General features: G+C 36.8%; 2 protein-coding genes and 3 non-coding genes across 7 annotated transcripts; 2 read left to right on the top strand and 3 right to left on the bottom strand.

Moving 5' to 3' along the window:
* Positions 1–2,557: 2,557 nt before the first annotated feature.
* Positions 2,558–6,878, bottom strand: Rpl21 (ribosomal protein L21). The gene is made up of 6 exons (XM_047553062.1): positions 6,821–6,878; positions 4,818–4,896; positions 4,495–4,556; positions 3,657–3,769; positions 2,852–3,002; positions 2,558–2,711 (listed from the first exon to the last, which is right to left on the bottom strand). The coding sequence occupies exons 2-6, from the start codon at positions 4,882–4,884 to the stop codon at positions 2,622–2,624; spliced, it is 483 nt and encodes a 160-aa protein (XP_047409018.1). The 5' UTR covers positions 4,885–4,896; positions 6,821–6,878; the 3' UTR covers positions 2,558–2,621.
* LOC124986040 (small nucleolar RNA SNORA27) lies at positions 3,488–3,614 on the bottom strand. Its single transcript, XR_007108950.1, has one exon. It is a non-coding gene; the product is annotated as a small nucleolar RNA SNORA27 (small nucleolar RNA).
* LOC124986024 (small nucleolar RNA SNORD102) lies at positions 3,884–3,954 on the bottom strand. The gene has a single exon (XR_007108935.1). It is a non-coding gene; the product is annotated as a small nucleolar RNA SNORD102 (small nucleolar RNA).
* A 53,424-nt stretch (positions 6,879–60,302) lies between the features above and the next one.
* Positions 60,303–141,818, top strand: Usp12 (ubiquitin specific peptidase 12). Of its 3 annotated transcripts, XM_047553624.1 has the most exons (9): positions 60,303–60,705; positions 100,946–101,026; positions 115,160–115,373; positions 125,120–125,349; positions 130,143–130,219; positions 130,343–130,426; positions 136,354–136,551; positions 137,434–137,512; positions 138,633–141,818. In XM_047553624.1, the coding sequence occupies exons 1-9, from the start codon at positions 60,658–60,660 to the stop codon at positions 138,732–138,734; spliced, it is 1,113 nt and encodes a 370-aa protein (XP_047409580.1). In that variant the 5' UTR covers positions 60,303–60,657; the 3' UTR covers positions 138,735–141,818. The 3 variants fall into 3 exon arrangements, with proteins under 3 accessions (XP_047409580.1, XP_047409582.1, XP_047409581.1); XM_047553626.1 differs by lacking the exon at positions 115,160–115,373 and having other exon boundaries at positions 60,674–60,705; XM_047553625.1 differs by lacking the exons at positions 60,303–60,705; positions 100,946–101,026 and adding an exon at positions 119,676–119,758 and having other exon boundaries at positions 115,237–115,373.
* LOC124985987 (U6 spliceosomal RNA) lies at positions 109,695–109,796 on the top strand. Its single transcript, XR_007108917.1, has one exon. It is a non-coding gene; the product is annotated as a U6 spliceosomal RNA (small nuclear RNA).
* Positions 141,819–144,179: the final 2,361 nt, after the last annotated feature.

Genomic DNA, 144,179 nt, shown 5'->3' with positions numbered 1-144,179 from the left:
TAATCAATGCTGGTGAGAGTGCTTGAGGCAAGCATTTTCATGCATTAAAGACTGAACGCAAACTGTACAACTCTTTATGAAATCAATTTAACAAAATGAATCAAGAATCTAGAAGGCACACATTCTTTAACCTTGTATTGTGTAAGAAACCTTTTAAGATTAATTCAAAATACCAAAAATTAACAAATAGATAGTATTTCCACTGAGGTTTTAGAAAATCGCTGTGCTATACATAAAAGCAGAGTTCTCATTTTCTGAACATGGGCCCAAAGGATAATAGCTCCAAAAGCCAAGTCACCCTTCTTTTCCTCCATTTCCAACTTCACCAGCCCTCTTGAACTGAGGTATCACACACCATTTCCTTTTTGTTGCTGTGGTAGTAGTACTGGGGATTAAACCCAAGGTCCAGGCATTGTCACCGAGCTGCATCCCCAGCCATTTCCTTCCTGACAAGTCACAATTATACTTCTTTTCACAAGGTTGTGGTAAAAAAGAACCATAAACCTTAAATGCACAAGAAACCCCTAGATGAGTAATATGACTTACTAGGCACTGAACAAAGGAATGTCTCCTGATCTTTCCAGATCACACAGGTGACTTAACAATCTCGATTAATCATGAGCAGTATATTGACCTGAACCTCAAAATTCAGGAAAACACTAATTTTTTAAAGTCCTTATCATACAGAAATTAGAATGCAAATCATCTATTCATTCAAAGTTTTTACCGAATACACAATGCGCCAGGAACCAAGAATGAAAGGTGAATTAAGACAGTATCTAACCACAGATGAAGGGAAGATAGGTTAAAAAAAAAATAACACTGCAAAGAAGGAAACATCTCTCATCATGGGAATAATACTGTGGGAAATTTTAAGAGCTAGTCTTTCTTCTCTGAACCCAAAGTACTTTCTTCACCCCTCTTTTGTCAGGGAAGGTAACACCTGTAACACAAGCTGTGTTGAACAGCAGGAATTCATCAACTGAAGCAAGGAAAAGACGAGCACAGGAACTTGAAAAAAGTTTTTCTTAAAAACTTAAGAGCTAAGGCATAAAGTGAGAAAACTAACAGGAACAAGAGAAAATTTAGGTAGGAACCAGATTACAAAGGGTCAGGTGTATGGTAGGTAGTGTCAGGACTTCTGCAAGTCTGAACTTGTTGAATGTGTCCATTAAAATATTTAGAATTTTTAAATTCTTGGTAGTTAGGGACAGTGTTGGGATTACTAGTAAGTCGTTTCTGGCAGAGTAACTATTGCTAAGTTATATTCTCCCGAGTCATTTTTCTTACACATTAAACATGGTAGTCCCCTCTTCAAAGTTGTCATTAAGAAAGCTGTCATGAGCCTTTTAGGTGTCCCAGTGCATATAAAAACTAGGAAGGCCCGGGGATGTGGTTCAGTGGTAGAGCACCCCAGTATTGCTAAAAAAGCAAAACAGAAAAAAAAAAAAAAAAAAAAAAAAAGGGAAGATTCCAACTTTGTATAGTACTTAATCCTATAGTTAGTGAATAATATACCATGGGCTGGGATTGTGGCTGTGTGTTAAGGGCACTTGCCTAGCACAAATGACACTGGGTTTGATTCTCAGGATCACAAAAAAAAAATTTTAGTAAAATTGCTGTCCTTTGGTGTGTGTATATACACACACATATATGATCATGTGCTTCCTTAAAAACTAAATTAGAAGTTATACATTAGTGAAGTAATGTTAGATTTCCCAAATACTTCTCCACAAAGTTGTAGAGAAAAATATGAAGTTCTCAATTAGCGGACAAAAGCTGGCAGTTACTGAATGTGACAGCATGTTAAGTGCATTATAAAATTATTCCCATCTCATCTTTTTATTATTCCCTTTTCAAAAAATAAAACTGAAGTCACACAGGTTAAGTAATTTGCAGTAAAGTTAAATACTGAACCTGAAAGTTACTTTAATGACCCGAGGAACAGGGACAGAAATAGATATGAAGGATATTCAGAAAAGAAACAATTAAAAAAGCCTTGTCCTCTCTGATGAATATCAATAAGAAACCATCTTCAAAGTATTGACCAGAAAAAAATAAAAACAAGCACACACCATGCCCTCAGATACCAACACTGGACAAAATAGTGAAAAATATTCTATTGTTTACAAAATTTGTTGTCTGTTGTATTTTTTTAATATAGGACAAAGACAATGCTTTGTACATTGTTTTCTGAGCATTATTCCATGAATGGCCGAAGCAACTCAGGACTAGTAACTCCCAAAAGGGTACTATTTTTTAAAGTAGGCTTCAAAGGTAAATTCATAATCCTTAAAATCAAGAGATTCATAATTATGAGCAATCAACTTTTCCTGAGCTGTAATTCAATACATTTCCTTTCACTTATTTTTGTATGTATTTTCCCAAGGTGATTTAAAGACCACCTTCAAACAACTATATTTCATAAAAAATATCTGGTCATTTCTTAACCAACCGAGTGTATCTGATGCACATTAAGTCACTTCACATCATTCTGCAATAAAAATACTAAATTTGAACAGTGAAGAAACAACACAAACCAACTGGGACACAAATACACACTTCAGCTCAATTAAGGAAACCACTTTTAAAGTTCACAGGCTTTTATTTTTTTACATTTATTATGCCATGAATTCATAGGGAATAGGTTCCAGCAGCTCAGGCTCCTTTCCATTTGTTCTCACAAAATGTGCTTCTCTGGGTGGAGCAGGCTATTGAAGGGGAAAAAAGGAAATGAACTTTAAAAATAATATACACTCAATTCTTAAACTTCTATAAAAAATATCTAAGCAACAGTTCTAACAGTTTCCCAAGATTAACATCAATACATCCTGCCAAGTCAAGCTCTCACCTGGCGTTTCAGCTGAACCCAGGTACCTTTCTCTTTGGCTTCCTTCTTTTTCTGATCATTTTCCTTCACACGTTTCAGGAAGCTGTCTCGGCTCTTAGAGTGCTTAATATGCTCAATACGCACATTAATCCTCTTGGCAAGAATCTTGCCCCTGTTGAGAGCAGAAGTTCTCATAAGCGTTTGATCAAAAACACAACAGCAATGTAGAAAATGGTTTTGACAGTTCCATTTATTAGGAAAACTATTAATATTTTACTCAGAATAAATCAATAAGGCTTGATCAGTTTTGCAAGATTAATCTAATTGGAAAAGGCCTTGAAGTAAACAATCTTTTGTTGCTATTTTCTATTTTTAGTGCAAATATACAGAATTTGATTTACTCCAGTCAGTCCCCAGTGCCCTGCCCATTTTCCACCCCACTTCCCTCACCTTATTCTCCTTTCTCTACTGGTTGTCTTTTCACTCTAAACATCCCTACTTGCTGTTCTTCCGATGAAGTGACAGCCTCTGAAACACTAGTCGTTGAACCAAAATCAAATCACTAGTATAATTTAAAACTTTATAAACTTTTTATGCTACAAAACTAGAACTGCTCTAATATCAAATTGTGTAAGACCTTCCAGTAAATCTATTTTAATTTGTTTCCTCTGACAGGTGACATGACAAACACTCAATTTGCCTGAGTTTTAAGAGGATATTTCCTTTGCCCCACTTGAATGACCAATAAAGACATAAGTCCAATTGGCAAAGTGAAAGGGGGGTATAAAAAAAAATACTAGTCATGAAAAACTGTATCATCACTTACTTAACTTGCTTATTCACAACAATGCCAACAGCATGCTGGGTAACATTGTAGACTCTCCCAGTTTTGCCATGATAACATTTATGGGGCATTCCTTTTTGAACAGTACCCATTCCCTGGATAAGAAAGGAGACAAAAGTTTTATTCCAGTCAATTCCTCCCTCCTCTTAAACCCTCATTTTTATTGAAGTAACTAAGATGTCATAAAATTTCCTTTAAACGGCAACTCGAGCTTTCAGAGCCGGTGAAATGTGTTTTTCACATTGCTTCAAGCAATCAAAGAGGTAATCATCATTAAGCTCCAGAGCCAGGACATATTTAAATACTGAACACAAAAGAACACAGTTCTCACTGGAGTTTTCATAAAAACGGTAATCTCCATCTTAACAAATTTTACACTAAGGTACTCCTTTTCCCTTCAACTCTCATCATCCACCCTGCCAATTTTCTATTGGCTATTAACTTCAAGAAAGTAATGAGTCAGGTGTGGTGGTACACACCTGTAATCCCAGGCAACATGGGAGGCCGAGTCAGTAGGATTCTAAGTTCAAAGTCAGATTCAACAACTTAGCCAGGCCCTAAACAACTTAGTGAGACCCTGTTTCATAATAGAAAATAATAATTAAAAAAAAAGGTAATCAATAAAACTTAGGCTCAATAAGAATAGTACTTAAAAACACCCATTCTTTACTCTTATGAACTCTTACTAAAATAGGTATCTCCCATAAAATTCAGAAAAGAATCTAATACATGTAATTTACACTGCAATCTGAAACCCAACATCATATTAATTCCAACTTTTGTATCATCCACAGTGTTATTCTTCAATTTTATAACTTACCTTAATGTCTACAATATCACCTTTCTTATAAATTCGCATGTATGTGGCCAAAGGAACAACTCCTGCCAAAAAGAAGTTTTAGTTGTCAGACTCAAGACAAGTCTACAATAAAAATAGCATACTATTTTTGAAAATTTGACAGTAAAATCTGTCTTCTACACACCTCTTCAAAGTTTTAATCCTGCATATAGTTATGAAACTACATAAAATTCATACTTATCTATTAGAAAATGTCGAGTTATTTAAATGTCATTTATGAACCACAACACATACTAGTAAAAATCCAAATGTGTGCTATGCTTAGCCTCAAGTAAATTACTTACCATGTTTTCTAAAAGGCCTAGAGAACATATATCGGGTTCCTCTCCTCTTTCCCTTTGTGTTCGTCATTTTGGCGAATTACTAAAACCAGAAAGTACAAAAAAAAGTACAGTCAGATAAAACTGAAAAATTGGCATTTCCCCTTTACCAACAACAAAAATCCTGTAATTTCACATGTATGCAATTTCAGATTAGGAACAGTCTTTTAAAAAATCAGATAATCATTACTTCTCTCAAAGAATTTTTTTAAAAAAATTACCAAGTAAACTCCTAAGCAGCAGAACTGGATATTAAACCCCAAACCAGTATTTCCCTATGAGAACAGAAAAACATCGACAGGACTTCTACCTCACTGTATCTGTACAACCCATACTAGAATGCCAAGGGAACTAGAAATTAGAACCTAAAGGATCATTTACTGTTGGAGAATCCCATACAACTCAACCTTGCCTTTTTATACAGCAGAAAAAAACCCTTTTTTTTTCCCTTCTTTTTAAAAACACTTTTATAACTCACTGAACAGCTACAGAGGACTCAGCAATTCTTAGCACAATTACAGTATAAAAGAACTGACAGCTAACAGCTAATTTATCATTATCTAAAAATTCACTACTATTTAGATTTAAACCCTTCCTTGGTTTCCCCAAAGGTCAAAACAATTGTTTTGATCACTGGGCCATTCAAGCGCAATTAACCCTATCACAAGGCAAATTATAAAGTAAGGTTTAACTTGCTGACAGCAGTCTAACAATTTATCAGTCTCTCAATATACAATTACTCCTTAATCCTAAACAATAACTCTGAAAAAGCACCTTTTTCTTAAAAATTGTGCTGCGTAGACACAAAAATGTCTCACCTAACTCACCAAAGTACTATTCAATGGATGCATCCTTCAATTTTCAGAAAAAAGCAACTACGCAATTGTTATAGTCCTCAAAAATCTCTACACCTGCAAACTCATAAACTTATTAGGGTCATAAACTAGGAATGACCTCTCCAGACACAAGTGACTTTGGAGCCACCAGGGTCAGAATCAGGAAATCATTTTTGCTCCTCTAAACTCATTTTCCTGTCCTCTATTTTTATGTCTAGACCTAACACACAAAACTGAACCACTTTTCCAAAATGATACCTAACCATGCAAACAAACGATGCAACGTTATCAAAATTTGCCAAATAGGATCACTTTGTGGGGGGAAACCAGCAGTTTGCTCCACACTGGCACTTCGACGTTAATATCCACAAACTAGACAAAAAGATGAGAAGCTACGGAGATTAAATAACTTCCCCCCCCAATAAACTTCTAATCGGACATATTGCTGTTCTGGAGTCCCTTCCCTTAACACATGCTATCTTACACTCAATATAAACATTGGTGTGGCAGTCTTAGAATGTTTTCCCTTCATTCACTAGCCATCCCGAGACAAAGCTAAAAACAAAAGTAAACCAATTCAGGCCCTATGCAAGAGAGGTCTGGGTTCTGGGATTCGTTAACCTGATTGACTGTGCAGGCACCCACGAAGCCAGAAATTCAGAAATCTGGGCTCACAGGAGATCAAAGTCAAGATTTGTTTTAAACTCGTTTTTAAAACCCGGAAGTGCCTACCCGACAATTAGATGGAAAGGAGTTCGAAAAGCATCAGACCACGCGGCCCCATACAGCCTAAGAGGGCCCAGGATGCGCTACTAAAGCCACAGAAATATAGAGACTGAACCCTTGCCAGATTAACTCAAATCGCTTCGTCCCCAGTAAGTCGGCTTCGTCTTCCTAACCACACCAGCGCAGGGCCACGGCACCGCAGTCAGGTCCTCAGCCCACCGCCCAGGCCCCACACAGCGCACGCTGCTCCCGGTCTGGCAAGACGTGGACCCAACCGTCCAGAACAGTGGACCCCAGACTAGGTAAACAGCCTCCCTAGTATCACAATGCATGGCAACTGAAGCCGCAGGGTCGCAAATAGAGCCAAACGAACGCAGGGCCCTGGGAGCCACGCGTAGTTCCTACCTGGAAGATGGCGGTTCCGGCCGAAAGGAAGGAGGCGGAGTTGTTGCGCGCGCAACACAAGGGCCCTGCGGGATGCCCGCGGCGCTGCCTGAAAAAGGAGCCAAACGAAAGAGGCTCTTCTAGAGAAGCGGATTAGCCCTGAGAGCAAGAAGACTATGTGGGGACATTTTCTTCTCATGCAAACAAGAAGCATTCATCTAATAAGCTGACACTTGTATCGCGTTAGACAGCCCGCAAAGGGGCCTTCGAAGGCGTCAAACAAGTCGCGACGTCCCGAGCGTGCCGACGTCCATCGTCGCGTCACGCTCACGTCGGAAGCGAGGCGTGTTAGTATCTCCCTGGGGTAGCCTCTGCCGGCATCAGCGGCGTCAGACCCTTTTAAAGTGCTAGTAACTGATGTTGGTTTGTTGCGGAAATGATTACGTGGGCACAAAACTCAAATTATAATGAATCAAAAATATTACCTGACTGAATGCGGCGGCGCGCGGCTAAAACCCCAGCGCCTGGGGAGGCAGGAGGATCTCGAGTTCGAGGCCAACCTCAGCAGCTTAGCGAGACCCTTTATCAAAATAAGAAATAAGAAGGACTGGGGACGTGACTTAGTAGTAAAGCGGTTCTGGATTCAATCCTAGTTCTAAAAAAAAAAAAAAAAAAAATGGTTTGTATGTGCTTCTGGAGTTGTTACCCCTTTCTACACGTCTGAACGCACCTGCTGGTAGGTTAAAACCACTTTGAAAGCAATTACGCAAAATTTGATAAAACTGAAGATTTTAAAATGCTAAACCCTAGCATTTTATTCCTACCTGTATGTCTTATAGAAGTTTTGATTTGACAAAAGCGTACTAACTAGTGTGGGTAGAAGCAAGAAATGAGGAACATCTTTAAGAATAAGTACACTGTGGATTGCTAACAAGATGGAATATTATATGCTGGTAAAACAAGACTGCACTCTGAAACGTGATGAGGCAAAGGAGGAAGCTATAGAAATAAATAATATGACCCCTTAGTTTTAAAAATACGTAGAACAGTACTGTATATTGCTTAGGGTTATATGCGTATTTAATGAAGATAATAAAAAATACAAGTAAATGAAAATCAAGTTAAGAAAAGCAGTCATGTCTATAGTGAGGAAACTACAAAGGGAAGCTTTAATAATTTTGATCATTAAGCTGGGTTTTGAGTAAATGGGTCGTTACTGTTTTCTTAATTAAACCTCATTAAAATATGTATTACCATATTCATATGGTTATTTTAGATATGTAAAAAAAAATTGAATAAATAATACAGAGAATTCCCATGTGCCCAGTATCAGTTTTCCCCTATTAGTAACATCTTGCATTATTATAGTACATTTGTTGCAATTAATAAATCAGTACTGAAGACTGTTATTAACTAAAGTTCAAAGTTTACATTTTCTTAGGTTTTTACCTAATATTCTTTTTCTGTTTCTGTATAGTTGTGTCTCCTTATGCACCTTTGGCTGTGGAAGTTTCTCAGACTTCCCTTATTTTTAATGACTGTCCGTTTTGAGAACTGGTCTAATATTTTTATGGAATGCCCAATATTGGAATTTGCTGTTTTTCCCATGATTTTATGCATGACATTTAGGATGCATTTGTTAAAAAATGGGCCAAGTAACATAAAAACCTTATCTGAATATAAATAACATCCCATTGGTCTTGAAATTTGCATTTCTTTGACTCATTCTCCTGAAGCTTCTGAATTAGTTTTTTCTAAAAAACTGCATCAGCTCCAAACTTTTTTCCATCAAACTTTTTTTTTTTTTTTTTGAGAAAAAGAATCATGAAATTATTGGTTTTGTACACCAAAAACTGTCCAGGGGCTGGGGATGTAGCTCAGTGATAGAGCACATATGAGGCCCTGGGTCCAATCCCTGGTACTGCCAAAAGAAAAAAAAAAAAAAAGACTAATTTCAACAGTGTCATGACTAAGCCTAAAAATGAACATTATCATTTCTTCCTCATCTCCTATTCTGTTTTCTGTTTAATTTGACTTTTTCCCCAGTCACTGCCAAAACCACTCTTATCAAAGCAACAACTGCTTCCATATTGCCAAGACCAAAAGACATTCCTGTTCTTGTCTATCTTGATTGCTCAGAAGTATTGGACTCTACTGAGCACTTCTTGCTTCTTGAAACTTTACTCTTTCTGGCCTCTCTTGTCTATTTTGTTGTTTCTCCTTCTCTCTTTCTTCTGAAAAGTTGGGTTCTTTGTGTGTTGCAACTAAATCCCCTGCTCTTCTCTTTCTGCATGGTCTTCCTAGATAATTCAGTTTTCTCCCATAATTTTAAATTTCTTCTCTGTGCTGCTTACAGCCAGATTTATTTCTTCAATCTGGGCATCACCTCAACACTTAAGTTCTGTAACATCTATTCTTAAATACTTCTTTTCATCTAAAAGTTAACATATCCAAAATAAAACTTCCCATTCTGACCCTCAAGTCTGTTTTTGCTCCAGTATTTCCCATGTCAGTAAGTGGTATAAACCAGAAACCTTGTTTTCATCTTTAAGTTATCCCTTATCACCTCCAAATCAAATCTATCAGCAAATTTTGTTCCAGTTCCACATGTAAAATACCTGCAGTTGGCCTACCCCTTTGCGTTTCTGTCCCTACCACCACTGGTATCTCACTCTCTTTCATGCCTTCATGGTCACGCTTTTCTCTCTTGTCTTAGTTTTAGCCATTTTCTATATAGTAGTCATGATCATATTTTAAAAATGTAAACCCGATTATGTCAAGCCCTTGTTTAAAACCCTCCACAAAGACTTTTCTGTTACCCTCACAGTGAAATATAAACTCCTTTCCTAGGTTTACACAATCCTACATAAATTGATTCTTGCCTCTCTTCAGGTTCATATGGTGTCTCCCACTTTTTCTCCCTTGTGTCATTGAAATACTGCTGTCTTCTTCAATTCTATAAACATTTCAAGCTCTTTCTAGCCTTGGGATCTTTATGCATGCTCTTCCCTTTGCCCTTCAAATAGATATATTTCATTGTCTTGCTTCCTAAAAGAAGTGATGCTTAATTAACACTTTTTTTGTCTTTGTCAATAGCAAAATTTTCATTCCCAGGCTTTATTTTTTTCATTTTACCATTTATCTCACTGTTGATGTGAGCTGTGTGTGACCAAAATGATATTACTATTATCCTAAGAAAAGTACAATTAAGGACTGGGCATGGTGGTGCATGCCTGTAATCCTAGTGGCTCAGAAGGCTGAGAAGGATCGCGAGTTCAAAGCCAGCCTCAGCAACTTAGCAAGCAACTCAGTGAGATCCTATCTATAAATAAAATATTAAAAAATGGCTGGGGGTGTGGCTCAGTGGTAAAGCGCTCCTGGTTCATTCCCTGGTACTTGATAGTATGCCAAAATGAATTACAAAATTAAATGTGTTGTTGCCAAGGTCCACTGTTTTAGACTTTGCACATTGCTCTTATAGTCTTAGTGTAAATAATTGTGTGTATATTCATGTGCATCTGTGTGTACATATGCATATGTATATTCATACGTGTGTATACATATATATTTAGAGAGAAAAAATTTTGAAATAAAATGCACATATCCTTAAGTGTACGATTGGATGATTTTTGACTAATGTATGTAGCCTTGTAACCAGTGCCCCTAGTCAAGGTATGTTATCATCCCCCTGGAAAGTTTGTTGGTATTCCTTTCCAGTCAATCTCTTCTCCCACCAGAAACATAGAATATTCTAGTTTCTTTTCTATTTATTTATTTTATTTTTTCTAGTGCTGGGGATCTAACCTAGGACCTTGTGTTTGTTAGGCGAGTGCTCTGTCCCTGAGGTATACTAGCCCCTCATATTCTGATGTCTATAGCCATAAGTTAGTTTTGTCTATTCTTGAATTTCATTTAAATGGTAACATATAATACGCCCTCTTTTCTCTGTTTTTGTTTAACTTAATGGTTTTTAAATTTTTATTTATTTATTTTATTTATTTATAGTACTGGGACTTGAACCCAGGGCACCACACATGCTGTGCTAAGCTACATCCCCAATTTTCTTTTTTTCTTTTCTTTCTTTGTGTGTGTATGTATGTGTTACTGGGAATTGAACCCAGGGGCACTCTACATGTCCAGACATTTAAAAACATTCTTTAAAAATTTTTGAGATGGTCTTGCTAAGTTGCCAAAACTGGCCTCAAACTTGGAATCCTTCTGCCACAGCCTCCTGAGTCAATGGATTATGGGTGCATACCACCATTTCCAGCCCCAGTCCTTTGTTTTATTATTATTATTTTATTTTGAGACAGAATCACTGAGTTAACCATACTGACCTTGAATTTGTGATCCTCTGACCTCAGCCTCCTGAGTTACTGAAATTACAGGTGTACAGTATTGCATCCAGCTCCCATTTTGTTTAGCATTTTTCTCTAAGGGAGGTAAGGAATTTATTTTTTTATTTTTGTGTATTGAGACAAGGTCTCTGTTTTGCTCAGGTTGACCTTGAACTCCTGGACTCAAGTGATCATCCTGGCTCAGTCTCCCCGGTAGCTGGGACTGTAGCACACACCACTGTGTCCAGATAGGCATTTATTTTTACCACCTGCTTTTGTTTTTCTTTTCTTTTATTCACAGTGCTGACAATCAAACCCAGGGCCTCATGCTTGCAAGCGCTCTATCACTGAACTACATCTTTGTGCTATACAGTCTTTTAGAATGGCTGTGTCACTAGCTCCATTATACACATTTTAAAACCAAAGTGGTTTCCTGCATTTCTAATGGTCAATTTGTCTCTAGTTTGAGATCATTGATATACAGAGGATGAGAAAAGTACTGAAACTTTAAAAGAAATATGAAATAAATGTAGAAAGTAGTAGAACTCAAAACTCATTCACTATTTATGAGCATCTAGATTAAATCAGGTACTGTACTAAATGATGAGATGATAAACATGAATAAAACACACTCCTTGCCCTCAAGGAAGCCACAGGGAATCAGGTGAGGGAGAAGGGAGAGTCCATTACAGTACCCTAAATGGCATAATAGAAGATGCTCAAGTATGAATGGTGTGGGGTTCTGTGGTGGAAACCCTTGCCTCTGGAACTGTGAGAAGAAAGGACAAGCCTGGGCAAAAGAGGAAGCATCAGAGAAGAGACTGAACTTTTGAAAGAGCACTGTGACCAGAAAAAGGAATTGGGAGAGTATTTTAGGCAGAGGGAATAGTTTACATAAAGACAGAGAGATGGATAACAAAGAACTCAGAGAAATTTAAGTCCTCCAATAATTTTTAGAAAATAAGGTCAACAAATAAGAATGTACCTATTAAAATGGAGGAAATTTATCATTTTGCACTAGACTTGAATAAAATACTAAATAAAACAACTTTTGGTCATGAGTCTAAATTTACATCTCTGTTACAGTATTTTTGTTTGTGTTTTCTCCTGTGAAAGAATTTTAACAAAGTACATATGTTGTCTCTTTCTGGTTTTCAGAACACATTGGCAGTTTAACTTCAAGGGTACAAATTTCCAAGCTGGAAGGAAACATGTTTCTGTCCTCTGTGTGAGGCTCTAGTTAGGTGCCTCTTTAAGCATCTCACCACTCATATGTAGTTTACCTCTTGTCTGGTAGATTGGCAGGAGAACAGTTTCAAACAGGAACTAATGAGGAGTTTCTAGTAAAGAAAGCATATAATGAGAATTCTTGTCCCCAGAAAAATGTCACTGTAATGACAGCTAAAGTAATGAGGGGCAGAAATACTATGAATAATTGAAAAACATATCACAAAGAATAATTGCATAAAATAATTAATCTTTTTTTCCCCCAAAATTTTTCATTTGCGATCCCAAGAAGCAGCAAAATGAACCAGATGAGATATAGTTTGGCAAAGACTATACTCTTCTAAAAATCTGATTGTCTATAAAAACATGTAGGCACAACTAGGCCTGTAGCTTATAATTGGGTATTCAAGCTGAAGCTCAATCTCCTAACCCAGTACCTCATTATCTGCATCTGGATTTTTCTTTTCCTGAATCCTACCTTTTGATGCAATTTCTAAAACATCTTAGCTGCCATAAACTGTAAAGCAGGGACTAAATGAGGTAGTACCTAAGCAAAAATTATCAAACGTTAAGATAGGAAATGTATAGAAGTGATATGAAGAATTGGAGAAGCCAATTTGCTTTGGTTTACAGTTCCTGGTTCTGCTTAGATAGTAAAACACTATTTTGAAATGTGGAGAAGAATATGTTAGAGATTTGTCTCTGGTGGGAAGCACTTAGTAGACTTGTAATAACTTCAAGACTAGCTGATCAGTAGCAGCCGCCAAGGCTCACTTCTCATGATGGTGTTGGGTTTCCTAGGTTATACCAGCTCCTGGAGCTATGTACCCATCTTCCTGGAAAAGTTACTTTTTGTATTTTTGTGGAAGGAAGGAAGAGGGTTACCCTCTGATTCCACACACATTTACTTCATGTTAACTGAAATGAGGACTGACAAATTTCACTTGTTATCCCTGATCGATGGATTGATTATGACTACCTGAACCTAACTTGAGAAGTTTCTGAGGCTAATTATAGGCTTAAATAATTAAAGACTAAATACCTGATGTGAGCTGACAGCAAGAAAAGCACCTTCCCAGGCACCTCTGACTTAAACAATTGGTAGTAGAAATAATGTCATTCAAAGAGTTCAGGGCCTGCACAGAAATTAAAACAAGATTGGAGATAGCAGAAAAACATTTATGGGGTACTACAGAAGAGAGGGGTTTCTCTATCCAAGCTAGTAACTTCCACTGTGGGAAATAAAAAGTAGGGAATTTTGGAGTCAGAGAAGGTCCCGAATCTCTTCTGTCACTTCCTATAAGCTTATGTTTTTAGTTTTTTAAAACAAAGGCACTCACACATGTTTAAGAAGATCTTGTGTTTATAATACCAGTGAAATAATGAATGTAAGACATCTTCCATTTTGTACAGTATCTGGAACCTGGTAGGCACAAAGCATATCAGGACACTGTTCCTTGCTCTCCTTCACAGGTTTTCTTTTCCTAGGTCAGCTGTAGAACCCTGGATGTCTTTAAGACCCTTATAAGGGATCTTTGAGTTCCAAATCTTTTTCATGGGACTAGGGGTGCAAGTCAGTGGTAGAGCAAATGCTTACCATGTAGGAAACCCCAGTTCTGTCCCTAGCACCACATGACACACAAGTTTCATAACGTTAAAACCTCATTTGCCTTTATTTTTGTTACCAGGGATTGAACCCAGTGGTGCTTAAACACTAAGCCACATCCCTAGCCTTTAATATTTTATTTAGAGACACTCACTGAGTTGCTTAGGGCCTCACCAAGTTTCTGAGGCTGGCTTTGAACTTTCAATCCTCCTGTCTCAACCTCCCAAACCACGGGGATTATAGGCATAGCACCATGGCGCCTGGCCCTCATTTGCCTTTAATCTTCATCCTTGAGTACATATTGCTTTTATGTAGTGTGTGACAAAATGGGAAATACACATAAAACATTAGTGTTACCTAACCAGAATGACAATTCCTGGAAAGTGCACTTTACTTTTGAGTTAAAAGCTTAACTAATCCCCACATTATTCTGAACATTTTTTCCTTTGAAAGAGCAAACTTTTGGTTATTCAGACTTGGGTACAGGATTCAGCAGGTATTTCTGAATAGGAAAAAAAAAAGAAAAAAGCCCTAACCAGACTGCTCTTTCCATGAAAACAACTTATAGTGTTTTCTGCCAATGAAAATTGGAGCTTTTATTTGAAAATTAAAATTTTGGAAAACTTGTATTCATCACTTGATAACTCCCCAAAACTTCTAATGAGATCAGTGATGATATTAACAAATGTGGTTTTATTTATTTATTTATTTATTTATTTATTTATTTAAAGAGTTTGGTGACATCTCATCCTGGCTTTATTTTCCTATCTCTGGTGTTAAGCTTCTCTTTTACATACATTTTGGTCATCTTAGTTCCTCTGCTGAGAAATGACAGTCTAGGGGGCTTATGGAATTTCAGGACTGAACAATGAAAAAAATAAGACTGGGAGGTAGAAGTAGCCCACACAGGCTTTCCTCTGGCCAGCATTGACAGGTTGGTATGCAGGGAAATTCTTCACAACAAATGAAGATCTAGAGACTAGATCTTTATATTGAATAAGAAATGTGTCAGCATTTGGAAGATTTATATAACTAAACCACATTTTCCAAGTGACCAACATATAATATTATAAAATAATGGGGAAACACTCATTTGAAGTGTAAGATCAGTAGAGTTTAATATTACAGAGTGTGAAAACTTCATTGCTAGACCTTCAGATTTCCCATTGCAACTCACCTTTTAAAAATCTGTCAGTGGAGTCTTGGGGCAGTGTTAAATAACCACATTATCTGAAAATGTTTTAAAGTATGTCTCCCTTTTATAGCATGTCTGTGAGGTTGAATTTTCTTCATAGATCTCCTTCAACCCAACAGCATATGGCAGTAGATCTGGTAGAGAAGCAGACATGAGTATCCAGCTGTCTAGTGAGCTAGACATAAAGGACTTCGTGAAAATGAAGAACAATATCACACTTCCTACAATTTTTTGGAAGATAAGTCATTTGTCATAAAATATGTTAATGTGAGGGCTTTATTAATTTTATAAAAATGCATGAGTATTTTTTTTTTTGGCACCAGGGATTGAACCCAGGGGTGCTTAACCACTGAGCCACATCCCCAGCCCTTTTTTATATTTTATGTAGAGACAGGGTCTTGCTGAGTTGCTAAGTGCCTTACTAAGTTGCTGAGGCTGGCTTTGAACTTGGATCCTCCTGCCTCAGCTTCCCAAATCTCTGGGATTACAGGAGTGTGCCACCGTGCTGGCACATGAGCCCTTCACTTTAATTTCAAATACAATAAATACTAATAGAAGTATTTAAACAAAAGTTCTTACTGATTATCAATAATTTTTAAGATCAATAATTTTTAAGCATCCCAAGACTAAAAAGCTGAAAACCATTGCACTGTCCACACTTTGTACCACTAGTATTTTACTTGATTCTCCTAGAGCAAAGCCAGGGATGCCATTGGTTTTTCCTGAAGTAATCTCTTTTTTTTTTAGGAAACTTTGACTAATTTACTATTTGGATGAGTCTCTGACCAAAATATGCATGTTCCCATAATGATCTTGGTTTCTGCAACTTTTTCTATGAACATGAACTCAGGATTATTTCCATTTTCCTTTGTGAATTCTGGATAAGTCACACTGTAACTTTGCTGGATTACCTCAAGTTGAAGGTTTTGAATTTTCTACTTTGATTTGTCCTGTTGTTATTGCTGACTTTCCTTCACTGTTGTTTTGTCATGTTCTGAGATTTCTAGTAAAACTGCTTATAAACCAGTTCAAATTTTATGAGGAATCAGATAAGGAACTAACATTTATCTATGCTTGTTAAAATTTATCTCAGGAACATATTTTTTTAATAAAGATCCACAAAAAGTTTCCTCAAAATAGTCAAATGAAATAGGTGAGCAATTAGGCTTCTGAGTACATTACAAAACTTCTGCTGACTGGTCCTGTATCTTGTCTCTATCTCTAAACTATCATGTAAGTATTTGGCTATACATTAATAGAATAAGAAGAATCTGCAGTTGAAATATTTTGACTAATACTTGCTGACAAAAGACTAAAATCTTTTTAGCCATTAGGAAAATTACTCTGACTGAAGTTTCATATAGCCAGAAATTTTTTAAATAGACTAAATAAACGGACAATATCTTTAACCATTACAATGAACCACAATGACATCAAAATATTTCTGCAAAATATTTGATATGAAGTGCTTTTAAAAGTTTTAGCACTGGGATTTGTAGCTGACACTTAAATGTAATGTGAAGAGTATGTGTCAGACATTAATGCTGCTAATTTGTACTATGCTTCCAAATTCTATAGATGCAACTCTACTGCCAACTATTCAAACTAGTTTTAAAATATTTTTGATGCTTCAAATTTGGTTTCTTTACTGTCTGAAACTGAATAATGTGCATGAGGGCTGGGGAGATAGCTCAGTCGGTAGAGTGCTTGCCTTGCAAGCACAAAGCCCTGGGTTCGATCCCCAGCACCAAAAATAAATAAATAAATAAATAAATAAATAAATAAATAAATAAATAAATAAATAATGTGCATGAGATTGTCATGGTTCAATTAAAATTGCTAGAATTTTATGTTAGTTGATCTTGAAGATGCTTGTAACTGGGAAGGAAATGATGGGGAACTTCTGGGGCTGTTGTCAGATTACTTTGGCAGAGTGAATTTCAAAAAATTATATAGCAAGTTTCACAAGGGAAGGAATTCTGTCATAGGCTTAGCACTTATTGATGATCTAGTATATGCAGTCAGTGATCTAATGCTGGAGATACATGGGAAAAATCACTGTATTCTTGAAGTTTACATTCTAGTGAGAAAAGAGATAATAAATACAGTAATATGCCAGGTGTGGTGACTGAGACAAGAGGATTGCGAGTTCAAGGCCAGTTTTGGCAACTTGATGAAACCCTGTCTCAAAATAAAATATAAAAAAGGCCTGGGGCTGTAACTCAGTGGTAGAGTACCCTTGTATTCAATCCCTGGTACCACATCAAAAAAATTAAATGGGCAAAAGACTTAAATTGATATGTATAAAAAGATATACAAATGGCCAGTGAATACATGAAAAAATACCTAACTTTATGAATAACTAAGGAAACCTGTCAAAATCACAATAAGATACCACTTTCCACTTGCAACAGTGACATTATGTCAAAAAGACAACAATAAATGTTGACAAGGGTGTAGAGAAAATGGAGCCCTCATATGCTGCTGGTGAGAATTTAAAATGGTACAGTCACTTTGGAAAATGCTTTTGCAATTTGTGAAAAGGTTAAATTAGCCAATATGTGACATAGCAATCTCACTCCTAGGTAAGTTTTTTTGTTTTTTGACTAGGGATTGAACCCAAGTCACTCTGTCTCTGAACTACATCCCAATGCCTTTTTATTTTTTGACAGGGTCTCAGTTGCTGAGGCTGGCCTCGAACTTGAAATCCTCATGCCTAAGTCTCCACAGTCACTAGGATTACAGGCACCCAGTTTACACAAGATTTTTATGTGAACATGCAGAACAGAACATTCACAAAAACCCAAACTGGAAGCTACTTAAACGTCAATCAATTGGTGAATGAACAAACAAAATGTAGTATATCCATAGAGTGGAATATTATTTGAAAGGCAAATGAATGAAGGACTGAGATGAACTATAACATGAATGAACCTCAGAAACATGCCCAGTGAAAGAAGCTAGACATAAAACCATACTGTATCATTTTTCTATGAAAAAGTGGAATAGATAAACCCACAGACAAGAAAGTAGATTAGTAGTTGTCTAAAACTAGGGTGAAACAGAAATAAGGATTGACCCCATTCTCCCCAGGAACCAGAAACATGACCATTAAAAAACAAACAAACAAAAAAACCTCACAAGATTTTTTTCTTCACAAAAAGCTCTATGTGTAACATTTATTCATTAACCTCTTATTAAGCAATTCATTGCCTGTCTCCTTGATACCAGGACCCATCCCTGAGATGGGAACAAAGTCCACACCTGTAAGGAAATAACATCATCTCTAGGGAGACCGATCCTAACCTAGTAATTAGAAGATTATTTAACAATACTTTTCATGTGTGCCATGAAGGTCCAGATGTGGCTCTGAGAACATCAGTAACATGATCTTTAATTAAGGAGGTCAGGAAAGACTTCCCAGAGGGGGAGGCATCAAACTAAAGGAGAGAAAGTGAAGAGCTGAGGGCACATGGAGCCAACGCATTTTGAATTGTTACCTATAAATGACTACATCCATACCCATGAGCAGTATTCATTTATCAGAGGATACAAAATTGTCAAGTTATTCTTATTGATCAATGATATGTGGTCTAGGAAAAAGACACATTTCTACAAAGCATAGGCAGATATTTAAAAATAATTTTTATATAAATAATAAAAGTTTTAGTAGTAATAAATTTCTAGTTTGTCGATTTTCTTTTCTTTTTTTTTTTTTTTCAGCAACATCAGAAATTTCATTAACCCAATAGAGACACAGTTCATCTTGGAGTTCAGTGGTACATCAAGGACTCACTTAACTATAATTGTAGATAACTACCATAATGTCTTTGCAGTGCCAAATTGCTTGTTATTCACTAGTGAGACCAATTCAACTGCAGATTTCACAGCTTCTGGTGAAGGCACTTGGCAAGTTCTTTTCACAAATAACACCCATCAGGATTGTTTCTTCCTATTTTACACAGCAATTGTCTCAAAACCTGGAACCTAAATATTTATAAAGCAAGCAGATACCAGATGGACCAAGAGGCTCTCCTGAGACCAGTGGTGGGGAAATTCAGGTAAGGAAGAAAGTGGCCTGTTCATAAGCTGACAAAATCGAACCTCTTAAATGCAAAATTCCAGCTATCAGAAACGAAAACCAGGTATCAAGCAAAAGCTGTGTACTTCCTCTCTGAATGCAGAATCATTCCACTCAACTGAAGATAAAGGGTGAATTGCTATCGTATCTGTGGTTCACTATCCCCAAGTGCGCTTAGGAGTTAGGGACAGTGCTGAAGAAAGAAGGGCAGGCATCACCAAAGACCACAAGCCAAACCAGTGGTCCCCTCCATGGGGGTGTGGTCCCAAAATGATGCCAGAAAAGACTAAAACCACAACTGGGACCTTGCCACACTGGGATCCTGTGATTTTTCTGGTGTGGTCAATTATCTTTTGTTCTTGCTTGTAGGTATAACACATTTTTAATGTATACATATCCTATTTTGTGTGTATGTTCATGTACTTGACAATGTTTAGACTAAAATATAGAGCGACAGATTAAGGAAAATACATCTTCCTGTTCAACATGAAGCACACTATACGTCTTTACACACTTTTAACAGGAAGTAGGTTCTAAGTTGGACTGGGATTGTAGCTCAGTGATAGCACACTTGTCTAGCATGTTTGAGGCCCTAGGTTTGATGCCCAGAACCACAAAATGATGATGATGATGATGATTATGATGATTTTGATGATGATAAATACATGATTCAGAATAGTACAAACTAGAGTTTTGTTTATTGGTTGGATAAATGTGTAGCCTACAAAAGCACTGCTGTGGTTTGAATATTTGCCCCACAGGATTCCTGTGTTGGAAACTTAATCCCCAAAGCCATATGTTAATGGTGTTTGAAAGTGGGGTTGGGAGGGAGGGCTCTGTCATCATGAATGAATTAATCCACTCAGGGGCTAATGGATTAATGGATCAACAAGGAGTGGCTTTGTTATAAAAGCATGTTCTCTTGGCAAGCTTGCTCTCTCTCACCATGTGATGCCCTGCATAATCTGTTCTGGACTCTGCAGAGTTCCAACCAGCAAGAAGGTCTTCATCAGGTGAGAATCCTTGACCTTGGATTTCCCAATCTCTAGAACTATAAGGAATGTATTCTTTACTTTGGGGGGTGGAGTGGATTACAGGAATTGAACTCGAGGGGTGGCATTCCCAACCCTTTTTATTATTTTATTTTGAGACAGAATCTCACTAAGTTGCTTAGGACCTTGCTAAATTGCTGAGATTGACTTTGAACTTGCAATTCTCCTGCTTCAGCCTCCAGAGTTGCTGGGATTATAGGCATGCACCATAGTGCCAGGCTTAGATACTAAATTCTTCTATATGGCCTGCAAATATTTTCTCCCATTCCATGAGTTGTCTTTTCACTTTCTTGAAAGTGTACTTGGATGTACAAAACTTTAATTTTGATGAAGTTCAGTTCATCTACTTTTTTCTTTTGTTGTTTATACTTTTTTATTCTTTTTAGATATGCAGGACAGTAGAGTGTATTTTGACATTATACGTACATAGAGGATAACTTATCCTAATTAGGTTTCAATTCTTGTGGTTGTATTTGATATGGCGTTTTTGCTTGTGCTTTTTGTCATATCTAAGAAGCCATTTCTAAATCTAAGGTCAGAGTCAAGATAATTTATCTATTTTCTTCTAAGAGTTGTGTAGTTTTAGCTCTTACACTTAGAATTTTGATGCATTTGGGTTAATTTGTGTATGTAGCATGAGGAAAGGGTCCAATTTCATTCTTTTGCATGATGATATCCAGTCTCCCAGCATCATCTGTTGAAAAGGCCCTTCCTGCACGGGTTTTTTTGTTTGTTTGTTTGTTTTTTTTGACACTCAATTATATCCCGTTGATCTATGTGTTTATCCTGTACTAATACCATGCTGTTCTGATTAGTGTAGTTTTGTAGTAAGTTTTGAAATAGGGAAATGTGAGTCTTCCAACTTTGTTCTTTTTCAAGATTTTTTTTTTGACTATATACAGTCTACTGAAATTCTTTATGAATTTTGGCTTATCCATTTCTGCAAAAAACTGCAGTTGGAATTGTGATAGAGATTGCACTAAATCTGCAGGTCACTGTGGGAATTATTGCTGTGTATTTTTTATTCTTTTTAGATATACATGACAGTAGAGTGTATTTTGACATATTATACATACAGATAGGTTAACTTATTCTAATTAGGTTCCAATTCTTGTTAAGTCTTCTAATCCATGAACATGAGATATCTTTACACTTATTTAGGACTTCTTTGATTTCCTTTAACAATGTTTTCTGATTTTGTAGTATACAGTTCTCACATTTTTGGCTAGTGTATAGAAGTATATAAAAATACAACTCATTTTTGTCTGTTGATATTATATCCTGCAATTTTAATGAAGTTGTTTATTACCCCTAAACATTGTGTGTAGATACATAGAGATTCTATGTATAAATCATACCATCTATGAGTGGCTTTACTTCAGTTTTCCTTATTTTACTAATTTGAACCTTTTTCTTTCTTTGTTGTCAAGCTAAAGTTTTGTCAAGAGGAAAGGATACCTTTTGTTTGCTTTTCATACCTCTTGCACTAAGACCTCCAGTACAATGTTGAGCAGAAATAGCAAGAGTGGGCATCCTTGTCTTGTCCCCAATCATACAAGGGACATTTTCAGACATACACCATTGAGTATGACATTGGCTGTGAGTTTTTCAAAATGTCCTTTGTCATATTGAGTATGATATCTATTTCTAGTTTGTTAAGTGTTTTTGTCATGAAAGGGTGTTGAAGTTTTTCATTTTTTCAAATATTTATTCTTCATCACTTGAGATGATCATTTTCCCCCTTTGTGCTATTAATGTGCTGTATCAAATGAAATTATTTTGATTGTTGCTGCATCACTTGCAATCTTTGGATGAAATTCGGATTCTATTTGCAAGTAATTCAGTTTGTTTTCTTATCTATATTAATAGGAAGTATTAGTCTGCAGTTTTTTTTTTAATGGTATCTTCTCTCACTTTGGTATTAGGGTAATATTGGCCTTATAAGATAAATTAGGATGTATTCCATTCTGTTCTATTTTTTGGAAGTGTTTGAAAATGATTGGTGTTAATTCTTTTTTAAACTTTTGATAGAATTCACCAGTGCATCTGTCTGTTCCTCATCTTTTTGGGGAGCTTCAAACAGTAATTGAATTTATTGTTAGATTTATTAAAATTTTCTATTTCTTCTTGAACCAGTTTTGGTGCTTTGCATATTTCAAAGAATTTGCATGTTTTGTCTAGGTTCTCTTATCATCTTCTTTATTTCTATAGTATAATAATGTCCCCACTTTAATGTCTGATTTTATTAATTTGAGCCTTCTTTCTTTCTACCTTGATTATTTACCTGAAAAAATTCATTCATTTTTAAAGTATTTTTCTTAGTTGTAGATGGACACAATACCTCTGTTTTATTTAGTTATTTTTTATGTGGTGCTGAGGATCAAATGCCTCACTCATGCTAGGCAGTACTCAGCCACTGAGCTACAAGTTTATTCATTAAAAAAAAAAATCTTTTCCAAGAACCACTTAGTTTCCTTGATTCTCTCTTGTTTTTCTATTTTCCATTTTGTTTATCTCTAATCTGTCCTTCTGCTTATGTTTAGTTTGCTTTCACTTACCTAGTTTCTTAAAGTTTATAGTTAGGTTATTGATTTGAGATCTTTCCTTTTTTTAGATTTTTAAAATTATAATTATTGAGATCTTCTTTTTTAATATAGGCATTTACAGTTATAAATTTTCCTCTGAGGATTATTTAGCTGCATCCCATAAATTTAGATTGTTGTGTTTTCCTTTCCATTTACTTCAAAGTATTTTCTAATTTCCCTTGTGATTTTTTTCATTGACCCATTCATTGCTTGAGAGTATATTGTCTAATTTTTTCATGTTGATTTCCAGACTTTATTCTGTCATTGATTTCTAGTTTTAGTCCATTGTAGTCAGTGAAGTTACTTGTTTGATTTCAAAATTTTTCTATTTTGCAATTGTTTTGTGGCCTAACCTATGGTCTGTCTTGAAGAATGTTTCATATACACTTGAGACCCATGTATTTTCTGTTTGGGATGGAGTATTCTATAGATGTCAGGGAGGTCTAGTTACAGTAGTGTGGTGTTTAAGTTTTCTGTTTACTGGGAGATCTTTGGTCTAATCATTATGTAATTTCTTCAGTTCAAAAGAGGAGTTTTTGTTTTTGTTTTTTTCTCCTCATCTGAGGCACAAGTGCTCTCCAAAACAAACTATTTCTTTGGCTCTAGTCATTATGTTATTGAGAGTGGTGTATTGAAATCTCCAACTATTACTGAAGCTTACTTTTTTCATTCATTATTCAAAAATAATGGAGGCAAGAAAACAGTGAGATAGCACATTCAAGGTGTTCACAAAAGAAAATACTGCCCATCAAGAGTCTTATGTCCAGCAAAACTACCTTTCAAAAATGAAGGCCAAATAAAGACATTCCCAAGGTAAACAAAAACTGAGAGAATCTGTTGTCAGCAGATCCACCTTGTAAGAATACTGAAGAAAGTTCTTTAGACTGAAAGCAAGTGACCCTAGCCTAATTAAAATTCATACACATATACATAAATGTATTATGTAATTATAAAACAGTGCAAATGCATATTTCTTCTCCTTGATTAATTTAAAAGAATATTATACAATTGTATTGAAAGGGCTACATACAGAAGTGCATATTGGTTAATAACAACATAAAGGAGATATGCAGGGGCAAAGATGTATTGGACTAAAGAAATGACATCAGAAAGAAACTGAAGTTCACGTGAACAAATGAGGAAAACTGGAAGTGGTAAAAAAAGAGGGAGACTATAACAAATACTGTAAAATATATGATGTGTATTTGTATTTCTTTTCCTCTCTAAGCCTTTTTAAAAGATAATGTTATGTAAGGTAATAATTACAATGATGTCTTACTGGATTTGTAACATATGGAAGTATAATACGTGAAACAATGCTATCACAAAATTGCAAGGAGAATTGATTAATTAAGATACATATAAAAAAAGATACATATATATATTTATATATGTATATATATTTTAGTTGTAAATGGACACAATACCTTTGTTTTATTTATTTATTTATTATGTGGTGCTGAGGATCAAACCCAGTGCCTGACATGTGTTAGGAAATGCTCTACCACTGAGCCACAACTCTAGCCCCTTTTTTTTTTTTGCTAGGAATTTAAACCAGGGCCTCACACATGCCAGGCAAGCACTCTACCACCGAACCATATCCCCAACCCTGGGAAATAGAATTCTTATACACACTGCAACACAAGTGAACCTTGAAAATATTATGCTAAGTGAATGAAATAAGCCACAGGGATGAACATTGTATGAGTCTACCCATATGAAATATCTAGACCAGGCAAATTCATAGAGATAAAAAGTAGTTTGGAGGTTACCAGGTAGTGGAGGAGGGAAAGAAGGGGGAGTTATTGCTTAATGGATGCAAAGTTTCTATTTTTAGTGATGAAAAAGAAAAGCAGCATGATGGTCGAGTAGCATTGTGAACATAATAATGCCATTTAGTTGTACACTTACAATGTCTCAAATGGAAAACGTTACATCTCCACAACTTTTTTTTTAAAGTCTCTATGATAAAAAGCAACTACTAAAAACAAACCTCACAATATATAGTGAAAAAGTGATTAAAGAACTTTAAAATATTACACTAGAAAATATTCACTTAATGCAAAAAGAAGGAATAGAGGAACAAAAACAATGACTGAGGGCTGGGGTTGTGGCTCTGTGGCAGAGCACTGGTCTGGCTCGCGTGAGGCCCTGGGCTTGATCCTAGCACCGTGTAAAAATAAATAAAGGTATTGTGTCCATCTACAACTAAAAATATAAAAGAAAACAACAACAACAAACAAAGCATATAGTGATCAACATTAATTAAAGACATGACAAGAAAGTAAAACTACAGACAGGTATGGTGCCACATACCTGCAAACCCAGCTACTTAGGAGGCTGAGACAGGAGGTCTGCAAGTTCAAGGACAGGCTGGGCAACTCAGTGAAACTGTCTCAAAAATAAAAAGGGTTGGGGATGTAGCTTAGTAGTTGAATGCTTGCCTAGCATGTATGAAGTTTTGAGTTCAGTCCCCAGCACCTCAACACACACACACACAGAGGAACAAAAAGTAAGATATATAGAAAGCAAGAACTGACAACACTGAATATTATTGTTTTTAAGTGACTTCTTTTTCTGAACCTTTTTTTTTTTTTTTTTTAATCTGAGGTGGGGCCTTGCTGGGTTGCCCAGCTGGCCTCAAACTCCTGGGCTCAAGAGATCCTCCTACTTAACCTCCTGAGTGTTTGAGATTACAGACACATGCCGTGATACCCAGCAGTAAACTAATTTTTAAAGTATATTCTTTGCTACATGTGGCCACTGAAGTCTCTATTCCATTAGCTTAGAGATCAGCTAGTGATTCGGTAAGGATTTCCTTAAATATTTGTAGCGGAACAAAACAAAAAATCCAAAAGACAAATGCATCCTCTTTTCAAACTGGTCCTGTGTTGGGACACACCAGTATGTAGCCAGGTCATCTACTTGCTGCTAGTAGGGCCTGAAGGTCAGCCAGCGGTGAGAGCTCAGGGTCTTCTTGGGTCTTTCCTGAGCATGTGTCTAGCTCAAGACATGCATGTGACTTCTAGATTCCCTGGAATACAAGGGAGCTTTTCAAAACACTTCTTCCCTGAAGTATGTTCTTCTCCAGACTTTTTCTTCTGTGGACTTTTAGTGTGTTTATTCCTTGTCCAACTGTTTTTCTTTACCACAGGAAGCAGTAGCTAATATATTTGCCTTTAAATGTTTTTGACAAATGTCACCCTGGAAGTGACCTCAACCCTGGGAAAGAACCAAGAAAAATGAAAGCCCTTGAGCACATCCTTCAGGGAGTTGTCCAGTTCAAAACACAGAACCATAATACCTTGAGAATAAGATCTGTGTTGGTCCCTGAACCAGAAAAGTGGGCTTCTGTCTTCAAGTCTGCCGCTGAGTTGGTCAACTGAGAATAGTAACTAGGTAAATTAAAATGCCATACAGCTCTCATAGAAATTTAGCCTTTTCTCTTCATTAAGCTTTCCTTTGGTTTTTGTAAGTTTTGACTCGATTCTAGAGTTCTGAAAAAGTTTATTGTGACCATTTTTACAGGCTTATTCATTGCTTTTGTGGAGATATAAGGTTTTGGATGTCTCTACTCTGCTGTTTTTGCAGACATCTGTACAAAGGAGAGAGTGGAATAGTTGTAATATCACCCACTAAAGGGATAACAGCATCTGGTACGATCCCATCAGATTTGATGGGGAGTCTTGTGTAGTAGAGCACTCTTACAGCTGATAGCCCAACAAGTCCACTAGCATGTACCCTACAACTTTTGCATATATGGGTAAGGAGACATCCACGAGGACATTCATAACAAGAGTGAAATTTTGGTTTTCTACCTTTTCTAAAAGTATTGGATACAAAGGTCCGCATCTCTGGCCCTTTGCTGAGGTCACCTAGAAGTTTAGTTACAAGCACAATTCCCTTGTGAAGTACTTGAGAAAGAATAGAGTTTTATAAAGCTACTCATTCTTTTTTTATTCTGGATAATTTTAACATATCATCTGACTGGCAAGTCACCTCTAATAATATATAAACTGAAAATAGATTTTTTTCTCCCTTGTCTAGACTATTTAATTTTGTTCTCCTTCGCTATTGTCTAGCTCCAAAAGGAGTAACATAATGTGAAACTTGTGGAAAAGATGCTATTCAGAGTTTTCATTTTATTATATAGTATCCCAGTGAAAATCCAGCAGAAAGAAAGTAGAAATTTCTAGAAGACGCTAAACACTTTGAAAAATGGAGAATTCATAGACATGATTGCTCTAAAATAGAACATTCAATCGTTAGGGTTAAAAATTGAACAAATGAATGAATGAATGAATGATTCAATGCAACATTAATGAATTGGAAATAATTGACTATATCACTTGGTCCTAAAAATATTCCTCCAAAGAATCATTAGCACTATTTGGAAGATTTATGAAAAATGATACCCAAGCCCCAGTTAAACTGAATTCAGAATCTCTGAAAGAGGGGCTTAGCCATTAGAACTTTTTTAAGCCTTCAGATAATAGATTCTAAAGTATAAGAAGTTTGTGAACCATAGTTCTATATATTCAAAGAGGGACTAGAGGAGAGCATTACCTGGAGGTTGTTAGAATTCAGAATCTTGCCACCACCTGGACCTGCTGAATCAGAACCTGCAGTTAGCAAAGTCCCCAGGAGGTGTGTATGCATGATTAAAGTCTGAGAAGCACTGGGTAGTCAGAGTTGTGTGCCTGTGTGGCACTTCACTCCTAGGTTTATACCCAAAGGACTTAAAATCAGCATACTACAGTGACACAGTCACATCAATGTTTTTAGCAGCTGAATTCACAATAGTCAAACTATGGAACCAACCTAGATGCCCTTCAACAGATGAATGGATAAAGAAAATGTGATATATATACACAATGGAATATTACTCAGAGGTACTTTGGATTAGGCAGAGGGGAGTGAAGAAAGGGGAGGGGTATGGGAGTAGGAAGGACAAGAGAATGAATCAAACATTATTACCCTATGTACGTACATGATTACAGGATTGGTGTGATCGTACATCCTACATCATGTACAAGGAGAAGAATGAGAAGTTATACTCCATTTATGTATGATGTGTCAAAATGCATTCCACTATCATATATAACTAATTAGGACAAATAAAAATTATATTAAATAAATCTGTTTATCTTTCTGTTGTTAATCTGTCTTTCATTTTAAGGGCCTCAGCTATGAATCTTGTGATGGGTGAGGGAGAGATACTCCTTTTTCTCCCTAGAATATCATTCACATGAATGATGCCAAGCATGTCCTGGTCGTGATGGGTAGTTTGTATCACGCAGTCATTTGTGGTCGAGGGTCAGATATTCAGACTCTGTCAAGGCCCTCTAACAACCCGGAGCTGCTTTTCAAGTAGACAACAGTTGACTAGAGAAGGGATCATACCTTTGCTTGATTACATTGGGTCTTGCCAGGGTTCCTATAAAGCACCTCTGTTTCCCGGACTCTTCTATTCTATAGGCTCTTTTGGTCAACTTGCATGTAATGCAGCCTGGACTTGTTTCAGTGCCCTTTTGTACTCTATGTCACTCAAAAATGCTCCTGTAAATTACCCCAGAATTAAGTTAGAGCAGTAACCAAAATATGGTTTAAGTTGCCTCTAAAATCCAAAGAAATCCACTCAATGTTGTGCCTCCTACAGGATAGGTGGGGTAAGGTGCTCCACTTTTAGAGAGATACCCACAGACCATGGGTCTCAAGGAATTTCCTCAAGGTAGGACTTGTGAGGGGGTGACTGCCCACCTTTTGGGCATGTGTGTGCTTTACCAATGGACCTAAAGTACCTGCTCCTTTCTGCTCACTAGATCCAATCACCATAATGCCATCAGCATCATGGATGAGTGTGATCCTAAACTGTCAAGATAAACAAATTGTATTATGACAGAGGGAGTTGATTTAGCCCCAAGGCATGATGGTTAAGACATATTGTCCTTGACACATGAAGGCAAACTTCCTTTAGTTATTCTTGCTGATAGAGAAGAGGGGTAATAAAAGCATTTTCTATGTCATTAGCTGCACATGAGGTGCCAGAAAGGGTTGCCTTTACAGCAACAAACCCTCAGCATCCCAACTGAGAGAAATTCAGCATAATAAACACATAGCCACTCTTGTTTACCACCCTCGAGTTTCCAGCTGGCACCTCCAACTAGCCAAACCCAGCTGAAAGTCAATTCTTCAGGTCAGCCTCTGGGACACAGAGCAGATGCAGAAGGTGGAGACTGAGTCAGGACATACAAATGGAAACCACCTCCATGCTGGTATTGGCATAGTACATATTTGATTGATAAATAAATAAATAAATAAATAAATAAATAAATAAATAAATATCTCTGTGTTAGTTCTCCAATGCTGTGACCAAAATACACAAGAAGAATAATTTAAAATAGAAAAAAATTTATTCTGGGCTTACAGGTTCAGTCCTTAGTCAACCAGCTCCATTGTTCTCGGCCTGACTGAGGCAGAACATCATGGCAGAAGGGCATGGTGGAGGAATTGCTCAGCTCATGGCATCCAGGAAACAGGAAGTGAAGAGTCAGAGATAAAATATAATCCCCAAGGGCATGCCTCCAGTGACCCACTTCCTTTAGCCATGCCCCGCCTGCCTACGGTTACCACTCAGGAATTCATTCAAATTATTAATTCATTACGTGGACTAATTCACTGATAAGGTTGCAGCTCTCATAATAATATCACTTCATCTCTGAACATTCCTGCTTTGCCATGTGAGCTCTCAGAGGACATCTCTCATCCAAACCATAACAATAATAAAATGGAAAAAAGTGCCAGGCTCTGTGGTGCTCACCTGAGATCTCAGCAGTTCAGGAGGCTGAGGCAGGAGGATTGCAAATTCAGAGCCAGCTTTAGCATCCTAGTGAGTCTCTAAGTGACTCAACGAGACCCTATCTCTAAAAATAAATATAAAGAGGGCTGGGGAAGTGACTCAGTGGTTAAGTGTCCCTGGGTTCAATCCCCATTATAATAAAAAATTAAAAATAAAAAAATAAAATGGAAAATAGAGAGAGAGAGAGAGAGATACTGTTACCAAACCTAAGTCTGCTTAGCTCTTAAAAGCAAATACTTGACAGACAAGAGTTAGTGGAAAAGAAATCAGTTTTATTCAAGGAGCAGCACCCTGAGAAAATGGGAGGATATTGTGCCAATCATAGGAAACTCGGGTACACCAAGGGGCTTTTATGGAGAAGAAAAGATGGTGACAGGAAGAGGGTACAAGGAAGACTGTGTGCTGAGTCCCACATCCAGGCTGGAAAGCCATCTCATCTTCATCACTCTGGATGTTTTCCTTTCTTTTGCTGGAACATCCTTGTGATAACAACCACCTTTGCTTCCTAGGCCAGTCCCTGTAATTCTTTGGACAAACACACTTTCCTGCAAGTTAAATATTATTCCATTTTTAATTAAAGAACAGGATTAGCAAGTCCTTGGCCCACATTTTGATGTTATCTGAAGATCATCAGATGTTCCCAGTTCCGAAAAATTAAAGGAAGATTACTGATTAGAAGGTCTAGGGACCAGTGTTTCTCTCATTTCTTTTCCCACAATAGATGACTCCAGCAGTTAGTATCTCAGTCATTGCAAGGTCATTTTCTTTAGAATTGCAAAGTTGGGCAAGGAACAAAAACAAGGATTAACTTTATATGGGCTAATTTGCAAAGGAAAGCTAATCCAGAACTGAGTGGCACAGGACAAAATGGCACATCTGTTACAGTATGGGTGCTTCCTGTAGGTGGGCAAGCAGACTCTGGACATGCCCAGATTAAAAATCCACATTACCACTCATGAGTTGTATGGCCTTGCCTTACCCTCTCTCAGCTCAAGTTTCCTTTGATTGAACCCAGGGCCTTGTACTTGTGAGGAAAGCACTCTACCAACTGAGCTATATCCCGAGCCCTCCTTCCTTCCTAACTGATAATGACAATGCCTATCGCTGTGGAATTGTGGGAGAATTAAGGGAGGTATTCTACATAGACATTCCCAGCAGAAGCCCTTTCACATACTCACTCCCACATCCTTGGAAACAAAATAACATTGGAGGGCAAGTCTTTAGTGAACAGGGTGGTTAACTGTCAGAGGCAACTTGTTTGGGCCTTTCACTTCTCCCTTGTCCAACCTCCTCCATTAGTCATGAGGAATTTACAGGTACCACTCTCATCCGCCCAGGAACAACACAATTTCATGTGTTTCTCCCTGAAGCCAGAGTGCTTTTCCTCCCTCCTTCCTGTTCTATACACACACCTCCTCTTGCCCCAATGTAATACCTGTCCATTCTTCAGATCTTAGCTTAGATACTCTTTGTGTGTGTGTGTGTGTGTGTGTGTGTGTGTGTGTGTGAGAGAGAGAGAGAGAGAGAGAGATAATATGATAAGAAATGTTTTTGGTCTTTGTCTCTCTCTCTTCCTGTCATGGAGTTTCTGAAACCCTTGGAGTTTTCTGGATGAGAGGAGGGTTAAAGGAGGGTAAAGTGTTATTCTTTTTTCTTTTCTTTATTTTCTTTTGGTACTGGAGATTGAACCCAGGGTTGCTTTACCACTGAGCCACATTCCCAACCCTTTTTATTTTTTATTTTGAGACAGGGCCACACTAAGTTGCTTAGGGCCTCACTAGATTGCTGGGACTGGCCTTGAACTTGCGATCTTCCTGCCTTAGCCTCCTGGGCCACTGGGATTATAGATATTTGCCACCACACCCAGCTAAAATGTTATTCTTAATAAACACCTTTGACAATACCTGAGTTTACGCTAAAAAGGTGACTTAGGGTGGGGCCTCTAGATAACTTCAGCGTAGGGCCAGTCATTAGAAAGATCGAGTGATTGAGGATTAGAGGGTTGTAACTTTCAGCTCTACCCATCAACCTCCAGGAAAGGGTGTGGGGAGCCTGGAGACCAATTATATAAAAACTCTTGGACAACAACAAGATTTGATGAGGGTTGGGGTTGTAGTTCAGTGATAGAGTGCTTGCCTAGCACGTGTGAGGCACTGGGTTCGAGGCTCAGCACCACATAATCAATCAATAAATAAAATAAAGGTATTGGGTTAATCTACCAAAAAAAAAAAAAAAAAACATCAAAGAGCTTCCAGGTTACAGAATGCATGAGGGTCCTGGAGGGGGGCATGGAAGCTCCAAGTCCCTCCTCACAGCCCTTCCTCTATGCGCTCTTCACCAACCTGCTCACCTGCATCCTTCATCATATCCTTCATTATAAACCAATAAACGTGCTTCTCTGCATTCTGTGAGCTTTCCTAGGGTTTGTGGGAATCCCAATTTACAGCTAGTTGGTCAGAGGATAGTTGACTCCTACTAGCCACGGGTGTCTGAAGCTGGGGCGGACCTGTGGGACTGAACCTTTCAACCTGTGGGATCTGACTCTGACCCCAGCTAGATGGTGTCAGTACTGAATTAGTCTTGGACATCCGCCTCGTGTCTGCGGGAGACCTGCTTGGTGTGTGGGAGAGACCTCTACACTCCAGGTGTCAGAAGCATTGTGACAAGAGAGTATTGTCACGGGAGGAGCTACAGATAAGTCTCTCTCTCTCTCTCTCTCTCTCACACACACACACACACACACACACACACACACACACACAGAGGGAACCAGAAACTCTGGGGAAAACAAATGCCCTATAAGAAAGCCAGAATCTGAAGCTAAATAAAACCACATTATGTTGAGCTATATATAGAATTTAGAAAAAAAATCTTCTATTTAATCATGACACAGACTTAATAACATAGAATGCTTTCCCTTTTCTATGGTTTCAGTTGCATCACTTTCTGCAATGAACTCATGGACAAAGCACAACAGACTTAATTATAGTTAAAAGACAGAATGAGGATGTAAGAGCAGTGGCAGAAATGAATGGAAATAGAGAAAGGAGAAGGGAGGTGAAAGCCCTGCAGAAGCCACCGTGTCCTCCTCTTACAGAGGCCGTCAGGAGAACCAAGCAGGGGTAGTGGTTATCCCCGAGAAGTGGGGTTTGAATAAAAGGAGTTTTATGACCCAACCCCTGGCCGGGCGTGGTGGTGCACACCTGTAATCCCAGCAGTCTGGGAGTCTGAGGCAGGAGGATTGCAAGTTCAAGGCCAGTCTCAGCAATTTAGCAAGGCCCTAAGCAATTTAGTGAGACGTTATCTCAAAATAAAAAATGAAAAGGGTTGGGGATGTTGCTCAGTGGTTAAGTCCCTCTGAGTTCAACCTCTGTTACCAAAAACAAAAAGCAAAACAAATAACCCAGTCTCTGGCTTCTCCAGTGAGTCTGGCTCTTGTCTTTAGCCACTATTAACCCTAAAGAAGCCAGACTCTCAGCTAGCATTGCCTGTTTTGAGACCTACAGCCATACATCCCAGTTTCTGCCCTACTCAGTTCTTTCTTTCTGTTTTGTTTTAGATCCTCATAAGTAATTATCTTGTTTGAGTCAAGACATCTTTTCTGTTTTCTCTTTGTGTCTTAGTCTATTTTGTGTTACTATAACAAATTATCTAAGGCTGAGTACTTTACCTAGAAAGGAGGTTACTTAGCTCACAGTTTTGGAGGTCAATAGTCCAAGCCCCATCTAGTCAGCCTCTGGTGAGGCACTTTTGGCTGCATCATAACATGGCAGATGGCATTACACTGTGGGAACATGTGCAAAAGAGATCATATGGAAAGAGGAGAGAGGAAATGAGAAAGCCAAACGCACTTGATAACAACTGGATTCGAAGGTAACAAATCTTGTCCCAGGAGACCTAACTTACTCCCCAAAGATGGAAATTATTCCTTTCCAAGGCAGCGCCCCAGGACCTCATTATCTCCCTGGAAGTCCCACTACCTCTTACCATTACATTGGGGAATGAAGCCTCAGCGTGAGTTTTGGCAGGAACGAACTACATTCAAATCAAAGCGCTTTGTTTATTTTGTTTGGCATGGCTTAATGTTCGCAGCGGATGAAATGTCATCTTGACTGGAAGGCCACTATATTACTTTTATAATTTAAAAAAATCATAAGATAGAAAATGCATTCATCTCTACTCATAGAATCTCTTCTTCAGCATGTAGACATTGTTTGGTTATTATTTTCTGTACACATGCAAAACCAAAACTTATCTTTCAAACAATATAGTATCTCTTTTGTAAACTTCAAAGCCTCGTTATTCTGTGCCAATGAACATCTCTGAATGTGCTCCTCCCCGGGAGGGTCTTAGGGAATCGTAGGGGCAGGGCGCAGGTAGAGGAAGAACAACTTGGATATCTATGCTTTTCCTTCCTGGCCTCAGTGTCCCTCATGGCTAGCTGTGTTATGCAGTATTTTAACAGCCGACCCCACCAGCACATTTGTCCTTCCATGTTACCTAAGTCACTTTTTCTTTTTCTTTTTTTTTTCAATGTTGGGGAGGGATCCCAGGGCCTCCTGCAGGCAAGGCAAGTGCACTACCACTGATTCACGCCCTCAGCCCATCTTAAGTCACTCTGCCTCCCTTTTCCTTCTCTTAGTTCCTCCTGGGGATAACAGTTGTTGGGCCTTCTGCTTCTCCTCCTCCACCTCCCTCTGTGACAAAGTCCTTTATGTAGCAGGAGATCATTAGTTAGTCACCTTCCATCCATCTCTTTCCCTGGCTGACGCATGCCTGTTCCTGAATGGTGATTGTTTTGAGCTATTAGTCATCCTGGTGGCTTTTCTTTGAAATCCTCCTCGAGTCCCTTACATTAACTTTAAGCCACAGGGATCAGAATAGGAAACAGAATCTGCTGGGCATTTCAAAAGAGCTGGGGACATAATCCTTTTTATGAATCTCAAAAACAGAGTTGGTGAGTATGCCTTAACATATGAACAAACAGATAGGTAGATCCCAGGGTTGCCCTCAAGTCTTTGCATCATGTTCTCAAACTCAGAGCCAGTTTGTAATCCACTAGGTGGTGTTGGGGAATGCTGTTTTCCTCCCTAATACCTATGACTCTCCTTTGTTCTAGACACCCAATTATTAGCTGGTCATATGACCACCCAGATTAAAGACTAGTTCCTACCCTCCCCATAGCTATGAGACCAGTGGAATGTTAATGGAAGTGTTGGATGTAACCACTGACGAGTTATTTGAAAAGGTGCATTTTGGCACAATCCTCTTTATTCATTTATTTATTTATTTTTGGTACCAGGGATAGAACCCAGGGGCACTTAACCACTGAGCCACATCCACAGCCCTTTTTATTTTTTATTTTGAGACTGTGTCTGACTGAGTTCCTTAGGACCTTGCTAAGTTGCTGAGGCTGGCCTTGAATTTGCAATGATCCTCCTGCCTCAGTCTCCTGAGCTGCTGGGATTACAGGCATGCCTTACTGCACCAGGCGGCAATCCTCCTTTTTACCACCTGGAAAAGGGCAGGATCGTAGGAGTCAAGCAACCTTCCAGGACTAAGAGGCAGATGCAGAAGGGGCAATGCATAGCACAATGAAAGGAGCCGGAGAACAGATCATTACCCATGGGAGTAACCCTGGACTGCCTACTGTGGCTTCCCTTATGTGCAAGAGGAATTTCTAAACTGCTTGAGGGTGGAGGGTCTGGTGTGTGTGTGTGTGTGTGTGTGTGTGTGTGTGTGTGTGTGGTGGGTAGGTATTTGTTTATTTTATACTGCTAAACCCAATCCTACCTGATTCAATGAAATTTTGTTTTACATGCTAGGATGATAAAGATATGAATACCTAGCTGGTTATGCTTCTCCTTCCTCTGTGTATGAATAACTCAAGTAGACCAAATACTACCAGGTACTTTTTCTGCCTTGTGTCACTAATCCTTGACATAAACCTATGACACCATTTTTATTTCCATCTTTTTTTTTCCCCAGGGATTTAACCCAGGGGCCCTTTACCACCAAACCACATCCCTAATCCTTTTTATTTTTTATTTTGAGACAGGGCCTTTCTAAATTGCTTAGGACCTCACTTATTTGTTGAGGTTGGCCTTGAACTTGAAATCCTCCTGCTTCAGCCTCCCTCATAGCTGGGATTACAGGTGTGGGCCCCTGCATTATGTTTTGTTTCCATCTTAAATGCTGGGTAAGCTGCTCTAGGAGGTCAAGTAACATGTTCAAGTTCACACCATTAGTCAATAGCAGATTCGGAATGTGCATCAGGCGTAGCATGACCTCAAGTGCTCACCCTCTAGAGTCCACACTAACTTTTCTTCAGGGTGGGAGGGTACTGGGTTTGAACTCAGGTGTGCTGTACCACTTAGCTCTATCCCCAGATCTTTTTATTTTGATACAGTGTCTTGTTAAATTACTAAGGCTGGCCTTGAATTTTCAATCCTCCTGTCTCAGCCTCTTGAGTAGCTGGGATTACAGTTGTGCACTACCTGGTCACAGTGTAACTCTTTTTGGACACTGATTGTGTAACCCAAAGACCTACTGAAAAGGCATTAAGCATAGCAATACCGAGTCCCTGCTATGTGCAGGTACTGAAAAGGTACAGAAAGAAAATTCCAGTCAGGTTGGCTGAATGGAGCAGAGAGAGAGACGTACACTTGAAGTAGTAAGGATTATTACATGCTCCCAGCACCTGTCAGAGATGCTGGTCAATCCAATTTCCTTCTCTTTTCCCTGATGTATTTTGAAATTGTGATTGATATTTGAATTCTTTTTTTGAAGTTCAGTAATCCAGGACTCTTTTTTTTTTTTTTTTTTTTGTACTTTTGTCTAAATTATTCTCTTAAATTGCTTCATCTGAACTTTCCCTTTGTTTTATGTTGACAGTTTTTGGTACCATAACAATCTCATTCGTCACAGGCTTATACTAATTCTGGAAAGTAGTTATACTGAGGTACATCTTGTCTTATTGATTCATATCCAAACTCATTATGAGACAAAGGGATATGCAGTATAATAAAAATACAGTAATTTATCAGCTTCAGGATAACATCTGAAGATTTTATGGCTATAAATAAAGTCCAATGATTAAAAGATTTTTTAAAACATCACTTTTCTAAATAATAAACTAACATTAAAAAATCACCCCTTTAGAAAATTTAATACTCAATAAAAACTGCTGATGGCCTATAGAAATAATTCTTTGTCCTTGTTACTTTTTAGTTATTTTAAAACAGGAGATAACACTTTTTTTTACTTCCATTTCAAACGATGGCATGGTGAACATTGTGTCCAAATTAGACTATCTTTCCCTATGAATTTCCATCATAAATTTTTGTTTCTTTATGATTCTCAAATATCAACCTCATCATCCTTTTAATTTTGTCTTATGGATGAAAATATGACTCAGAACCTAGTGTAAATCGTACATTTTAGAACTCTGAACCAATATTGCAAATTATATTCTGAGTCATTTTTTCTTTTTGATACATTGTGAGAACACCAATAGCACCAGTTTCAAGGTATAAGAACTATTTTTATAGGAAAATTAGTTGCACAAATAATAGGTTATGAACAACTCAACTGGTTCTTGAATATAGAATCTAGATAGATAGTTTTTGTAGTACTGTAAAATATTTTAAGAAAAAAATGTTTTCTACTTAGGAGGCTGAAGACTGCAAGCTTGAGGCCAACCTGGACAAATTTATTAAGAACGCTGTCTCAAAATAAAAATCAAAAACAAAAAGATCCGAATCTGGAGTTGTGGCTCAGTGATAGAGCACTTGCCCAGCACGTGTGAGGCACTGGGTTCAATCCTCAGCACCACATAAAAATAAATTGATAAATAAATAAATAAAATAAAATAAAGGTATTGTGTCCATCTATAACTAAAGAAAAAATTTTAAAAAGTGTCAGGACAGTGGTTGAACATTTGCTTAGCATGTGCAGAACCCTGGGTTCAATCCCCAAAACCACACACAAGCACACACACACACACACTCACACACACACACACACAGAGGCAGGGATGTAGCTCAGTGGTGGAGCACTTGCCTACCAAGCCCTGGGTTCAATCCCCAGTATGGAGGGTGGGGTGGGAGAAACAGTTAAGAATAAAAGCAATTTTAAGAGAGAAAAAATAGTTTTGTTTACAAAAGATAAAAATAAACCTCTATGTCAAAATCATGACATACCAAAAAGAAAAGGCAAACTATAAATTTGCAGAAATATTTAAGACGAAAATAACTCACAGAAATAAAAAAAAAAAAACAGGCCAACAGAAGCCTGAGTAAAGATTACAGATATGCAACTCTCATAAGAGGAAGTGCATATTGCTAATGAACATAAAAGTTACCCTCACAAGCAAACGAAGAAATGCAAATTGAAAATGCAGAGTGGTTTTAAATATATTAGCAAATATTTAAAAATAACACATGTTTGCTGATGAGATGTGATGTGAGTGGACACCTGTCTGTGTCCCTGATCACAGGGAAAGCATGCAGTTTGTCACTGTTACAGGACAGAGGTCTGCCACAAACCTGAGGAAACATGAAGGACCCCTTCACCCCAATTCTTGCAATCATGCCAGAAAGATTTCAGACACATAGCTCAGAGAAACAGGCATGAGTTTATTAGAAGATATGGGAAGGGGGAAATCGGACACTCTCAAGGGAGAGAGTGGGTCCTCTCAAGAGGAGCAGACTGCGTACCCCTTCTGCTTTCCACTTTTATTGGGAGTCCCAGTGAAGTTACCAGATAGTACTGCCCAGGTCCACAGCTTGATTTTTGACTGACGGCAGAAGGACATTAGACTTTCAAGTCCCCGTGACAACTCACGGTCATTTTGGCCCATGCTGACTGGTTCTAATTGAAACTTGCTCTTATGTTATGGTTAAGGGTAGTTATTCTTAATCTTGAATTCTGGATTCTGTTCTGTGCAGGGGTCACAAAGGTGCCCCTGCTTCAGGATAACTTGTGTTCTTTTTATCAGCATTTCAGCCTTCATTTCTCCTGCAGATAACAGGTTATTTGCTGAGGAATGTAACACATCCTGTCAACTTAAGCCAGGCAGGGCTGCAGGTAAATTGCTTTTTAAAAGAGGAAGCATGTGGGTGTCAGCATAGAGGGCCCAGTTTATAGAATCATTCCCTTAACCCTATGTTCTCACTGCTCATGTCTGTCTGTTCCCTATCATCACATTATCATGTTCCAGTAGGGCAACTATAGTTGACAACAATTAATGAAATATTTCCAAGTAGCTAGTAGGGATGGTTTTGAATGTTCTCAACACACACATACGAATGGTACATACTTGAGGTAAGACATATCCAATTACCCAGATGTAATCATTACAAACTGTATACATGTACTGAAATGTCACACTGTAGCCCATAAGTATATAGGATTATTATGAGTCAATTAAAAATTAAAATATGTATTAAAAATGTACCATACGGCCAGGCATGGTGGCACATGCCTGTAAATTCAGCAACTCAGGAGGCTGAGATAGGAAGATTGCAAGTTCAAGGGCAGCCTCAACAACTTAGTGAGATCCTGTCTCAAAAATTAACAATAAATAAATAAATGGAGATATGGCTCTTTGATACAGTGCTTGCCTAGTATGAGTGAGGACCTAGGTTCAATCCCTAGTACCTCAAAACAAAAGACAACAACAAACTCCACATCTGGTTGAAGAACTTGGCTTCAGAATCAAAGAGGCAAGGTAAATGGGTTTAAGGTGATGGACCTTGGGAATTATGATCAGAGACATGATGTTGGGACCAGAGATGGAAGTGAAAACTCAACTTGGGATCATAGGACCAGAAATCTGGGTTCCAGGAGAAAAGGGCTAGAACAAAATAAGAAGAAAGAAAGTGAGGGTCATCGATGAGGAAAGGCAAAGAGAGAGGAAGCAAAGACCACACCACCTTAATATGGAAAACAAAATATTATAGTACATTGGTCAATGTACACTCGGATCCACCGTGAAACCCAGCTCTCTGGAGCAGATCTTTTTCTTTCTTTTTCTTGTGGGACAAGACATTGAACCTGGGACCTCACACATGCTAGGCAAATGCTTTACCACTGAGTTACATCTCCAACACTTTTTACTTTTTATATTGAGACAGAGTCTTGCTAAATTGCCAAGGCTGGTGTGGAATTTGCAATTCTCCTGCCCGAGACTCCCGAGTAGCCGTGATTACAGGCAGGCACCACCGTGCTGGACTAGCAGTGCTTTTCTATGCAGAGAAAAAAGATGGGAAGGAAATGCATCAAAACATTCAGTGATTGTGTCTGAGTGGTGGGTTATCGGTGATTTGAACTTTCTTCTGCATGTCTTTTTATGTTTTTATATTTTTATAATGGCACAGAAATATTTTTAAGAAATTCTGATTTCAGAAAATCAGCTTTTTATTTATTCAGTAGCATACCATAAAGAAACAAGATAACTAAAAGAAAGAAAAGATTTCAAGGTCTTTTAATCTACAGATGAATTTCTAATTGCTTCATAAATGGGCTTTCCCTCCAAGTCTCTTCAGGGCACCACAATCACTTATATTGATATGAGATTTTTTTTTTTTTAACCTTTAGGTCAGGTTTGGAAGTCAGTGGGTAATTTTTTTCTTTGATGATTGCTCTTAAATTATTCATTCCTCTGAGATCTGGTATTGTATAGCATAGAAGGGTGATTATAGTTAACAATAATTTATTGCATACTTCAAAATAGCTAGAAGGAAGGATTTGAATGTTCCTAACACAAAGAAATGATGAAATGTTTGAGGTGATGGATATGCCATTGCCTTGATTTTATCATTACATATCGTGTGCATGTATCAAAATATCACAATATTCCTTATAAATATGTACAAGTATGGTGTGGTCATTAAAAATAATAAATAATAAAAAATTTTAAAATTCATTCATCCATTCATTCACTGTTTCCATTAGATGTTGAGGACTTGGAGAGATAAGTTATTCTCTCTACGTGTCCTATGTTTAAATCCCTGTGTGGTACATACTATGGGAACATTTGCAAGTGAGGCAAAGCAGAAGTCTTGGAGGAACAAGAGAATATTTCTTCATGCAGAGGTCGGGGTGTACTCAGCACAATTGATATTTGAATTTCACCTTAAGTAAATGGAATTCCAACTGGCAGAGAAGGGAACATGCCAAAATCTCCCTGAGTACCTGCTACTGGTACCTAACAGGTGTTCCACAGATATTTATTTAAAGAACATTTGTGGGCAGGGTAGAGGGAAGAGACAATAAAACCAAGTTCTCAGAGGCAGAGAAACAAGGTTATTCATACAAAAGTTACTCAATTCTTACTGGTGGGGAAGCGCCCGAAGAAGAATATTAGAAACTTTAACAGGAAAGTTATCGTGAGTCAAGGTTATGCTAGACTAAGAAGTACTCAGTTAACAGATAATCAAAATAGTGGTTTGGAAATAGTGACCTGGAGTGTTTTTTAAAATCAATAAGAGATAAGAGTTGAAGAAACATATTACAAATCTATTAAAAGAATTAAAAGCTTTTGGATATTTGACAATGTGGAGGAATTATTGTTTATTTGAGTGTGATAATAATATTTTAGTTATCTTTTAGAGAAACATAAGGGAATATCTATAGAAAGACTAACCTGATGTCTGAATTTGCTTTGAAATCATCTTGGGAGTGGGGTCCGGGGGTAGGGACGGAGATGAAAGAAAGATTGCTATATTTGGATACCGCTAAGTCTGGGGGATGGCAAAGGAATGCTCAGAAATGATGAAATTGTTCTATATGTTGTCTGGGAGTGGAAGTAAAAATCTATATACAATTATTTAAAAATCTGTGAGTTTTATGTAGAAAAACTGCATGATTGATAGATTGCATTTATTTTACTATTTTCCAATGTTTTTATACACTTCGAAATTTCCATACTAAAATGTAAAAGAAAAAAAAAAAGAAAGAATGAAAGAAAGGAGAGAAGAAATATACTTCAGTCTTGAAAACTGGAAAATTATTTAAATTATAGTGGTGGCCCAGAATAAAAGGAGACAGATTAAGAGTGACACCTTTCAGGCTAAAACAGCAAGGTACTGCCTCCTCAGAACACTGAAGCCAGTATCACAGAAAAGGGCCTGGGTTGAGTTGATCCAGGCAGTAAAAGAAGAAAGCACAAAAGAATTCATTCCACTTTCCCCAGTCCAGTTCCCATGTTCTCTAACCAACTTCATTGTCAGCATCAGTAAGAGGCCGATTTGATATTTTTATTCATTGACTTGCTATTCCATCGTCTGTCTCTTGAGGGAAAAAAGCGACAATGAGCAAGTTTCTTTGATGCACTTTTGGTAATAAGGTTGAGACTTTCTGGGACTTCTTAATAATACACCCAGAAGGAAAGGTATTTAGAACTTTCCAGGACAGGACGTACTCCTAAAGAGATCTAGCAAGGAGATTAGTGTTCCAGAGGAGAGGTTCTCCAAAGAATGATGATGTTTATTTGGGAATAACATCACAGCAGGAATATCAGAGCATTGGTCATGGAAACACATGTAGCATTTTAAAGTATGAGTGCTTTCAAAGGGATTGGGACAAAGGGAAGTTTTTGAAGACAAAAAATGAAAATGATAATATCAGATAATTTGTGTGTCTATGAATGTGTGTGTGTGTGTATACATTACTGAAGACTGAACCAAAGGTCTTCCACATGCTAAGTGAATGTTACCACTGAGCTACATCACCAACCCATTTTAGTTTTTTAATTCTGATTTAGGGTCTCACTAAGTTGCTCAAGTTGCCCTTGAAGTTGAGATCCTCCTCAGCCTCTCAAGTGACTGGGATTATAGGCATGGATCATGATGCCCAGCTCACCAGATAATTCAAAACAATAATTCTGGACCTTGATTAATAGCAAGAATGGCATTAATCCCAGTCTTAATGGGCAAATGTCCTTGTAGAAGTGCTTTTTGTATAAGGTCATGGTGGCTTGTGTGTGAGCTTGTGATCCGGCAGTCTTTTGTGATAGTTACTACAAGGGAATCATGAGTTAGAACCCTCCCTCCATACCTTCCTAACTTTATTTACCATTTTTTTGTTGTTTGTTAAGGTTGACACAAGTGACTGTTTTTACTCAGTTTTCACATGTCTTTCACATCGCAAAGATACTCTGACAAGTTGAAATAACACAATGCCAGAGGCAGCTCTGACCTGAATGTATAACTTTCCCATCCTACTAATGGACATTGTTTACCCAGCATTCATTTCCTGACTCTTCCTTACAAAAGAAAGTTCAATGGGCTGGGTGGTCCTCATCCCCCAAACAGCCTCCTGCCTCAAAGGAGCTGAACCTAGTTGAAGGCAACCCCCTCCTGAACGTTTAACAGCGATCTGTTCAGAAATGAACTTCTGATTCCCTCACTTAAATGTAAACTCCATGAGAATTTGTTCATCCATTTGCCAAGAATTTTACAATAGTACCTATTCTTACTTAATGAAGTATATATGGATTCATCTTGTTTTTCATTCATTTTCAGCAAATGTTCAGTAAGTGAGTGCCTACTACATGTCAGGGACTCTTTGGAGTACTGGAGATACAAACATGTATATAATGCTCAACAAGTCTAGCAGGAGTTGGGCGTGATGGTGCATGCCTGTGATCCCAGTGACTCAGGAGACTGAGGCAGGAGGATCACAAGTTCAAGGCCAGTCTGAATAATTTAGTGAGACCCTGTCTCAATTAAAAAATAAAAAGACCTGAAGGGTATAGCTCAGTGATGGAGCACCCCGGGCTCAATCCCCAGTACCAAAAAAAAAAAAAAAAAAAAAAAAAAAAAAAAATCTTGCAGGGTAGACAAGTAAACAACTAACAGTACACTCACACGAAGTTACACATAAAGGACTGAGAACCTGTGTAACTTTACATCATGTACAACCAGATGAATGAGAAGTTTTACTCCATTTATGTTTGATGTGTCAAAATGCATTCTATTGTCATGTATAACTAACTAGAACAAATAAAAAATATATATATTTTTAAAAAGGCTGAGTGAATTCAGAAGGCACAAATTGTTTTCCCTGAAAGGCATGCCAAAGATTCCCAGAACTTCTAATATTAGAGCATATGGTGGAAGTTGAGCAGAGATATGCTAAGTGAAGAACCGGGCAAATACAGTTTGACTACATAACCTTTTGTCCAAATCAGAACACTCTGGAGAGAGAAAGGGAGCTATTAATAATTATACTGGACATCAGGTGTAAACATACTGGTTGTGCAAACCAAGCCACGTGTCATTCTTGGAAGAACAACGTGGGGAGAGGTGAAGAAATTGGGAGCACCTCAGGAAGACAAGACCTCAGTGTGCTGGATTGAGGGGCATGGTGCATAGGAAGCGGAGTGAGGCTGGAGTGGGGAGTGGGGAGCTGTTCTGGTTGGCATTGGTTCCCAGGCAATGGGGACCTGTGGAGAATTTTTGAAGGAAGGAGGCACTATGACCATATTTGCACTTGGGACAATAGCTCTGCAGGAATAGGGCAGACTAGAGAGGAGCAGCCAGGGAGGAGACTTGTGCCGTGAGTCACAGTGTTGGTGTGTGGACCATGAGCCCCTGATCTCAAGCACTTCGAAGTGAGAATTGACAGGAAATGCATACATCAGGTCCTCCTGAGGTGCAATCAACTAGACTGCAAGGGGAGAGGGGGAAGCTGGGAGGGAAGAAAAGAAATGAATGATGCTAAAGTTTCCAGTGTGGGTGACTGGTGGCTTCTGCTCCTCTTCCTTTAAGCTGGTGACAAGTAAAGGGTAACCTGAGCTGTTTGGCTGACTCTGAGAGTTGACAGGGATCAGATGTAGGAAGTTGAATCTTGCGGGAAGTAAGGGGTCGATTCAAAAGCTGAGCCACTAAATCCAAGGGTTCAGTCCTGATGGAAAAGAAAGAGTCAAGGCATGTCTGTCAGAGAGCAGGGAAGTCCAGGAACAAGAAATATGGGAGCAGATGGGCAGGAAAGCAGGTATCTGAAGACTGGTTTATGTTGATTTACAAACACAGCTTATGTATTTACATCTTCTGCACCTACAGAGTCATGATTCAGAATGAAGCAAGGGTTAGGGACTTACATGGAAGGAGCAGTAAGACATGGCTTCTAGGATGGAGAAGTAGACTGAGTTGGCAGAAGAGGTGGGTCTATTAGCAAGTCCAAGTACTGGAAGTGACTGGTGTTCTGGGCACCAGAGAAGGAATAAAACACAGTATAAATTAATAAATTGGCATTCTGTTTTGTTTACAAGTTCCTTGTAAGGTTTTAAATTTTTTGTTATTTTTTATTGTGATAGAATTTCATAATATTTATCATTTTAAGCATTTGTTAATGTACAATTCAGTGGTTTAAAATACATCCCAGTGTTGTGCAACATAACCACTGTCTACACCCAGAAGTTTATATCATCCCCAACAGAAATTTTGTACCCATTAAACACAAAACACAAATTTCCCATTATATCCTCCCCCCAGTTTTCGGTAACATGCCTTCTACTTTCCATCTTTATAAATCTGACTATTTAACTCTTTTTGCAAGTGAAATCAAACAATATTAACCCTTCTGTGTTTGGTTTATTTTACTTAGTATAATGTTCTCCAGGTTTATCTATCATAGCATGTGCCAGAATTTCTTTCCTTTTAAATACTGAATGGATATTTACTTACCTATTTATGGGTAGAACACATTTTGTTTATCCAGTTATCCTTCCATGGACACTTGGGTTGCTTCTATCTTTTGGCTATTGTGAATAATGCTGCTTCGACTATGGTTATACAAATATCTTTTTCATTTCCTGCATTTAATTATTTTTGGATATATACTCAAAGAGGAATTGTTGGATCATTTGGGTAATTTAATATTTAATATTTTTGGGGTCACCATACTGTTTTCCGTAGTGCATCATTTTACATTCTCAACAGCAATGTACAAGGGTTTCCATTTCTTGTACCCTCACCACCACTGTTATTTTGTTTTTATTATTGCTGTTGTTATTACTATAGCCATCATAATAGATCTTTGTGAATTTTCTTTAGAGTTAAGTCTGTCTTCCTTGCAACAAATGTGCTCTTTGATGGAAGAACTGAGTTTCAGGTCTGATGACTAAGAACCTGATGCTGGACCCCATGACCTGCTCTGTGGAGTCCACTCTGAGTTGACCTCTCTCTATGCCATGGGTACACAACAGCAGCAAAATTATTTAAGAGGGAGTTTTCACTGATGAGTCCTATAACACTTTTTGCATATTCTATGTTGGAAAATCTTTAAGTAGGGCACTGTAATGATAAATGGGAGAGCCAAGAATACACCTCAAGGAGACTTAATTTAGACCATGTTTCACTGTTTTACAAAGTGGTTTATGGAAACATCATGAATGGACCTTTGGGAGGTGTCACATGATTTCCAGAAGTCTGGTTATACCTGCAACACAGTGTATAGCTTGAGGAACAAAGACAGAGTCCTACAATGCTTCCATGCCATACCATCCTGTCCTAATCAAATCAGTAACAACTCTATTGAGGTAAAAAGAATAAAAAGCTACCAGGGCTATGCTATGGTTGGTATCTGGAATGTTCCCCAAAGCCCATGTGTGGAAGGTTTGGTTGCCCACTTGTGGCACTATTGGGAGATGGCATAATCTTTAGGAAGTGGGGCATGTGGAAGGATATTAGATCATTGAAGGCAATGTCCTTGTAGAGGGTATTGGGACTCCAGCTCCTTCCTGTTTCTCTTTGCTTCCTGACTACCATGAGGTGAACAGATCTCCAGCTGTGCTGCCACAGACCTAAAGCAACAGGGCCAAGTGATCTGAAACCTCTGAATCTGTGAGCTGAAGTAAATCTTTCCTCCTTATAAGTTGATTATCTCAGGAATTTTGTTGTGGTGATGGAAAGCTAATATAGACTTTAACTTAAAAACACTTTGTTTTTATTATAAAAGTAATACATTTTTATTATGAAATGTTGAACAGATGAAATGAACAAAAAAGAAAGGGAAAGTCTCTACAATTCTATGCTTCAGAGATAATCATCATTAACAGTAAGCTTATAGCCTAAAATTTAGGTGTAAAATTATACCTATTATCTTACATGTTATCTTGAATATTGCAGAAGAGAGAAGGGGCTCTGTGTACCTGTGTCCTAGTCTGCAGCAGGTGAATTGGAGAAGCAACCCTAGAATTAAGCTGTGAAGACTGTACCTGGAAGTCCTATTAAAAGCAAACCAACCAACCAACCAACCAACCCCTGGTATAATCTATCATTTGTGTTTCCACAAAGTTTGTGCCAGAAAGTAGATATAACTGCTCCAGCGGATAACTGAAGTTTTTAAAAAAAAAAAAAAAAGTAAATTTCAGTGCACACCATGCCTATCAGAATTGACCAGAGAGAATTGGGAAAGATTGAAACAAATTCCCCTAAAAACAAAACATAATCAAGAAAAGGTTAAGATGAGACATGCTTAGAGGACAAATGCTTTTCCTCTGTTGAGAAAAAGGCATCGCAGGGCTGCTCTGTGTACAGGTGGTGGGCATGTGAGCATATGCTCATCTGATGGACTGGTGATCATTGAATCTCTCTTCTGATTGGGTCTTGAGGATGAATCACTAAAAGCATGAGAACAGAGAGAAATTTCGGGGTGCCCTTCTTTTCTTTCCACCTTTCACTTCCCCCATGTCTTCTTCCTTTTGGCAACATAAGAAAAAATAACCCATGACTAACCCTTTTAAAGGATGCAAATAAATGCTTGCTCTTTATTCATGTGTAAAGAGACGGCAGTCAGTCTTTCTTTAGTAGGAGAGTCAGAGCCAATGGGGGCAGAAGATAAGAGTGCTTGAACTCCTAAGGCAGTAATACTCCAGTCCAAGAGCACGTTCAACGTAGGCAGAGGGGAATCAGATGTAAACTAGGTTCATGTGGATAAGATATATTTTAAAAAATTATAACTCGTGCTCTAGTAATTTAAAAATATTGTCATATAAATGTCTTTTTAAGTTTTAAAAATATTTCATTTACCTAATCTTTAAAATGGTTATACAGTCATATGTATGGTTCAACACTCAAAAAGTATAAAAATGAATCCAGTCAAAACTCTTCTTTGCATCTTTTCTCCTAGTTTACCCATTCCCACATTCTCAAATCCAGGAAATCAGCATTTGGAATGCCTCATGTATCTGAAAGGGTTTTCTGTATCCTAACTATATTTTGGAGGTTTTGTTTTTGTTTGGTGTTGCTATACTTTTCTATTTAACAGAGTATTTTTGAAAGAAAAAAAAAGTGGAAGTCATGACTATTCTCACAGCTGAGGCTGTAGCTTGAACATTTAAGGAAACCCCAAAGTGATGCATGCTCCTCATGAGGTACCCTCGGTAGGCTGATGAAGGTCAAGTGACCAGGAGGCCTTGTGGGTACTGACGTGCAAATCTCAATGTGAAATGACAGTAAAATCTACAACATGAATGCCAAACATATGGTTCAACTCTGCTGAAGCATATAGAAAAAACACACTTGAAGATGAGAGAAGTAGGTGGTTGGGAGAGCATAGGATGAAGGATAATGCTGGCACCATAGGAAAAGCCCTGCAGTCAAAATGAAGATCAGGTTTACCATTGGTGAAGTTAAGAGATTGGTGCTTGAGCCTTTCTGGAGTTCAGAAGATGGACGTTGAATTTTCTTGAGCAGGTTCCTGGCCCCCTCTCCCACCCCCAATGAACTTTCTCATTAGAGTTGAGCAACTGCTGAGGAGAAAATGAAAAACTCTTCAACCTGGAGAATCAAGAGAAACAGGTAGAATATCCTCAGTGTCTGAGGAGCCTTTGCATTTATCGTGCTGGTTAACACGTTCTGTATGTATCAGAATTATTTTATTTTTATTTGCTCTGGAGTTGGACATACTTACAGCATAGGTGTTTATTAATTTTGACTTCATTCAGGAACAAGTGTTTTTTGAGTATTTAGTATTCTTTCCCAGACTTCGGGGGATAGAGCTATGCAAACAAAAAGACAAGCTCCCAGTTCTCATGAGATTACACCTAGGAAGAGGACCAGGCAACAGGCCAGGTTGAACACCTACCAGGTTAGAGGGAGAGTGTTCCCGGGAGAAGAACAGCTAGTATAAAGGCCCGGAGGTGCCTTCGAGCTTGTTGGTATTTGAAGAATAGTAGATGAGAGGAGAGGGGTATATGACGGAGGTGGAAGGAGAGAGAGGAGGGGGAGGGCTGGGGAAGTGGCTCAGCAGTAGAGCACTTACCTGGTATGTGTGAGACCCTGGGTTCCATCCCCAGCACCAGTAAAAAAGAAAAAGGAGGAGGAGGAGGAGGTGCTAATGGTGGGTAAGACTCTCTAGTATGTGCAGTGTTTTTGATGACCTAAAATTTTAGTTTTGTGGTTTTTTTTCTTTTTTGCAGTACTGGGGATTTGAACCCAGGGCCTTGTGCTTGTGAGGCAAGCACTCAACCAACTGAGCTATATCCCCAGCTGATGACCTAAAATTTTAGAAAACAAAAAAATCACTATCTTCTCTGAACACTTTCATAAGGCATCACAGTATTAGGACTGTAAATCACACAATTGACTCTTGTCTAACTGAATTTCTCTCAAATGAGGAAATAGCTCGAATCTTTCAGGAAACCCCCAAAGTGTCACAGGGCCCTTCCAAGTTGCGTACTCGTCATCTGTATTAGACTAACCGGCAAATTTTTGAAGGCAGGACTCTTGCTCTTTAAGTGTCTGCTACAGAGCCTTCACTTATCAGAGATACTCAGCAGCTATTTCACTAAACAAATGGAATTCTGTTATATGTCGCTGAATAATTGAGGCCCCCAGGAATTGAGTTTGTGATCAAGTTTGTCAACCTGTTCTGTGTTTTATGGCTTTCCTCTCTCTTTTCCCCTCTTTTAACAGTGCTTAATTTTTTCAGAGTGGCTAATGAAAGCATTTGAAGAGTTATCACTTCTTAATCTAAGCTCAGCCACTTGTGTGGTACTGGGTCTTGAACCACTGAGCTACATCACCAGCCCTTTTTAATTTGAGATCACTTGTCTTGAACTTATGATCCTCCTGCCTCATCCTTTTAATCTTCTTGCTAGGATTGCAGATGTGCACCACTGCATTTGGCAAATTCAGCCAGTTTTGAACTTGTTCTAGATAGTTAAAATGACTGAATTATCCTCATCAGCATCTCTTTGTTTTCCTTTAGGCAGACCTTGTTTAATGAAGACGTAAATAACAGAGAGAGTATTCTGGTTTATGTCTATGCTCACGAGATGGCCAGATTTTCTTCCCCAGTGATAGAACTACTGTTTTGACATCTCTTTGAAATTCTCTGCAATGTTTAATTTCAGCAAACTGCAAGACTGGGATTCCAGACTGAGATATATATATATATATATATATATATATATATATATATATGGAAAAAGTTTGAAGGTAGGCAAACTCCTCCACTTATTACTGGTGGATATGATGGTGGAGATCCCAGAAACCTTGTTTGTGTTGCTGTGGGTCAGACTGTCCCCTTGATATTCCACACTTATGTCCACACACTCCACACAAGACACCCAGTGACACTGCCATAGACATCCCACATTCCTTCCAATCTGAGTTCTGGGGGGCACCTTTCCTTCTTCTGGAGATCACAAGTTCCGCCTCTTCACTGTTCATCCTGTTCTTTCAGATTGTTAAGATGCCTCAGCCAGTTGGTCTTGTGGGTGGAGCTAGTCTTGCCCTATTTCAGAGCTGATAGTACTTGGTTCTTCATTCTCTCCAATCATTTTCTTTCTCTTTTTTGTGTCACTGGGAATTGAATGCAAGGACGCGCTACCAGTGAGCTATATCTCCAGCTCTTATTTTTTATTTTGAGATGGAGTCTCACCAAGTTGCTTAGGGCCTTGCTAAATTGCTAAGGCTGGTCTTGGACTTGAGATCCTCCTATCTCAGCCTCTCGAGTTGCTGGGATATTATAAAAATAAAGGGAAAGGTTTGAAGGTAGATAAAATGGCTCTTAGTTTACTGATCATAAAATAATTTGTATGTCCCAGTGGATGGTGTCCTTGCTGAGGGTACAGATTTCTCTTATTTATCAGTAGATGACCAATAGATATTTTTTAAATCAATGAACTCACATTTTGGTTTTAAGTACAATATAAAAGAGGGTCTTTGACTTTCTTTTAGGTAAATTATGAGAATTTATGTGTGTGTGTGTGTGTGTGTGTGTGTGTGTGCCCGTGCACGTGCGTGTTGTGGGGGGGTTGGATTCTGAACTTTGAGCATGCTGAACATGTGCTTTAACACCTCAGTGCCCACTCCTGCCCTTTTCTTCTCTTTCTTTTTTCACATTTTCTTTCTTTTCCTTCTTTCCTCCCTTTCTCCCCCCCTCCTCCCCCTCTTTCTTTCATATGGGGGGTTGAATCCAGGGGTGCTATACCACTGAGTTACTTCCTGTCTTTTTTGTTATTTTTTGTTTAGATACAGGGTCTCACTAAGTTGCCCAGGCTGTCCTCAAATGTGTGATCCTGCTGCCTCAACTTCCAAGTTGTTGGGTTTACAGGCTTGTCCTACTATGTCTGGTCCAGTTCTGTTTTTTTAAACCTGTATTTAAATGATGACAAAATTTTAGTTTTATTGGCTGTATGCCATGCAGTCCAGCCTGTGTAGGCATATATCCAGTATGCAGATGACTTGACTTTACTAGTCTGAACTAGAGCCAGTCTTGAAAAGTCAGTCACTAGTCAGGCATGGTGGTGCACACCAGTTATCCTAGTGACTCAGGAGGTTGAGGCAGGAAAACTTCCAAGTTTCAGGCTAGCCTCAGCACTTTAGTGAGACCCTTAGCAACTTTGTGAGAATATGTCTCAAAATAAAAAATAAGAAGAACTGGGAATGTAGCTCATTGGTAGAGTTCTGGTGAGTTCAATCCCTATCACACCCCCCCAACCCGCATAAGTCACTGAACTAATTCAAACCAATTCAAAAAAGTATTGCTGTTTTGATTGACATCTGCTGGACAGCTAGATAATATTAATGCAACCAAGACGATTCATTCATTCAATTCTCAAGAGGCAGGGTAGAGAAGGGGAGAGACTATGGTTTTTGGAGTTGGAGCATCCAGGTATGGATTCTGGCCCTGTATTTTCTGGGCAGTGCAATGATGAATGTCACACTTCTTTGTATATATAACATGAGCGTGAAATGATGGATTTCTAAGGTCATTGTATGGGTTACATTTAGAAAATGTAACTAAAAGACTGATTAGGTACCTGGCACATGGCAGGACTCTGAAGGAGCAAACTGGCAACCTGAAGACTGTATTTGTCCAACCTGACTTTTAAAACATGGACTTTGCCCATTCAAAGCTTTGCACTTTGCATTACGTGCCAGGTACTATTCTAAACATATCTCCATGATTTATCCTCATGACATAATTGTTACCCTTATTTTCCAGATGAGGAAAGGGAGATAAAGAAATATCTGAGTATATTTTCTAGCTAAAACCTGCATGTAAATCCTAAAGGGGTCAGCACAGGGCATGGAGACACTGAGACAAAGTCCTGGCAAGTTGTAGAAATCTTAGATGTAGAAGACCTTGTCCAGAGATCCAAGATGGTGGACTAGAGGGAGGCTGCATTCCTTGTCACTCCATAACTAGGGTTTGAAGCAGAGGATATCTGTTTCTTGGTGAGGCAGTTTTTGCAGCTTATTGATCCCCTGCTGTTTACCCCATTTGTCTACTGTGATCACCTGCAGTCTGCCAGCATATCGACTACTTTTTGAGTGCAGATTGCTCACTCTGGCACCTACCATCCACCACTTGCCTGCCACTTGCCTGTCCATCGCCTGCCTTTCACCTACCCATCACCCACCACCTGAGGTTCACCTGCTGATCGTCTGACGGCAGTCAGCAGACTGACCACAGACCACCAGTGGAGCACCAGCTGCCTGTTGTTGCCTGGAAGCTCACTGTCACAGTACCTGCAGGTTTGGTTACACATGGCTGCTGCCATTTTGAGACAATAGCCAGAACTTGTAGGACTCCTGGCCGGACTGACTGAGCCCTGTCTCCAGGATAGCCTCAGCCTGACCGTTCACTCCCTGCCTCTGGGGCCCTCACATCGACTGACTGTGCCCTGCCACCAGGAACCCCAGACTGACTGATTGCACCCTACCTCCAGGATCCTGCAATCAGACTGACCACACCCCACCTCCAGGACCCCTGCCCGACCATGCCCACACCCCAAGCTGCAGCTCCCCATTTGCCAACACATTTGGAAGCCAGAGCAGCCATCTTGGATAATCCTGGAAGCTGTATCTCCCATCTTTAGGTGGGGCAAATCCCATCCTGAGCTGCCTGCTGGAGTCTGGAAGCTCATTATCAGGTACTTCTCATACATCAGGCTACTGAAGACTGGGAGGTTTAAATACTATATGACTGTTAGAGTGTAGATATTCTTTTTTCTCCTTATTGAAAAATTTTAAGTTTTTATTTCTTTATTTTTCTCGCTCCCTTTTCCTTTTGTTTACCTGTTCCTTCAGAGTCTCTTTCTCCCTTTCCCCATGCTAACAACCAACTTCTTTTGATTATACTCTCACTCTTTCTATGATCTAGAACTTCTATATATTCTTTTCTTATCCCATTAACAGCTACATCCTATACCCCTCTGCAGCCTCTTTGTCCTCCATTAGAAACTGCAGACCTTATTGCAAATCTATTTGTTATAGTAAAGATAATTGAACTCATTCTGTTTATTATGACAATATTATTAACGTCGTCATCAGTCCTATTTGGTTTTGGGTTGCATACTGTCTGAACTGGACACTGCTAATATTGATCTCCCCCTTAAAGAAAAGGTTTTGAAAACCTATAGGGTCACTATAAGTCTTTGGGGGGGAAACTGCAATACCCCAGATCTGTACTGCTAGAGGGGAAGTTACATGAACACCATGAAAAAACAAGGGAAGAAAATGATCCAAACAAACCTAGATTCTATATTAATAGAATCCAGTGACAGTATGATAGAAGAAATGTCAGAAAAGGGTTTCAGATTATACATGATTAAAATGATTCCTGAAGCAAAGGATGAGATAAGAGAGCAAACGCAGGCAATGAATGATCACTCCAATAAGGTTGAAAGAGCAACCACAGGAAGCAAAAGATCATTTCAACAAAGAGATAGAGATTGTCAAAAAAAAAAAAAGAAAAAAAAAAGAGGAAATCCTTGAAATGAAAGAAACAATAAACCAAATAAAAAACTCAATGGAAAACATGACCAACAGACTAGACCACTTGGAAGACAGAACCTCAGACAATGAAGACAAAATATTTAATCTTGAAAATAAAGTTGCCCAAACAGAGAAGATGGTAAGAAATCATGAACAGAATCTCCAAGAACTATGGGACATCATGAAAAGACCAAATTTAAGAATTATCGGGATTGAGGTAGGCACAGAGATACAAACCAAAGGAATGATTAACCTATTCAATGAAATTATATCAGAACATTTCCCAAACCTGAAGAATAAAATGGAAAATCAAATATAAGAGGCTTACAGAACACAAAATTCACAAAAGTACAACAGATCCACACCAAGACACATTATAATGAAAATGCCTAAAATGAAATATAAAGAAAAAACTTTAAAGGCTATGAGAGAAAAGTGTCAGATTACATATAGGGGGAAACCAATATGAATATCAGCAGATTTCTTAGCCCAGACACTAAAAGCTAGAAGGGCCTGGAACAACATATTTCAAGCTCTGAAAGAACATGGATGCCAACCAAGAATCCTATACCCAGCAAAACTAACCTTCATATTTGATGACAAAATAAAATACTTCCATGATAAACAAGAGTTAAAAGAATTTACAAATAGAAAGCCTGCACTACAGAATATTCTCAACAAAATATTCCATGAGGCGGAAATGAAAAACAACAATGTAGGTCAGCAAAGGGAGGATCTACCTTAAAGAGAAATCCATTCAAAGGAGAAAGCAAGTCAAATTAAAAACCAAAAATAAGCCCAAATGACTGGGAATACAAATCATATCTCAATAATAACCTTGAACGTCAATAGCCTAAACTCATCAATCAAAAGACATAGACTGGCAGAATGATTAAAAAGAAAGCTGCCTTCAAGAGACTCATCTCATAGAAAAAGACATCCACAGACTAAAGGTGAAAGGATGGGGAAAAAAATCAATCACACACACGGACTCAGTAAAAAAGTGGGGGTTTCTATCCTTATTTCAGAAAAAGTGGACTTCAAGCCAAAGTTAGTCAGAAAGGCTAAAGAAGGACATTTCATACTGCTTAAGGGAAACATAAATTAGGAATACATAACGATTGTAAATATTTATGCCCTAAACAATGGTGCATCCATGTACATCAAACAAATCCTTCTCAATTCCAGGAATCAAATAGACCACAACACAATAATTCTGGGTGACTTTAACACACCACTGTCACCACTGGATAGATCTTCCAAACAAAAACTAAACAAAGAAACCATAGAACTCAATAACACAATCAATAACCTAGATTTAACAGATATATATAGAATATTCCATCCATCAACGAGCGAATTCACTTTCTTCTCAGCAGCACATGGAACCTTCTCAAAAATAGACCATATTATGCCACAAAGCAGTTCTTAGTAAATGCAAAAAATATAGAGATACTGCCTTGTGTTATATCAGATCATAATGGAATGAAATTAAAAATCAATGACAAAATAAAAAACAGAAATTACTCCAACACCCGGAGGCTAAATAATATGCTATTGAATGAGTATGGAAACATAAAACATCAGGGAGGAGATTAAAAAATTCTTAGAGGTAAATGAGAATGACCATACAACATATCAAATTTTTTGGGACACTGTGAAAGCAGTACTAAGAGGAAAATTCATTGCATGGAGCACATTCAAGAAAAGAACAAAAAGTCAACAACTAAATGACCTAACATTACAGCTCAAAGCCCTAGAAAAAGAAGAACAGAACAACACCAAAAGTAGTAGAAGACAGGAAATAATTAAAATCAGAGCTGAAATCAATGAAATTGAAACATAAGAAACAATTCAAAAAATTGACAAAACTAAAAGTTGGTTCTTTGAAAAAGTAAACAAAATAGACAAACCCTTAGCCACTTTAACAAAGAGAAGGAGAGAGAAAACTCAAATCACTAAAATTCGTGATGAAAAAGGAAATATCACAACAGATACCACTGAAATACATAACATAATGAGAAGCTACTTTGAAAATCTACACTCTAACAAAATAGAAAATACCAAAGATATCGACAAATTTCTAGAGACATATGATCCTCCCAAACTGAACCAGGAGGACATACACAATTTAAACAGATCAATATCAAGTAATGAAGTAGAAGAAGCCATCAAAAGCCTACCAACCAAGAAAAGCCCAGGACCAGACGGATTCTCAGCTGAGGTCTACAAGATCTTCAAAGAAGAACTCATTCCAATACTTCTCAAAGTATTCCAGGAAATAGAAAAGGAGGGAACCCTACCAAACTCATTCTAGGAAGCTAATATCATCCTCATACCCAAACCAGGCAAGACACATAAAGGAAAGAAAATTTTAGACCAATATCCTTGATGAATATAGATGCAAAGATCCTTAACAAAATACTGGCAAACTGTATCCAAAAACATATTAAGAAAATTGTGCACCATGATCAAGTGGAGTTCATATTTGAATGCAAGGATGGTTTAACATCCATAAATCAATAAACGTAATCCATCATGTCAATAGACTTAACGATAAGAATCATGATTATTTCAATTGACGCAGAAAAAGCATTTGACAAAATACAACACCCCTTCATCCTCAAAACACTAGAAAAAATAGGGATAGTAGGAACATACCTGAACATTGTAAAGGCTATTTATGCTAAGCCCATGGCCAACATCATTCTTAATGGAGAAAAACTGAAAGCATTCCCTTTAAAAACGGGAACAAGACAGGGATGCCCTCTTTCACCACTTCTATTCAACATCATACTGAAATACTAGCCAGAGCAATTAGACAGAGTAAAGAAATTAAAGGGATATGAATAGAAAAAGAGGAATTCAAGCTGTCACTATTTGCTGATGACATGATTCTCTATTTAGAGGATCCAAAAAACTCCTCCAGGAAACTTCTACACCTCATAAAGAAATTCAGCAAAATAGCAGGATATAAAATCAACACACATAAATCTAAAGCATTTTTATACATAAGTGATGAAACATCTGAAAGGGAAATAAGGAAAACAACTCTGTTCACAATAGCCTCAAAAAAAAAAAATACTTGGGAATTGATCTAACCAAAGAGGTGAAAGATCTCTACAATGAAAGCTACAAAACATTGAAGAAAGAAATTGAGGAAGACTTAGAAGATGTAAAGATCTCCCATGTTCTTGGATAGGCAGAATTAATATCAAAATGGCCATACTTCCAAAGGCACTATACAGATTTAATGCAATTCCAATTAAAATCCCTATGACATTTCTTATAGAAACAGAAAAAGCAATCATGAAATTCATCTGGAAGAACAAAAGACCCAGAATAGCCAAAGCAATCCTGGGCAGGAAGAGTGATGCAGGAGGTATCACTATACCAAATCTTAAACTCTACTATACAGCAACAGTAACAAAAACGGCATGGTACCGGCACCAAAATAGACAGGTAGATCAATGGTGCAGGATAGAAGACATGGAGACATACCCACATAAGTACAGTAACCTCATACTAGACAAAGGTGCCAAAAACATACAATGGAGAAAAGATAGCCTGTTCAACAAATGGTGCTGGGAAAACTGGAAATCCATATGCAGTAAAATAAAATTAAACCCCTATCTCTCACCCTGAACAAAACTCAACTTAAAATGGATCAAGGATCTAGGAATTAGATCTGAGATCCTTCACCAATTAGAAGGAAAAGTAGGCTCGAATCTCCATCACGTTGGCTTAGGACCAGATTTCCTTAACAAGACCCCCATAGTGCAAGAAATAAAAGCAAGGATCAATAAATGGGATAGATTCAAACTAAAAAGTTTTTTCTCATCACAGGAAACAATTAATAATATGAAAAGAGAGCCTACAGAGTGGGAGAAAATCTTTTTCACACAACCTTCAGACAGAGCACTCATCTTCAAAGTTTATAAAGAACTTAAAAAACTTTACACCCAAAATACAAAGAACCCAATCAATAAATGGGCTAAGGAAATGAACAGACACTTCACAGAAGATATACACGTGATCAACAAATATATGAAAAAGTGCTCATCATCCCTAGTAATTAGAGAAATGCAAATTAAAACCACCCTAAGATTTCATCTAACTCTAATTAGAATGGCTATTATCAAGAACACAAACAACAATAGGTATTGGTGAGGATGTGGGGAAAAAGGTACATTCATACATTGCTGGTGGAGTTACTAATTGGTGCAGCCACTCTGGAAAGCAGTATGGAGATTCCTCAGAAAGCTTGGAATGGACCCACCATTTGACCCAGCTATTCCACTCCTTGGTTTATATCCAGAAGACTTAAAATCAGCATACTACAGTGATGCAGCCACATCAATGTTCATAGCAGCTCAATTCACAATAACTAGATTGTGGAACCAACCTAGATGCCCTTCAATTGATGAATGGATAAAGAAACAGTGGTATGTATACACAATGGAATATTACTCAGCCATAAAGAAGAATGAAATTATGGCATTTGCTGGTAAATGGATGAAGTTGGAAAATATCATGCTAAGTGAAATAGGCCAAGCCCAAAACACCAAAGGCCGAATGTTTTCTCTGATAAGTGCAATATAAGACGAGGGGGGGTGATGGGGGAAGAGAAAAATAAAGGAATTTTGGATGGTGTAGAGGAAAAGGGGGTGGGAGTGGGTGGGGATGGAAAAGCAGTAGAATGAAACAGGCAGTATTACCCTATGTATATGTATGATTACATGACTGGTGTGAATCTACATTGTGTACAACCATAGAAATGAAAAGTTGTACCCCATTTGTGTTTGTAAAAATAAATGTGTTTGTAAAAATAAAAAATATTTTGACTAAAAAAAAAAAGTTGTTCTTGGCCAAACAGGAGGAAGCCAAGAATGAGAAAGAATTCAGGTTGGTAATGCTTGTGGATCTAGGGAAGAAAACAAGGGAACAAGCACTCCACAGACCTGAAAGTGTAGTGGTGAGACCTAGAGTCCTAGTTACTGGCTTGGTTTCAGTGGTAAAGAGGGAGGGCCCCAGGCTTCCATTGAGGGAGGAACCTGGAGGATCAGGCAGCACCATGTGACTTCACTATATTTAATCTGTACTTTCTCCCCAGCCAAGGATAAAATGGAATCACTATGGAAACAGCGTTCGTGTAAAGAAATCTATTTTTCACCCAAATTTTGTTTGAATTTTTTTTTTTCTTTTGAATGCGTTGAACCTATGAGGTGAGGCATACCTGGTTTTAGAGCTTTGTCTGAATTAGACCCTCAGATCCACAGAAATGGAGGAACCCAGGGCTGGGGCTATAGCTCAGTAGTAGAGTGCTTGCCTAGCATGTGTGAGGCACTGGGGTCAATTCTCAGCACCATAAATAAATAAAATAAAGGTCCATCAACAACTAAAAATAAAAAGGGGGGAGAACCCAGAAAAGTACTCCACCAACAGTTCACTAATCAAAAACATGTTTGTAACATAGTGGTTTATGAAGTTATTTCACTCACTTGAACTACTTTTGCAAATAGAAAAAGAGGAGTTGCTAGACATGAAGAACAAGGTGCAATGATGAATTTTGTAAAAGTAGAAAACAAACTATGCATCCAGTAGCTAACATTGCTTAGGTATTTCTCACAGTACATTTTTCTCACTTGGGGAGCGTCTCATCTCCAGTAACATCGTTAACATTGCTGTTAAGATTTTTTCTTATTTTGTAGCTATTTTAAATTTATGGCCAGCAAGCCAGGCAGGATTCATAACCTGCCTTCCCATCCCTCCGATCCTATTACTTTTCTTTTTTACTTCGAAGATGTAAACATATATATTCTGTGGCTCTTCTTTTTCATTCGATTACTTTTTTTAAGTTTGGGGGTCTAACTAAGGTGGTTCACCCAAATTATGTAAAAAGAAAGAAACCAAGAGTTTGGGACATTTCCCCTCACCCCACCCAGAATTTTCCAGGTCACGGTCACTGTTCTTTGTTTCTGCAGCGGGGGCTAGCTGTCTCCGAGCTAGTGGCAGGTGCTGCGGGTCAGTCCTTTCCAGGATTTCCCTGATCGGCACCACCCGCCACCGCGCCTCCCTCAAGAACCCCTCCAGCAGCTAGAGCTCTGCGGGAGCGGAGACTCTAGGACCGCGCCGCGGGCGGGCGAGAAGCGGTGCCCACTCTCGGCCCCGCCCCCGACCACGCAAGGGGTGGGGCCGGCCGCAGTTCCGCCGCTCGCAGGGCCAGGGCACCGAGGAGTGGGCGGGGCCTGGCTGGGCTGGGCGGGGCTGGAGTTTTGTGGCTGCCGCTACAGAAGCGCGGAGGCGGGCGGGCGGGGCGTGCTGCCGGGCAGCGCAGCTGCAGGGCTTTAGGGCCTCCGCGGAGCCCGCTCCCCGGCGCGCTGGGCGGGGTGTGCGGCGAGCGGCTTCGCGGGCAGGCGCGGGCCCGGAGGCAGCGGCTGCGCCCTGCGCCGGGGCGGAGCCGGGGGCGGGCGGCCGGCAGGCGGGGGCTGGGGCCGTGGCCTGGAGTGCCTGTGCGCCGGCGGCGACGACGGCAGCGGCGGCCCAGCAGGCTCTGTGCGTGGGTCCGCGGCGGCTCGGGGTCCGCCCGCGGGTTGCGGTGCGAGCGGGGGGCCCGGCTGCCCTCCTCCCCCGCCCGCCGCCGCCGCTGTGATTGGGTGGAAGATGGCGCTGGGCGGATGGAAATCCTAATGACAGTCTCCAAATTCGCTTCCATCTGTACCATGGTAGGTGCGGCGGGGGGGGGCGACGGGGGTGGCGCTGAGCCCTCGGACCCGCGGCGGACATCCCGGGCTCTGGCCGCTCCGGGCGCCGCCAGCCGGGCCTAGCGCGGGGGCGGTTGGACTGCGCGAGGCGGGCGGCGCTGGGATGAGCGGCCCGCGCGGCGGGGGAGGGGAGGGGAGGCGAGGCGAGGCGGCCGGGGCGGCTCGCGCGCGGCGGAGGGGCGACAGTGCTGGACGTGGCGGGGGCCGGCTCGGCCTTTGGGAGCTCGGGGCCGCAGCGCTCGAGCCTTCCCGCGGCGCACCAGCCTTCGGGGCGCGGGGTGGGTGCGCTCCCGCCGGGGCGGGCCGCGGGCCGGGGTCGCTGGAGAAGGGATGCGGACCAGCGCGTCTCCATTTCCGTCTGGCCGAGCGCCCAGCGGGGAGCTGTCCCCGGGCGGGGGTGGGGGTCTGCGGGCAGGAAGGAAAGGTCTCAGTCTTACCGGGGAGGGGACGGAAGTCAAGTGCAGATTTCCTCCATGCGCCTCTGGCTAGGCGGAGCCCCCGACCCCTTGCTGGGGGGAAGCGGGTGTGTGAGAAGGTGGAAACTTTAAGTGCTGTTGAAATTTTCTCTATTTTCTACTCTCCCGTTTCCAACATGTGTCCAGGTGGCAGTCTTGTCATTGGAAACCCACGTTAATCTTGAAAAGCAGCATTTGCTTTCCTGTCATTTGTTTACTTGAATACATCAGACTCGTATGTGTGAGGAACTGACTGTACGGAAGATTGTATTGTTTTATTTAGGACTTTTTAAAAGAGATTTTAGGGGAGAAGTACTAAAGCTCCTTAAAAGTTCCAAATTAAGCAAAATGTGGGTGGATTTAAAACTTGTTTTTGTGCTTGGCCAGACGATCACGGTTTTCCACATGTGACAGATTCCTTTCATGAGATCTTTTATGATCTTTTAAGTAGGGATCGTAATTTGGGTCATCACCAAAAAAAGTTATTCTTTGCAACGTGGGCCTGGTGTTATGTTATTAAAGACTTCCGAAATCTTTTTCATCTCTCTTTACCCTGTTTCATATAGGATATCCCCAAGCAGTTTTCCATCTGAGGGTGGTACATTTTATATATTTAAGGAGTGCTGAATCAGATCGCAAAAGTGTGCTAAAAGCTGTCTACTGCATGCTTTGGAACAATATTAAAAATGGCTGAAATCAGATGGGCTTAAAATCTACGGTATTAAAGAGGAATGAATCATTGAGAATCCATTTCCCCATGTGGATGATTGTTCTCACAATTTACATTTTAGGAAAGCATTGGTATTAAAGGGACTATACTAAAATGATTTCTGAGGATTGGGTGGATTATTTTTAGGTATGCTTAGTTATTATTGATTTCAAAACAAATGTGATGATTAAATCTTTTAACGGTGATAATTTTACCAGATTGCTGAGCTACACAAACCTTGTGGGGTCATAGTTCATTGTCAAAGTCTAGGGCTTTAGGAGTGGTGATATTCTTTACTGCTCATTCACTTACACAAGTACATGAAGTATTCCCACTGAGTGGCACAGATTGCTGAATGCTGGGGATGCAGAGGTGATTGAGACAGTTCCTGTTCTCAGTGTTTACATTGTAGTTGAGAGAGACAAACAATATTTAAATATGTTAATAAATATACTGTTATCAGATTAGAACAGTGAAGCACAGAGAGATTTGCCAGGGTCCCACACTGTGTAAGTGGGGTTCTGATCTCCAGAAATGTCTGTGCCTGGTCAAATGAGATTGTTCCAAAGTTACTATTAAAATTGGTTGTATCCCTTCATATCTGAGTAAATTCTAATGTACTTCCAGAATATGGCTAAATATCTCAAAGTAGTTTACAGTATTCTGTAAAGAAAATTGCTATCCATCTTTTGAGAATTACAAAATTGAAAATCAAGAAAAGTAAAGATAATTACTCCGATCCTTTGTAGGTGTTGTTTGCTAGACTTGGAACACTTCCCATCCTTAGCTGGCCAGTTTGTACCTGTCTTTTTGAACAGGTAGTCTTACCTGAATAATCATATCTCTGTTCATCTGCCTCCGTAGTTTCACAGCATTTTTGTAATTTCAGATTTACTCTTGTAAATTTTTCACTTGCTTCTCTCTATTATTATTTTTTGAGATGGGTCTCCCTGTGTTGCCCAACCTGACTTGACCTTGTGAGCGCAAATGATCTTACCTCAGTCTGTCCCAGTCTGTAACTGGGACTATAGGTGGATGCCACGATGCCTGGCTTCTTATCTCTTAGATTGTTAGGGTTTTAAAGTAAAGGACTGTCATTTCTTTCTGCAAGTCCTTCATTTCACTTTTTGACATCCAGAAGTGAATGATTAGTAGGGGTAAGATTGGGTAAGCATGTGGAATAGAGAAGAGAGGTTGAACTTAAAGAAATGATACTTTTCAGAGAATCAGCAGCTGTGAAAACATTTAGGGTGAGTTGAAATTTTATTCTATAAATATCGAAGTTTACATAATTTATTCATTTGTCAAAATAAGGTACAGGGCATGTCTACAATAAATACTTTAATTGGGTAAGGTAACTGTTAAATGTCTATCTGGGTGTGGTGGTGCACCCTTAATCCCAGCAATTTGGGAAGAGGCACAGGAGGATTGCAAATTGGAGATCATCAGTTTCTCTGGGCAACTTTTGGAGACCCTGTCTCAAAATAAAAAGCTCCATGATAAGAGTGCCCCTGGGTTCAATCTCCACTCCCACCGCCCCCCCACCCCCCAAATGCTTTTGAGATGTGTCTTATTTTAGATCACTAATGTTCTGCTTACATGTGAAATTAGTAAAATTTGTTTTTCTTAACTTAGTATTTTAGTCTGACCCAAACAAATGACTATGTTTAGATCATAATGAATAATTTGTGAAGGTACCTCTAGAAATGCCTTCTATATGTCTATATGTCTATGAACTAATACAGTTTCAGTTTCATGTAGTGTTTGTTTTACCTTTTGTGTTTCAGACTTCAGGGAGTAGCTACCATATATTTAATATTATACTTAATTGTGAAATAATGGGAAAAGTGGCAGAATACATGAAGAGGGCATCTGGTTTGAAATTGAGGAGGAGTAGAGTAGACTTTGGTGGCTGATCTGGGTCATCCATCGTTGCTATTATATGGAGACAGATACTGCTTAATATTAGCTCCATAGATGTTATCTCTGACTCTGGTTGTGATTGTCTCTTCCAGTTTGAGTTATTGGAGTCCTGGTTGGGAAGGACTCTAGGAAGGGAGCTGAATATGAGAATTCCTTGCGGGAGGTTGGTGGAGGTGGAACATCAGATTGGCACCAGCCTGGCTGCTGGCCCACCCCTTGTCACAAGGCAGTGAGATAGACCTTAGGAACTGTGGTGTTAATGAGGCCAGGCCACAAGATTAGGTGAGTTTGACAGGTTGTATTTCTGAAAAAAACCTGTGTCTAGCATAGCACATGAGATATAACTTAAAACTGCATATTGCCGAAACCCAGATTAAGCTGGCTGTTTGCCTTTTTCTTAATGCCCAAGTCTCAACCAGGTAAGAGGTTTTGTGGTCAATGCAGTTCTAGCTTCATTCCAGAAGAAAAGGAGGAAGCAAAGCTCATGTTTAGTTGGAGGAGAGAATGGAGATGAGGGGGGCTCATGGTCCCTTGTTCAGAATATTGTATTAAATAATAAAATTTCTTCTCAAATTTATTGAATGTAACATTAATAAAATATTCTCTATTAAAATATTTAATTAGCTTTTATTAGTATTTTATTAGTAAAACAGCACTTCTGTAATAGGGACATTCAAGTGTGAATTGCCAGTGTTTTATCTGTTTTTTGCTACTTTTTCTGTAAATGTTAATTTAAGAAGGAAAAACCTCAAAAAATAGGGAGTCTTCTGTCGTTTGTTTGGCTAAAGAAACGGTTGAGCATGCTGAGGCTTAGTGGAAGGAGAACATTTAGAAAGAGTAATGTAAATGTTTTATTTAAGCCTTCTGATGTTTTGGCATGGCTAAAATTTAAAATTTTTCATGCAGAGCTGGGTGTGGTGGCGCATGCCTATAATCCCAGTGGCTTGAGAGGCTGAGGCAGGAAGATTGTAAATTCAAAGCCAACCTCAGCAACTTGGTGAAGGCGAGGCCCGAAGCAACTCAGAGAGATTCTGTCTCTAAATAAAACATAAAAAAGGGCTGGGGATGCAACTCAGGGGTTAAGCCCCCCTGGGTTCAATCCCTGGTACCCAAAAAAAAAAAAAAAAAAAAAAAATCTCATTACAGAAAATCAAGCAAATGTAGTATAAGCAGTGAGAAAACTTGTTACCTTCAGTGTACTTTGACTATTAAAAAAACTTATTCCCTAGGAACAATTTTACTTGTTTTCTCCATAAGTGATTGTCATGTTCATTTTAAAATTTGTTCAATTTTAAGATAAGCCTGGAAAGTTTGATAATATAAATGATGATATGGTAAGATTATTAAGCCAATGAGGCACAGAGATAGGGTGCTAGGTCATTGACAGATCATATGTGTTTATGATTATTAGAGGGTAAAGTTATATAGTTAGTAGAAATGAAACGTTATATTAGATACTGGGCTTATTATTTTAGGCATTTAGTTATCACAAATAAAGGTGAGACTATTGGAATCTAAAACTTAATTGCTGAACAACAACAGTATTCAGTGCCATACTCAGTTTTGTGAAGTACATAAACATTACAGTCTATATCATCTGACTTTGTTTACTTTCTTTTTTCTTCTACCTTTGACTAAACTTTTCATAACAGACACAAAGAAAGTTAATTAGCTACTCTATCAGTAATCCATGTTGTCCACTTTTAACCAGATTTTATCACAACATATCTTGTTGACTTGTTTGATTCTAGGCTGTTAACCAAGTCCCTAAAGATCCAGTCTACTTTCTTTTTGTCACTGACCATATTTCTTTTTTTCTTGTCTGTAAAATCATATTTATTCTAGCTGTCTTGAAACTTGTACTGTCTCAGGATGGATTATTTAAACGCATATGTTTGTGTAATTCCTTTCCAAAAATTTTAATTTTTCAGATTTAAATAATTTCATTTTGTTTTGGTTTTTCTTTTAGTAGTAGCCCTATTCCAGAATCTTAATATAGTATTTTTTTTGGCATGAGGGATTGAACCCAGGGGTGATTAGCCACTGAGCCACATCCCTAGTCCTTTTTTGTATTTTATTTAGAGACAGGGTCTTGTTGAGTTTCTTAGGGCCTCGCTAAGTTGCTGAGGCTGGCTTTGAACTTACGATCCTCCTGCCTTAGCCTCCCCAGCTGCTGGGATTACATGCATGCATCACCTTGCCTGGCTTAATATAGTATTTTATTGTGTATCCTGCATTATGGTATAATAAAAAGAGCAGTTGGATCAGAAAGTAAATTCTAGTCCAGATTTTGTCTTTAGACTTGTATGGGAAAACTTTTTAAGATTCAGTTGGTTTCTCCTTATTTGTGAAACACAGGGATTGAACTAGACCATCTTTAATCACTGTTCCTTTATCACAGATATGACATTCAGTACTCTTGGTTCTTTGAGTAGACTCTGTGGATGATGGTTGGTATGTTCTCATTTTGGGAGCGCGTATGTTTTAGATGATATAAAGTGAGCATGGAATTAGACATGGTGAATGTGTATGAAGCCTATTTCCCAATTTCTCTTTAAAGTCATTGAATTTTTGGAAGATTACAGTCCAGAGCGAATATATATATTTTCCTTTAAAAACATTTAGTGAAGTTTGATGATATCATTTTAGTCACTAAGACCAACCACGTAGCTGTTTACACGTTTATGTTTTGACACCCGAGTTACAGTTGCCTTATCTGTAAAATGGGGTAAAATAACATGTAGTTAATAGGGTTGTAGACTAAGTAGTTGACCCATGGATCTTATCATTACCCTTCTGAATTGATTTGTTTCCTTCTGTGGATTTGTTTCCTTCTGTTGGCAATAATTAATTTGCTGGCTCAACAAATACTAACCAAAATTAAAATATGTTTAATTTCTAAGATAGTTATGTCATTCATTTACATCATAAGAAGCATTAATTTATTACTATGTATCTCTGAGAAAGCGCTAATTTATTTTGAAATTAAATGTATTAAAACATTAAAGCTAAGAGTGTAATTGATTATCTTTTTATGTTTTGGATAGTTTATAGAAAGAGAGCTGCTTTCTTTTGTCTGGTCTAATTTATGACATTCCCAAACATGTTTTAAAAGTTAGACAATTTGGAGCCAAGCATGGTGCTATGTCCCTGTTATCCTAGATACTTGGGAGGCTGAGGCAGAAGATCCCAAGTTTGAGGCCAGCCTTGGCAAGTTGAAAACTAGCCTGGGTAACTTAGCAAGACCCTGTCTGAAGATAAGATATAACAAGGGGCTGGGGTTGTAGCTTAGTGGTAAAACACCTCTGGGGTTAAGCTCCAGTACCTGAAAAAGAAAGTTTAAGGTTTGGGGATTTAGCTCAGTGGCAGAGTGCTTGCCTAGCATGTGCAGGAAGACCCTTAGTTGGGTCCTCCACTCTGAAAAAAAAAAAAAGATTAGACAATTTGGTATTACTGCTTTTAGAAGAAAAATCTTATTTGATGATTGATTCCCCCCCCCCCCCGCCGCCCCGCCCCATTCTGGGGATTAAACCCAGAGTTTTGTGGATGTTTAGCTTGTGCTCTGCCACTGAGCTACTATTCGGTCCTTCATTTTTTTATACTATGAAAGCATGCCAGTTTTCTGTCATTATTAGAACAAGGTGTGTATGTTTAAGTCAACTTCGTACTTTATTCCCTTTCAGATTTTCCCAGTATTATTGAGGACTTATTAGTACACTTAATTTCTTTTTGTTCCCATACCCACTATCCTTTACTGGAATAATGTCTTGGTTTACAAGCACTTAGTCTGCTCTTAGATATCTTGTCTAAAAACTGCTTTCTCCCTGTCTTTTGGGTTGGAAGAGGGTTATTTAAATACTGTACACATTATTTTAAGTTGGAACAAAAATGTGTTAGATGTTATAAAGAGTTAAGGGGTGCTAAATGGAAAACTCCCGAAGACATATAGTCTTGTGGAAAAACTTAAAATGTAACATTTGTTCACTTAATATCTCATGTATAGAATTTGTATTAGAAGGAGGTACAAGTGACAGTTTATGTAAATAATTTGTTTTGAAGGAAAAACTATGAAATCTTTGATTTCACAAAAGAAGACTTGATAGTATGGAGGGTAAGATATTTAATATTGACCATGATTTTGTTAGGTGCTATAACTCCTTTTAATCCTCTGTTCATTGGATTATGCTTTTCTGTTGTTTTTGTACAAGAAAAATCATTGCTTTTTCTAAAGTATGTTTTGTCTAAAGAAGTGATACATAAGCTTGCTTAGATTTTCCACCTGTAGTGATGCACATGTCTACCACTGAACATTTATTTCCAACATAAAACAAGAAGTGGATATTTGTTTCTGTGAAAATGGACAGATGTTGTTATTGAAATGCTTCATAGGTACAGGGACCATTCATGCATTTTCTATTGTAAATAGCAGTTTCAGTTATAGCAACTTCCAGTGGAGTGTTGTTGTCTTTGGTTTTATTTTAATGCTTTTTTTTTTTTTCCAGTGACTAATAAGCCTCTTTTTAATAGCAGTTGACTGTTATTTTTCATGGGGGGGGATTTTTTAGCCAATAGTTTTTGTTTTGTTCTTTCTTTTTTGGAAGTGAGTGCCTTTTCTTTAGTAAGGAATTTAAGGAAGTACTAGTGGAGACCTACTTCGTATTGGTGCAGATAGGTTCTGAGAATACAAAGATGACTGTGATGAGCTCTGTTTTTAAGGAGCTTCCCATTTAGTGTGTCCTGAGTACTGAGAAAGTAATCCTCTTGGCCCCTGGGCAGCCAGGTGGTGTCTGGGTGGATCAGAGATCCTTTCTACCAGTCCCATTCAGGTGACTTATATTATATTCTTGCGGGCTCTACAAATATTATTTTCTTTGTGTGCCCTGATGAGAAAAAAAGGTTAGGAATAAGCTCTACTTGCCATTTATGGAGGAGACTAGATATTAAAAAAAAAAAAAATGAGTGTAGTGAGATGATTTTCTTATTGTTGTAATGGTAAGAATGCAAGGAAAAAGTGATCGTTTCTCAGGAAGAGAGAAGAGGGCTTCAGGAAACACCTCATAAAAGAGATTTGAACTTTGCAAAATGAACATTTATTGTTTGGACTGCAAAGGATAGGGATACCAAATGTGAGCACAGATCTAGTCAAGGGATAATATGTATAATGTGTTACTTTTAGAATGTGTCTGTGGTTCTTGAGAATATTGAGGCTGGAGAGAAGGAAGGAGATATATCTATTTGTACCAAGGGAGTTTACCAACTATTGACTCTCATGACTTTAACCATTAAATTATGTCTGAGGAAATATAATAGAGCAAAGTTGTGTGATATAAGAAACAATTGAATTGATAGGAATATGTTGGTACATTTAATTACAGTGATTGTTAAAAATTTGCTTGTAAAAAGGATGAAGTGTCAATAGCAATATGGGTGTTTAGAAGGATTATTTAGTGGGTAGTGTAAACTAGTTAAGGGTCTTATTTGGGAGGCAACAGAATAACTACTACTGGAAAATTCATGTTAAAAAATTAAGGATAAATATACTCCTACACAATTAATGCATTTATCAAACCAGCAGTTTAACTTTGTCATTCAGAATAACCCTGAGGTCAGGAAAAAAAGAAAAAAAAAAAAGATACACACAAAATAAAACAAAAAAACAAAAAACTAAAATAAAGTGGAAGCATTAAACTCCAGTTCATTAATCATGATGAATCTAAATGGATCAATCTTTTCTGTATTAAAAGAAAAAAGACTTTGTTCAAATAGAATTAAAAAATTGCTTAACAAGAAGCCTACCTAAAATAAAAGGACAGCCTATGTAACATAATACAGTTACCATACCTAGGAAAATGAACAATATGTATATTTCTTTTTGAGTTATTTCAAAATCAGTACTTTCCTTTTTTTAGTCTTGTTCCTTTATTTATCTGTCATCTTGAAAATCCATTCAGAGTTGGATAAAATTAGGTAATATTAGCCTCACTTTCACAATATGAAATGACAAGGTTAATGCTATCCCTTCATGAACTAGTGATAAGGTCCAATATTTCTTGACTCCCAAATTGTGATACCAGCTGGCCAAAATGTCCAGCTTTGATGGTTGAGACAATTGTTTCTTTTTAAATGAGAATTTGGGAATTTTTGTCCCTAACTTAGCTGTGTGTATGTTCCTTTGAGTCCCATTTCCCTTATCAATTATTCTTTGGTAGGTCATTTAACTATGAAATGGAATAATGGAATAATATACATTATTATAATAATATGTAAAATACATAGCATATAATATATTTCATAATTATATATGTAATATATACTATGTACATCATAAAAATATAATAATACATTATAGTATAATTACATAGTTCAATGTTGGAATAATAATTTCCCCATTATCAGATGAGATAATATATGTAAAAGTCTTTTGTGCTGTTTACTTATTTGACCATTATTGGTAGAACTGCTTGTCCTTTTAAGGAAGAATAGGAGGCATGCTAAGATACCATGGATGGTAGGAGCTAAAATAACTCACAAGTTACCTTTGACAAAGTGTAGTCAGCTCAGAGGTTGAAATATAAGTATTTTAATCATTCTGGTTTTAGGATGCTCAGGCAATTGATAAGGCAAAATTTTAGATCATCCTTTAAAGAAATCCCTCCTCTCCGAGTACTGGAGACTAAACCTGCATCTAGGGGCTCTGTGTTACTTTCTTACATCTCCAGCCTGTTTTATATTTTATATTGAGATAGGGTCTCACTAAGTTGCTGAGGCTGGCCTTGAACTTGAAGTCCTTCTGCCTCAGCCTCCTGAGTCACTGGGATTACAGGCATGTGCCACCACATCTGACTAAGAAGAATCTTTTTGCCATGTTAGAAATTTGTGGTTCAAAGAGATGCTGCCTTTTAAAAAATTTTTTTAAAACTCCCTTTTAACTAAGGTATCTGTGGGTTTGGTTCTCATTCTAATATGCAGTTCTTTGCCAAATTGATTATGCTATGAGGAACCAGTTAACTTCTGATGTCAGCAAACTCCCTGTACTCCTCTTCTAGTAACATTTTTTTAAAAGGTCTAAAATTATAAGTAATTGTGCTAATACCTGAAGTAATGATCTGTATGGGGTTTTCAGGGGTACTTGAAAAGAGAACTTTCATAATTCTTCCAAATTAGAAGCTGTCTAGGCATAAGTAAGTCCTAAGGAGAAAATAAAAGCTTTCTGTTCTTTGGGATGGAAATAACATTTGTAGTTTGAGATTTTGTAGATGATAGTATGTTTTATGTGATTATCTTCATTTAAAAATTTAGCCATTATAACTTTTTAGAAGTCATTTTTTTTCTTAGAATATTTTCCCATGATTTTTGTTTGCTGAGGTTGCAAGAATTTTTTTTTTTTTTTTTTTTGGTGTTTCCTTTGCTTTGTGTAGATACTCATTTGCAGTATTATTAAGGATGGTACCTTGCAGGGAGCAGCTGGCACTTTGAAGTTTGCATGAGGAATTATATCTTGGGAAGGCGTTCTCTTTCTGTGAAACAGTGTAATGTTTAGAAGGTTTCAGATTTAATAGCCATGAAGGAAGAAGCCTTGGTTCTTCTAGGAACTAGTGAGGAATTAGAATCAGATGTTTTCACCATTCAGCATTTGATGGACTTAAGGGTGTGACACTGATAATTTGACTGATGTCATCAGGGTTATTTAAGGAAATGTGAAAAAATTTGAATCACTTTGGAAAACATCAGTCTCAAAACTGGACGTAAGTAACCCAAGCCAAAAATATTGTGTTTTGATTATGCTAGGCAAAGTTTTTAGATTTTCATATTTCTTCAAAAAGAGTTCACTTTTTAAAAAATTTACTAATCTCATTTTTTTTCCCTGCATTTTTAAATTGGAGGAGGCTTCTGTCTCTCCCACAGGGAACCCAGCTGAACAAGAACCTTCCCTCTTCTGTGACTGATTACAGCAGGGCCTTGACTTAAATCAACTGTGCCAATGGCTGAAAGGAAGCAATTTTCAACTTCTGGGTTTTTTTTTTTTTTTCCTCAATAAAAACCAAGCCTCACCCTGATAACTATAGTTTGCATATTTGCATCATTGTCTTATTTGAAGATATCATAGGCTGCTCTTTAGTTAAAACGATGTTAAGTGCAAGCTGTAACTTTTTTGTTCTGTTTTTTTATTTTCTTATTGTTTCTTATGTTTATTATTTTCTTGTTGAGGTATAATTGTCAAATAAAATTGTCAGTAACTAAGGAATTATTTTTTTAAGGACTAGCTCAGGTTAATTACCTCCTTCTAAGCATTCTGTAAAGAGTTGTTAACTGTCTTATATCCTTAAAGCCTCTTGTATTTACTACACTTTTTTTCACTCTAAATGTTAGTTGCCTTACCAGCTACTTTCTTTTTTGTACTTCTGGGACCAGGTTGTGTTATTAAAGCACAAAACTAATAGTCTGGCTCTATTGTGTTGTTCTTAATATTTTTTGCTAATTACTCATGTTATCATTAACTGACTTTGTGAAGTTGAATGTGACTTCTCTAATTTTTAGTTTTCCCAAGATACTTAGGGATCTAACATTGTGGCTACTCGGTAGTGCCATTACTAGGTACTTCACGGTCCAAAATAAAGGCATAGAAGAGCTTGGGCTTAGGTAAATTTATAGATGAAAAAATCCAGAATGGATTATTAAAGAGATTAGGATATTTGAGTGCTTTTTTGGGGGATGGGGTACTGGGGATTGAACTTAGGGGTACTCACTGAGCCACATCCGTAGTCCTTTTTGTATTTTATTTAGAGACAGGGTCTCACTGAGTTGCTTAGTGCCTCACTATTGTTGAGGCTGGCTTTGAATTCATGATCCTCCTAACTCAGCCTCCCAAGCTGTTGGGGTTACAGGCGTGCACCACTGTGCCTGGCTATTTGGGTGCATTTTTGATAACAAAGTTAACAAGGTCCTCTATACATGTTACTGAATATTTGTAGAGAAGACTGAACTTCAACTAGGTGTGGACTAGTTGAGAAATGAAGTTAAATGATAAAACATTTGTAAAACCCTAGAATTACATGCCTGGTCCATGTGGGTGGTGTTTGTTAAATGTTTTATCTTATTTCCTTACTGCCATTTTGGGGAACAGTCCATGTTTAATAACAACTCTGGAGCAGGATGACAAGGTCAGTTTCAGAAATGGAGTGGGGAGTGTATGCCCTTGTGATTTAGTAATTAACGAATCATGAACTCCCAAAAAGAGGAATTAAAAAATGAATAAAATTACCCATTGTAATGTCGAAGAAAAATGAGACATCTGATTACCTTGGAAATGTACTTATTTTTAATCCTATCCTTTTTTTCTGGTATGAAGAATTGAACCCAGGGCGCTGTTAACTGAGCCACATCCCCAGCCCCTTTTTTTTTTTTTTTTTTTATTTAGAGATAGGGTCTCGCTGAGTTATGTAGGGCCACGCTAAGTTGCTGAGGCTGTATTTGAACTTGGCGATCCTCCTGCCTCAGTCTCCGTAACTGCTGGGATTATAGGCCTGTGCCATCATGCCCAGCTTTAATCCTGCATTTTAAAGAGTTTATTTACTTGAAACATGGTCTCACTCTTGCCTACACTGATCAACTCTTGGACTCAAGTGATCTTCCCGTCTCAGGCTCCCAAGTAGCTGGTAGTATATACAGGTGTGTGTCACTGTGTCCTTGTGCTCCACTTTAGAAAGTACAGAATTGTGTGAAATAAAAAAAAATCCATCTGCAGAGGTGAGGAGCAGTTCTTTCCAAGAGGTAATTTATAGTAAGAATTGGGGTATGTGTGGGTTGCCAGACAGTACCTGTGCATACATAAACATCATTTTATGTTTGTGTGTAACCCCCCCTCCAATAAATCAGTTCTGCAGGCTTATTTTCAACTTGCCTTTTAGACTTAATGTATATAGACTCTCCGTGTCCAAATTTTCTGTTTTTATAAAAAACATCAGTCAGATTGGATTAGGGCCCACCCTATGTATTTAATTTTAACTTGATTACCTCTGTAAAGACCCTTTATTTGTTTCCAAATAAAGTAACATTTTAAGGTATTGAGGGTTAGGTCTTCAAATTATCTTTATTAGGGGATACAATTCCCTAATGTGACTGGAGCAATCAGGTCCATTATTATAGTTGGTATAATTGAATGTTCAGTAAGTAGGGTTGTGTTCTAGACACTAGAGATGCGTAGCTATTTAAATTTCAGTTCACAGGGCTTGAAGTGTAGCTGGAGAGACTAGACTCACACATACTAAGGTTAACAGTGATTCACACTTGGTATGCTAAGGATTCTGATGGTTTTGGAATGAAGCCTAGATCAACGGGAGAAAACTTGTTGAGATTTCAAAGACAGTTTGAAGGAAAAGGAGGAAGGGAAAAGCCTTGGAGAGAAGATGAGAATGTGGATTAAAACAACAGCACGAAAAAAAATTAAAATTACTTAAGTAGTTTGATGTTCGGTAATTTTTGTCCTTAAACTTGTTAAATACACAGGCAAGGATCTATAGAGGTCTGACAGTTTGAAAAGAGGAATGTATTCTTAAAATTCACATTGATAGCCTACAGAACTTATTTTGCTAAAATGGGTTAATGAAAAGTACTTTTGAAATAGTGGGTAAAGGAAGGTGGGAGAGATCATACATAGAACACTGACTTTTCTTTCTAAAGTAATCACAGTTAAAAAGGTCTATAAAGTCTTAGGACTATGTCAACAATGGCACTTACCATTTTGATAGCTTAATATTAAAATCTATCAAAAGGGAAGTAGTTTTCAAGAAATTTTATTTAAAAAGTCAGAACATCATTATTGTGGGTCATTCATTTGTAAAAATAACAACGCAAATTATATTTTTGTAGTATGCTTGCTGTGAAGATATCAATATAATTTATGTTTCAAACTGCTTTTTTCATTTTTCCCCCCAGATGACACATGCAAAATCTGTAAAATAGGCCCATTTTCTAGAAGAGGATATAGACACATGGAAAAATTTGAGTTTTGGGTTTGGCCTGAAATCTATGTTCAGTGCAGTGCTTTTGCCCCTGGACCATCCTGCTGCTAACAAGGTGTAAACATTTCTAAACCACACTGTTGTTCGCTTATTCACTCCTCATTTTAGCCCCTCCCGCCCTCTTTCTTTTGCTCCTCACCTCTTCTTTTTTCTCTTACACATACACACAATTTCTTAATACCCTTGGGTTTTTCATCATTGTTGAAATTACTTGATTGGACCACTAGATTGCAATTGGTTGGTATCTCTCTTAAATATGAGTCCTTCCTTTTTTCTTTCCTTTTTTATTTATTTTTTGTAGTACTGGGGATCAAATCCAGGACCCTGCATATGCTTAGGCAAGTGCTCTTCCACATTCGCAGTCCCAGAGCCTCTCCTTTTTATTACAAAAAAATCAGATTGTCCCATAGCTTTTTCCATTTTCTGCACTTTGCTGATTTCATCCCCTTAGTGAGTTGAACATCTTCCATCCTAGTTGCTGTAAACTGGTGGATATAGAGACTTAATCCACATTCCTTGATTTCTGTTTGTTTTGGGTGGAGGAGGAACGGTGTTGGTGAAAACGTAGGTGTGTCCTCCGTGTTGCATCATGTTATGGCGTTATGTCTTCTCTTTAGAATGTTAAGGTCATGCATTGTCAGCGTGTCTCTTCTATATGTAGTTCCCTGGCAGGTTTTCACCTAGTGGTTTTTTGCAGCTATTGATGATAATTGCCTAGTTCCAGTATTTCATTAGGGATTCAAGATAGAGATTTAACTGCTTTTATAGTTTTTAAAATTTCGTTCTATTAAATTTTTTTAAAATAGTTGTAGATGGACACAATGCTTGTGTTTTATTAACTTTTATGTGGTACTGAGGATCGAATCCAGTGCCTCACCCATGCTAGGAAAGTGCTCTACCACTGAGCCACAACTCCAGCCCAGGTTTTTATTAAAAAAAAAACAACAAAAAACAAAAAACAAAGAAAAACAAACAATGTAGGTTTATTGTTTTATTTAGCATTTACAGAATATTTTCATAGTTGTATCACTGAAATAGGCTAATCCTTCCGACAGTGACTCTTTTGCCTCCCTCTTAAACTTACAAGGACTCTTGTGCTTACATTGGACCCACCTGGATAATCCAGGATAATCTCCCCAAATCAAGGCCATTTGATTTTAGCAGCCTTAATTCCTTCTGTAACCTTAATTCCCATTTGCCTTGTAACGTAAATTCATTCGTTCCAGGGATTAGTGTGGACATTTGGGGGTGGATATTTTTCTACTATCACAATGTGTTTACATTTTTAAACTTTAATAAAGCAACGGGTATCATATTGGATGTGGAGAATTGATTTCTGATCTGCCTGTAATGAATTTGGGGCTGTAGTAGGGGTACTGGGAGAAAGTTGAGTAGATTTGTGAACACTAAGTGAATGTTGAGGTGGTTGTCTGTCCTAGTTATAAGAGTAATAAAATGGGAGCTTTTACTTCAAGTACTATTAGCAAACCACCACCAGTCATAACAAGAAAGAAGTAGGGATGCAGTGTAGCAGAGTTTTCAGGAAAATTAGCTACTAGTTCTTCAGTAACTTTTATAAATAAGTAAATTCAGACTTTGTAGCATTAAGTTATGAAAATGGATAAAATGGGTTACACCTGTATTGTATGACTTTGTTCAACTAGAATATGTAGAATACATTTAAGATTGGATCAAAACCTTTCATATTTTAATAATCCTAATGATGATGGTTTGGTTTCATTAGAACATAATCCATGAGGTCTAGAGAGAAGATTCTAAATGATGCCTCCTAAGGAAAGGGTGCCTGACCATGCAAAACAGAAGATGCAGCGCTTGCCGTGGGACATGAGGTAGATCTTAATGATCGAAGACAGTAGCAGGAGAAACTCTTAATTTGAGGAATCTTAAAAGATATTTTGTTTGTAAGTTGTTAAAGAACTGCCATAATTAGATACAAAATCTCACTAAACTTAGGAGAAATAGAAAGACAAAAAACCAGACATTTAGGGACTTTAATTTTTTTCATTTTGCTTGTGAGTCTGGAAGAAAATCAACAGAGGAGAGGCTAAGAAAGAAAAGACATGTTAGAGGAAAAGAATAACCAGTGAATATTTGTCTGGACTGTGCTAGGTAAATGAGAATGGTTCTTGTTCCTAAGGCAGACTGGGTCATGTTGGGAAAATGAAATTTAAATTCACATTCAGCAGAGAGCAGTGCCCAAAAAGTGTGGGTATGAGCTCCATGAGGGTGGTCTGTGTGTGGAAAGGGAAAGGTTGAACATTTAATTCTCAAACATTAGCAAGATCTGTAATCTAATATTTTAATTAGTGGATGGTAGCACAACTTTTTACTGGTAAAGGAAGTGAAGGATCCAATCTTGTCTTTCTTATTTTTTTTATTGGTGCATTATAGTTGTACATAGTAGTGAGATTTATTGTTACATATTTGTACATGCACACAATATGATATAATTGGACCAGTATCATTCCCCAGTACTTCCCCTTGTCCTTCCCATTTTTGGAGTAGTTTATCATTGCTAGATTTATGGAACTTATTATTTGAGACTAGAAAATATTTTATTGTTACTTTGTATTTAATTGTGTGTGTGTGCAATATCCATTTTGTGTTAAACGATTTTAAATTTATATCAAAGATTTCAAAGTGAATTTTAGCTTTGAACACTATATAGTTAAATGTTGAACATTAAAAATTTATCAAAACAGACTCAGGTCATGCATGGTGGTGCAGGCCTGTAATTCTAGCAACTCCAGAGGCTGAGGCAGGAGAATCACAGGTTCTAGGCTGGCCTCAGCAACTTAGTGTGGGCCTGTCTTAAGATGATGAAGCTTAGTGGTAAAGTACCCCTGTGTTCAACTCACAATACCAAACGAAAACAAAAATAAAAACAAAAAAACCGAAACCTAAAGTTGACATACATATTTTTTCTTAAAATTTCTTTCTTGAGATATAATTAATATATCATACAGTTCACCCATTTAAGGTACACTTTAATGGTTTTTAGTATATTGATAGAGTTGTGCAGTTCACCATAGTCAATTTTAGAACATTTTCATCATATCAAAAGATACTCGATAACATTTGGTTATCATCCCTTCTTCATTCCTTTCTTTTTCCCTTTACTCTCCCATGTGCCTCCTGCTCTGGGCAACCACTGATAGACTTCATGTCCAGATATTTCCCTGTATTTATTTTGTGACCAGTTGCTTTCACTTAGCATGTTGCTTCCAAGGTTCATTATGTTGTAATGTGTACCAGTACTTCATCATTGTTAATGGACCAATATTTTGTGGTCTATATTTTATTTATTTGTCCATTAATGAACATTTGGGTTATTTCTACCTTTTAGCTCTTACGAATAATGCTGGCATGAACCTTGGGGTGCAAAATTTTTTTGTGGATGGTTTTCTTTCTTTTGGGTATATACTTAGAATTGCTGGGTCATATGGTAATTCTGTATTTAATATTTTGAGGATCTGCCAGATTGTTTTCAAAAGAAGCTACATCATTCCTGTCAACAGTGTATGCATATTCTGTTTTCTCAACATCTGTGTAAGTGCTTATTGTTATCTGACTTTTGATTCTAGCCATCCTCTTTGTATGAAATAATGGTTTGTGGTTTTAATTGCATTTCCCTAATAATTAATGATGTTGAGCATACCTTCATATATTAATTGGCTATTTGCATTACCTTCCATGGAAAAATAATCTACGTGTATCTTTTGCCCCTTTTTAAATTGAGTTGTCTTTTGATTGTCTCAGTACTGGAGATTAAATCAGGTGCTTTACCACTCAACCATATTTCCAGTTCTTTTTCTTTTTAATTTTGAGACAGTGTCTCCCAAAGTTGCGCAGGTTGGCCTCAAACTTGAGATCCTCCTGCATCAGCTTCCTGATTCGCTGGGATTACAGGCATGCACCATCATACTATCATGCCTGGCCTCTGTTCATTCGTTCTCTTTCTTTCTTTTCTTTTCTTTTCTCTCTTTCTTTTATTATTATTATTATTATTATTATTATTATTATTATTATTAGGTACTGGGGAGTGAACCGAGAGAACTTAATCACTGAGTCACATCCCCAGCCTTTTTATTTTGAGACAGGATCTCACCAAGTTGTTTAGGGCCTGGCTAAGTTGCTGGAGCTGGCTTTGAACTTGGAGTCCTGCTGTTTCAGCCTCCTGAGCCACTGGGATTCCTTTTTTTTTTTCAGGTGGTCTTTTAGTGCTTACTCTGAGTTTACTATATACATTTTAACTTATCTAAAACAGCTTCATTCAGATACTAGTTTAATTCTAGTGATATAAAAGAACGTTATAGGTTTGTGCTTTTGACCTCTTTTTAATGGTATTATTCTTAAACATAGAACATCTGCTGTTATAAATTTAGTTATACATTGTGATTAGTACTTCATCATTTTTATTTCTTTAGCTTAGGTACCACCTCTTTTGTGCTGTTTTTGGTAGACATCTTACAGATTAAGTGTTCTTTATCTGAAATGCTTGGGACCATAACAGTTCTGAATTTTTTTGAATTTTGGAATATTACCATATATACAATGAGGTATCTTGGGGTTGAGATCCAAATCCAATATAGAATTCATTTATGTTTGATATATACCTTATGCACATATTCTGAAGTTAATCTTATACAATATCATTAGTGTGTTTATGTTTTGATTGTGACTTCATCATATGAGGTCAGGTATAGAATTTTCTACTTGTTCATGTTAGTGCTCAAGAACTTACCGATTTTGGAGCACTTTGGGCTTTGATATCAAATTAGGGTTGCTCAATTTGCAATTAATATTACATTTCTGTATGTTATAGACTCAGTAATATTATATGCATGTAATATGCATTTGATTTTTAAATCAGTGAAGGGAAGAAAGGAGGAAAAAAATGTATATTTGTGGTGTCTTTTATAATTAAACAGTTGTTGTTATAGATGTTCCTTTTTGGGTGCCAGGGGCTGAACTCAGGGGCATCTGACCACTGAACCGCATCCCAAGCCCTAGTTTGTATTTTTATTTAGAGATAGGGTCTCACTGAAATGCTTATTAGCGCCTTACTTTTGCTGAGGCTGACTTTGAACTCAAGATCTTCCTGCCTCAGCCTCCCAAGATGCTGGGATTACAGGCAGCTAACCCTAACCCCAGTCCCCAGGTTTTCTTTTTTGTTTTTTTGTTTCATGTGGACTTGAATTAATTGAAGTTACTTCTGGCATGAAAATTTCCTTTAGTATTTCTTGTAAGATGTGTCAGTTATTTTCTTTTTCTTTTTGGGGAGTGGTCTGGGAAAGTCTTTATTTCACATTAGATTGAAATCTTTGTCAGATTTAACAGCCTTGATTGACAGGCTTTCTTTGAGTACTTTGATATCTTACTTTGCCTTCCAGCTACCTTGGTTTTTGCTGAAAAGTCAGCCATTTGTCCTATAGGAGTTCTTTTGATGATACATCTGTTTTCTTTTGTTTCCTTCAAGATTTTTTTCTTGGGCTGAGATGTGCTCAGCAGTACAGCACATGCTTAATCTGAGAGAGGCCCTAAATTCTGACCTCAGCATTGCTCCCTGACTCTAGCCCCCCCCCATGGTTTTTTTCCTTGTGTTTGACTCAACATTTTTATTATGTTTTATCTGTTGGCCTTTGTGTATTTATGACACACATTATTAAATTTTGGCTCATGTTAAATGCCTACATTTTTCAATTGAAAGTATTTTTTATTTTGACATTTCAGTTATAGCATACTAATTTTATGAGTCATAATGATTAGATTAGTTTAGGTTTTTTCCCCCAGTGTTTCAGCTGAGAATATATTATAATTAAATATTACAAACCTTTATACAGAAGACATTTTTAGGAAAATTGGAAAAAAAACCTAAAAAGAAATGGTAATATGAATTCCTTCCATGTGTTGGTTGTTGTGCCTTTAGATGATAATCTATGCTAGCTCTTTAAAAAGATAGTAGCTTCTGAACTGTCAGACTGCGTGGAGTTTATGTGGTGGTGTATTGGTTTCCTAGAGCTTCCTGAACAGGTACCATAAATTGGGTGGCTTAGAGTAACAGAAATTTGTTGACTTCAGGGCTGGGTGCCAGAATTCCACAATCAAGATGTTGACAGTGCCATGTTCTCTTTGAAGATGCTGGTGAAGGATCTGTCCCAGGTCTCTCAGTGTTGGAGCCTCAGGCATCCCCCCTGGCTTGTAGATGGCCGTCTTCTGCCCTGTGTCACATCTTCCCTGTGTGTTTGTATCAAATTACACAGTTTTCCACCAGTTCCACTGGATTGGGATCCACTCTTTTGACCTCATTTTAACTTGATTATATCTGTAAAGACTCTGAAATGGATACTTTGTGAAGTTATGGGGGTTAGGACTTCAGTATATTTTTTTGGGGTGGCATAGTTCAGCCCATAATAGATGGGTTAAAGTAATATTGCCATCTTTAGTCCTTTAGAAATGGAGTAGGGAACTAAGGACTTTACTTTTTCAAGGGGAGTAGCAATTGATTCATTTAGGTATCTTTTTATTTTTAAGGTACTGACTATTAAACCCAGGACCTCCCACATGGTAAACAAATGCTGAGTTGTAGCCGACTTGTGGAGGCTGGCTTTGAACTTGTGATTCTCCTGCCTAGCCTCCTGAGTAGCTGAGATTATTGGCACACACTGCTGTGCCCAAGTTAGGTATCTTGTAAGCTAAACAATTTCAATATCTCTAAACCCACTTAACTCATTTAAAGCTTCATTGGAATTTAGCAGTGGTGGAACTTAATTCACATTAATCTTATAATGGCTGGCATTTTCTGAAAGTGAATATAGTTAACTAGTTGATTTTTCTCCTCTCCTTAACTGCTCATTGCCTTCCCTGCCTTTCCTGTAGCCTTTTTCCTGTGCACCACTGTCTTCTATTTAAAGAAATTATAGTTTTTTTTAATCAAAGGAATTCGTATTTATAATAGAAATGTGAAAAGAAGAAACTAAGTCACTTGTGATGTATTTAATCAGTTACTTTTTATCTTTTCCATACATGGCAAGCATAATTTTTACAACAAAATTTGGATCATTATGAATTCTTTTAACAGTTTCGTGGATAATTTAAATAAATTGTACATGGTGTAGTGCTCTCAAAATCAGACACTTTATGGATTCTGTAATTCCTTAGGACTTAAGACATTTTTTTCATTGTTTCTTATTTTCTTCATTGGTAACAAAAATATAATGTTATAGAATTAGTTTTGTTGTTAAAAGGAACCTTAGGACAACTAGCCCTTAGTGACAGGTAAGTGTTGTAGGAGAACTAAATCTGATATCCTGTTTCATAGTGATGAGCAGATTCTAAATAAACTCTTTCAGCATAGTAATTTAGATTGAAGTTATGTGGGAACTAGTTTATGTTTAAGTTATAATTAATTTGTCTTTCCTTCTGAAAAGCTACCAAACCAGAATAATGAGCTTTGGAAGAAAATGGTTATACAGAAAGCCTTCAACTAACAGGTTGTCTTCCAAAGATTTCTTTTTTTAGTCAGTTGTTTTGAGCTTATTACTCATTTTCCATAGAAACAGTGTCTAAATTTAGCTCCTTAGTCAAATGGACAAGGTACATTTTATCACTATTATTCTCTTTCTTCAACATTATGGGGAAAAATATGACTCTTAGGGGCTGCCCTTGCCCTAGGGAGAAAAATGTGGCCCAGAATTTCATGTCTTTTGCCACGTGTCCTTCTTTAAAAAGGAAGTTCACTAGGAAAGACATTATACTTTGGTAGTTATTTGAGGAGAAGGAAGAGAGGAAAGTGTAGTGAAGAGTTCAGGGTCTGTGTTTGACACACAGTTGAAGACCTGTGTTCAAATTCCCCTCTGCCATTTGTTAGTTACCATTGTGGGCAAATTATCTTAGCCTCTCTGACTTTATTTCATCTATAGAATGGGTCAAAAATATTTGCAAACAGTGGAGTAGTACTTGCTGTGTGCCTGACATTGTTTTCACCCTTTACATGTATTAACTCATTTTGTCCTTACAACAGCTTATGAGGTTAGCACAAATAACTTAAGAACACTGAGGCACAAATAAGGAATTTCCTTAAGGTCGCAAAATAATTAAGCTGGTAGAACTAGGATTTGAATCCCCAAGGTCTGGATCTAGAGTTTTTATGTATAATAGTCATACTCTACTGATTGTCCAAAAATATGCTTTGTGGGGATTTTTGGGAGGGATTAATAAAATAGAGCTCTAACAAGGGCTCACTTTAGTAAATGTCAGTTCCCTTCTTCAGCTCTTTAATTCTCTGCTAGGAACCGTGTGTTCTCATGCCTGCCACATACCCATCATCACAACTGTGAATTCCCTGTATCAGCAGAAGCTTTAACAACATTTTAACCTTTCTTGATTTGACTACTACATTCTATCTTCTTGTAAAGGTGAAAATCCCCAGTGAACATTTAGGGCAGTTTTGGGGAAGGAAAGACATAGGAGTGCATGGTGGCTGTGTCACTTGATGCCAGAGACTTCTGTCTGGGGACTGAGTACTGTCCTGTACTTTTGACTTGTACATACTCATCTCTTCTTTTTCTTACGTTCCAATGAAGCATTTTAACCTTTAGGTTAAAAGGTAGACAAATTTGATGAGGGAATTGAATACTAAGGAATGAATAGATGGGCAGTCCCTAGATGAATCATCTGAAAGTAAGGACATATTTCTATATAGCAACTCCATTTTAGCCAAAGAAAATAATTTACAAATATCATTTAACATTCACACCATATTCCAGTTGTCCCACTTGTAAAAACAAGTCTTCTGTGGTGTTTTCCTTTGAACCACAGCCCAGTCAAGATTTATGCTTTTTATCTGGTTGTGTTGTCTCTTTTAATCTAGAGCAGCCTCTTGAGTTTTTCTCCACAACAGTGACTTTTTGAACAGATGGTCTGGTTATCTCAGAATAACCCTAACTGAACTTGTCTTACTGCTTCCTTATGGTGTCTTCTAATTTGCTCCTCTATCCTTATATATTCTGTAAAATAGAAATTAGGTCTAAAGACTTGATTAGACTGAGGTTAAACAGTTTTCTGAGAATACTTGTGATGCTGTGAATTTCAGACTGTGGAACATAACAGCAGTTGTATCACTGTGTGTTGCTGAGTTATATAGCCCAGTTAAAGTGGAAACAACCAGATGCCTTCACTATAAGTAAAACACTTTACTTTGCATTTGCCAAATATTCTGAGCGATTTGTCAGTTTGTTGGTGCCTTGTTCCTCAGTGCACCTGTTGATGATTAGGGCATTTTTAGTGGTATACTTCTTATTCTGTTATTTCTTCCGTATTTATTAGTAGACATTCTTCCATAAAGAACTTTTTGTCTCGTTAATTGGAATTGAACCTTAGTTCCTCTAAAAAGACAGTAAACATTCTTCAGTCACCAGTTTTTGGTACAAGGAATTGGGATTGATACCCCCTACCATTCAGTGGAGTGAATGAGTTTTCCTTTGTCATTCTTCTACTCTTCTTTGATTTCAATGCCATTCCAGATTTTTAATTAAAAAAAAAAAATTTTTTTTTTTTTTGAACTGGGGATTGAACCCAGGATGGCTTTATTACTGAGTTATATTCCTAGCCTCTATTTTTATTTATTTTGAGACAGGGTTTCACTTAGTTGCTCAGACTAGCCTTGAACTTTTATCTCCTGCCTCAGCTTCCTGAGTCACTGGGATTACAGGTGTGCACTACCATGCCTGTCTGGATTATTATTTTTTTAAGTGTTATATAATCAGCTATATTGCTTTGAAATTAATTACAGTCATGTTACAATCTTTTTTTAAAAATTTTTTTGTAGTATTAGTGATTGAATTTAGGTGTTTTCTGTCACTGAGCCATTTTCCCAGCCCTGTTTTTAAAAATTCTTTTTATTGTGAGAGAGGAGCTCATTAAATTGGCCTTGAACTGAGATTCTCTTGCTTTAGCCTTCCAGGATTATAGGCATGTGGCATGCATTCTTTTTTATGTTCAAATTACTCCAGATTTTGTCACTGGAAGCTCCTCCAAGTTGGGTTACTATGATTTTGTTACTATAGTTTTGACCTTTGGAAAAGTTGGAAGGCTAGTACAAGAAATTCCCAAATAGCCTTGACCCAAATCCACTGGTTGTTTACATTTTGCTAAATTTGTTTTGCAAATGTATGTTTTGTTTTATTTGAACCATTTGAGAGTAAGTTGGATAACTGTGCCACCTTACCTTGGATTCAAGCCCCAGCACTAAAGAGGAAAAAAACACTCTTAAATTCTTTAGCATGTATTTCTGAGCAACACAGATGTTCTCTTTCATAAACACAGTATTATTTAAAAAATTAATACCATTATCTAATCAATAGTCCATTTCTAAATTTGGTCAATTTCCCCAGTAATATCCAAAATCAAATTAAAGATTATCATGCAGTGTATTTGACACATTTTTAGTGTCCTTTTGTAATCATTTTTGATCCATTTTGGTCTTTATTGACTTTGATATTTTTTGAGGTGTTCAAGGCAGTTATTTTACAGAATGTTTCTCAATTTAGGTTTAGCTTATTTTCTTCATAGTTAGAGTCAAGTTATGCCTTTTTTTTTTTAAGCATCGTTATGTTTTAATTTGTGGGGAGATAATGAAACTGATTAGATATACTGTTCTTTATTAAGTTTCCTTTACTAGTTTTAGGAGTTTCTGTATGTCTTAGTTGATACTTTACTGAAAGAAAAATTTATTCCTTTATTTATGCGTGTTCTTATTTATACCAGCATTGACTTATATTTTGTTCAGTGGACTGTGATCCATTATTGTTATTAATTTGAGGTTTAAATTATTCTTGGGCAACAGGCTTCTAGTGGGCTCCTGTCCTTTGTCATGTGTTTGTCATTCTTTGAGCACTTCCTAACTTCTTAGCACGTGATGGTCTAGATTCATCTTCTACTTTCCTTTCCCTAGCCTTGTAATCTGAAGTGTCTTTTAGTGGAGAATGGTGTTTAGAAACAGATAAGGGCTCCAGACATGCCCATTTCTGTTGGGGTATCATGGTTAATAGGCAGTTTTAGTGGACACAGCAAGGAACTTTTTCTTTTCCTTTGAAGTGAGTTCACCATCATAGTTGTAAATTGAATTAATGTTAGAGGTTTTTTCTTTTTTCTTCTTTGAATATTAACTTCTGTCTTTTAAATTGAAATAGCTACAGAAGGCTTTAGAGAAATTTTTGTGTGGCATTAATAAAGTTAATAATACTGTGTAGTTTTAGTTTGTTTTGACTAGATACACTGTCATCCAGCTTGGATATAATTGTTAATAATGATCTCAAGAGCAAATGAATATTTGCAGTTTGAAAAATTTGAATTTCAAGTTAAAAATGTTTGGATTTAGTATATCTAGATACTGTTTTATATATATGAAGAAGACTAACAACCAAATTTCTGGGGATTCAAAGTGTTAATAGGAAAGACTTCAGTTTTGTTATCTATTTGGCTTTAATCTGAAAAAGTTACTTTGAGGACAAAATTCTTAAATTTTAAGATCATGCTTGTAAAATTGTCAGAGTAGTTCTTGGCCCATCATAGGTTCTTAATAAATGGTACTTACTCTGTTATAAATGAATATTATGCTTACAGTCATAATAAGTATGAAAATATTGTTTGATTAATAAAATTTCATATTCTGAAACTTTATTTCCTTTGTTTCCTTAAGTATACTGATTTGAAAATGAAGATTTTACATGAGTAATCCTCATGAGTTTTCTGAATAAGTAAATGTGTGTGCCAGCAGAACAGCGTCAGCCCTGCTCAGGCTTTCCCCATCACTATACACCATCTTCACTGTTGAGGGTCAGTGTACGCATCATTTTTATTTTTTCTCTATTATGCCCTACCCGAAATATAAAAGAAACTGTTTTCAAGATGAGAATTGTATTACATGAGAAACTTGAAATGAGTTTTGAAAATAGCTTATTATGTTACATACTGTGATTTTTAATGTAAGTATTCCAGTAATGTATTTTGTAGGTAGGGAATACACTTTTAATTTGCATTTTATCTATTATAGAGTGGCCATTTGGACCTTTTTGATGAGCAAGAATGTCTTCAGTTTCATCTGTTCATTAGATATGAACAGCAAAGATGAAACTGCAGTTTCTTTGCTTTTTTTCCCCCTCCCTGAAAGGTTAAGCCATAATTGTCCTTAGCATAGTGCCTAGCACACGCAAGCCATTTAAGAAAAATTTTTAAAAATAAATATGTGAATCAGTCTAAGCAAATACATTTAACAGTTGTATGTGACTTCAACTGCATTTATATTCCACCTCCATGAAAGAAACTAGGTTGTGACTTGCATGCATGAAATTGCTATAGAACTCTTTCCGAAAAAAGTCAAGTATTACAAATTGATGAATAACTATTTATAGAAGCAGTTTTATACAACTATGTAGCATAAGTTGTAGGGAACTTACAGTAGTCACAGGCATATTAGAGTATGTCAGCATTATAGAAACAAATTACTCCTTTTAGATGTAAGATAAGCTGTGACCTCTATGTAGAGAGCTTTATTAAATGGTTCTGCATCTTAGGTATTGTATCTTGATTTGTATGTTGAAATTCTTGACCAAAGATACTATGAATCTAGGAAAAGTACAGCAAAATGTTTCTGAAATGTTTATAGGTGTGAAGTGGATGACAGAATAAACTTGAAATAACGGATAATGTTGCCTAGAAAGATTATGGTTAGAATATAGGATATGATTATAAGGCTGACGGGTCATGTGATTTATTGTCTAAAATGGGGCACTTCTGGAATGAAAAGCCACACTATGAGTTTGTCATGGCAATTGGTGCCTACTGTTTCATGCATAATGGAATATCTGGTCCTCCTGTTAGTGGGTGAACATGAATTTCTCTGTTATATCCCAGAACTCTAGAGTTAATATGTCTTCAAAATTTAAGCAAAGGAAGTAATAGTAGCATAACACTACACAAAACTTGCAAATGTGGAACTTCCTACCAGAAAACATGAGAATTTTATAGGTAAATAGATGATTGTCTTATTTTTCTGTCATTATCACAGATGTAGTGACTTAAGCCAAGTCACACTTAAAATAGCTCCCCCTCCCCTACTGCCCCCAGCATTGGGGATTTGACCCTAGGTCATTTTACCACTGAGATATACCCCCAGCCCTATTTTATTTTTATTTTAAGACAGGGTCTCACCAAGTTGCTGAGACTGGCCTCAAACTTTTAATACTCTTACCTCAGCCTTGCAAGTTGCTGGGATTACAGACTTGTGCCACCTTGCCCTGCACACTTCCCAATCATAATGTGACTAGTAAAAGTGAATTCTTTAAGTTAGAATAAAATTTGGGAAAGAATCTGGAATAGATAATTGATCTATAGTTTTATTTTATGTTTAATATTTTGGAAAGTATTAGAGATTGTTGCATGCAGTAATATCTAAATGAAACCAGCATTGGTATGGGCTGAGAGTTTCTGACAAGATTGATTTAGCATCAAGTACTCCTCCTGTAATTATAGCTTGTAGATATTTGTTAGCCAAACTTTTTATATGACTTAGATAATATGAAGTAATATTTTACTTGTTAAATGGTTATTCAGATTTTATAAAGCAACCTAAGACATTTTATATAATTATATATAAGCTATCCTAAGGCAGCCTGAGCATGTGCACACCCCATCTTCTAAAATTCCATGGAAACAACAGAGTAATGTGTTCTGGGAGTGTGGTAATGTGGTAAGGATGGTGTTTGTGCTATTTATTAAACTATAACAGAGCAAGAGGATGAATCATCAGGTCAGATATTTTTGAGAACTTCCCAGAGAATTGAGAAGTAGTAGATAGGATTAAGGAAACAGGTGGCAGTAGGAAAAGTTACAGCAGGAAAGAAAACCAGTAATCTTAATAGTTGATCCTAGTCTTCTCATGAGAGCATTAATGGAAGCCTACATTTGGTTTCAGTGGTTCCATAAGTGTGGCTGGGATGCCTCCATGGCGGTAATTAATTAAAACCCTTCTTTTGAAATAATTGGCTCAACGGAGCCTGTTAAACAGAGTAGATGGCATGCCAGACATTATACCTTGAGGGTAGAGCCAGAGACCTGGCCATTGCAAAAAGTGGGTTCTTTTATCTGGAAGGCATGAGAGGGGAGAGAAAAGAGCTATGGCACCTTGTTTTTTAACAGTTGTCATGGCGGGCAGGGGCAGTTTTGCCCTCAGAGTGCTGCTCTTTTTATTATGTGACACTCACACGTGCACTGCAGAGGGACTTGCTGTTCTTCTGCCTGCCCGCTTTTACAAAACTTGCAGCCAGCCATCTTTTGAGACAACTAGATCTACGCAAATGGAGAGGAAACTGATGTTAGATACTGAGCTAACCATCTGTCATTGACAAATCTAAACAACTAACCAGGATTTCCAAACATTTGAGGAAAAGCAAGAGCTTGAAATGTGGAAGATTCTCCTTTGAGTGACAGCTTAATGAGTGAGAGCTATATTTGTGTTTTTTTTAAATCACCGCCTTTTACTTCTGTTTGTTGCATTGATACTGTCTTGTTAACCTATTCAGTTTTTAACATGCGTTACTACTTTTTTTTTTTTTTTTTTTTTTGGTAATTATGCAGCATCTCTACCTGTCCCTCTCCACAAGTTAAGGTTAAACCTCTTTAACTGCCTTTCCGATATCCTGTCTTTGTAATTATTATTTGAATAAACCTATAGATGAAGCATGGACGATTTCATTGTAATTACAGAAGCACATGTAAATGTCATAATTCCTGAATATATAAAGAAGTAATTGGGAGGTAGAAGAAATAGGACTAGTAGAAGAAAAGGTGAGGTAGTCATTCCTTTTGTTTTGCGGAAGAGATTTCTTAAATACTGTATAAGATTGGAATATCTAATTAGAGATTTAGATGTGTAGCCACTCGGAGCTCCCAAATAATACTGTACCCAGTGATACCTAGTAAAATTTTGGAGGTGGCCTGGAAAGGAGAGTGGGAGGTGTACACATCTAGTTTCTCACCTTTCAAAGCTGTTGTCATGTAATCTGTTAAAAGTTATTATAATAATCACCATTATAAAGTAAAACCATTAGCCAGGTTGTCTCAGGCGAAAAGGACTTTTAAAGGAAGGAGTGGTGAATAATATTTTGATTTTTAAATTTTACACCTTCTCTATTATTTGGATTGTTTTTAGATTATTAGTTTGCAGTATTCATAAAATAAAGTTTTACACAAAGTGTAAAAAAAGGGACTTAGTACTTGTTCTAATACTTGTAACAACTGTTGACAGGGGGCTGACTTCAGACTTTACATGGGTTAAAGATTAGAATCTTAATTTTTTTTATTTTATTGGTTCTTTTTAGTTATACATGACAGAATCCATTTTGATGTAATTATAAAAGCATGAAACATCTTATTCTAATTAGGACTCATTCTTGTGGATGTACACTATGGTAGGATTCACTGTGGTGTATTTATATATGCACTTAGGAAAATTTAGATTCATTCCACTGTCTTTCCTTTTCCTGTCTCCTCTCCCTTTCCTTCATTCCCCTTTGTCTAATTTTCTGAATTTCTTAGAGTCTTTGCTTTCTACCTACACAGTGCCCTTCAACAAGATACTTTATTCTCTTCTGGAATTTTCCATCATGTTGCTCAGTTTGGTTAAAATGATCACTTAGAAAATTTTAAATGACTAATGTTTCTAGTACTACCTTTACCTAGTGCCTTAGGTTTTAGAGAACTTTCACACTCATCATTTGATTTCCATAACAACAGTGTGAGGTGGGCAGTTTAGTTGTTTTCCTGTATTACAAAGTGAACAAACTTAAAACTGATAAGTAACTTGCCCAAAGTACATGATTTGTGAAGTGACAGTTTGGACGCAGACTCCTGTCTCAGTGCTCAGCCACTTGTTCCATAATGGTTCCATTCCCACTCCAAGCTTTTCCTGTCCTGAAACAGCTGCAGTCTCCCTTACCAGTTCTTTTTAACCTTGTTTGTTATATAACCCAAACTTGAATACAAATTTCAGAATGTAGGAAGAAATCAGTGTCAGAACTTGAGTCCCATTTTAAAAATGAATATTACCACAGATTTTACCGCAATTTGAAAATGCCTTACAGAGACATTGGATATCACTTGACCTTATTTTCATAGGTAGGCAATACTGTTCCTTACCCTGAAGAACTGATCTTTTCTCATTACATAGGTGCCTTCCAGAATTTTTCTGATATCCTTGTTTTTTGAATTGTCATGGTTAGCTGAAGCAAAGCAGTAGAATACAAAATATTGGTTCCAAGAATTAATCTTTTTTGGCTTGTGGTGTGGTAGCAAGACTCGACCTCATCCGAACCCTGCACATGTGGTGCTCACCCAGGAAATTTAGGGTTTTAACCAGTGAGTTACTTTCCAGAAGAACAGTTGGTGAGGAAGTATGTTCAGCTCTTGTCTTGGAAATTTAGTGTAACACCTTTGATTGTGTTTTCTGTTGTGTTTTTTGGTGGTGAAATATGTGCAAAAATTTTGCCATTTAACCAGTACAATTCATTGGTATTATCTGTTTCCAAAATGCTTTTTATTATCCTAAATGGATATTCAGTAATACCTGCTTGTTCTTCCCTCCCTGGAAGTCCTGGCAACCTCTGACCTCTTTATTGACATTCCCGGTATGTTCATGCAGCATTCTCCTGATTTCCTTCAGAGATGCTTTCATCAGATCGCCTCCCCCCACCAGTCCCTAGGTGGAAGCACTATATTTTGCTGTTTCTTTGTATGTTTTGTGATTTTAGCAGAGGTTGGGTGGGGTGGGGTGGGGTGGATGGATAAGAACTGGGCAGTTTGGATATTGTAATGTGGTAACTCTGGCAATCAGACTATCTTCCTACTCAGTTATTGCTTTTGAGGTTTGAAGTTCCCTGTTTGTATAATGACTTTTTCAAACTAATTTGTGGAGTTTGTATTCCTTGTTTTGTGTGGTCACTGAAGTTTCTCTCTCATTATTTCTGGTTATTTCCTGGCCTGATGGAGATGTACTTAAATGTCTATCCCTCAACCTCCCTGAAAGAAAGCCAAACCAGAAGAGCAGTTGCTACAGCCCAGGGTGGTAGGAACTTGGGCAGGCATCTGTGCTGTTCCCCCAGGCTGCTGACTGGCAGAGCCAAGTACACAACCCCAAATGTTGGAGGGCAAGGAGGTCCTTGCCGCTTTTCTTGGCACCAGGGAGCCAGCCACTCAAGAGGACAGTTGTGTGCCCACCTCTGCAGGTTGGGGGCGCTGAGGAGTAGGGATGGCAACTGGTTTGTACATATGCTCTCTCCCTTCTTCAGTCATTCCCCTGGGTGTTCGGTGTCTACTTCAGTTCCAGAATTCAGAACAATTGAATCTGATGTTGTTCTCAGCTTAATGGTTTTAGTGGGGGGACTGACCTTTGAAGCTTCCTATTCTGCTGTTTTCTATGATGTCACTTCACCCTTGAGTTATTTGGATGTGACTGTATTTGGTGGCAACTGTAGTGGGTTCTTTTCTCTTTCCCCATCATTGTGAATACTGGTGGTGGTGGTGGTGGTGTGGTTGTTCTTCAAGGAACTGAAACTGCATTATTGTGGGAAGTCCCTTATAGGATTTCCCTAGCACCCTTCACAAAGATGGTGCTCAGCTTTAGAGTGACTCTCAGTTTTGGGGATGTTGCCAATATAGTTGCTCAGAATCATCTTTACTTCTGCAGAACTTAAAAGTTGGTTTCAGTTCTTTTATTTTTTTTTCTTTGTGGTACTGGGGATCAAACCCAGGGCCTCGTGCTTGCAAGGCAAGAAAAATGGTTAAAAGTTAATCAAATTTTATATGTCAAAGGAATTGAGATCTAGTAAAGAAGTGGCAGTGATGATTCTTTTTTTTTTTTTTTTTGCTTTAATATTATATTCCTATTACCTCAACAATATAAAAAAGCCAGAAGTAACTTTTTAAAAATTGTAAGAATTAAGAACTCTTTCTACGACAGCTCTTCACATTGTGAGTACATTTTATTTGAAGCATGTGGAATATTCTCATTATTTGACAAAATAGTATATAAGTTTGATGATAATTTCACTCTTATTAGGTTGACCTGGAATTAACTTCTGGGATCTGGAGTATGAACTTGGCAACCATAATCTAAGCCAGTCAGTAATCTACTTTGCTACTTTTGATAGCACTTAAACTTAATAATAATACCTTGTATTTATATAGTGATTTTCTTCCCAGGAGTGTGAGGTACTTTATAAATACTGCATTATATACTAACATGTAGGAGTTAGGAAAAGTAGTAATGCTCATGTTCTCTTATGCTAAACCGAATATAACATGGGTTTTCTGATTGAGCATCATCAGTCAAGTCCATTAACCCAGACAGGTTTCCAGGGAGTATGTGTGATAGCTATCCAGAATCTTTTTTTTTTTTTTAATGGAGTAGAAGCATTATTTGGTCAAATGGTCAAGTATCCTAGCTTAAAATGATGAAATACTACTTGTAACTTGTTCATCTCTGGTGATGTAGCTCAATGGTAAAGCGCTTGCCTAGCATGTGCAAAGCCCTGGGTTTAGTCCTTGGCATTGCAAAAATCTTGCCTATTTTCTGCCCTAGGTATAGTACTAGTAATACAGTTCAGGTAGTTATGTTTTAAATGTTTAGCTATCCATGAGGGTATTATATTTTTGGAGAGTAGTTTTGGTTTTGATAGAAGAGTAGGATTTGTAAATTTCATTGTGCAAACTCAAATTGTTAAATTTATGCTGTTTCATACTTGAGAATTTCCTGTGTCATTGTTGAAGCCAGATGTGAAGGGTTGGCAGAGTAATTTTGGTAAGCCTAATATTATTAGTACTTACTGACAGATGAAGGAAGAGTCTCCTTTAGGTAGCTCATTGTCACATTTTGGATATTTACAAATGTAAAACATGGTTTTATTTGGGGGTGGTGGTGGTGGGAGCACCCAGTTGGCGTTTTTTTTTTTTGTTTTTTTTTTTTTGTTGTTGACTTTGATACAGTTTCAGGATACACATGTGTTTTTTCTATGACAGGTATGAGGGTTAGGCCTTTGATTTTTTTCCTTTTTCTCACTTAAGAGGTACAAACTTGTTTCATGCAATGTCTTTTATACTTTGGATTCATATCTTTTACTAACTGCATTCACTTCTTTGTGGTGTTTATGTCCTTGTACCCTCATATTGGCTGCTTCCTGTGCTCCAGAACAGTTCTTAGTTTACCAATGTTTCTTGCTTTTCTCACCTCTAGGAAAATTCCTGTCTCATTTGGCAGTTCTCCTTTGTGTCTGACTTAATCTCACCCTTTTCAATATTTACCTTAAAATGAAAATATTGACTGTTCAAATATGATTTGAAAAATGAAGCTTGGGAAAAATATATTGAATCTTATGTATTTGTATTAAACAAAAACAAAAACTCTGTGGTAAGAGTTTATCATAATTTTAATACTACACAAGAGGGAGTATACCAATAAGTTCATTTTCTAGATATTATTTGTTTAATTTATATTTTAAGCATTTTTATTTCTTACTAAAAAGCATTTATCTATATTTATAAAAAGTATTTTCTGAACCCACTTAACTTTAAAACATGTCCTCATTGTTATCTTAAAAAAAATTCTAACTTTAGATGTAGATGTTTGTAGGTCAGGAAATTTCTAAAATAGTAAGTTAATTCCAAAATAAATTATTTTCTTGTAAACATCCATGATTATTAGTTTGCCTTGGTAAAATTTATATCTTACAATGGCAGAATGAAAGCCAGTCTATTATGTCTTTTTCACGGTTGACTATATAAAAATTATTTAATCAGAGGACAGCTGTCTCCTGTATTACTTCCATTTTTCCCTAGTTGCAGATGTTGTCTTAGGTTTGCCAGCAACATTTAATATGTTATTTTTAAATTGTCAAAACAGTGGACCCAAGGTATGCTTGCTGTTTCAATTTGCAAATTGCAAGTTCTTCTTTGATTTGGTTGGTGAGTTATTGGTATGGAAAGAACAAGAATTCATGTTTTCAATAATTCATAAACTTGGTAGGTTTAAGAAGGTACACATGGAACTTGCTTTCTCACTTACAGTTCTTGCTGTTAGTTGACGGTGTCTAAGACTGTGACACTGTATCCTAACTCATTCAGGCCTTGTTAATATTTCATCTTTAATGAACTATTCAACATTTAATTGTTAATGTTTTAAGGAGGTAGGATGAGCTGATGGATTCACACACTGACAGCAACGTGGGGATGGATAGAAAGGTACTGTAGACGTAAAGGTTGTATGTTTGAGGAAACCAAGGTTCTGACCAGGACCAGACACAAGCGTGTGACTTTGCCAGTTACTCTGGTTACTGTGGTCTCTGTATAACACCTCTGTAACGGATCAATTCTGTCATGGAATCTTTTTGGTAAAACATTTCCTTTTTTTTCCTGCTCAGGATATCCTAGGCCTAATGTATGGTAGGCAAGCATTCTACCACTGGTCTACATGCTCAACCCTTTTTAAAAATTTATTTTGGCACAGATGAATTGCTGAGGCTGGCCAAGAATTTGGAATCCTCCTGCCTCTGCCTGTCAAGTAGCTGAGATTACAAGGATGAAACTGCAGCACCCAGCTAGACATTTCCTTTTAAAATGAAACTTTAGTTTGAGTTAGTAATGTTATATTGACAGAAATATTCACTAAAAAATACTTCCCAATATTAACTTCTAATTCTTAAGCACAATCATTGATTTTTATTTTAACCACTGCAGACTTATATTTAGATGTTTTATTTGGTTTTTTAAAAAATCTGCTTAGGAGATGCTGATCCATAGTGGGGAGAGAGTAGGGAAGAATGAAGGAACTTTGGATTGTACAGAGGGGGGTGAGGGGAGGGGTGGGGAGGGTGGTGAAGGGAAGGGCGGTAGATTGTGAGACAGGCATTATTACCCTATATACATGTATGAAAAGCAATTTAAAAGAAATTTATCCCTGTTTAAAAAGTTGATGAAGATAAATTAATAAATAAAAGTTTTAAAAAATTGGCTTAGGGTCTGGGAATGTAGTTCAGTGGTAGACTGTTTGCTTTGCTTAGCATGCACAGCATGCACAAGGCCTTGGGTTCTGTCTCTAGCACTGGGTGGAAAAATCTTAGGACAAAACCAAAAAAAATCTACTTAGATTATTTCTCATTCCTTTTTAAACTGAAGGCATAACCCTTTGAGAGCTCCAGCTCCATGCTGGGATTTCCTGTTGTGATCCAGGTCTTGGGTGGGCCTCATATTTTAGCACCTGTTTCCTGTACTTCATTCTAATCAGCTGTTAAAAGAGTCACTGGCATTGAAAAGTATTCTCAGTGTGGAATTTGTCTTTGCTGATTGCTTACTTTCTCCTGGTTTCCCCTCCCTTTGTTTTTTGCTTTATATGGATTCCTTCTTTTACTGACTTAGTTCATTTTCTTTCAGAGTTTCATTTTTGTATTTTTTATTTTCATCAGGAGAGTCATAAGTATGGATTGCTTCTTCATGATGAATTCTGTTACACTAATAGGTAGTAAGTCTAAAATTACCTTTTGCCTAAGTTACAAAAATAGGAGCAGAACAATCAGAAAATAAACCAATGTCTTCTCTATGTCATGTCGTCAGATAAAACCAAGGAATCCTGCTTGAGTAAGGGATTCTGCTTGCTGCCATTCTTTACCTTTATCCCATTTAAGAATGGCAGGTTTCATAAGTTATTGTTAGTTTTGGTAGGGTCATATTTTTAAGTGTGGGGATGGAAATTATTCAGAGCCATTTCTGTTGAATTTTTATTTGTTCTGGGCTCATTTTAAATCCTGGGGTGCTTGATTGCCATTTGACATGATGAAATTTGTCAGCCTTCAGGGAAATCCTTGAAGAATTTCTGTGTTTGTAAACTTTTCTAAGATGTTAAAAATTGTACAGCCAGAGTCTGGTTTGACAGTTGATTTCCAGCAGTTACATCCAGTTTTAGTTTTAAAACCTGCTCATTGGAAATTGTATCGCTTAACATAATCACCTTTTCAATTAGTGCTAGGTTAGAGATAGAGTTATTTTGATCATTTTGGCAGAGAAAATCTTGAATCTGTGCCATGGGAATGCTTCTTTTATCACTGGAGTTCTAGGCCAGGGAAGACCCTGACTTTAGGGAGTGCCATAGACCAGGTCTGACCACTTGCTCCAGAAATCAAAAAAATTAATGAAGTAGGTAAGGAGTTTATTCAGTATAGGCATACTAGGAAGACAAAAGTAGACCAAGTGTCCTTACTTCTGTCTTTGAATTTAAATAGGGGAAGGAACTAAAGTGGGACCAAGAAGTATGCACCATAATTAAGCAGTCTTGGTCAAACTGGTCTGGTTCATCATTTTTCAGGTCTGGTTCTATGAAGCCCTGATGGCTTCTGGGCAGTGGCTCCAGGGAAGTCATTACCATTTGAGGTTGCAATCTGGTTCCCAGTAGGAGATGGGAAATGTTTAGGGGGGTGTTCCCACCATGGGGTGATGTGCATGTAAGGCTCATTGTTCCTGGAATCTTGAAAATACCTTAGTTACACTTATCTTGATGTCTTTAGTCTTGAAGAGGAATGAGAGAGGCTTGGTAAATTTAGGACTAATCAACCTTATACCAGTTTTCTAAAAGTATGAAGTGATTAACATATACATTAATCATGTTAGGGAAAAGAGGAGAGACATATAAAATGAAGGCAGAAATGCTAAGCTTTTGTTTTGCTTTTAGTTACCATCATACATCTGTAGGCCTAAGTGAACAGTTAGTGCTTTTAGCAAAAACACCCTCTACGAAGTCCCTGTTATACTTTTGCCTTTACAGAAAATCTATATAGCAATATTGCCATAGTAAGGTGATATGCTTAGTGATATGCTTAGTTTAGATCTGTAATAAGGTGAATTCTTTTTTGGGGGTACTTTCTGTTTCGATCTGCTATATTCCCTCCCTCCATAACTATAATTCTTGAGCTGTTGAATTGTGTTGCTTAGCATGTATTGGTTGGCTAGGATTTCCCTGGAGTTTTGTGTTCATTATAGTAGTGTCTTCAGAGGCGTTGATAAATATGATTGAAAATAATAGAACATTAGATTAGAAGGGACTTTAAAAATGACATAATCTTTCAATTTCCTGAATAGTTTGAGCTGTGAAAATCTTAATTCATATACAGGCTTTTTTTGAGAACCCAATAGGTAGACTTGAAATAGGGGGTTTAGAAAAATCACCAGAGATTCTTAAATCCGGAAAGATTAAATGACAGCAATCTACAACTGTTTTTATTCTTGCACTCTTAACTTTCTCCTCCCAGCCTTCTGAATTGGCTTACCATACTGCTTTGTTATTAGGATTTGGGACTCTGGGACCTCTGTGCTGGTGCTTGCCAAACCCAGGAAAGGGTCTTATTTTTTGTCTTATAGCTGTTTCTGTTTTTTTTCTTTTTTCTTTTTTTCTGTTTTCTTCTCCTGTCATTTCTTAGCTTTTACCTAGAGCAGATCAGATTTATTACTGTGATTGCTAATGAGAATGTTTATTTTCTTAGTGATTGAATGGAAGAGAGAGAGAAGAGAACCATTTATATAACACCTGCTTATGTGCCAGGAACTGCTGGCTGCCTTACAGAAGTTAAAACTCCATTAATTTTTAGTCACCCTATAAAGTTGTTGCTGACATTTTCCTTTTATAGCTGGGAAACTTAGGCACAGAGAAATAATACTTGACCCATAGTTGAAACTGTGAGGTTAAGGGAGGGGAGAAGAGCTTTCTAAGTGGACAAGAAAGTACATGTTTATGTAGATAAAATGGACATCTGGGGTGATTAGAATACAGAGTATGTTGCTGGAGAAATATTGTTCATATATCATTGTTTTTATTTCATTTTAACCCATTATGTCCCATCCTATGCATGGAACACCTTTAAAAACTTAAATTGAGCAATTTTTTAGGTATCTTATAAAAGTTTTTAGTGTTTTATAGGTGTCTTTTATCTAGGATGATGGGGCATAATAGGTTAAGGGTCAGAAATGCTTTCCTAAGGTATGTGTGCTGGTATTTTGTTTTTCTAGGGAGCTAGATGCTTGAGGGTGTGTTTTATTTATTTTATTAGAGCATGATAGTTATACATAATAACTGGGTTCATCCTGACAAAAATCATATATGCATGGAATCTGACCCACTCCATTTCAGCCCTCTCTCTCCCTAACCGCTCCACTCCACTGCTCCCCTTGCTCCTCCATTATTCATCCTTGATTGGTGGTTTCCTCACACACAGAGGTGAAATGCCCTGTGGTGTTTTTATATGCATATAAGGTGATTTTGTTAAATTCATTTTGCATTTTGAGGTGTATTTTATATGATAATTCTATTTTTGTGGGGAAAGGATTTGACTCATTTGAATGAATCATTGTCAGTGTGAATTTTTTTATAACAGGTGGTAAAAACATGGGTTTATTGATTCTTTTCTACATAAGTGAGGAAGTTTTGTGACAAGGCACTTGAGCTGGCAGGAATGGAGAGGTAGGATTTGTAACATTCCACCAGTTTGGTTCAGTACATTTTGAAGTTGGTTCTAATAATTGTAGTTGTTATAAAATGTGAACTGATAACCAATTTTAGAAATAAATTTTATCCATTAACTAGTGATTATATCAAGATTTTATATAAAACCTAAAAGTAATTCCTAAATTAAAAATTCAAGATGATATCCTTTTTTATAGCAAGTGCCAGTTGGCTGAAGGATATTAGAGGAAATGTTTTGGTGGGACTCAACTCACCTATAATCAATGCTTATTTTCAGTCTGGACCTGTCAGGAAGTTGAGGACAGGAGTGTAATAAACATGGGCTTCCCAGATTCAGGAGCAGCTCAGTAAGGAAGCAGCAGGTGTGCGATTCTGAGCACTGATGTTTTGTTAACCATGTGCCCAGTGAGTTCAGAAGGCAGGTTGTGGGTGCTGGGTCTATGTAACTCTTCCGAGTGTCATTTGGTTTTGTTTTTGTTTTGTTTTTTGTTTTGTTTTTTTTTGGTGGGGGTGGGATATATCAGTTGTATTTACCTGGTAGTATGTTTTCTTGGGAGTTTTCAGATCTAGAGTTTTCTCATTCTCAGAGTTGCTTTCATCTCCCTTTCAAACTTCTTTGAGAGTCCGTGTAGTGGTATTCATACATGTGATCATCTACACTGGTGCTCATGGCCCGCCTTCCCCCTTTTCGCTTTCACCTGTTCTTTGGAGACCTAAGGTGCACAGAACTAGTTGATCCTACTCTTAAGACCATGGCACATTACACAAGATTCTTTCGTTGGATTTTATTTTTTCCTTCTTGACCTCCATCTCCAAATCCATGTCCCAGCCCTCTTCTAACACCCACTCAGATGTGTTGAATGTATGTAGATAGATAGAATAGTGTTTTGTTAATTTTTAAAATTTATGTACATTCTTGAAATTTATCTATGTATCTATGTAAACCTGTTTTTTTTTTTTTTTTTTTTTAAATAGAATTCTGGCTCTACCATGTAGTATGTTGTTAGATCTTATAGATCTCTTTCCCCAATGGTGGACTAGCTACATTGCTGTCAGTTCTGCAATCATAAATGATACTGCAGTAAACATTCTTGCCACCTTCTACTCTGTGGTGAGAACTTCTCAGTATACTCCTCAGAATTGCTTGGCTACTGCGTATGTACTTATTTCACAAAGTTTCAGCTCTTGAGATGACTGCCATCAAATTCTGCTCCTATTTGAATACATGATTCAGCAGGAGCTTTCATTCATTACTTAGGGGAAAGAAATACATTAGGAATAAAATTCCTTGACTGAGGCTTTGGTTTCACAACAGAGTTCCTGTAAGCTAGTTTTCAGTCATATTAAAAACCATTACTCTTCTCTTCAATATCATCTTTTATTTTCTTTCAGTAAGGTTAGTGTGATAGGAGAAAGATAGACTCTTTCAAAGGATATCTCTGTAATGCCTATATGATTGGACAAGGTTATGGAAATGCTATAAGTACTAAGATTTTTTTAAATTTTCATTTTACAGGGCGCCAATGCCTCGGCATTAGAGAAAGAGATTGGTCCAGAACAGTTTCCAGTTAATGAGCACTATTTTGGATTAGTCAATGTAAGTATCCATTGATACTTAGCTTTCAGAATCATGTTTGGAAGCCAGTTGAGAAATGATGATTGCACTTCATAATTTAAGAAAAATTGTTCATTTGTATTATTAGAATTTGATGTCAAGAGACTTGATTCACAATTGTAAAATGATGAATGGAAGGGAAAGTTGCCTGAAATTTTAAGAGTCTTAGAATAGTTTCTTGTCAGCTTCATTTTTCCTATTTTGTGTCAAAAATTTCTCATAACCAAACTTGCATCTGTAGTGTAGACCAGGTGCTCTCTTGATTTTTTTTTTTTTTTTTGAGAATTAACTAGAAATAGTACACGTCCAGGTATATAAATATAGCTATGTAAATGCCTCTATGAGTCCAAAGGGTATTTATCAGTTTACTTCTGGCATAACCAGTACTATGTATATAAAGGGGCAAAGCAAAAGGAGAAAAATAAATCCCTATCCTTGTGGTGACAGTTCTAATTATGCATTATTAAAACTTTGGAAGAACTTTAGAATTTTTAACTCCGAATGTTGTCGGTTCTGAATCTTTGGAGACTACCACAGATCTGTGTTATATAATTGTTGTTCATTTATTTAATACTGTCATTTATCCTGTTAGGTGAATCCATGGAGAATATTTTTTAAAATGTATGTGTGTGCACAAACTGGTAACAGGTTATATTGAATAAATTGGTGTTTCATTGAATACTGGTATGTAATTAGGAGGTATGAGATGAATTTCTCTTGGAATTTGAGAAAAGCAGTTAAGGTGGTGTGTGTTTCTCCCTGGCTTTGGGAATCATCTGAGTGTGCTCTGTGTATAGTTTTTAAGGAAGAATCAGCAGTTCCTGTACTTGTTTGCCACTCCACAGAACAGGCTGCTTATCACTCTTCAGCTGTTTTTTTCCTAAAACTTCTTGTCATGTTCTAAATAAAATGCTTATACTGCTGCTTTTTTTTTTTTTTTTTTTTTTTTTTAATATATTGATTTCCTGCATGGTAGATATGAAAGTTTGCTCTCCTCTACCACCATCCCACCTAAAACTTACTCTCATCTTCTATGTGTCTATATAGTAATTTTTAGTTTATTCAATGTTCATCATTTTTATTATTATAAATATATTGTTCTCAGGTGAGCTGAGTTATACTATGATTATATATTCTTCCTTTGAATAACTTTGTCCATGTCCTTAATTTGTTTATTCTTCCCAAAGTCATCAACAGAACTAAAACATACAAACAAATAAACCCACCATCACCAAAAAGATCTCACTACCAATTTCCACTGAGCCCTGCCCATCAGGTAATTTCCCCATGCTCTGATGCCCTTGCTCTGGAGCCTTCTGTCCTGTTCCTGCTGGGTGGACTCCGCACATGCCTGGAAGTCCCCCCACCCCACCACACCACCCTTCACTCCAGATGTTCCCTGAACTTTTTCCTTTTTTTTTATTCAGATCCCCTGTCTTTTTGATTTTCTCTCTTGCTTTGTAGAACACATTATGAAGTCGCTTCTTTAGGAAGTGTGCATGGGAGATAAACTTTGATGTAATGTGTATTTGGTTATTGTTATGGCTAGGTATGGATTCCTTCAGAAGTTTTAAGGCATTATTCTTGCTTTTTGACTTCTTTTCTCACTGTCAAAAGGTCTGATATCATTCTAATTCTTGATGTCTTCTGAATGTGACTTTTTTGTTTTAAAACTTCTTGGGCCTTTTAGCATTTTCATTGTCTGTAATATTTTGTAGTTTGATGATGTGTCTGGGTCTTCCTCTCCCATTATTGTGTTGGGTATTTATGATCCCATTTAGACTAAAGACTCATTTTCTTCATTTCTAGAATATTTATGATCCTATTGTTTGGTTAAATTCCTCATTATCAGTATAATTCCTCTGGGCTTTCTAGTGTCCTGTTAGTTGCATGTTGAAACATTTAGACTTGATTTCTCTAATTGTCTTATTTTTCTCTGATGTTGATCATTTGCCCTTTTATTCTACATTTTAGATGAATTATTCTGCTTTCCCCCCCTAACTCTGTACTTTTTCTCAGAGTGTTAGTTATATTTTTTAATATTTTGTGGAGGTGATGTCCCATTATTTTTCTCTGGATATCATTGCTGAGATTATCTTATGTTTCCTGGGTTATTTCTGAGACCTGAGTGTTTCCCTGTTTGAGTTCTGTTTTGTTTGTTAAGTTTTCCCTAGGTTTTATTCATGTAGAAAAGTGCCATTTTGAGAAGCTGATTGGAGGTTTTGTGTATTAAGTTGGTGCTTGTCCATGGGTTTCACTCTAGGGTAACTTCCTAGTAAAAAGGCTTTAACAAAAAAATAGCTCCTGAGCTACCCTGTCCCCTTCCCTTTTCTAGTACTAGAGGCCATTTTTCTGAGACTTTCTTCCCTTCCTGTTGGGGGGATTTCTTCGCTATCTGCCTAGAGGTGGCTTAATTGTAGGTTTTATTTAATACTCTTTGCTGTTCAGTGTGTCTCTCTGCAGTCCTCGTCCTGGAGCTCAAAGGCTCTTGTTCAGCTTCTCCAGAGACTAAGCCTACAGTTGTCCTCTGCGTGGCTGATAGAAAGCTTCAAGGCTTGAGTGGACTGAGAGTCAGACTTGTGTTTTTAAGACACCCTCCATTCCCAGTTCCTGAGCCTTCAGGGATGACTACTTTCTCACTCCTCTCTCCCTTCCAGGCACTTGGGATTCATTCCCTCGCTATCTGCCTTCTGCTTTAAGTTTGCCAACCTCTATAGTCTGTAGTTGTTTTCTTTATTGCACTCTTTGAACTTTTGAGTTTTTACCTAATCTGTTCCTTTACTGTCATTTTACTGGGGTTTTACAGGGAGTAGAGTTAAATGCTATTTCTTGTGTTTATCAAGAAATCTGGGCTCTCCTTCTAATGTTTAAAATGTTCTTGCTTATAAATACTATGCTTATAAACAGAAATGTCTCATGATCAAAAGCCTCATTTAAATTCTGGGGATGGCAAAACCCCAGTTTTTCCAGGCTCTAATATTTCCCTATGACTAACCACTTTTATTAGATGTCAGACTCCAAAGCTAGTATGTGTCTTGAATTGTAGTAAACCTTCTAAAACTCCTGTTTGAAATTTAATTGCCATTTTAATAGTGTTGAGAGGTAGGACCTTAAGGAGGTGACTAAGAGCCTTCGTGATTGGATTATTGCCCTTACTTTGGGAGTGGGTTAGTTATTGTGGGAGTGGGCTAGTTGTATTCTGATAAAAGGGTAAGTTCTGCCTCTGTTCTCCCCCTGTCTCGTGTACTTGCTTGCCCTTTACTATGAGATGATGGAGCGTCTAGACCCTCACCAAATGCTGGCACCAAAATGCTTTTGGGCTTCCCAGACTCTAGAACTGAGAGTCAAATAAACTTCTTTTCTTTTTAAATTATCCAATGTGGCATTCAGTTATAGCAGCAGAAGATAGACTAAAGTAGTATCCCAAAAAAATTTTCCTTTAGAACAAGAAAACTTTATGTAACAAAGCCTATTTAATTTTCTCTCATATAAATATTTCAGTTTCTTCATTTTATGTCTAGCTATTTTTTATAGATAGCCTGAGAACAAGTAAAATAAATCCTAGAAAATATATAAAATGAGTTCTAAGGTGATACAATATTTTTCTGCTGTTTTTAATATAATATGATCTCAATATCACTGATGACTAGTAGTACTAATTTATTCTCATTAAATGGACATTCAGAAATACTAGTGCCAGTTATATAGCATAAGGGTTTCAAAGAAGGCATCCTTTTTATTACTCCCCATGAATCAACCTAAATCCAAAAGGTAGTGCTTGTGTTTCTCCTAGAAGCCAAGTAATAGTAAAATCAAGATAAGCCGAAGGGAATAAAGTAAGAGACCATCAGAGGAAACTTGGTTTTTCTTCCTCAGAGATTCATTTCATGAATAGAAATTTTTTTTAACAAAATATCATTACTGGTCTTTACATCTTGTTATTATACAAAATTCTGAGATCTCTAAGGGGACCATCTATTTAGATGAATGAGTGCCTTGAATATGCTCATAAATTAATTAGTGACCAGAGAAGATGTGAATGAATTGGTAGTATGATTAACTTTGATTTGTACTTTCAGGCTTATTTGCAATTGTGTTCTTTGCCTTTAACCATTTCTCTATAAGTCTTTATTTTTCAGCTCCTAAATTATCACTATTGATTCTTTTACCCTACCCCTTTTTTATTTGAAAGTTACCACACACTACTTAACTCAAGGTTATAACTTTTTTGTGGGAAGAGTGTCTTAGTTAAATTATAGGTTAACATTTTAAGTCATTTTAATTCTGTCCCTTTACCTGTCTTCCAAATGGCATTGTAAACAGTACCTGTATGTAGGTGCTTTAAGAAATTTTGTGGTTGATCTTTTCTAACAATTGGATTTTGTTAAAGTGAAGAATATGTGTGTGTGTGTGTGTGTGTGTGTATGCGTGTGTACGTACACACACACACATATATATTTTCATCAGTCTGTTAATAGCTAGTTGTACATTTCCAGTCTTGATTGCTTTTACACAAAGTGTATACAGAAAGAGATGGCATTAAATCTGCCTGATTAGATCCAATTTTTTAGCCCATGAGTGGTATGATCACTCAAAAGCACTTGCCCTTGGGAACTTTGGGAGCATATACATGGGCAGTTTTATTTTGTTTGGTTTTTAGTGGAGAGAAGAAAAGATATCTATAGTTTAATTGACTAATAAAATTAGAGTGTTACTGTGAGCATTGTTAATGAAAACCTGTTCTCCATTAGTTTCAATCACATATTTTTTTCTTAGAATATTTTCACAGATAATAACTTTTATGACAGCTAATTATTTTTTCTCCAGCTAATTCTTAATAATTGGTAATTCCTATGTCTATCACTAAAATTTATGTCGCATATAGAGTGGGGTTTTCTATTGGTTTATCTAATTTTTTTTTTGGTACTGGGGATTGAACTCAGGGGTGCTTAACCACTGAGTCGCATCCCTAGCCCTTTCCCCCTACCCCCTGCTATTTTAAAAATACTTTATTGAGACAGGGTCTTGCTGAGTTCTTTCTTAGAGCCTCATTGAGTTGCTGAGGATGGCTTTGAACTTGTGATTCTCTTAGCCTCCTGAACTGCTGGGATTACAGGCGTGCACCGCTGCTTATCTGTTTTCTATTGGTATATGTAAATACGCATTAATATTTCTAATATTATTGGAAGTCAGAGAAGAGAAAGAGTTTGGCTTGAAACCTTTGGATAGGCAAGGGGACCTTTTGGGATGTGATATATCTTATATACCAGTTGTTTATATAGTCCGCTAAAGTTTTTGAAAACATTGCTTTAGTCTGTAAGTCAGATTGCTTCCTTGTAGCTGGTTAGTACTTGTAGACATGCTGGATGATATTTTGGTCAAGAATGGACAGCATATAGATCAAGGGTGGATGTTATTTATGAAGTTGGTCCCAGAGATTATAATGCAGCTAAAACATTCTATTGCCTAGCTATCTATATCTGTGACATAATGCAGTACATTGCTTACTCATCCATGGTGATGCTCATTTTAACAGACCTATTGGCTACACTGCTAATAGCATAAAAATGTAGCACAGTATGTAGAAAATATAATACTTGATATTAAAAATATATTGACCATTACTGGTTTATGTAGTTGCCATATACTAGTACACTTTTAGTCATAGTTTTAGAATGTAATCCTACTTAAACAAAAAGTTTACAGTAAAACAACATGCTGGGTTATGTTGGCAATCATCTCATACATCTTGTTTACTTTGTCTCTTGATGGAATCGAGACCACATCAAACAATTGACCTATACCATCAAGGTTTATGTAAGTACGCTCTATGGCTTGCATAATGACAGAACTACCTGGCAGTGCACTTTGTAGAATGTAACCTCTGTGTTAAGCAGCACATGACTGTATTTTAGTATAGTTGATAGAGTGATTTAAATTTTTTAAACCCTTCTTTCATTGTTTTGCTGTATAGTTCTTTATTATAATTTTATCATCCAGGTAGGCCCCAACATACACATAGGTTGGACTCAGTAAATTGATTTGTGAAGCTTCTGTGGAATGACCTCCTCCCCACCAGAGAATATTATAAAATGATCATTTTCTTCCTTACCATGTTATAAAAATCCATTTAACTTGAATTCCTCCTAGTCATTAGTTGGAGAAGGGTCCATTATGGTGGAGAAAGAGGAATAAAATCAAGTTTTCTTTCTATTTGTGGTTATAAAGTTGATGAAGGAAATATCTTTTAATTTTTTTTTTTTTTGCATTGATTTAATTCTCATGTAGTTTCTTCCACTTCATAGTCACAGCGTACTTAAGATTTAGGTTGTCAGGACTGGGATATCTACAACTCAGTCGGTAGAGTGCTTGCCTAGTATGCACAAGGCCCTCGGTTCAATTCCCAGCACCACAAAAAAAAAAAAAAAAAAAAAAAAATTAAAAAGAGAGAGAGAGATATCACAGAGAATATCTATATCAAACCTGATGATGGATTTCTGGTCCAGGTATCCTGACTAGATTGATTCAAGTGTTGCATCCTGTTGCAGGGTCTGTGAAAGGACTTGTGATCACAAATTTGCATGGAGAAGTCAGTTTCCACAAGAAAGCATGGGGCAGTGGAATATGAGTGTGGGGTTAGGTGTTGTTTGTGAGTATATGGAAAACCTAATTTTGGATCAGCTGTCCAAGTCTGGTCCACTCAGGTGAATTGAGAATGGTGGGTTGGGGTACAGTTTGGGGACAGTGGAAGAAGCTGTGCTTCTTCAAAAGTGGTTCCTATAATATTTTTTAAAGGTCGTACTGTTAACATAATGATGTTTAAATTGGTCGTCTCCAAGTACAGTGTGTAAGATGATCCATTGGGTGCCGGAAGAAAGTTTTTAAATTTCTAATGTTTGTTTGCATGTTTTCATCTAAAAATGATGACTTAAGTGTTACTAATCAAGCCACTGTTTTAAAATCTAAAACCCATGGTTTACAAACAGTCTCAATTTGATTACTCTCACTTACTTTTCAATAACTTTTAGTGGAAATAAATTTTTTATAATAAACTTAAGATAAAACTTTAAATGCTCACTTTATATCTTAATTTTTAAACATATAATGTACATAAATATTTTATAAATAAATATTATTAGGGATGTGAGCTCAAATATTTCTGGTGGAGATGTGAAAAAAATTTGTGGTGATGTAATTTTTAAGGTTTGGAGAAAGCAGTTTGAAACAGGATGAGATTGTATTCACTCATGAATTGAAAAAACAGTGATCAGGAGCTGGGGATGTAGCTTAGTGGTGTAGCACATGCTTATTGGCATATCCGAGACTCTGGGTTCAACCCCCAGTCACTCCCCCCACCTTAAAAAAAAGAAAAGGAAGAAAAACGAATGACCAGAACTTGAGAAGGGTGGCAGCTTTTACAATTTGCTTCCTCTGATTTTAAACTTGGTTTTATGTTTGATCTTCAAATCAGCTGAGATAATAAAGGGTAGGTTTCACTTCTAAAGCTATGTCTTATTTAGAAACGACTACAAAGAAAAGCATTCTAGACCTTTTGCACAAAAACTATACATTTGAAGATAGATTTTTAGGTTTTAGGAACTTGAATGAAAATTAATAATAAAAATCAAGGCAATTAAAATAAGTTTCAAAATTATTAAAATGAATGAGTTACCTGATTCTAGAGATATAGTAGTTCCATCCTTTTTCTTTAATGGGATTGGTTAAAGTAAGTAAAAGAAGACTACAATAGTGGACCTCGGGAAATTGGTTATAATATTGCTTAATAGAAGATGAACAGGTCATGTGGACAGAAGTACAAGACTGACTTCATTCGTCTGTATAAAATATAGGTTCCTTTTAATTTCTTGGCTTATCCCATTGCTGCTTGTATTTTGTAGGTAGATCATACTTCATTATAATATTTCTGATATAACTTTGAGTTGATATCTTTCATTTTTATCTGCCTATTCTGGAAGTTGTTAGATTTCCCTATTCCCTTTTCTTTAATAAAGATGTCCAAATTATGGAAAGCATCTTTTCTTCAAAGACAGAACCAGAGTTTGTTGGTCATTACATTCCTTAGGCTGTAATATAACTTTTACACTTTTCAGATGAATTTATACTGTAAAATGGTAACATAATTTTTGTAAGTATAGATTCCACTGTGGTTACACTTAACCACTGGGTAGGCTTTGTTGAAGTATATCCAGAGTTACATTTAGGATCACCAGTATCAGTAAGTCAGGATCACACACTTCTTTTAGCTTTTCTCTAGAAACGCTTTACAGCGTCTCTCTGAAATCAGTACTTGGTTCTGACTAGCAATGTGAATGTGAAATCACACATTCTCATTGGGTCTCATCCGTATCTGGAGGATTCATGATCTCCCATGTGACTTCAAAAGTCATATGAGATTCTGCTAGTACTTTACAACTTACTGGGGTAGAGAAGTCTTTATTTGTTTAATCTGTGCGGAAGAAAACATGTTCAGGACATTGGATATAGCAGGATTTTGAGCTCTTTTCCCCATGGAATTATTGGCTATGTCTAGTTTCCATCTTCTCTGAGAGTTTACACTAGTTATAACTTGTATTGCTATGAATTTGACACATGATGATACAGTTTACCTCAAAGATTAAACACTCGTTGCTTGCTTTGACAGCACACATCCTAAAATTGGATGATACAGAGAAAAGTAGCGTGTCCCCTGTGCAAGGATGATGTGCAAATTTGTGAAATGTTCCTTATTTATTTATTTATTTACAATTTTTATTTATATTAGCTTTTTTTTGACAATGATAAATCTTTTTAAAAAAATTCTTTTCATACATCTGTATAGGGTAATAATGTCTATCTCACAATCCACCCCACCCTTCCCCTCACTTCCCTCTGCACAATCCAAAGTTTCTTCATTCTTCCCTACTCACCCTCCACTATGGATCAGCATCCACTTATCAGAGAAAACATTCAGCCTTTGGGTTTTGGGGATTGGCTTATTTCATATGGCGTGATACTCTCCAGTTTCATCCATTTACCTGCAAATGCCATAATTTCATTCTTTAAGGCTGAGTAATATTCCATTGTGTATATATGCCATGTTTTCTTTATCCATTCATCTGTTGAAGGGCATCTAAGTTGGTTCCACAATCTAGCTATTGTGAACTGAGCTGCTATAAACATTGATGTGGCTGTGTCACTGTAGTATGCTGCTTTTAAGTCCTTTGGGTATAAACGTAGGCGTGGGATGGTTGGGTCAAATGGTGGTTCCCTTCCAAGTTTTCTTAGGAATCTCCATACTGCTTTCCAAAGTGGTTTCACCAATCTGCAGTACCACCAACAATGTATGAGTGTACCTTTTTTCCTACATCCTCACCAACAAAGTGTTCCATATTTTAAAAGCAAAAACACTTGACCTGACTTTTTAAAAACAAGAGGAAGGTGGCAAGTAAAGTGAATCCCCATATAAACCTGTCAGTTTAGGTTTAACCGTGACCAATATTTGGCTAACTAATTTCTTTATCCTCTTCCAGTTATATTCCCCAAACCTTCAAGAAAAGTCATCCTAGTCATGTTTGTCATTTTGACCATAAAGTTTTTAACTGTGCTTTTCCAACTGATAGGGATGTTTTAAAATTATGACCCTCTCATTCTCACACAAATAAAATTAATAGTTTTTTAAGATCGTCCAGTTACTAGTACATATTCAAATGTCTTCTCTTGTCTTCAGGTACCTTTTTTTCCTTTTGGTACCGATAGTTAAACGCAGGGGTGTTTAACACTGAGCCATATAGCCATGTCCTCAGCTCTTTTTATTTTTATTTTGAGACAGGGTTCAGGTGACTTTATAGTTGATTTGCTCAGGTCGGAATCTGGGTAAATTTTTTTTTTTTTAATATGGACTCTATACCTCTGTATTATTTATTTATTTATTTATTTAATTGTATTATATTGTATTTTTGCGGTACTGGGGATTGAACCCAGGGCCTTGTGCTTGCGAGGCAAGCGCTCTACCAACTGAGCTACATCCCTAACCCCTACTCACTTATTTTTATGTTGTGCTGATCAAACCCAGTGCCTCATGTGCTAGGCAAGCGCTTTACCCCACTGAGCTGCAACCCCAGCCCCAGGATCTGGATAAATTCTGGGTGTTACTGTCGTGATTTGAGTTTGATGCTTCTTGAGTTCTTCCCAGCCTGTTTTGTTTTTCATAATTGATTTGTGCAGAAACCTGATCATTTGTCCTGGAACTATCCCACATTTTAAACTTGACCTATTCCTTTTTCGTGATATTGTTTAGCTAGCTTGTTTCTCCATCATCTGAATTTAACTGCTAATTTATAAGATATTCAGAGACTTGGTTTAAGTTTAGTGGTTTTGTTTTTTAAAGTAAAGAGTATTTCATAGGAGGTGAGGTTTATTACAAGGTACAATAAAGTATTCATTCACTTCCATTTATTGCTGAAATGCATTGGGGTTTGAGGACTGATCCCTCTGTTTTAAGGATCCCCATCCACCTTTAGCCTAATACTTTTAGTTAGCATGTGTTGACATTTGTTGCCTACTCTATTTTTTACAACCATTTCTTCTCATTTTATTTGCTGGAATAATCCTATAAATGAAAGTTTCTTTCATTAATTATTTAGTGCCCCTGAAATGTGGTTCTTATAAAAAAGGCAAAGTAAAACTTGAATGTTTTGCTTCCATATGTTAGTTTGTAGCCTCTAATAGATACTAATGAGGGTCTCTTCCCTTTTTCTTTATAATGGCATTTTAAATTCCTGGGTCCATTGCAGTAATTTCTTTTGAATGAAAGTTGATTCGTATATCCATACAAAAAGTTCCCCGGCTAATCCCGTACATTGTGCATTTCTCGTCTTAGACCTTATACCAGTCAGCAATACCTCCGAGGCATTCTGGTTCCTTTAAGTGAGAAAAAGGTATTCAGAGACTACAATCTGGGTGAAGGGGAACTCACTGCTGCCCTGCCTGCCCTTCCATTGCACAGAGTTTGAAAGCACACATGCACATTACATACATATTCTTGCATTCGTGCAGATATACACAAGTACATAGAGATATACACATGCATGCATGAGTTTATCCAGGTATTTAGAACTTAAATTTACAGGGCTTTCACTTCTCTGATTATTATTATAGGATCTTTTTTCTTTTACATTAGAATGTTTGGTTCCTAAGGGTATAAACATAATTCCTTGCTTACTTTATATGTATTGTAATTTCCAAGTAACAGTATCAATAGGTTTCTTTGTGGTTCATTTTATTCTTAGTATTTCACTAGGCCTATGTGGTAAATAGTCTTTTAAAAGTCATTAAAATACTCAGTTTATAATTAATAACTATAATAACAATGGGAATTTAAAAAGAAAAAAGTCGCCTAGATTCTTAATTCTTTTCTCTGTGTAGTTCTACTGCCAATTTGATATTTCTTTTGGTTTCATTTTTTACTGCTTGTTTCCAATTTTAAGATCCCTTCCCATAATACACACACACTTTTTTTGTACAGGAGATTGAACTGAGCCAGGGTGCTCAACCACTGAGCCAGGTCTTGCTAAGTTTTAGGGTCTCACTAAGTTGCTGAGGCTGACTTTGAACTTGCAGTCCTCCTGCCTCAGCTGCTGGGATTACAGGTGTGTGCCACTTCGTGGGGCCTTCTCTTTTCTTTCCAATATGGTTTCTTTCTTTCTTAAAAATAGGGGCACCTAGTAAACATTTTATACATAAACATGCTAAGCAAGCACTCTGCCACTGAGCTGTATCCCTAGCCCATTATCTAGTTACTTAAACTTTATATGTGATCTCACCCTGTAGAAATTATTTGATAATTATTTTTGTTCCATTTTATAGTTTTATAGTGTTCCCCAAATCCTCATTAATGACTGGTGATTGTTTTATTAACTGATTTTTGGAGCCAATGTCTTCTTTTTTATTTTATTTTTTAATAAAATAATACGTGGTATTAAATTTTTTCATTATCTTTTTTTGACAATGATAAATATTTAAAAAATTTTTTTCATACAGCTATATAGGGTAATAATGTCTGTCTCATTCTACTGTCCTTTCCATACCTACCGCCCCACCCCTCCCCTCACTTCCCTTGGCACAATCCAAAGTTCCTTCATTCTTCCCTACCCACCCCTCACTATGGATCAGCATCCACTTGTCAGAGAAAACATACAGCTTTTGGTTTTTGGAGATTGGCTTATTTCACATAGCATGATACTCTCCAGTTCCATCCATTTACCTGCAGATGCCATAATTTCATTCTTTGAGGCTGAGTAATATTCCAGTTTATATGTACCACATTTTCTTTATCCATTCATCTGTTGAAGGACATCTAGGTTAGTTTCATATTTTAGCTATTATGAATTGAGCTGCTATAAACATTGATATGGCTGTGTGACTGTAGTATGCTGCTTTTAAGTCCTTTGGGTATAAACCAAGGAGTGGGATAGCTGAGTGAAATGGTAACTCCCTTCCAGGATTTCTTAGGAATCTCCATTCTGCTTTGCAAAGTAGTTGCACAAATCTGCAGTCCCACCAACAATGTACGACTACCTTTTTCCCTACATTCTCGCCAACACTTCTTAATGTTTATTATATTCTCGATAATTGCCATTCTGACTGGAATGAGATGTAATCTTAGACCAGTTTTGATTTGCGTTTCTCTAATTACTAGAGATGATGAACATATTTTCATGTTTGTTGATCGATCAGGTTTCTTCTATGAAGTGTCTGTTCAGTTCCTTAGAACATTTATTGATTTGGGTTATTTGTTTTTTTGGTGTTAAGTTTTTTGAGTTCTTTATATATCCTGGAGATTAGTGCTCTGAGGTGCTTGTGGTAAAGATTTTTTTTTCCCCATTCTGTAGGCTCTCTCTTCATGTTATTGATTGTTTCCTTTGCTGAGAAGAAGCTTTTTAGTTTGACTCCATCCCATTTATTGATTCTTAATTTTACTTCTTCCACTTTAGGAGTCTTGTTAAGGAAGTCACAGGTCCTAAGCCGACATGAAGATTTGGGCCTACTTTTTCTTGTATTAGGCGCAGAGTGTCTGTTCTAGTGCCTAAGTCTTTGATTCACTATGAGTTGATTTTTGTGCAGGGTGAGAGAGAGGGGTTTAATTTCATTTCGTTATATATGGATTTCCAGTTTTATCAGCACCATTTGTTGAATAGGTTATCTTTTCTCCAATGTATTTTTTTGGCTTCTTTGTCTAGTATGAGATTACCATATTTATGTGGGTTTGTCTCGTGTGTCCTCTATTCTGCACCATTGTTCTCTACATGTCTACTTTGGTGCCAATACCATGCCTTTTTTGTTACTATGCTGTGTAGTAGAGACCAGTGTCTCTTAATAGGAAATGAAAAATAAGAGTAATAAATACTTATCAAACTATGTCATTTACTTTGTAAGGTAGGGTTGGTTATCCCTCCCCCCATTTTTAAAGAGGAGGACATTGAAGTTCAGTAAGATGTAGAGACACATCCCAAGTCACATAGCCACTAAGATAGTTCCATAGTTCAGGCTTTAACTGATGCTAATAAATCAAGAGTATTTCAGTGGTTGTTAGATTGCCACTTGATGACTTTTCAACATTTCAAGGGATCTTGTTAATTTTTAGTTTTTGTTTTTACTTATGTGTTTGTTTATTTTGGTTATACCTTAGAACCTAGTAGAAAATCTTATTTTTGTGGTGTTCTTAAAGAATTTTTGTGAGTTATATTTAAAAATGCATAATATATAAAATATTTAGTATGCCATTATAACAATGGGAATTTAAGAAAAAAAAAAGTCCTATGTCCTAACCAGTCTCTTTGTTCATTACTATATAGTTCTTTAAATCAGTTTAAATCATAAAGTCCAAGTTTATTGCATATATTTAATTTCACTTCTAACCTGAAACTGATGCCTAAAGCATCTACTTAATGTTAAAAGGGCTAATTTGCCGAATAATTATTTCTATGCTTTCAGATATTTTTTTATGTGGACCCTAAGTTCCCCATTTTCTCCTTCTGTTCTAACTAATCATAGAAAAATTCTTTCTTTTGAAATGCATTGCCCCAAACTTAACAATTTTTTTTTTCCTTGTTCTAGTTTGGGAATACCTGCTACTGCAATTCAGTTCTTCAAGCACTTTATTTTTGTCGTCCATTTCGGGAAAAAGTTCTAGCATACAAGAGTCAGCCTAGGAAGAAGGAGAACCTTCTTACGTGCTTAGCAGATCTCTTCCATAGCATAGCCACTCAGAAGAAAAAGGTTGGAGTAATTCCTCCGAAGAAGTTCATAACAAGATTACGGAAAGAAAATGGTAATTCTTTACTTCCCTACGTATTGCTTACATAGCAGGAAGGCTAAATATAGCATACTATAACATAACCCAAGCTTTATTGAGCATCGTCTTTATGCCTGATAATATATTACCATTGAGGAGGCAGAGGTGACATCCTGTCTTTAAGGAAGTAGTGCTTGAGTGGATGAAATAATTTTACAGTAATTAATATGAGGTGTGCTTGGTGTTTGAAAGTGTTATACAAAGATAAAATTTCATATGTCAGGAAATGAGAAGTCATACTTTCTCTTTTCTGCCTACTTGACTTTTCTATTGAGAATGAACATTTTTTTCCAGTAGGATTGTGATTTGTTGTATGCATGGGACTTTCATATTGTTAACTCATGTGATCCATTCAGTAATTTTAGTACATTATTTTCCCACTGCGATCATGGGAGGAAAACACAAGCTAAAAACCTGCCAAAAGTTACACCCCAGGGAAAGGAGGAGAGAGAATAAGAACTGAGAACTTCTGGCTTAGGGTTAAGTTTTAATCCCTCCTCACTTTTGAAAACATTTACTGAGTGAGCCCTATCTCTCTTTAATTTTTACAAGCCTTTAAGTTAGACATTATTTTCCATGAGGTATTTTTTATTTTGAGATTGTAGCAATTTTTATTTGCTTAATCCTGCTTATTTGCATTTTTGCAAATATTAAGCATTTGTATTTTTTATTAGTTCTTTTTTGTTATATATGACAGTAGAATCTATTTTAATTTATTTATACAAGCATGAAATACATTGTATTCTAGTTAGAATCTCATTCTTCCATATGTACACACCATGGTGAGATCCACTGTGTTATATCCATGAGTTTTAACTAAGGTTCAGAGAAGTGAACCAGTTTGTCCTAGGTCATACAGTTAGTAAGTGACATAGCTGGTTTTCACCTTTTTCTCCCTGATACCTAATAAGTCTAGCATTCTATCTCAAGGTATGTTACCTCAAAAATCCAAAAGGAATTTAGGCAATTTGGAATTCTGGATTTTGTTTGATATAGGTATTTCAGTCACGTAGATATATTTTTAGTTTGAATTGTTAGGTATCATGTGGAAAGATGTTCACAGAAGTATGATCTGAGATGTGTTTAAGATTGGTTATTAAACACATCGAGATATAATTTTGCCCTTAAATTAATCAGTTATACTGTTCATTATCATGTGGATTGAGATAAGCCTGGATCATATCTGGTGCCATGAAATATACGACCCTGAAAGATGATATGTCTAAGGGCTATTATTCTTTATTCTGATACACATATTAAAGATTTGTTCACCCCCCCCCCACAATATATTACAATTGATTATTGTTCATAAAACCACATTTTCCTCCTAATGAAGGGTAAACATGTTTATTTTCTTAGATTACAGATCTATAGTAGTATCTTGTTTTTAAGAAAGCCAAGTGCAACCTTTTTGAATGTGATTGAGCAATTCCAGTCCTAGTCTTTTTGTCTATATTTGTATGAGGTATGAATCTTTAAAGAATTTATTCTGAAAATTAATGTGCATATAAGTTGAACTTGACATTTCTTCTTGGTGTTAGTAATTTAGAAATGTTCAGTATCACAAGTATGTAACTTACACATAGTACATGTTATTTTCCTTTTCATTTAATAGTAAGTACATTTTTCTAGCCCATACTTACTTTTTAAATGTACAGTGATTTTGTTTTTTCTTTTCCTTTTTTTAAAGTTAGACTCATACTGAACACAGAGTTCAAGTTACTATGTCATGTGTGTGTCTGTGTTGGGTATTGAAACCAGAATCTTGCCAGTGCTAGACAAGTATTCTGACACGGACCTACATACCCAGCCCCTCAAGTTACTGTTTTGAATTCTGTGCAGTTATACACTTAGGACTTTACATTTGCTTGTCAAAAATGTTTTTATAGTATTTATTATATTTTTAAATTTTTTATTGTCAGGACCTCCCACCCCCAGTCCCCTTCCTCTATTCTACTGATCTCCCTTCTATTTTCATAATATTCCTTCCCTTGCCCTCTTTTTTCCCCTTTATTCTCCCTCTAGCTTCCACATATGAGAAAAAAACATACAACTCTTGACTTTCGGAGTCTTAACTTCTTTTGTCTTCTTTATGACTGAATAAATTTCATTGTGTATATATGCTGCGTTTTCTTTATTCATCTGTTGACAGACAATCTAGGCTGGTTCTGTACCTTGGCTATTTTGAATTGTGCTGCTATAAACATGGGTATGCATGTATTGCTGTAATATGCTGACTCTAATTCTTCAGGATAAATATTGAGGAGTGGTATAGCTGGGGCATATGGTAGTTCCATTCTTAGTCTTTGAGGAACTTCAGTACTGCTTTGCAAATGGTTGTACTAAATTACAATCTTACCAACAGTAAGCATTCCTTATTCCTCAGTTTATTGTTTTCTAATAGTTGAATATTTTTTTCAGAAATGTTTTTTGTATTTACCCAGAGTAAACTGATGATACAATAGACTGCTTATATTTTTTGAGTGAAACTGATTCCAGAATGAATATTTATTTATTTCAAGCTCATCTGCTCATGAGTGTTTTTTTTCCTTAATTTCAGAAATAATATTTAATAGAAAAGTATTTTTGTTACTATATGTTGCTAGCATTTATAAATATGTTTTGAAATATATTAATACATTTTGAACTTGAACTTTTCCCTGAAGTCGTATAGAGAAGTGCATATAAATCAAAGAGGTTTTAATATATATTTTAGTGTTTACACTAGAAGACTATTGGATGGTTCTTCTTAAATCAGTTTCCTTCCATAACTGTGTTTAAAAACAAAAAAACATATCCTTTGGAAACTGTAATTTCTATTCATTAATGAATTTTTGTTTTAAAATTTCTAGCTCAACATAAGAAACTATTGAACAGCATTCTTCCATTCTGTATGACACTACTAGCTTACTACTATCTTAGATGATGGAATGGTACTAGTTGATTGTTTGTATTGATTTATTATTACATATCCATTTTCTGTTGTGTGCCAGGCACTGTCTGTACATTGGAGGTGCAGAAATAAGCTATCAGGGGCTGACCATCTAATGTGGGGGACAATCAACAGTAATGCCATATAGTGTGTCATTGCTAGGAAGAAAAATAAAGCAGGGAAAGGGTGTGGAGAAGGAGGGAGTGGTCAGTATAGATGTGGATGGTTGTGAAAGTTGTCATCTCTGATGGAGTGACATTGGAGATTTGAAGTGAGAACAAAAGCTATTTGAAGATCTAAAGTAAAACTGTGACATGTAGATAGAACAGAAAGTGTAGTAAAGGATGGCCCGAAAGTTAGCATGGTGTGAATAGAGTAGGATGAAGATGTAATTAGAGAGAAGCGCAGAGGCCTAGAGTTTGGGTTTTATTTTGAAAGACATGGAAGCTATTAAAGGGTTCAGAACAGGTGAGTGACATGTCCTGATTTGCATTAGAAGATCCCTCCGGATGGGAATGGGTGGGGATGGGCAGTGTGAGAACTGAGGCAGGGAGACCAGCCAGAGGCTACCACAGAATTCTAAGTAAGAATCAAAGTCATCTGTTTAAAGCACTTCCTATAGGCTTTGCTGTTATTTTGGAAGAAAGAAAACACAGGTGGTGATCTAATTGTGTTAGCTAGAGTTGACTGCCAGCTAGACATTTAATGTAGAATTATTTAAAATGGGCTTGAGAATCATATCAGTTGGCATCTATAGCTGTGTGCTCCTACACACTGATTTTTTTGGACAATATGTATAGTTCAAATTATTGTTTTGGGTCAGATCTACTTTTCCCATGTCATCTTAACTGTCAGCCCCTATTTTTCATTCATTCATTCCTTCAAAAATTGTCAAGCACATCTTAATACATGGCAAGTACTCTTTTAAGTGCTATTCACCAGCGCATGAGATAAAAATGATTCTAGTTCTTAAGGAGCCTGCCCATATGTGTCTCAGGAGCTGTGGAGAGATGCAGATCATATGTATTACATCACACACACAGACGTGTGTCTTGGTCTTCCTCAAATGAGGAAATATTAGTCATTTACAAATAACACCTGTTAAATAGATTTGAGTGAGTAAATTCTTGTATTTGTTTCAGTTAGTTCTTTTCCCCAAAGAACATAAAAGGTATTGTGTAATAAAAGCTATAGTTATTTCAGAATTATGGAAAAACATAATCTCTTTTTAAGCAGTGACTTAATTTTTTTTATTCTTTTACATTAATGTTGGAACTGTATCAGAATTATAATGGTTTATAATCATACATTTATTTAATAATGAAATTGTCTGTCTCTCTCACTAGACTGTCAGTTCCATGATGGAGGGAACCCATTTGTTTTTGCTCACCATTGTTTTCTCAGCATATAATCCAGTTCCTGGCACATAGTAGGTGCTTACTAAATACTTGTTGAATGAGTGAATGAATGAATGAATTCGTTTAATTTACCAAAGCAATTTTAAAGTCCATCTTTCCCATTATGCTCCTTAGAGTAGAGAGCCAACCATAAGAAAAAAATTAAACATAATTTTTATGTTTATAACATAAACATAAATTATGTTTATAATAAGGATTGTTATTACAAAGTCATCATATTGATGTTTTGATATTTATGTTGTTCTGGTTGATATTTGTAAAGCTATCATACCTGCTTTCATGCATTGCCATATTCTATTATACTGACTATGTTTACATAAAAGGACTGTAAATTACTTCGGAATTACTTCAATAAAAGTTTAAAGAGAATTTTCTGATTTACTTTGCATCTCATTTCCAGAGATTTCAAGTAAGCTGAGGTATTTCTGTGGATATGAAGTCATTGTTCTATGGTAAAGGAACCCCCCCATCCACCCCCACCACACCAGGATAAACCCCCCCAAAATTTGTACTTTTTTGCTATATCCCCCCAAAGGGCATGAAGATCATACATGTATACATGTTTGCTAAAATAATTTTTAACAGAAAAATTAGACTGTTTTAGATTTTGACATTGAGCTAGTATGTTATTATCCAGTATAGTGATTTAATCATCACCAATTCAAACTAGGGGCCCCAGCAGTGCTTTTATAAAGTCTTTTACTAGTCCTCCCCTATTATGCATCTCTTTGAATTCTTCTATGACTTCCAGTTTATTTCTACTTTTCTTAAATTCTTTATCAACTCTACTCTAGCATGATTACCCTCTGGTCCTTATGTTAATGAGTGAAAGAAAGGTGAAGTTGCTTGATTTTTAAGGGGATTGAGTGCATTTAAGGAAGCTGCCTTAAGTTTAGGGTGTCAGGGTTACCTTAAATTAGGCCATCAGTAGGTGGGTGGGTGTGTTGGCAGATGGCCTCAAAAAGGTGGTCAAGGGTCACTGTATGGCCAGATCTTGTATGCAGTTTTCAATTGATTGCAAATTTTGATATGTAAACGAAAGTGTAGTAATTTTGAAATGGTAGCAGAGAGCTAAAAAGGTTCAGGAGAGTTAGTTTAGAACAGAATGTGGTCCCTAGAAGCAGCAGAAAGTGTTGGGAATGAAGAAAATCCTAAGGGTGAGGAAGAAAATAAGGTGTAATAAGTAAATTAGTATAGTAGTGGATAGGAGATTGAGATTGAGGATTGATATATTAATTTCAGGGAGGGAGAATTATTGCATTGAGAGGCAAGGCTAAAGATGATTGACTTCTGTTGTTTTTTGAACTTCGGTCTAGACCTTTTTGTGGTGGAACCATTTGAGAGTTCTAAGCCTTCAGATTGACTTCAGACAGGTAGAATGCACCACCAAGAATGTTTGCAGAGTTAACAGGCTGCCTCACTATGTTGGGGTAGTAGCTGCGGTGGCTTCTGCTGTGAGCAGGTATTGGAGAATGGTGGCACAGCGCTTTGGCTCTACTATCCATCATGGACAAAAACCAGTGGACACATAGTATACCAGGTTCAAGATCAAATAGATATTAAGTCCACATTGACTGAATGCATAGGATAAATGTAACATAGGGAATTTGTTTAAGGCTAGTGGAATCCCTCAGGCTAAACTGTAGCAGGGAAATTAAGCGTGACTCCAATTATATTGTTATTGTGTTTGAGATCCAAATTTGTGGCATGAATTCAGGTATGTGAAAACAATGAAATAATAATCATGGAAAGGTATATGTGGATTTTACTATACAATGTAAGAGATGTTAGGGAAAAGTCTTTGTTAGGAAGACTTAAGAGTCCATGAATCATACTTTTCTACTTTCACAGCGAAACTAAATGAAAGGAACCTTTGTTAGTGGATTGAGTAAGGGGACCTGACTTAAACCAGATAGATCATAAAATAAATGGTACAGACTAGAAAGATGTGAGAATGGTTTTTAAAAATTCAGAGGGCTTAGGAAGTAACTGGATGTGAAGAATGTGTAACAGGCAGTGATGTTGAGCAGGAAAGTGGGCATTTTGTATGTAAAGTCTTCGTTTATTGTTGCATATACAAATAATAGACACGTACCTTGTTCTAGTAAAATCTCTGTACAGCAAAACAGAAGTTCCGGTGGATGCTCTGCCCCCTTTCCCAACCCCTCAATCTCCTCTTCCTTAGAAATGACTTGATCCTGCAGGCTGGGGTTGTTGCTCAGTAGTAGAGTGCTTGCCTAGCACATGTGAGGCACTGGGTTTGATCCTCAGCACCACATAAAAATAAGTGAATAAAATAAACTAAAAATATTTAAAGAGAGAGAGAGAGAAAGAGAAAGAGAGAAAGAAATAACTCAGTCCTGAACTGGGAATGTAGCTCAGTTGAAAAGTGCTTGCCTAACATATGGGAAGCCCTGGGTATCACCAAAAAAAAAAAAAGAAAGAAAGAAAGAAAGAAAAAAATTTGATCCCAACAAATATTTTTTTTATGCATTAAAAAAACTCCAAATAGTCATAGTTACATTTTGTGAAGTCCTTTGGTCATTTTTCATAAATGGGGAGGGGTCTATTACACATGTTCAGCATCTTTGTTTTATTTAGTATCTTAGAAATTTTGTCATATTAATTCATATAGAACTCCTTTCTTTTTCTCCACCCACTGCCCATTTTTTTTTTACTGAGGATTGAACTAAGGGGCACTTTACCACTGAGCTACATTCCCAGCATGTTTTATTTTTTGAGATAGGGTCTTGCTAAGGTGCTGAGTTTGGTCTTGAACTTGGCAACCCTCCTGCTCAGCCTTCTGAATTTCTGGGATTATAGGTGTGGGTCACTGCACCCAGCTCTGGAACTACTTTTTTTTTTTTTTAACCGTTTCTCAGTATTTCCTAACCAAATTATACCATAATTAAAACCATTCTGTTAAACGTTTAACATGTTTTGGTATATGCACTGATATTTACTTGGCACTACTATCTAGGAGAACTAGGTTGCATTCTGTTAAAAGCATTAACTGAAACTACCCTTTAAAATTTGCCATACTAATTGACAGCCCCAGTAATAGTGGATGAGAATACTCATTTCTCCACGCTCAAGCCAGCTCTGAACACTAAGTCAGTCATTTTAGTAAGTCACTTTTTATTTTGTCAAAGTGATGGGAAAATGATGTTTCGACATTGTTTTAATTTTTCTCTCTCAATTACTTGTCATGTATTATTTGGGCATTTGTATTTCTATTCTGAGCTGCCTGTCATTTCCCTACTTTTCACCTGTCTTCTTTATGTTGTCTTTGCCATGCAGAAGTGCTTAATTCGTATGTAGTCAGTCTCTGGGTTTTGTGTTCTGTTCATTATTGTCAACAATAATAGTAGCAATTGCTCATGACCTTTGAGTACTTACAGTGTTGTGTTCTAAGCACTTTTAATCTTCATAACAACTGTGTGAGGTAGGTACTATTATTAGCCCCAGTTTTTGGATGAGAAACTGTGGCTCAGGGAGATTCAGTAAATTACCTATGATGTAGATATATTTAGAGGTAGAACCATAATACCAGTCCAAATAGTCTTGACCTAGCATCTGCACCTTAAATTGGTATTTTAAAGGGTCTTTTCAGTATCAAGATCAAAATCATTATTTTAAATATACCTCTTCAATTAATACTTTTCACTTGTTCTCATTTTATTTTTACAAGAAGTTTGCAAAGGAAGATGGTATTCTTATTTTACAGGCAGGATAGTAAAAACCTTATTAGTATAGGGTTGAACATTTTCTCATGTTTCTTGGTCTTTTGAATTTTCTACAGATCACTGATTTCAAGTCCTTTTTGGTTTTCTTTGGTATGAGAAATTGTTTTCTATTGCATTATGGAAGATGTTTATAATTTCCAGATTTCACCTTTTTTTAACTTTTAAAGTGATTTCTAATGCATAGAACTTAATTTTGTGCAGTCATATCTGTTGGTATTTTAAAATGTAATTTTTATTTCTCTTTACTTTGACCTTCCCCTAAATTTTCTTCTAAATTATGTATGCATTCATTTAAATAATGTAATTGTAGTCTTTGTGGAAATTATTGTGTTCATTGAGGATCTAAAACCCTCCTAAATAGGGAATTTTTTTTCAAAGCATTTCATTTAATATCACGTAGGTGTTCTTGTTTAGTTAAGTTAGACTCACACTCTGCATTACTACAGTTTGTATGTTGCCTGGTAGAGTCAGGCTATCTGATGTGAATCTTGGGCTCTGCCTTTCCCTGCAGTGTGACTCTACCCTTTCTAATCCCAATTTCTAACTGAAAATAAGGTTACTAACAATATCATATGGTTAAAAGGATCAAATGAGATACTGCCTCTGAAGTCCTTAGGAGTTCTGTGGTAGGGTTGTGCCCTGTCAAGCCCAGTGCTTGATATTAGCACTGTCAGTGTTTCCATCACATCTCCTCATTTGTATAAATACAGGGAGCATTCATGGAGTTATAAAATCTCACAGTTGATGGGGACTCTAGAGGTTATCTGGTTAAATAGGTGATTTCTGATATGACATCAAAACCGGACTGCACAGCAGAGTTACCCAGAGGAACTTTGAAAAGCTCCCAAGTTCTGGGCTTCACTCCTCACCTACTAAATCAGACCCTCTGGGATATATGGCTCAGTAATTTACTTTTTTTTTTTTTTTTTTTTTTTTTTAAATACTGGGGGTTGAACTCATGGGCACTTTACTGTTAAACTACATCCCCAACCCTTTTTATTTTTTTATTTTGAGACAGGATGTTGGTTGCCGAGGGCTTTGCTAACTTACTGAGGCTGGCCTCTTAACTTGCTGTCTCCTGCCTCAACCTCCCAAATTGCTGGGATTATAGCGTGCACCATCATGCTGGCTTCAGTAATTTACATTTAATAAACTGTCTCTTAAGCAGTTGGCTTATCCTTGGCAAATGGTTGTCCAGCTTTTACTTTACAGCTTACCTTGTAGAATAATAGATTAGATGAGTGTATAAAAAGCAGTTGATTCTTATCTTTCCATTATCTACTATGCAAATGTGTGAGACTGTTCTATCCTTTTCTCATGAATGAGTTAGATTTTTTTTTTTTTTCAGTACTGGGGATTTGAACCCAGGGCCTTGTGCTTGAGAGGCAAGCACTCAGCCAACTGAGCTATATCCCCAGCCCAGTTAGATGTTTTTTAAAAGACTTTCATTCATCTTTTCCTCCAATTCAGTCATAATTTTTAGATGCAGAAGTATTGGTTTCTTGTACATTACAAATAATACTAAACATTTGTCCTTTTAGTTCTGACAAAATTACTACTTGTTTTAAAATTTGTTACGAAGGTATTAATTCTGAAATAATTCTCTAATTCCATTTTTATTTTTAGAACTTTTTGACAACTACATGCAGCAAGATGCCCATGAATTCTTAAATTACCTACTAAATACAATTGCTGATATTTTACAAGAAGAGAGAAAGCAGGAAAAACAAAATGGTCGTTTACCTAATGGAAATATTGATAGTGAAAATAATAACAGCACACCAGACCCAACGTGGGTACATGAGATTTTTCAGGGAACATTAACTAATGAAACCAGATGTCTTACTTGTGAAACTGTAAGTATATCATTAAATTTTGTATAGAAAAAATTTAATTCTTTATGTTAAAAGTTCTTTGAGGATGAGAATATGAAAGATAAAAGTTAAAGTTCTCAGGTATAATGTAGATGTTAAAGATGTACTTTCCACTTTAAAGTAATCTGTGTTTTTATGTAATGCTACTTATTAACAATGACTACCTGAGAGGATAAATGGATACTTGTTGCAGTATAAAGTGTTTGATTTTGTTTCAGTTGTGGAAATTCTATGACTTACTTTGGTAATCCATTGGAAACCTATTAGGGAGATAGAGTTATTCATCTCTTAATGACAGGGATACATTCTGAGAAAAACATCTGTGTTAATCACCTTTGCATTACTATGACCAAAATGATGGACAAGAAAACTTAGAGGAGGAAATGTTTCTTTTGGGCTCATGATTTCAGAGGTTCAGTCCCTGATTGGCCAACTCCATTGCTCTAAGTCTGAGGTGAGGCAGAACATTGTGGTAGAAGGACATGATGGAGGAAAAGGTACCCAGCTTATGACAGCTGGAAAGCACAGAGAAAGAAAGAGAGAGAGAGAGAGAGAGAGAGAGAGAGAAAGAGAGAGAGAGAAGCCAGGGACAAAATATGACCCCTAAGGACATGTCCCCAGTGACCTGCTTCCTCCAGCCATGTTGCACCTGCCTATAGTTACCACCCAGTAATCCATTCAAATTATTAACCCATCAAATGGATTAATCCACTGATTAGGTTACCACTCTCATAACTCAACTGTTTCATGTGTAAGCATTCTTGCATTGTCTATCACATGAGCTTATTGGGGGACACCTCATATCCAAACCACCAGTGGCATTAGGTGATTTTGTCATTGTAGAACATTGTAGAGGGTACTTACACAAACTAGATAGTATCAATTATTTGATGGCCTCAAGAGAGATGGTAAACACATGGTGTATGAGGCTGCTGCCAGTGTAACAGAGCATACTCTTTAACCTTTTCCTGTGGAAATAAAATACTCTGTGTATTAATTAAAATACAGTATAATAAATACATAAAATGGTAATAAAACAATTTGTCATCAAGTGTCCTGTACACAGTAAGGTTTGTTGACAACTAACACCATCGCAAATACTTAAGTAATGTCTTGTATTGCAGTAAGATGGCTATGACATCATTAGGCAATAGAAATTTCTCAGTGCAATTATAATCTGATGAGACCATCATTCTGTATGTGATCAGTTGTTGACCAAGATGTCATGTAGCGTATGGTTGTATATTAATTTGTTTTCCTTTTCCTATAATAGTGTATATTGTGTTATTGTAATAAAAACTGAAACATACTTTGCATACTCAGGGAGGGGAAAATAATCTTTTCTTGAATACTTTGTAAAGATGAAGCTTAAAATTGGTCAGATCAGATAACCGAGCATCTCATGCTCTTAACCTTGTCATCTAGTTTCTCAACAATGGAATGACAGGTCAGACTCTTTAAATAAGCATTATCCAATTAATGATTGTTGTCAGTAATGTAATTATAGTTAACTAAGGACACAATACTAATAAATAAATAAAATTCCCTTTCCTAAATAAAGTCTTAGTGGTCAACCTTATTCAAGTCAAGGGTAGAAGGTATGACTGAGTGTTTGAATACATCAGTAGTAGTCTGTGAAGATGTTTTGGGGTTAGAGTAAGGATCTTTAGTGTAAGCTGTTTTTCATTGACCCAGTCATCAGTTAATTTTAGTAATGACTCAGCTGGGCAGATGTTTAATGTCAGGAATTGGTCTGAATAATCATCTGTGAATGGACTCTTTTTGTTTTTTTTTTGTTGTTGTTTTTTTTTTTTTTTTTTTTTTGGTACTGGGGATCGAACTCAGGGCCTTGTGCTTGTGAGGCAAGCACTCTACCAACTGAGCTATCTCCCCAACCCGAATGGACTCTTTGTTAGCAGAAGTTTTTACCTGTGTCTTATAAGGAGAAATTTTCCTGTAATTGAATTCCAAGCGTTGAGAAGCATCATGCCCAGTTATTAGGGCAGTAATTTATTGGAATAATAGATGTAATCAGGGAATTTGCAAGTTTTTTGATGTTTATTTTAATGTAATTTGATTTGTTAGGAGATGTCAGAATATGTATATTTCAGTCTTGTTCAATGAAACAAAATAGTTAAATTTGCTTAGCATATTAAGTAATGGGTAAGGCTAGCAAGTTAGATTTGGGGTCCTCTGGAGGACTTTGGGGCACTAACAAGGCCTTTGAAATCTGTTTTGTAGCCTAGAAATGAGAGGGGCTAGAGAGGCAGCATTTTGAAGGAGAAACTTATATACATCCCCCTTGTTCAAAGGCCTTAATACTAATGTGACTTGTAAGGAATAGATACTGATCTTTTCGTCCATTCTTCTCTAAGTCTTTTCGTGGCCTGCAGTATATATTTGCAGATTGTTTTGCAAGAATTAAGCATGAATTGAGAATATTCCTCAGAATTGAAGTCCATCATTGTGCAGATTCAGTGATCATAGTGCCACATCTGTCAAATTAAACTGGAGGATTATAGAGTCCAGGACCCCTGAAGAGTGACTGTCATTTCTTCATTCAGTATTGCCAAATATTTAAGTACTAACTATGCCAGGTAGACAATAAGTAGTGGGTGGCAGAAGATGATTAAGACATTAAATCTCTGATATCAAGGTGCTTATAGTGTACCGAAGACCAACCAATAATAAATAGTCCTGGCACAGTGTTATGGTAAAGGTAAGCCCAAGATACCATGCAAGTCAGAGAACAGTAGACCCAATCTGCATGGGAATGGAAAATGTTTGGAAGGTGAGGGATGTGGGGAGTAGATTGGCTTCTGTAACTCTGTTATGTTACTCTTTTGTAATTTCTGGTATTCTCTGTTCTATAAAGGTTCCTTCTCAATCTAATTTCTTGACTTTTTCCATTTTTTCTTTAAATGTGGTTGTTGCTGAGGGTTTCATTGTGGGTTGCTTTTATACACTGCATTACCACTTGTGCTGATAAGTCCCAAGCTCAGTTCTCAGGTAGAGATCTCCATGTCTTCCCTGAGTTTGGTGCTGGTATCTCCTGATAACTGCATATGACATGACATGAGGACATATTATATTAGCCCAGCAGCTATCAGGCTTCTCTCCACCACTTGTAAAAGTAAAATACTGCCTCATTTGGAACCAACATAATCATAAACCACATACATTGTGACTCGAATATACCTAGATGATCCAGAGCAAACTTGTCAGAGTTTTTATATTATCCTAAAAGTAAACATTTAAAATTCAGACCCCCGAGGCAATATCTGAGAACCTCATTTTGAGGGGGGGGAGGGTAGATCTCTTTCCAAGAAACTCCAGGAATTTTAATCTTTATTTCTTGTTAGCCTATACATTTAAACCCCTGTCTGATCTGACTTTAGCCATCTTGTGCTGTACTATTCTTTGTGACCTACTGAGTTTCCTGCTAACTTGGGCTTATTATTTTTCCTTAAATACATCATGTTCCCTATTGTCTCTGAATTGTCTTTCTCCCCCCCCCCCCTTTGTTTTTTTTAAAGTCTCAAATCAGTTGTAGTATCACTCTACTTTGGGTTGTATAGTGGAATATAGTATTTTATGTGAGGGTTTAGGTTTCAAGGTTAACTTAATGTAGAAATTAAGTAGAATCAAAATCACTCTTAAAATTCCCTTAAATTATCCATAAAATACAGTATGCACAGTACCCCTGTTTACTTCTGTTTGTCTAACTATATCTTGTGTACAGCCCCCTAATCATTCACAGCTCCATGATACTGAGCTTTTAACATCGATGCAGTTTTAAAACAAGAAAACCTTTGATCAACAGAGTGTATAGTCATCATGGATGACAGGTACAGGAGAACTGAGTCAGGCATGTCTCTGGCATGCCCACTTAGGGGATTAGACTGAAGGGCATAGCTAGTGAAATTTATCTCTGAAGTTCTATCCTGTTGTCATTCAGATTAGCAGGAGTAACTTTATAAGGTGTTTTACTCATGGGCTGGGGCTGGGGCTCAGCGGTGGAGCACTTGCTTGGCACACATGAGGCACTGGTTTCAATCCTCAACACTACATAAAAATAAATAAAAGGTATTGTGTCCATCTACAACTAAAAATATTTTTTTAAAAAGATGTTTTACTCATAAAACAAAACTTTGTATTAGCTATTTGGTAGAAATAAAGGTAGGTCATAAATGAAGATTGTAATTTGACCTTTTGGGCTAAATTATTTTCTTGTAAAACAATACAGTTGGGCTAGGGTTGTGGCTTAGTGGTAGAGCACTTGCTTAGCATGTGTGAGGCACTGGGTTTGATCCTAATAAGCACCTCATAAAAATAAATCAATAAAATAAAGGTATTGTGTCCATCTACAACTAAAAAAAAAAATTAAAAGCAAAAAAACCAATACATTTAACATGTCCTTTGTCAAGCATTCTCATTCAGTCTCAGCCTGTTTTTTAAAGAAAGAGGATATATAGTATAATTTGTTCTGTGCTTTGAAATAACACTAGGGTTTTAGAAAGTAATGAGATTTTCTAGCATACTCTCCTTAGGTACTAAGAGAATCAGTCACATGTTTACTTCGGTGTTTTTGTCTATATAGGTGATAGGAGTTATTTATTTATTGTCCTTTTGGATAATTCAAATCAAGCAGTTTGCTTTCAAACTTAAAGAAAAAAATAATTTTATGTGATTTATAATGCATTTAATTCTGTCAACTGGGAACTTGGAGTTTCCTAATATTTGAAGAAATCAAAGATAATTGCCCATTTTTACAGATAAGCAGCAAAGATGAAGATTTTTTAGACCTTTCTGTTGACGTGGAACAAAACACATCAATTACTCACTGTTTAAGGTATGTGTAGAATTGTTTATTTTGAAATTTACTGGTTTTTTGGGGGGAGGGGGTTAGAATTTTTTAAATGAATTCATGATTTTCCGGTATTCATAAAATCAGTTTATTTTGAATTTTATACAGGGGCTTTAGCAACACAGAAACTCTGTGCAGTGAATACAAATATTACTGTGAAGAGTGTCGTAGCAAGCAGGAAGCACATAAACGGTAAGTTGGTGTCTTGAATTTTTTAGTGATTGAATTTTTTTTTTTTTTTTTCTGTCCTCACCCTAAACCATTTGAAACTATGTTGCTGATATTGAGGCTCATGACTCTTGGACACTCCTAGTAGGTATTTCCTACCAACAAGGAAGTTTTCCTAAGGCTCCATCCAAATCATAAAAGTAACAGACATTCAACTGTTTTCTCAGGTCTGATTCTGATATCATAACCTATTTCATTAATTCCATGTAAAAGCAGGATCTACTCCAGAATCACACATTACTTTTTGTTTTCATGTCTCTTTAGTCTTTAAATTTGGTACAGTTCCTCAGTCTTTTCTTGACTTTAATGATCCTAACTCTTGTGAGAATCATAGGTTGATTATTTTGTAGAATAGCTCCAGTGTTATTATTGCATGGTTATATTCAGCTTACAAACTTAGGAACTTACAGAAGTGAGGCTGTGCTCTTCTCATTATATCCTGTTAAGCAGCACACAGTTTTGATGTGTGCCATGTTTTGGGGCATCCCTGTGTTTGGTAGTTTCCTAGAAGGACTTATAGTTCTCAGCAAGTAATCATGCTCACAGCCAAGTGTTATCACAGGGAGAGGATACAAAGCACAGTCAGCAAAGGGGAGAGCCAGGCAAGCCTCCAAGAGTCACTGCCCCAGTGGAGTCATACAATCACTTAATTCCTCCAGCATAGTGACATCATGGGAATCTCTTCACAGACTCATTGCCTAAGAGATTTATTAGAGACCAGTATCCTGAGCACCCTCTGCCTAACACATACCAAATTCCAGACTCAGAAAGAAGGTAGTTGTTCAACATAAATCATATTGTTCAGCTTAAAAACTCTGCAAAGCAAAGGAAACAACAGAGTGGAAAGAACCTGCAGAATGGGAGAAAATATTTGCACACTATATATTTGAAAAATTGTCAATATCTAAAATGCATTAACAAAAACTGCAGTTAATAACAAAATAATAATTCCATTCAAAAATTGATGTAGGACTCAAATAGACCTTTTTCCAAAGAAGATACACAAAGGACCAGCAAGTGTATGAAAAGATATTCAGCATCATCAGATATCAGGAAAACGCAGATCAGAATCACACAGTATACTGCCTCACACCTGTGAGGATGGCCACTTTAAAATAAAAAAAAGAAAAGTTTTGGTGGATGTGAAGAAGTTGGAACCCATGTGCACTGTTGGTAGGAATGTAAAATTGTGCAGCTGCTATGGAAAACAGGTTCCTCAAAAATTTAAATATATCATTAGCATTCTAAAAGAATTGAAAACAGGCTCTTAAATAGATATTTGCACACCCATGTTCATTGTAACATTTAGTCATAATAACCAAAGGGGAAAGCAACCAAAGGGTCCCTCCCAGATGACTGGATAAAGAAAATGTGGTATATGCATACAGTGGACTATAACCAGCCTTATAAAAACTAGAAATCTTGTGTCATATGCCATAGCATAGATGAACCTGAGGACATTATGCTAAGTGAAACAAGCCAGTCACAAAAATACAAATACTGTATGATTTCCCCTTCTATGGTTTCTAAAATAGTCAAACTCTTAGAAAATAGAGTGGTTGCCAGGGACTGGGGAGGAGAAAAGGAAATAATTGTTTAGTGGATACAGAGTTTAAGTTTGGAAAGATGAAAAAGTCCTAGAAATCTCTTGTGCCGTTCATGTTCATATAGTTAACACTGTGGTACTATGCACTTAAATGGTTGTGATTATACACCTTATGTTACTTTTTTTTTACCACAGTAAAAATATACACTTGAAATACTGTTACTCTTATATCCACATTCATATTAATTAAAAAAATTCTTCAAAAAAAGGTTCAATCTGGGAACATTAAAAAGAATGATTTCTGGAAATGTTGTAACAACACAAAATAAATATTACGTGATCAGATGAATTTGTTACATAATACAATTTACTGTTAGATCTCCATGTTTTATATTGTAGACTCCTGAGGAGACTAATAAAGTAAAAGAAATTTACATTTATTTATTTATTTATTTATTTAGGAGTGCTGGGGATTGAACCCAGGGCCTTGTGCTTGCAAGGCAAGCACTCTACAGACTGAGCTATCTCCCCAGCGAAATTTAGCTTTTATAATGTAGCCTTTTCCAAAATTTATTTGCACATTAAGTCCCTTTCATAAGGAGTTGCCCTTATTCTGAACCCCAGTGCTTTGTAGTGCTTCATTATCTAATCCTTCCTCTTTGAAGGACTTCCCTTGGGCAGCTGCAGAAGGGAATTCTGGGAATTTCTTTTCAACCTTCAGAGTCCTTAACAAGTGACTGATAGGTTCTGAAGAGGTTGTGAAAGCTAGCTACCTTGCTGCGATTGGGAGAAATTGGAGGTGAAATTCATAGCATTCCTTGTAGGACTGGGTGGAAGCTGCCCTCTCTGGGATTTTGCCTGGGGTTGAACCCTTTCCTTCCTTCCCTCCCCAGGGAGCATCAGCATAATTAATAAGTCACAGGATGTGCCTTTGTCTCTGGATCTGCTTTGGGGGAATATGACCTAAAATAGAGAGGAAGTTGTATTTTTATTGTTGTCCATTTCAAAGTATTCTAATTTCCTTTGTGATTTTATTTGTCCTATGGGTTATTTAGATGTATATTGCTTAGTTTGCATATTTGGGGTATTTTCTAAATTTTTTTGTTTGTTTTTATCAGAGGACATATGCTGTGATTTCAGTCTTTTGACATTTATTGAGACTTCTTTTATTGTCCATTAGCTTGATGAACGTCCTAGTTGTACTTGAGTAGAATATGCATTCTGCCATTTTGGATAATGTTCCATAAATGTCAGTTAAACCCATAATTAGAGGTTAATGTCCTCCCTGTGTTTCCTTTTTTTTTTTTGTGAATATGAGAGCAGCCTGTTAAATACTTTTCATTTTCAACAGATTCATAGTTCTATAATGATTTTGTCTTGGCAGTTCTGATTATATTTGTCTGTTTTTGTCTCTGGTAATATTCCTTGTCTTGAAGTCTACATTTTCTGATATCAGTATAATATTCTTATTAATGTTTACCTGGCATATCGTATCTATTGGAGTACAAATTGAACACCTTATTGTTTTAAAGATGTAAAAGCAAGAAAAGGGGTAACTTTCATAGTTTTAATAGTTAAAAATTTTAAATCATTCATAGAAATTTTAAATAGTGTGGTGATAAATATCTTTTTAGAAGGAATAAATTTAAATAGAAAATTGATTTGTAAGTCACTTTACAGAAGATAGAAAAAAATCTATGTTTATTCAGAGTTCAATTATAAATAACTACAAAGGAAAAAAATGTTCTTATTACATTCTTATTTTTTTCTCTTACCTCTGGTGTTGGAGAATGAACCTAGGGCCTCATTTGTGCTAGGCAAGCACTCTACCACCAAGCTACATCCATAGTTCTAAAAAATGTTACATTCTGAGACAACCTTTTTGAAAACAGGCTGAAATGTACCCTGATGTAACTTCTTTCCACCTGCAAATTTAAATGGAAGGAAAACAAGAATCCCGTCAATTCTTTGATGTTGATGGAATTGGTTTTGAGCAGAAGACAACTTCTTTTTTCTTCTACAGAATAATGAATTTCACATTCCTTATGTATATGTCCCAATACTTTCCCATTTTTCTTTCAGAACCATTTAGTATGAGGGAAATTTTATTAGCTATTCTGTCCTCATCTTTAAAATATGAATCCTTAAGTATTTTTGACAATCTAATGTTTATCTCCATGAGTATTTAGTTTCTTGATAGTAGTTGATAGTTTTTCTCCTCGAAGAACTCTTAACTCTGCCAAGTAATATTCATAGCCTTCATGTGTTGTCTGATCAAACGTATTTTATGTTGTTGTTTAGTTGTTTTTTATCTCTTTTCTCTATTTGGATTTCCCCAATTTCTGCTTTTTAATTTCTCAAATGATATTTTTCATAACCATCAGGCTATATCCATTCTCTTTTCTCTTCCTGATCTTCATTGATTGCCTTCTATTAACACGGACATTTACTTTATGTGAAGAAAATTCTTCTGTATCTATATTCCATTGGAAGTTTTCAAAGGATACTTAGTAATTCTATAAAGATTTTGTTTTATCAACTCCAGATTGATCTAATCACAGGTCTGATGTATTATTATATGTGTATTTTAACCCTTTATGTTCTTTTACTTATGTATTTTCCCACTTAGAAACTTTTATGGTAATTGTTTGAAGTTGTATAACATTCTCTGTAATTTATTTCAACATTTTCTGTTGAATAGTTATAATTTTTCATAATATTAAGCTAGAAAAAGATTTTCTCATAAGTGCTCTCTTTGAGATGACATTCAATTTATATTCAAGAAATGGAATTTCTGAGACATAGTTCAAAAAGACTATTATTCATGTTGCTAGATTGCTTTCAAGGAATGACTAGGTGTGGTTTGGGGGCAATTTATATTTTTTTAACAGACCAGATTAGTTAAACAGTAAATATATTCAGAATAATAAACTGCCCTACCACATTTAAGATTTGTAGAATGCATATTTAATGTAATTCTAGAAAATGAATTTTCCCTTTATTAGAGGCAGTGGCATAATAAATTTCATTTTTTAAATTATGAAATTTAAAATTTTGCTCCACTGAACCCATATAAAATTGAGTTCTGCAACATTAGGGAAGTATTTGGGTTGGGATTGTATCTCGGTGGTAGTGTGCTTGTCTAGCATGTGTGAGGCACTGAGTTCAATCCTCAGTACCACATATAATTAATTAATTAATTAATTAAAATAAAAGTGTTGTATTTATCTACAACTAAAAAAATTTAGGCAAGTATCTGTCATGTGCTAGACATGTCGTTAGTGGAGAAATAAAAATGAAAAAGATGGTTTCTGTATGCCAAGAGAAATAGAAATGTCCTAGAAAAATAGAATGAACCATAAAATCAACCAAATTATTTAGCATGTAATCTTGATTTAGATAAAGAGTTGATGGAGGAATGGAGAGTACAGTCACTTATGCCAGAGAGCTTAACTCTAGAGCTAGGCGTCAGAAGAATGGATTATTGTAGATGAAGTTGAGAGGACCAAGACAGTCTCTGGGAGAAACAGCATTAGAGCTCACAGCAAGGATTATTGGAATGTAAAAGATATGCCTGGTTTTATACTTAAAAACTGAAGTCCTAAATTTCCAGATTATTTTATTCCCTTTCTAGGATGTATGTCATTATCATTCTTGATATGGAGTTATTTCTTAACTCTGGCATACATCCTTGGTTCACTGGTTTTTAACACTTCTGTTTTGGTCTCCTATTATCAATCTGTTCTTGTTTTATACTGGATTGATAGAACAAGTGGATTTCAGTCTACACTCAGTCCATCGTAATTGGCAGCTTCAAAGAATGTGTTTTGCTCTTGCTTTTTCTCTCTTACTCACTTGCTTTCTTTCTCCTCCTCGCTTTCCACTCTCTAGCGTGTGCCTTTTCTCTTTCCCTTTCTTTTCCTCTCATTTCTCTCTTACCCTGCAGGGAGACACTCTGTTTGCTTAATAAACTCCCTATGTGGGGGGGGGTAGGGGAAGAATGTGTTTTTCCTCCACTGCTCCTGAGCATCACGTCCATTTAGTCTTTTTATAAGGGGTATTTGAAAAACAGATTTCTTAACAAAGGACTGGTCCATTCCCTCTGTTTCAGAGCCATATTGATGGCTCTAATTACATGGATTGGTGATGGTGGGTGAGGTGGTTTTAAGATATTCACAGCATGGTGTTGCCAGTGTAAAAATAATTGGTAGAAATATGTGAAACTGGGTTGTGCTGGGCTATTAAAACTGACCATTATCTGTTAATTGGCAATCATAAAGTTTGATGTCAATTGGATGGATGTCTTTCATGAAATTGTATTTTTTCATCTTTATTTTTAAAATAGGATGAAAGTTAAAAAACTGCCTATGATTCTAGCTCTGCACCTGAAGAGATTTAAATATATGGATCAACTTCATCGATACACAAAACTTTCTTACCGGGTAGTTTTTCCTTTAGAACTCCGTCTGTTTAACACTTCAGGTGATGCGACCAATCCTGACAGAATGTACGACCTAGTTGCTGTTGTGGTTCACTGTGGAAGGTAACTGCAGTTATGGGGCCATAGTAGTGTATAAAGCAGACATGTTCAGGATGTTAGTGAATGATTCGAATAGAGAGCTTTTAGACATTCTCTATTCTTTACAAGTTTATATACTTTAAAATGGAGTTTTCCATTTTTGCTGAAAACTTTTGTATATTAAACTATTGCTTATTTATTATTTCTTTAAGGGCACTATGTCTGAATTCTTAGAACTTTAAAATCTGTCAGTTGGGGGTTGTGTATATGCATGTGCTTGTGTGCAGTAGTGGTTCTTGGTAAAATGTTGCTGCCTTAATAGATTTTGCAAAATAAATAATTTCTCAGATTAATTGGATATGATGTTCATGTTGTTAATGGTTATGAAAAGCATTTAAAGTAACTTTGGAAATAATCTTCAAACTTTTCTGGTTTTACCAGTGCGAATATTTAATTACTGGCTAGTTTAGTGTGTAGTCTTTTTACTTATTCTCCTTTCCAAGATGGTTACATGGATTCTGTGCATGAAGTGGTGGGGGGAGAGCTGCAGGGGTTTTTTTTTATTGTTTTATTTATAACTCAAAAAAAATCACAGACTACAGGAGGATCATATAATGAAAACTTGAAATTGGAACATACAGTTTTCATTGACTGCCCAGGATTCCTTTTAATAATTTAAAAACAGGGTACTCATCCTTTCCCCCTTGGTTTAAGAAAATTTGTACTGATTATTTGATTTTAAAATTAAGATACCATTTCAAATCAGCATAGCTGTAAGTTTGTTTTGGAAAGAATAAATCTCTGTTCTGGTTTCTCTATAGAACATGAAATTTAGGACATGAAAGAGTAATGTCAATAAATTTCATACCAAATTAACTTTTCTTTCTTTTTTCTCTTTTATTTTAGTGGTCCCAATCGAGGCCATTATATTGCAATAGTTAAGAGTCATGACTTTTGGTTGTTGTTTGATGACGACATTGTAGAAGTAAGTAGTTTCTTATTTTCTTAATTTTTAAAGAAGTTACGTGTATATTTTAATCTTAACATTTTTTTCCTCACAGTTTCTCATTCATATATGACTGATGATGAATACTAGACAAATGTCCAGGTTTTCAGATTATAGGCTGCTTCCTACTTTTTAAATTCCTAGTGTCCAAGCCCAAAGCTTAAATGGCCAAACAACCTTTACATGTTTAGAATAAACAAGGGAAAACTTTTAATTCCGTGAACTAGTTTTTAAACGTAATTTATTTTTAGAAAAATATGATCAAGTAGTATAATAACATACATATAATAAAACACACAAGTGTTAACAACTTGATGAATTTATGCTTTCCTGGGCACATGCAGCATACAGACACACTGGTAAGCACTAGCCAGATAAAGATGTAGTTCATTTTTAACACCCCAGCAAGCTTCTTCATTCCTCTTCTTTGGTCAGCACCCACAGCTCTCCCTGAAGAGGCAGTACCTTTGCCCTCCATCCCCTGGAACCTACTGTTTGGACTTCGATTATTTTGGTTAATTTTGACTATTTGGATATAAATGGATTTACACAGTATGATTTTTGTATTTGACTCTTTTCACTTATTAATATATTGTGAGATTTGGTCCCATATTGCCTGGAGCACCAGTAGTAGTAGTAATTTTTCATTGTATTGTAATTTTATATTGTATAAATACACCAAGTGAGAAATTTGTCTTTTTGTCAGTTATTGACTTATCATTGAGCAAAAGTGCCTTAATCGTTCCTAAACAAGTCTTTTTCTGAATAATATGCACTCAACTTTTCTTGGATTTATATTAGGTCAGACCATTAGAAATTACCATTTTTATAAGTTCAAAATGGTGTTTTAATTGTGATTCAACCTAAGCCTAGAGGTATAACTGCTGGATCAAAGGGTAGTTGCATGTTCAGGTTCAGAAATAATTGCTAAACATTTTTCCAAAGTGACTATACTATTTTACTTTCTCACTAGCCTTGTGGGAGAGTTCTGTTTGCCTCCATTCTCACCAGTACTTGATATTATTAATCTTGTTAATTTAAGCCATTCTGGTTGTCTAGAGCTTGTTTATGTCCTGATATTTACATTTTTGCCTTACAGAAAATAGATGCACAAGCTATTGAAGAATTCTACGGGTTGACATCAGATATCTCAAAGAACTCTGAGTCTGGTTACATCCTTTTCTATCAGTCTCGGGACTGAGGGGGAACCGTGATGAAGAGATATTTTCTGCCTCATTTCTTCTCTGGTTATTTTGGAAAGGATCAAGCACTGATTTTTCAAGAAAAGAGAAATGCAGGAAGCTCAGGGGGCAGTAGCACACTTTGCACACAATAAAGCAAAGACTCTGGATTAACAAGCCCTTCCTATCATGGTAGTTGATTTATTTGCTCAGGTATCATGCTGTCTGTGCAGTTCCATACAACAAGGAATCTAAATCAGAGATACCAGCTCCTCTTGTAAAACAGCCTTCCAGTTGTTGATATGCATTTTCTCTTTATTAATTGCACCAATAATGATTTGAATTCTTTGGGAGTGTGGTAGAAAGAATTGGAATCTGTGCTAGGTTGTATTGATGATTTAAGGAGAGGATACTCAACACACCGCACACATGCCTGTGTTCGGTATGGTTAGAAGCATATTCCATGGTCTTTTGAAGCATACACCAGAAATACTTTTGGGCCCAACACTTGCAGTTGCCTTCCTGATATAAAAAAACTAACAGATACTAGAATCCAGTGTCAGGAAGACAAATATGTTTTGCTTCTCTGAAGAAGCTTATAATAATATACAGTATATGTATATGTAGGGAACAATTGGTCAAAAGTGGCTTTTTGTTTCCCCAAGGGGAAAGACTGGCTTTGTAATTATAATTTTTTCCTTATTTATTTTACTTAAAACTGGTAGAGTCTAAGTATTGTATGAAGTGCCCATGATTCTGTCAGTAAATTTTAGCATATTTTTATTAGTTGTGTCAGCTTAAGTAGTCCTTTAGTTTGTTTCTATTTTTAAAAAGTGAATTTTAAATTTTATCTGAAATCACTAAGATACCTTGAAAAATTGCAATTAGAGAAGGTAAATATTCTTTTTCAGGAGGAACTGATATCTCTGGCTAAATATTTATTCTTTTGTCATAGTTTATAAGTCAGTTATTTTATTCTGCTTTAATTTCACTAAAATAAAAACTTAAAAATTCCCTGTAGTTCTTGGAATGAAAAAAGTAATTCTGGTGCAGTGGTGATATACCAGTCTTTAGAATTCTTGAATATTTTAATGTTCCAAGTTGAGCCACACTTGGGAAAAATTCATGTCATTGCAGTTATATTATTTTCAAATGTCTTTTCTTTTACTTTGGAAAGAAGTAATATATTCTTTGTAACTCTAGAAACCTGGATAGTAGCTAAAATCCTTTTCAAGATTACATTTTGAAGAAATAGACCAGTAATCCAAAAACAAGCCCCCCCACCAACCTTACAAATCTGAGTGTTCAGAAATTAAAATTTGTTCATTGAGGGTTTTAAGAAGTAATAAATGTAATGTAAAATGTATGTAAACCATTGCAGTTGGCATTTTCCCATACATCAGTAAGTTGTCTGACAGTGGTTGAATGTAACTTGCAGGAAACAATGGAAAATTATATTCAAAATAATAATAATCAGGCATTCAATTTTTTTTATTGAACTCTTTTCAGGCATAAATTTTTTTAAATTCTCTAAATTTTCTAAAGTTATTTTACTAAAACTGTTGACTCTGGAAAAATAACAAGAGAGTGTTTTTTGTGCTGCTATTTTAACAGTTATTATCTGTATCTTTTAGCTCAGGAAATGACTTCACCTATTCATCCCATAAACAGATCTTTAACAGGGTCACTTACTAATTGGGTTGCTTAGACAGATGTGCTGGAGGAAAATTATGATATTTAGTATTTAGTATTCATACTAAGTATCAAAAATATTTTGACAAATTCATTTTTAAGATGCAGTTTCTAATGCCTTACCCTGGCTGGAGATGTTTTATACAAATTATATATAGCCTGCCTGATCTACTGACATTGCACAGAGAATCACAACCAAGAATGTGAGGAAAGTCTGAGCAGTGGAAGTGCTTGTATTTTAAGGGCTTAAACCAAATTGTGTTGGAACTTAAAACTGTACTTTTACAGTTTTCTGTACAGAGAAAAAGGGTAAAGTGAAGCAGAGTCAGTTTTACCATCAGCTAGGACACAATATGTATAAGAAAGATAGATGAAGTCATTTGCATAAAGGTACAGCATCGAAATACTGTGTTGTGTTTGCTTTTATGTCTTTGGATTAAAAACATGCAGGAAAAACCAAGTTAAATTTCATGGTAGAGCGAGTTCTAGCGTTTGTGTTGGGTTCAATGGTAGTCACACACTTTGTTCACATTTACACCGTTTTTCATAGTATGATTTGTCGGGGGAGGGAGTATGGGGTGATGGTTCTAAATTTACTTTTTACTCTTGGTGCAGCTGGATCTAAGTAAAAATGTTTTGAAGTTTATCAGAAACTCAGTATACTTTTAGAAGAACATTTAGGGTTTAGATTGGGGGAAAAAAATAAAAGTATATAATAAGTAAGAAAAGTGACCCACCTAGAAAGCAATGTGAGTTTGTCCATTGGTTGGCTGTGATTAAAGTGAGGGGCAGGTTCAAGCTGTAAATGGGGCTAATTGCTATATAACTGTACATGTTTGTTGGGATAGCTGTCCCATATTTTGTATATTGGAATAAAAATTTCTATAAATTATAACTAAAAGTAAATATTCTAAATTAAGTCCCACTTCCAAGTCACATGGCTTCTGTCTTAGAAATTTTACTTTTAGAAGTACTTTTAAGACAGGAACCAGAAGACTTTAGGAAAAGGGAAGGAAATGTACTATATGGGTCTTGTGGCCTCTAACCATCAGTGTAGGGTTTTTTCTTTCCTTGATGGCAGTAGAAAGACCTCATGTTCATAACATACTACCCTTGATACTTTCTTTAAAGATACTTTTCATTAAAGATTCTCTCATGAGGTATTTGGCTGGGAGCTGGGAGGCTAAGGCGCTTGGGTCCTGGCTCTTCAGTGAACTTAACTGTGTGACCTTGGGCAAGTCACTTAACCTCTCTGTGCTTCAGTCTCCCTGTCTTGTAAAATGGGAGTAATACCTACCTCACAGGGTTGTTGTGGGGATTAATTAGAGATAATGTCTGTAAAGCATTTAAGGTTCTTGAAGAAGGCGCTATATAAATACAAAATAATATCTATTAAAGTTGGTTTATTTGTGCTTGTGGGTTTTTAAGTGTTTTTTTTTTTCTTTTTGCCTAAAATATATTTGCAAATTACAAATATACACTTTGGAAGTTGTAATACTCCTTTTACAAAAGTTATTACTTTTTGTTATCCAAAGAGATTTTCCTAAGAACAGCATTATGTACATAAAGCCATGTTCTGTATGTGCCTGTGTTTAATCAGCACATATCTTGCTGTGTTAGTTCTCTTTCTGTTGTGTGACAGAATACCAGACCATGGTGGCACAAGTATGTGGTAGAAGAGCTGCTCACCTGGTGGCAGCCAGGAAGCAAAAAGAATGGAGGACAAAGGACCAGGGTTCCACTGTCTCCTTCTCCGGCATGCCCCCAGTGACGTGGCTTCTCACTGGGCCCCGTCTCCTGAAGGTTCCACTGCCTCACAATAGCAGCTGCTTCAACAGCTTTGGGGGACACTCCAGGTTGAAACTTGCTTGCATTCTTTTTGGAGTGTCTTTTGGAAAATTCCAAGTTTAAATCTTTATGTTTAAAATCGTAGTGGAGAGAAGGAGAGATTAAATTACCTTACACATCACTGTCCACTTCCTCCTCCTCATAGTGAAGTGATTGTTCCTATAAAATCTGTTCAGCCTGCCCTTTCCACTTCTTAGTAACTTGAACTTTTTATTTATGTTGCTGTTTTCCGTAGTTCATTCTCATTCTCTCAGGGACCCTCCGTTCTCTACTGCCCTTTGTATTATATGGTGTTCACATGTTTGTGGAGTCCTGTTCTGGAAGCTCTCCTGTTTATTTAGGTCTCCAAAAGAGTGTTCTCAGAATAAACACAGCAACAAGTGAACTAGATTCTCACTCAGGACCCAAGGTGACTTTCTCTTTGTGTCACATATTTCATATTGAACTTGTAGTAAATGAAGTCCAGTGTATCCAAGAGTTTTTCATGGACTGTTAAAGTTAAGACTGCCCGTCCCCCATACCTTTTTCAAGCTCCTTTGTCACTCTTATGTTAACATTCTGAAGTTTTTCCACCTCTCTGTTTACATATTTTTCTCTTCTATTTCCAGAGCTGCTGAAACAACCCATTGTTTTTGAGTGATAGCCTGCATTTGTGAGTGGCGCTATACTTGGTACTTGACTTCTTCTGACTTTAATCTCAACAGCAACATCTCAGAGCAATTGATACCCTCGTTTTACAAAAGAAGAATCTGGCTCTTCAGAGGTTGAATAATTTTCCCAAAGCCACTCAACTGGGAAACTGGGATCCAGCTTCCACAAATTAACTTCAGTGCCCAAGTTTTTAGCTCTAGCTAGCATTGTCAAAAAAAAAATTTTTTTAATTACACATCATAATTGCCATTTTAACCATTTGTTTTTCCTAAAAGTACCAGTGACTGACCCAGGGGTACTTAACCACTAAGCCACATCCCCCAGCCCTTTTTTATGTTTTATTTAGAGACAGATCTCTCTGAGTTGCCTAAGTTGCTGAGGTTGGCTTTGAACTCGCAGCCTTAAGTTCTTTCAGCAGTGTTTTGTAGGGTTCAGTGTAAAAGTCTTTCACCACTTTGGTTAAATTTATTCGTAAGTGTTTTATTATTTTTTTCATCTACATTGTTCTGTTTTTTATGGTATTGTAAATGGGATTGTTTTCTTAATTTTTTTCAATTGTTCATTGTCAGTCTGTAGAACTATAATCATTTTCGTGTATTGATTTTATATCCTGCACTTTGTGGAATTTATTAGCTCTAACAGATTTTTTTGTTGTTTTGTTTTTGTAAAACCTTTAGGATTTTCTAAACATAAGCTCTAATCATGTGCAGACAAATACTCCTTTTTTTTCTGATTTGGATGCCTTTTATTTCCTTTTCTTGCCTAATTGCTCTTGTTAGAATTGCCTATATAACACTGAATAGAAGCGGTTAATGTGGTTTTCTGGTTTTGTCCCTGATCTTAGAGGAGAAACTTTCATTCTTTCTCCACTAAGTGTGATGTTAGCTATGGGTTTTTCACATATGGCTCTTATGATGTTAAAATGTTTCCATATTTTTATCCCAGTTTGTGTGTTTTTATTGAGAAAAGGTGTTGAATCTTGGCAGCTGTCCTTTCTGTATCAGTTGAAATTATCTTTTTCCCCCATCGTTGTATCATTGTGGCATAGTGGTTATGACCTGTTGAATCAGCCTTCCACTTGGTTGCTGCATATAATATTTTTAGTAGGTTGGTGAACTGCGTTTGCTAGTATTTTGTTGATGATTTTTTTCATCACTATTTGGTCAGGGATCCAAGGGTTAGTTTCCTTTTAGTGTCTTTGTTATCAGAGTAATGCTGGCCTCAGAATGAGTTAGGAAGTGTTTTCCCTGTATCTTTTGGGAAGAATATGAGTT

The sequence above is a fragment of the Sciurus carolinensis genome, chromosome 5, assembly GCF_902686445.1.
Source record: "Sciurus carolinensis chromosome 5, mSciCar1.2, whole genome shotgun sequence".
Classification (NCBI taxonomy): Eukaryota; Metazoa; Chordata; class Mammalia; order Rodentia; family Sciuridae; genus Sciurus; species Sciurus carolinensis.
The sequence above is the reverse complement of the archived record's forward strand: the minus strand, read 5'-3'. Positions and strand labels throughout refer to the sequence as shown.

What these genes read in the sequence shown, in the direction of transcription:
- Rpl21 (XM_047553062.1), bottom strand. Translation starts at nt 4,884, where the DNA reads ATGACGAACACAAAGGGAAAGAGGAGAGGAACCCGATATATGTTCTCT. An exon ending in TAGGCCTTTTAGAAAACATG is followed by an intron (nt 4,557 to 4,817) that starts GTAAGTAATTTA and finishes TCTTTTTGGCAG; the next exon opens with GAGTTGTTCCTTTGGCCACA. An exon ending in GTTGTGAATAAGCAAGTTAA is followed by an intron (nt 3,003 to 3,656) that starts GTAAGTGATGAT and finishes TGCTCTCAACAG; the next exon opens with GGGCAAGATTCTTGCCAAGA.
- Usp12 (XM_047553624.1), top strand. Translation starts at nt 60,658, where the DNA reads ATGGAAATCCTAATGACAGTCTCCAAATTCGCTTCCATCTGTACCATG. An exon ending in TCGCTTCCATCTGTACCATG is followed by an intron (nt 60,706 to 100,945) that starts GTAGGTGCGGCG and finishes TTCATTTTACAG; the next exon opens with GGCGCCAATGCCTCGGCATT. An exon ending in GTTGTGGTTCACTGTGGAAG is followed by an intron (nt 136,552 to 137,433) that starts GTAACTGCAGTT and finishes CTTTTATTTTAG; the next exon opens with TGGTCCCAATCGAGGCCATT.